The sequence below is a fragment of the Diadema setosum genome, chromosome 21, assembly GCF_964275005.1.
Source record: "Diadema setosum chromosome 21, eeDiaSeto1, whole genome shotgun sequence".
In the NCBI taxonomy this organism is placed as follows: Eukaryota; Metazoa; Echinodermata; class Echinoidea; order Diadematoida; family Diadematidae; genus Diadema; species Diadema setosum.
In genome coordinates, this window is record NC_092705.1 from 27091214 (window position 1) to 27235392 (window position 144179).

General features: G+C 39.2%; 2 protein-coding genes across 2 annotated transcripts; both read left to right on the top strand.

The window, feature by feature from the left end:
• The first annotated feature begins 2101 nt into the window (after positions 1-2101).
• Positions 2102-79843, top strand: LOC140244608 (dynein axonemal heavy chain 2-like). Its single transcript, XM_072324229.1, has 81 exons — positions 2102-2188; positions 3435-3654; positions 4222-4376; positions 4702-5050; positions 5647-5811; positions 6488-6726; positions 7285-7476; positions 8398-8535; positions 9693-9800; positions 10204-10409; positions 10871-11000; positions 11637-11819; positions 12687-12901; positions 13501-13647; positions 14919-15075; positions 15716-15955; positions 16462-16632; positions 17308-17436; positions 18348-18463; positions 19150-19245; positions 19817-20017; positions 20772-20928; positions 21421-21595; positions 22389-22552; positions 23260-23421; positions 23805-23928; positions 24581-24800; positions 25451-25631; positions 26330-26468; positions 27092-27252; positions 27853-28008; positions 28649-28774; positions 29320-29430; positions 30122-30414; positions 30990-31179; positions 31968-32148; positions 33313-33440; positions 34092-34244; positions 35170-35295; positions 35980-36198; positions 37291-37408; positions 38062-38198; positions 38835-38975; positions 40035-40193; positions 41082-41326; positions 42965-43221; positions 43830-43996; positions 45634-45738; positions 46540-46814; positions 47650-47780; positions 48332-48487; positions 49076-49243; positions 49856-50156; positions 50653-50785; positions 51900-52039; positions 52529-52739; positions 53530-53646; positions 54367-54508; positions 55142-55428; positions 56383-56547; positions 56984-57109; positions 57648-57796; positions 58494-58711; positions 59377-59659; positions 60358-60502; positions 61200-61399; positions 61674-61800; positions 62456-62541; positions 67106-67206; positions 67873-67987; positions 68562-68652; positions 69392-69517; positions 70287-70478; positions 71490-71681; positions 72610-72794; positions 73424-73646; positions 74405-74521; positions 75178-75327; positions 75883-76059; positions 76905-77130; positions 77917-79843. The coding sequence occupies exons 2-81, from the start codon at positions 3477-3479 to the stop codon at positions 78069-78071; spliced, it is 13620 nt and encodes a 4539-aa protein (XP_072180330.1). The 5' UTR covers positions 2102-2188; positions 3435-3476; the 3' UTR covers positions 78072-79843.
• Positions 79844-91403: 11560 nt separating this feature from the next.
• On the top strand, positions 91404-112856 carry LOC140244446 (uncharacterized). The gene is made up of 18 exons (XM_072324086.1): positions 91404-91818; positions 92375-92422; positions 93439-93650; positions 94412-94501; positions 95249-95402; positions 96620-96808; positions 97405-97701; positions 98208-98410; positions 99187-99343; positions 102911-103333; positions 104512-104559; positions 105555-105766; positions 107652-107741; positions 108465-108618; positions 109268-109456; positions 109882-110178; positions 110772-110974; positions 112707-112856. The coding sequence occupies exons 1-18, from the start codon at positions 91404-91406 to the stop codon at positions 112854-112856; spliced, it is 3531 nt and encodes a 1176-aa protein (XP_072180187.1).
• Positions 112857-144179: the final 31323 nt, after the last annotated feature.

Sequence of the window (144179 nt, forward strand, 5' to 3'; positions counted from 1 at the left end):
GAGAGAATTCAATTCAGTTCAGTTCAATTCAAGTAAAGTCAATTCAATTCATTTTTAATCGTCCAATAAAAACATCACAAGAAATTCAGTGCTGGATTTTTACATATAAATGACAAAACAACAAATACAATATGTACATAGAGAGAAGAAAACAACACGAAATAGTACATGATAAATAGATAAACAACCGAACACGTATGCAAAGTCAAACTGAAAAGAACAATCGTATGAAAACATGGCATGAAAACTGGCTCCATTGGCATGAAAAACTGTAGACAGAAAGATCCGTCTGTCTGGAGGAGTCTTTTATTTATCTACATTATTTATTTTATTTTATTCTTATTTATTTATTTATTTATTTATTTATTTTTGACGTTAACGCTATCCTGGGGATCCGTGGTAACCAGACGCAGTCTCCACGGAACGTTTCCCTGACGACCAGATGCAGACCAATCTTTCGGTCAAGAAAAACTCCAGACACCTTCCCTGTTACTGCGTTCCCAAACTCTACCCCCCCCCCCCCCCATGTCAGCCAGTGATGCGATAAACTGAAACAACTCAAATCAGCTTGCCCTAAAATACAACACAGCATCCAAATTAATCCATACAAAACAATATCAGTGATTATATCATTATATAAATTTCTTTCCAATCCCACCAATATTGCACATAATCACTTTACAAATTGTGAGATATAATGATAACGAATAATCATTGCAGTTGTGCGTCAGGAAAAAAAAATATGTATATATATATGTATATATATATATATATATATATACATTGTATATATTTATATATATTGTATATAAAGGGAGGATAAGCGGTAGAGAGGAAAAAAAACAAAGAGAAAGAAAAAATAAAGGAAAGGAAGCAGAGGTAAATAACATACCTACGTACAGTATATCAATCATCATTGCTATGACATCATAGATCCAAAAACTGTAAAATCCCAAGATGAGGTGATGATGATAATGACCAGTCAATGTCAATGACTAAAAAGACAAGATTATGATGGTAAAGCTGATAATGAAGGAGGCGATAATGTTGTCGTGCAGATGATAATGATGATGATGATGGAGTTCATTATGATGGTGGTGATGAAGGTGATGGTCATAATGATAATAATGGAGATAAAAACACAGGATTTTCAGAATTTTTTTTTCTGTTTTACAGTATCGCCCATCCCATCCCATCCCAACAACTTTCCAGTCCATGCAAAATAAATCACCACATATTTACACCCGAGACAGATGGTCCCGATGGACATCCAAGCCTGTGTTAACACGGGCATGCATGGTGATATAAAGTCAATCAAAAAAAAAAATCTGCCCAATTAGACTTGCAATTGGAATTACAAAGTCAAAGAATATGAATCACTGATCAAAGAAAACACAAAAGGCACTATGGAAAAACTTTGGTTAATGTTTGAAATACGTTCAAAAATTGTAAAATAAAATGACTAAATATTGTGGAAAATACGCATGGGACTAACTGCGTTGGCGATGTGTTGAGACAGTGAAAGAAAGAGGGCTTGATTAACGTAATTTCATATTGTCACCATTATCTGTATGACAAAGGACGATGAGGGGTCTTTCATTTTTCATAAATCCACTTTTTTGGACAATGTAACATTGAGATTATTTCAAAATTGCCGCCGAAAGGTAGTTCTCGATTTTTTACCCTAGTGAAAGCTGTACAGGAAGTGCGATTAATTAAATCGGCCGAAAGTGATCAGCGCCCCCACTCGTTGTCAGAGCGTACAGTGAGACAATATGGCAGCGCGCACGCTGTGTCCTTGAACGCGTACAGTAGGTGAGTACGTGGGGGTTGTGCACCATTCATTTAAACGTATCTGTAACTTTATTTGTAATTTTTAGGAAATAATTCTAAATTTCTTTTATATTTGTTATTTTGGAATTGTTATACTCTATTTTTAATTATGAATAGATAATATTTTATCTTTATTGAAATTTTTTATGCGTAAATTTAATCTTATTATTGAGAATCTGTAGATGTGTCCTGTATGTTGCCAATTTTTACCATAACTGTTGTCAGGGTGATTCCAAGCTGATGATTGCGTACCTCGTATTCGTATGTAATTTGATCAAGAAGCCCGACTATAGTACGCTTAGTAGATCTAACTTTCCGACAAAGTAAGCAAAATGTCCTGTCAAGAATAATTAAGGTAGGAAGACTGAAGTTTGGTCTTTAAACATCTGCTTTCTGTATTTACAAAACGTTATGGTATATATTTAAGTAAGAAAAAAAGAGACTAAAGTCTGACAAATTATCGCTGAGTTGAGGGGAATGAGGTCTGTCAAAACCGCTCCGCGGATGCGGACTGGCCAGTGCCAGTGCAGTGGCAGTCATAGCCCCGGAGACCCGCCGTTCTGCAACACTGTACGTTGTACGTTGGGGCTGCTGGTCGCAGTTATGGCAGTCAATGCAGCGCAACCTACTGAGATTAGATTACTGCAGTTGTTGAATTCCTGATGATGTAAAGCAGGATATATTATAAGTAATTGCGGGAAGTCTGTCATACATTCTATATGCCTTCTATATAGTTAATAGTAAGATAAAACACAGGAATATACGATTTGGTTTTCAATGTGGTCTTGGTTTTGGCATTGCCATAAAATGGCATTGTAAACTAACGTTAATCGTTAATAGATCTAACATAGACTTCTAGATTCTATTTGTAACGTTAGATCTATTGCGATTGTCAAAGTCTAAACACAGACGCCATGTAGGCCCCTACAATAGTATTGACTTGAGTTTTATTGCTAATTGCCAGGCATTATGGCGAAATTATGAGCGGCTTGCTTTAAGTTTAAGTAAATTCTAGATAAACTGTTAAAGTAACTGGAATCTAAGTAACATGTTAACTGTGTTTATAGGGTGGAAGAAAAATACCCAAACAAAATACCGGTAACAGAAGATTTAAATCACATGATCCCTGCTTCATGTCATGAAGCAGGGAATAATTTTCCAACTCCTATTTGATTAGCAATTTCTGCTGATGAACAATATTTCAAATGGTATCCTCTGTACACTTCTATGGAAGAAAACTGAGCGTACACAAAAGTTAGTTTGTGTAGCAGTGGTGTAAAAATACATAGCAAATTGCGATGCGATACCAGGATTTTGACAGGAAAATTATTCCCTGTGAAGACTTGAGCTGAGTCCCTATTGTAAACCACTTTTATTGTCGTATTCCAAAAATCAACATTGCCTACAAGTCTAGACCGTCTTCAATGAGAATCTACTGCAAAAGTAAAGAGTGCGAGTGCATGAGAACATGCTGTATCAATTACTCATCTTGACAGAGAAATCTGAGGCATGGACCTCTACCTACAATACAGTTGTATGGCATGTTTCATCATAAAGGAGGTGAATGAGATCTAACAGTTTTGTTTTTCCCTGTAATACAGAAATCCAAGACTGTTGGATAGACAAAAGGGCCAAAGATAAACATGTCAGAACCTGTGGAAGCCGCCACAAACGGCGAACCTCTCACAAATGGTGAGATTCCAGGCATAGAGGAGACACCGCACACACCATTGCAGAATGGACTGACAAATGGCCACAATGCAGAGTCGCCGCCTGCCGTCAAAGGGCCGGACGCAGAGGCCAGGAGTGCACTCACCTCAAGTGAGAATCTTAAACCTATGTAACATAGTCAATTAAAATTTTTGCTCAATAGTGACTTTTTAAAAACCTGATATGTTATTTACCTGTACACTTCTGTTTACAGACTGTTAAGTACTCATGCTGCTTCAGGCATTGAATACATTCTTGGTTATTGTTTTTCAACTTTGTTCAACAAAATCATTACAGTCAACATTTAAAAAGAAAAAAAAAAAAGGTAATTTTTTTTTTTTTGATAAGCCAGAAATTCAAAGAATTCTTATTTGCACATGTATGCATATTATATCAATAATTGGTAATTTCCTTCTGTGTTAACTGCAGAGACAGCAGCAGGACAGGATAATTTAATTTGATGAGTATTAACTGCTATTATTATTCTATAGGCAAAACAGTTCAAACATGGATCACAAAATAACTGTGTCCCTTCATTAAAGAAGATTACAAGATGCAAATCAAGCCACAAACATAGAAATTGTGATTACTAAAAGATGCGGTTGTTGAAAGCCACTCTAGTATGTAAGGGACCTTGACATTGAACTGAGTTTATTTGTTCGTTTGTCTTCTGAGCAGGAGCGGGACGAATGACAGGAACCCCGGCCACAGACTCACAGCAGACCAACGGGGAGCTCATCATGAATGGTGACATGCTGAATGGAGACCTGGGGCTGGAAAGTGGCTCACCTACGCAGGTCTTAGACGAGCCAACCCCCATACATATAGATTATGTAAGCCTCAATCGTTCTTGCTAAATGACTGACCATGGTGAATAAATGACTAGAAAATTGTCTCAGCATTACTATTAACTAAATCAACAATTTTACAGTGTAGGGGAGTTTGGTATGTTGTTTTCGTCTTTCTTTCAAAGGTGTTGTTAAGTGTATTAAATATATAGCATCATTGTTGACCTTACAGTTATGCTTTTCTCTTCTGTAATGAAGTCTGATCAAAGGTTGATTTCAACGTTTTGTCTGTTTTGCTATAGTGACATTTCATTTGTGTATATCGTTTGTTCTGGTTTCAATGTGTTTATTTGTATGTCCTCTTCAACAGGTTGAGTTTGTCAAGCAGAGAGTGGTACTCTCAACCTTGAAGCCTGAGCTGTGGACCGACGCCCACCTCTCCACCATAGAGGCCTTCTTTGACCCCTCCTCCCTGGAGCGGCTCCTCACTGTGTTCATCGACCCCCAGATGGGCCTGGTTGTCTGCAACACCATCCCCCCGCAGGCGGTGGAGGAGCTGTGTTACTTCATCCGCCGTCCGGGGGTGAGGGTGACCGCATCCAACGTGGAGAAGGTGGTGCAGTACGGAACCGTGCGCAGTGGCCACGTGGAGAGCCTCCTTCGCATCATGCACAGCATTTTTGCCCCGCTCTTCTTCGACAATACCACCTGGCCCGACAGTATCCTTTCACATTTTGTCCACTTATTACATCCAGAAGCTTGATGAGTCAAATCAACCATTAAATCTCATAGGAATTTGATGTATTCACAAATGAAAACATAGAACCATGGACCTGTAGTCTGTGTCAATTTACAATTATTTGCTACTTGAGAAAGGTGTATTTATTTCAAAGTATTTTCCTGTCAAATTCTTAATTTTGTATGGTTTAAAGAATCTGTCTACCATTTGTTTATATGATATACCTTTGTTTTGTACATTAAAATGTCAATGGTATAGTCATAGGGGGAAAAAAATTATATTAGCCTGGTGTTTGCACTTGATGAACACTGGTGTGATTGTCTAGGGCATTTGGTCGTCATTTCAGTTATGGGTTGTAGTATGATGGCAGTCAATAAGTAAGTGTTTAATACCTGAGCTTATATCTTCATTGAAAGCAACCAACATTTCTAGATCCGTGATTTATTCAAGAAATGAAAATGATGATGATAAATTATTGCTGGATATTCACAAAATGTACCAGATTCTTGAAGAACATCTCTTTGGATTCTATGAAGTTTGTTTCCTTAGCATCAACTTTTTCACCTTTCCAATCAGGCATCAAGAATGACTTCTCGGCCCAGCTGCACAGGTTTATGGCCAGCCTGACAGACACCCACTACAAGATCCAGGGACACACTGTCCTCTACATTCCCAACGAGGGCCTCAACATTCCTGCAGAAAAAGCTGCCAAGGACAAGGAGCTGGTCCAACGTCTTGAAAGTAGGTTTTGTCCAGAGAGTTTTTACTCTGCATGCTTATCAAATATTGCCTTTTAATGGCACACATTCTGTTGAAGACTATGCTTGCTATGTGCAAAGTTTTAAAAAGGATACATTATTTACTACAGATATAAAATGTGATTAATTCATCTTCCTCTACAAATGAAATTTGTGAGATCACAACTGCTGATATATAATTTTAACAAACATTGGGGGGGGGGGGGTGGGTGAGGAACCATGAGACACTAAAACCAGGCTATCCCTGGGGGGCGTTTCATCAACGAGTTCGTCGGAGGTTTTCACCGACGAATTTGCTATCAGCCAATCAGACGCAAGGATTTACACTGACAACTGTTAAAAGCTAATGAAATCCTTGGTCTGATTGGCTGATAGCAAATTCGTCGGTGAAAACTCCGACGAACTCGTTGATGAAACGCCCCCCTGGTTATCAGGGAAAGAAATGCTTGCAAATGGCTTACTTGCAGAAAATAAATGTCATCACCTCTAGAGGAAATTCAAAAATTATTACAAAACCTGAACATTTTCCATTCCTGAACTGGCAAATTTTGCTTTGTTTGAGAATAGAATTGTGCATTTTTTCAATTTCATATCATGAAAAACAGACCCCACTCTCTGTGACAAAAACCAAAAATGTTTCCCATTCTTTGTCTGCCCAGCTGCCATGGTTCACTGGACGAGACAGATCAAAGAGGTCCTGGCATCGCAGGATGCGATCGAGACCTCCGAGAATGCTGGGCCGCTGGAGGAGATCCAGTTCTGGCGCAGCAGGTGCCAGGATCTGTCGGGGATCAGCGAACAGCTGCAGAAGGACGGAGTTCTCCGGGTGCAGAGCATCCTGGAGCTCTCCAAATCCTCCTATGTCAAGCCTTTCAAGAAGCTGTCTAAACTCATTCAGGTATTTCTTTGCTTCATTTCTGACTGTTCCTGCTATTACTGTCATTCATGGCACTTCAAATGCTGTGGATCATCATCATCATCATTATTAAAGCAGCATTTTAGTTTGGTCCGCCTGCCAAGAATGTTCGCTGTTGTCAGCTTTTGCTTTAATACTGCGAATACATCGCTCACACACAGGGGCACGGTCGCACAACTAAAAACGAACAAACAAACATAAAACAAAACAAAAAAACAATAACAACAACAACAAAACCAGGTGATGAACATAATGTTGGAAGCAATTGATTCCATTCAGAGTAAGGGAGCTATTTATAATTGTTGGCTGAATTCATTCTTTCTTTCTTTGTTGGTTTGATGGTTGAAGACAAATATCATACTCGTCCACTTTCCCTTTTTCCACCATTGAAAGTATAAATATTGGATGAAAGGGCTATTCTTGACTGGATTGACTACGCTCATTCCTATAAATTTCATTTAAATAAAAAGAAAATTCCCTGGTGTTATGACTTGCATGAACTACTATTTCTGAATGCTCATCTTCCCATTTTCCCCGCAGGATGGGTCGGCCCAAGCACAGAGCAATCTCAAGTTCCTCTCCACACTTTCCGAGAAGTGTGAGGAGTTGAACAAGGCCAAGCCAGCGGACATCCCCGGGCTGCTCCCCGGCATCATCAACAGGATCAGGATGATCTGGGTCAACTCGGACCACTACAAGAGCAGGGAGAGACTGACCGGCCTGTTCAGAAAGGTCAGCAGGGGATCGATCCTTGCAAATGACCCCTTGTTATGAAATGTGACCTTTTAGTAACTATTTACATGTTAGAGAAAGTAATTCTGCAAAGGTATTTTTCTGGGACAATATGTAGATAGTCTCTCATCATAAAAATGTATTGCTTCTTGTGGTCTCATGCATGGAGATAGTGCTGGACATTGTAACAGCTTTTGCACATGTCTACACCCTAAGACAAATGAAGTTCACGAACATGATGACCAGGTGAATTCCTCCATCCTCAGAAATGTGGACTCATCTAGTTGTGAACCCCATAAATTGATGTCGATCATTCATAACATGAATAAAATATTATCATCTTTTTCAAGGCACATGATGATGTAGCCAGACAGTAAGCATTTTTACCAACGCTTTATACAAATGCAATATATTGTTCCCCCATTTGTGTTTTGCCTAAATAGTCCATTTGCAACACTAATGTCTTGAGAATAGCTGTTGTAAATTTCATTACTCAAGTTCATGCTTAATTGGGCTAAGACTGGTATCGGCTAAAACAGTCCCACTGTCTGACTTTGGAAGAAAGCAAATATTCTGTCAGCTGTTAGTGCATCAAGGTTGTATGCTCAATACCAAAGTACCTTGCAAGTACTTTTGGATTCACACTTTCATCTGTAACCAAATGCATTTTTGTGTTTTCATGAGGATTAATACCATTACCAAGCGTTTCAAAATCTGGGTATTTCTAGCATTATCACATTACATGTGAATGTTATGTTTGGCGTTTGATAACCAGATTATCTTAATGTCATCCTGTCCTCAAAGATCATGCAAAGAATTTTTTATTCACTTTATGAAGAGTGAAAGAAAATGTGTCAAATTTTATATTCTGTGTGCTATGTAATGTTTGTCTGTTTCATTCTTTGTTTTGCGAATGTACAGGTTAGCAATGAGATCATCAAGCGCTGCTGCAAGGACGTGAACCTGGACAAGTTGTTTGACGGTTACGTCAAGTCTTCTATGAGGAGTCTGCACAACTGCATCGAGTGTTGCCGCCAATGGAAGGAGCAATACTCTTGGGTATGTCCCTCACTCAGTTCAGAGTTGATAGTTTTATTTCTGCAATGTGAGCTGGTTTAGCTGTATTCATGTAGATATACAAAATGGTAAGATATTGGTACAGATGAAGACAGTGATGTTTTTGAAGTACTGCATATTTAGAGTGATATTGGACAAGTGAAATTGAGATTAAGTGTATCAGAGTTAATCATTAGATGTTGTTGTCGTTGGGGGACATATTGATCGATGGGTAGCACATTGAAGAACGAGCTTAGAGATTATGATTTGTGACATACGAAGACATCACCAAATGTGATCCTGCATCTCAAAACCTACAAAAAGTCGCCGACATGGATTTTTAGCAAAGGGCAGATTCTGAAAGAGCACACTCTAAGCTTTAAAATGGTGTATAGCTCAATTAATATGGACTCTCCTAACCTATCTGAATATTGGAAAGAAAACACACACTCAGAAAAAGTGTGAACTGAGAAAAGAGGCTCTGAAGCACAAGGTCTATTCAAGCGCTTAATCTTTACCAAACCGTGCTAGCTATGCAATGAATGGAACAAGAAACAGGATGTCAACCACCGTAGTAATTACAATGAAGAGATTATCAGATTAAGCTGAAATTGAGCATGCTCTATTAACACATTCTGTCCATGATTAATGCCAACTTTTAAAGCAGTGTTGTTCATGTAGTCTCCATTCCCCTTATTTACTACCCAGTAAACATCTGTGATTACAGGGAAACACAGTGGATGATAAAGATGACCATTACTAACTTCACTGTTTCTTCCTTTAATGCTACATCATTCGTTATTAAAGATGCTCGCACCTAATTGAGAGCAGCCCAGTGCATTTAATGTAAAATAATTGTATTTCACTTCAGAATACAGACACAAATATTTTGATTTTTTCTTCTGGAGTCTGCGAAAGAGACTAAATTGAGAGACTCACTTTGCGCACATGCAGTCATATCGCTTTTCTACTCACATGTATGAGGAAGTAACTTCCCTAACGTAGTTGAATTATCTGGGGGGTTTTTATCGCGTCTTTCGCAGTACAAACGGATCTGGAACCTAGCAGCACTGGAATTTAAATTTCCATGATGTTCCTGGATCGTACTGACACAAATATTTTGATTAATCTTCTGAGACACTGTTTCTTCCCCAATACAGATTCGCCAGATGCACCACAGGTTCTCCAGCGACGGCTGGGTGCTGGACCAGAGCAGCATCTTTGCACAGGTGGATGCCTTTGTCCAGAGGTGCAAGGACCTCCTTGAGGTGAGCTCTCATCCCCCCAACTCTATTACCTTTCAGACTATTATATCCCTGAAAAATGGATTCCTAGTCTAAGTGACAACTAGCATTAAAAAAAAAAAAAAAAAACAACCTGCAATTAATTGATGAAGATTGTAAATTTACTCACTTAATGATCCATCATTACCAAGGGGCTGGTTTTCGTGTTTTGTTTTGTTTTGGGGTTTTTTTTTGCCACAGTGCAAAAATTGAAACCAAGAGAAGTGCGTGATACCAGATGATGTGGCTCTTCAAGTGAAATAATGTATAGAGTGTTAATGGTACATGTTCTCTGTGTATGTTGATTTTCTATCAATATTATAAATACACTAATAGGGAATGTCAGAGTTATCAAACTTGCACATCGTTCTGTTTCTTCAACCAATAGGTCTGCGAGTGTCAGATCCACTTTGGCCGAATGGACGACGGCGACAAGACGCCGATGCCCACTTTTGCTGGTCAGCGGGGGCCGGAGGTGACCAGGGGCCTGCTGGAGATCGAGGCTGCCTTCGACAAGAACCTCCTGATCCTGAAGAACGTGAAGAAGACGATCCTGGACGTCAAAGCCACATCCTGGCACGACGACTACAACAAGTGAGCGAAAAAGATCAAATATGTCACTCTTGTTCAGTTACAGTTTGTTTCTCTTCACAAAAGACCACGATTAACTACCAATACTACAATTGTAGCATGTAATGTTAAAGTGCTGCATGATTTCCATTAGTACAAGAATCTTGATTGCATTAGCTGAGGACAGATTTATCATGCTAGATTGTGGCAGTGGTGGACTGCAAGAACACCATTATGAATTCTAAGACATATTGGTTCAACTACATGTTAGTCATTGATGATCACCAATTATGCTTAATTCAATTCATCTTGGGGGTGTGGATGAAATGAAAGTAAATTCATATTGGTTAAATAATTCATTAGGTCCACCTACAATACTCATTGTGCTTTTAAAAAAAACCCAAACATATTATGATAAATTAGGTAGTTTATTTTGCAGTTATTGATGTCTTGGACCTGTCGATTGACAAACTTAATTGTAACAGGTTTCGAGCAGGCATCAAGGACCTGGAGGTGATGATGCAGAATGTGATCACCACAGCCTTTGAGACGGTGAAGACAGTGGAGCAAGGGGTGGAGCTCCTGGATGCGTTCCAACATCTCTCCTCCAGGGAGGTAAGGATGAGTCTTCCTCCGTGTATCTATTGATACCTAGCGTAAAGGCTTTGCTGAAGACTGCACATTCAGAAAAGTACTCATAGATTTGTATGCTTGGGTAGGGCTTTTGTCTTCCATTTACACATCTACAAGAACACAAGATGTTATAGAGACATCCACTTGTCAAAATGTTGGTTTTTTCTTTTGAGTCGGTACCAGCTATTTTAAAACCAGAAATAACGTGCATAGAACTCTTGCCAATTTTGCGGGGAGCCAGAATTCGCGAAATGGTTTATCTGCACAGTGCATTATATGCCAGTGGTGTTTCACAAAAGTTCATGCCGCGAATAAGGCCATTGGCTCCAATTTGCGAAAGTTTCACGCAGCAGATATTTCTCATTTCTCAGTATTCAATATCTTCTGTCTGGTAGTATGATGGAAATATGATGTTTCTGTACTGTCTCATCTGGTGATTTCACCAAACCATAATTGAGCTTTAAGTTGGCTCTACTTATGAAGTATGATGTGTATTTATGATGTGTATTTGAAGTGACATTTTACCCCCCCCCCCACCACCATTTACTCTTGTTCTCTGGAGAATCATAAGGATTTGTGGAAGATGAATATCTGTTATGTGACTCTCTTTGATGACAGGCGATCCGAAGGACCATTGACAAGAAGACAGTGGAGATCTACCAACTGTTCAACGACGAGCTGAACGCAGTCAAGAAAGAGTTCACCCGCAAGGTGTCTGACCTGGGCTTCCTCAAGCCCCGCTACGCCGGCCAGGCCCACTGGGCCAGGTCCCTCAAGAGGAGGATAGACAGATCCATGGAGGTGAGAAGTTTACCCTGGTACTGTAAACATCAATATTTTCGTGTTATTAATTTTTTCGTGCTAAGCGACTCAACGTATTTGCTGATTCTTGAATTCGCGCTGCACAATTATTGTCAACCCATTCAAAACGTGCAGAGAAAATTGTAAAGATATTTCTGTGCGGTTAAGAATTTGTGCTAAGTAGAAGTAGCGTGAGGTATGTGAAAATTAATGTACCGCGAAAATTTCTGCATTTACAGTAAGCTATTACATCTTGTCGAATCAAATTTATAGCCCCCTGCAACTTGCAAAATCTTGATGTGTAGATAATTTTAATCCTATCAACATGTCAGAATGGAAGTTTGAGAAGGATGGAAGTTACATGTTTTCAAAGTAGGATAAACATTTTATTTGCTCCTCATGTTAGTCATTTACATACTAGTTACGTGCAATTGTAAATCAGTTTATACCATTGCTTGGATAACCCCAAAGCTTTTCCAAGCATAAACTAAGTTTAATCCCCCTCCAAAATCTTACACTGTATATAAAAATACTCTGTAAAATTGGAATTTTATGCAACGTGAATATCATGTGTTGCATGTAACAAAACAAGTTAGTGTGAAAATACAGGCTTGCAAAGTTTTTGCTTGTTATATGAAACACTATTTCATATTTTGAGTCTGCAGAATTAATAACATGCAAAAAAACGTCTTACTCAGCAGAGCACAAAAAATCTCTGCTTGTACAGTAGTTGAACCAGTGGTTTAAATGCCCAAACTATTCTATACCAAGTTTGAGTTTAGTGTACAATAGTTATTGGGCAAAGATGTCATGTATGTTTGCGTAGACATTATTGATATACATGTATTGTATCATCCACATCGCCAGGTGCTGAACAAAGCATACTTCCTACCCCACATTGGAAGTGGTGCCGAGACACGGACCCAGTACAACCAGCTCAGTACCGCCCTGGACGAGTTCATCCGCAAGACGTTCAATGAGTGGGCGGCGACCGTTGACAAGGACTCCATCAAATTGTTGGACAGTCCCCTCTTGTGTCGAAGCATGGAGAAGATGGCTATGCTGGACGTGAACTTTGACCGGTGAGCCAAGGCTGGGAAACATAGTATAGCTACATATCATATCTCTTTTCAATTTACAAGGGATAGGATTTCGTCACACAAGTGAATTTTATGAATGCCATCCCAACAACAAGTATATCAATGCAAATTTTGGTACAGTTACATGTAATGTGTTTCCATATATGCACACATGAAGTAACACAGATTAGTGGAACCCTTTTAGAGAAGTTTGACTGTGGCAGAATCTGTAATCAGCATATTGAAATGACTAGTTTTGTTTGAACAAGTCAGTGGACATGCATTTATTTTTGAAGAAGAGGTCCAAGATGGCTAATGCTGTTAATGTATTGTATTACTGGTGTATCAGGGACCGATGACACAGTAGGACCTACTCCCCACTTAACTTTGCAGAGTCCACAGGATCAACAGTAATCTAAGAAATCATAAAGTAATGACTGACCATATTTCATTCACACATAACACTGCTTATCTGGTATGATGTCTAATTTGATGCATGATCAGACAAACTCTTCTGTATTCCAATTGGATAAGAATTTGTTGTAACTTTCTACAAACTGCAGTATTGTAATGTCTATGATTACTCAAATGCTTCCCACCAGGAACCTGCTGAAGATGTTCAACGAGATCCAGTACTGGGAGAAGCTCATGTTTGAGATCCCTCACTACGTTACTGAGGTCTACCAGAAGAGGGAGGATCTCCGCAATCTGCGGGAGAACGTCCTGCTGGTGGTCAGGGACTACAACAGGTTGGTCAAAAGCTCTTTCCCTGCCAGGAACTTTGGACAGTGTGTACAACACTATGGGGGTTTTCTGTGCCAATCAGCACTTAAGGCAACCAAAGGGTTAAGGAGCATGCATGGATGATGGTGGTATTGACTTTCAGAGATTAAGCTTAATATATTAGTGTCTGCTGTCTGGATCCTTGTGAAGGAAACTTGCCAAATGTTTGATTCTTCCATCATGCAAAAGTTGTGCTTCTTCCATCATGCAAAAGTTGTGCTTCACGGTTAACTTTCCTAGCACCAACTCCCTTGCCTTCTTGTCTAACAGCCCATTACACTTGCAATTGATATTCTTTTGTTAGCAATGCAATATGAGTCAAATTGTTTCATAAAGCTGCAACCCACTCTTAAAGGGTGTGTACAGTTCTGGTCGAGGTGAGGATTTAGCTTTTAACGTTTTGCAAGATATTCAGAAACCACTCTATGAGATGTCAAAGAGCATGCAGTTCTAAGGGGGTATCAAAAGTTTATTCGATGAAAATCGGTTTTGAAATGGCTGAGATGTCCAAAAACAAGGTGAAACAAAGAGATCCTAATAAAGTTGTGGCATGTCGCCTTTTATTATTAGCACTTTTTTGATATCTCAGCCATTTGAAAACCAATTTTCATCAAATAAACATTGAATCCTTCTTAAAATTACATGCTCCTTCATATTTCATAAGAGGCTTTTCATTATCTCACTTAGGAATGTTCAAAACATGAATCCCCACCTCAACCAGTACTGTACAGTCCCTTTGATATATTAGTGTCTGCTGTCTGGATCCTTGTGAAGGAAACTTGCCAAATGTTTGGTTCTTCCATCATGCAAAAATTGTGCTTCTTCCATCATGCAAAAGTTGTGCTTCTTCCATCATGCAAAAGTTGTGCTTCATGGTTAACTTTCCTAGCACCAAGTCCCTTGCCTTCTTGTCTAACATCCCATTACACTTGCAATTGATATTCTTTTATTAGCAATGCAATATGAGTCAAATTGTTTCATAATGCTGCAACCCACTCTTAAGTCCTGCAGTATTTTATCAATTTATACAAAATAGAGAGGAGGAATTGTTTACATTTTTGTTGTGATACATTCATCCCAAAGTGTGTATGTTCTGAAGTTCAGCTATCCATACATCAAGGCATTCTGATTAGAGTGAATTGCAAGGTTAACCCTTAAAGGGTATATACATTTTAGTCTTATGTTTTCATCATTGACATGTACATTAACCTCCCCCTCTACCCACTCCCATTATCAGGATCATAGCTGCCTTATCCTTGGAGGAGAGAGGACTGTTTAAGGAGAGGATAAGACACCTGGATAAGAAGATCCACCCTGGTCTGACCAAACTCACCTGGGCCTCAAAGGGCATCTCAGACTTCTTCGTCAGCGAGTGCAGACTGCATGCTGGGAAGGTATGATGCGACTAAGAACAAAACTTAGCGATTACCTAGGTACCAAGATGGCAGTCATTGTAAGATGCTACACTATTGCAAATTGTTATTCATCAGATATTCTGCTATCGAAAATAAAAACTTTTGGTTTAAATTTGGTTTAGTGTGCTCATCTTAAAGTGCAGGAATTTGGCTCTTTTCAGACAACCAACTTTGAATGGTTGGTGCTTGTAACTGTAATGGTTGATGTGAGTAATTCTGTGTTGGGCTATGCATCAACAACTGGGGTTGTGAGAAGTGCTGCTTTTCAAACACAGATTTTTTAAAAAATTATTATTCTGAACTATAGTAAAGAATCAATCACACCTGAGATAAGTTACTACTTAATTGTGTTATAGCTCAATCTTGAATGAATCATTTTCTTGCTAGAGACATAATTCTAATTGAATAGTCAGAACTTTCTGTCTGCATATGCGATTGTATCTGTATGTCTGATATCTTATTCAGTGTTTAGTGGGATTGTTTTTTTGGGAGGGGGGGATTTAGAGGTCATGCAACCATGTAGAATATTTTTTTTTTTTGCTAATTCTTCATAATCTGTTTAATTTCTTTGTGATTTACACACAAACAAAATCCTCTCAACTCTTGAAACGATACGCAGGTGCAAGCCATCGTGGACGAATACAAGATCGCCAACCTCACCATCTCACGCAACTGCAAGCGCATCAGCGAGACGCTGCTGGTGAAGATCGACGGGAAGCGGATCTACGAAGACCTGGAGTTTGAAGAGGAGCAGCAGAGGCACCGGAGCAACGCCACCAAGCGGCTGCAGACCATTCATGAGGAGATCGTCTCCACCATGAAGCAGACCTACGAGGTCTTCAGGACAGACGGACAAGAGGTAGGCTCCCCTCTCTATCTGTGCCTGTCTGTCTGTCTGTCTCTGTTTCTGTCTCTCGAAGATATTTTCACCTGTTATAGAATGGCGCTAGCCAAAAGTAGTGCAAAATATGCAAAAATTAATGTACCACGAATATTTCCCCACTGGTTTACAGTATGTAGCAAAAAAAAAAAAAACGCTGCTGAAAAACTGCTTATCCAATAGTGGCGAGCCAGTGGAGTAAAATGGAGTCAAAAGGGGCCTGAGCTTTCGATCCTAGCAGAATCTTCGTCAGAGGCAAAATGACAAAACAGGCAGGGAAAGCAATTGCATGTTAAGGAAGACACAAGACAAGAACAGTCAGGGGAGGGCTGGTTACTGGTTAACAGTATGAGAATTATGGTGTTATGTTACCCTCTTTTCGGTAAACTGAGTACAGAGCATGCCAAGCAATTACATGCATCTCAACTGAAATGTGTGCAAACTTACATGTGTGTATATAACATTTGAAATTTGTGTATGTACAGGTGCAGGGTTACTGGCACCGCTACACTGAGAAGATGGACAGGATGGTGGAAGAGGCCTTCAGACTCAATGTGAAATGGTCCCTCCAAGAGCTCTCTAGGGCCATCAATGGGGACGGCAAGAGCTCCCCCAACCCTCTCTTCAGGGTGAAAGTGGTGCTGGACAAGACCAAGGTAGGCTTGGATGATGATGGATGCTATCATAGATACTGTAAATGGATCGATACAAAAATGCCTTGTGGTTGATGGATAGATGGATGGATGCATGGATGAACAGAGTGAAGATAGCTGGATAAAGTAAGAGGTTGATACAACTGGCAATTAAGATCAGACAGGACAGTATGATTTTTAGAAGCTGTTGTACAGTAATAAACAGCACAAAGGAAAGTGTATTCGCTATTTTTGATAGCATGTTGCCAACTTCCCCCACTGGTTAAGTGGTTTGGCTCTAACGACACACAACCTCTGTTCCTTACTACAGTTGTACATTAATTGCACTTCTTTTTTTCTTCTTTTTTGTTGGGGGGGGGGGAGGGTCATAACATATCGTGATGAGATCTTTAAGTTTGATACACTTCTCACACATCTTTCTGAAATTGCAGTATATCATGTCCCTGAAAGGTATTATTGTTTGATTTTTTTTTTTTTGTTGCTGTTGATTCCATGAGAGTGTAAACACAGTTGGGGTTTTACTTTGCTTACATGTTTCTAGAAAGCAACGTAGGAATGGATTATGATGATGGGGTACTTTATGTCGTAATTGACAGCTGTGTGTTCATAATTATGTAGTTTGTGATCTGAGATCCACAGTCAATTTTATGACTGGGCTTCACGTTTCATTCCCAACAGGTTGAGTTCTCACCAACGCTGAAGAACCTGGCCTTGATCGTCATGAACACGAGCAGCAAGCTGACCGCCGCTGTGTCCGTCATCCACAGACTACCGGACCTCCTTACCAGGAAGAGATCACAGAAAGAGGTGACCACTTATGACCGGCCAAGACCGTAGATCTGCCTGTAACCAGTGGCAATTTGACCATTGATATCTTTATTGGGGTAGATTAAAGGAGAAAAGTTCGACCAAGATCTAAGATAACAGTAATTGCCGTGTGGTGTTTTCCTGAATTGTGGAATGAATTATAAAGCTTAGAAATGAAATTGACAAGCAATTGATTTACAGGCGTCAGATATCTCTGTCCAAATGCCCTCTGCACTTTTCTCTTACTCTGATGGAAAGAATTTATATTCGGCAGAAAGAAGGATATGCACTTGCAGACGTCTTAACCATTCTGAATTTGGAGGATAAAATCTAAATTTTGACTATTCCCAGCTCTTGTTTCAACAGGAGTGTCCTAGTTTTCTTGATAATATTACTACCTTTTGTTAAGTCAGCACTTGGAACAAGATTAAAGTGAAAATTAAATGTGTATTTCTATTTAATTTATTGCACACAGTTTGAACAAACCATAAAGGCCCGAATTCACGAAGGTGGTACAAATTAAACCATGATTTAAACCATGGACAAAAACCATGGAGCGCCAAGTGTCGCATGGAATATTTCGTTACAAAATCAGTCATTTCGTCGATGAAATTATTATTTTGTAACGAAATGACAACATTTTGTATCTAAATGAACATTTCGTTCACGAAATGATAATTTCGTAAACGAAACCGTCATTTTTTTTCGACGAAATGACCAATTTTGTAACGAAATATTCCATGTGACACTTGGCGCTCCTTGGTTTTTGTCCATGGTTTAAACCATGGTTTCATTTGTACCACCTTCGTGAATTCGGGCCAAAGAGTGAAATACCTAGATATATTGCTGAGTATGATGCAGGGATGCTCATTGAATCTTACACTGCATCTCTCTCTCTCTCTGTTCCTCAGCCAATTTATGTTGTCATAGAGAAGGATGAGGAGACAAAGAAGATCCAGAAGAGCATCAATGGAGGAATGCAAGCCAACGCCCAACACCTCATGAACTACCTGAGCACATGGGATAGGTAAGTCCACTCTCAGCATTTTAGGATGGATCTGGTTCACTGTAGGGGGATTTTACCACAGATAAACATGTGGATTCATTGAGTGCAGCAATATCGGTAGAAGAGGTCAGTGAAGTTTGGGGTGGATTCTCCTATAAGCTAACAGGAATAGGATGCACACTTTAGCGCACAACTCATCTACATTCTTGAGACCTGGCAGTGCATTACAATGTAGAGCTTCAGCCTGCAGAATAATTCCTCTCAATTTTAAACTATCTCCATGTTTCCATGCATTTTTCTTATCTTTCCAGTCACACCACAAAGTGGATTATGAAATAATTCTTCAGTCATTAGCGAACCTCTTACTGGAGTGTTAAAGGGACAATGTGTATAATTGTGAGTCCAAAATTTGCTGAAAAATGTTGAATCTGTTTCATGTTGTGATAGCAATTGTAATATATGGTTCCATACATATGAAAAACTCAGATCATGACCAGGAATTATGGAAATACTAAACTTTTATCATTGGGCATATCGTTCCGAAATGGCACTTGTGCTCTCGCCATGATGACAACAGCTAATTGCCATAGGTGGCAGCATTCATTATTGCGGAATACTGCAGCGATGCAGCATTATTTGAGGTTGAACCAGCAATTTGATATATGACTGTCCCCTAATATCACCCATTGTTCCCATTCTGACAACAGCTACAGTGAGATCTGGGAGGTTAACAAGGATGCCTTCATCAGGAGGTACCAGAAGTGTGAGCCACCCGTCTCATCCTTCGATGCTGATATTGCCAGGTAAGAAAGAACATTGCCTACCCTGCAGAAGGGCCCGTTCATGAAGTTTAGACCCAAAATTGAAGTCTCTGTGACATAATTTGACAGAGGGTTTTTTTTTTTTTTGAGAGTTTTTTTTTTCATAATTATTATGATGAAATCATCATTTTTGTGTGTGTATGTGATTTTCAGACACACAGTCCTTACATCCTTCTGCCCAGCAGGTTATGAGAAAGGTATATCCTCAGATACATTGGATTTATTTCCTGTACAGCAATGTGTTGCTTGAAGTCAAAGCTGTAGATTAAGTAGTGATAACTGTAGATAAAACAACTCATCATTCCAAGCACCAGTTTAATTAGCAGTAAATTGTTGGAAGATATACCTGACCTACACTCTTAAAATGTATAGAGGGAAACTAACACACACAAACTAAAGAAAGGAAATTACTTTATAGTCCCTCAGCTCATATGTACGTAACAGTGTCTTTATCCTAAATGTAGAAAGTTTATTCCACCCATTGTCCTCCTGTTTGATAATGAGCTCTCTTTCTATTAATTGCTTCTCTTTCTTTTTAAATTCTGATGTGTAGATACACAGAGGTGGCCAACAATGTGCAGAAGGAGGAGACTGTGCTCAATATTCAGTTTGTCATGCTGGACTGCTCCCCACTCAAGTTTGCTCTACTCAGCCACTGCAACGAGTGGCAGAACAAGTTCACCACTCTCCTGGCCCAGATGGCCGGCCAGAAGCTGAGCGACCTCCACAAGTTCCTCAACGAGAACCAGGAGAAGTATGGATTAATGGATGGGTTTCCATGGTGGTGGTGATGGTGGTGGTGGTGGTGATTGATGATCGAAATTGACACTTATTGTAGTGCTCATGCCGATTGGTACTTGGCTATATTAGTAATCACAAGGATTTGGTAGTGCCTCAACAAAGAAATTGATTATGGTTATCAAGTAATAGTGACAATAAAGATTATAATGGGATTGGATTTGGTGATGATGATGTTGAAGCTGATTTGATTTAGTGATGATTATTACAGTGGCAACAGTGACATCAGTGCAGTCAGTAGAGTTGATGGTGATGATGATGATAATGCATCAGTAGTGGGCTTTGCCAGGGAAAAATTTGTATGAAGAAGGATGATAATTTGCTCAAAATATTTAGGTTGTTAGCCTCAAGAACACTCGGCTGATTTCTCATGGCTGCTGCCTCGTGACAACTGTCTCATAAGAAAAATCATTCCAGATGAAGAGGCGGCTGATAAAGAATACACCAGAAGAAATGGTTATGATGTTAAAAGTTGGAGTGTATCATTACCTGTTAAACTCATCAATGGAGTGTTTTAAATGAGGAATATTCTGTGTTTGAAGATGATTGATACTCTAAATGCTGATGTCCTCCAAATCCTCATCTATCCTTTCATCATTTTTTGATGCCAATCTGTAACTGAATGTTGTAAAGTGCTGTGAAACCAGTCATTGACTGTGTAAGGGCGCTATATAAATGATCTGATTGTATTGTATTGTATTGTATCCCAGACTGAGCAAGCCTCCGCAGACCCTGGATGAACTGGGAGACAGCCTTGAGCTGCTGGAGACCCTCCAGAAGGACCAGTCCAACATCGAGGCTCGCTTCCCGCCCCTCCACGACCAGTTCTCCATCCTGGAGAAGTACGATGTTCCAATTCCAGATGACGTAAGTAACTGGCTGCTCTTAGTTGTTTGAAATACAAAGGATGTGTTCTTTTTTGACGGTTTTAGTGTGTGTGGTTTGTGCATTTACAGTCCACGCTCAGTTTTCCGGTCATGTAAGGACCAGTTCTCATCCAGATGCATTTAGGTGTGATATGCTCAACGTGACACTTTTAAGCAAGTTGTGTTGGGAATATGCAGAAGGTAATGTTTATTTTACTATTCACTATGATGATTTACTTGATATTTGCATGTTTGATAATTAAAATAATGTTGAAATGAAGTATTAATGGAAATACACCCTCTCTTTGGTCTTTGTGCCTTCTAGCAACAGTATTTTACACTGAAAATGCAGAAATAATCGTGTGCCAGTCCATTCCCAGATAATGGAGAGATCTGAAAAAGTGATGACTGGACATTCGAGGTTAGATTGTATATTTGGTAGCAAACTAGGTACAGATTCACGTTTTCTCTCCTCGATATGATGCCACCTCAGGTGCGACAGACTCTGGATGAGCTGGGCAATGAGTGGGTTGCGTTCCAGCAGTGTCTGATCGACAGCGACGTCATGCTGAAGAAGCACAAGGAAAAGTTCAAGACGGGTCTGATCCACTCAGCGGAGGAGTTCAAGAAGACCACCCACGCCCTCCTGGAAGACTTCCAGACTAATGGTGAGTCCTGACTGTTGTCTTCACTCATAACTTCTTGCCTTCATGTCCTTCTTAATGATTGTGATGATGAAGAATAGATTGAATCAGGATTGCCAGCAGTACTGTTCGTGAGTGTCAAAATGTCAACAGAAACTTAAAATATCAAGAGGGCAGTGAATCAGTTTTATTCTGTCAGGTTTAGGATTCATCAGTCAAGATATCCACTAGCATGATTCTTTGATTTACTCTTTGGTGTCCAAGCACGCAGCTTAACTTGCCAAGCTTTTTCATGAGTAATCCATCCAAACTTCACCTATTTGTGAAGTCAGCAAGCCTTTTCAGGTGTAGCAATGTGCCTCAATCCAACAGGAAGGGCATAGTTACACACTAAGAATCAGAGGGATTAGGTAATCTTTATATGTATTGAGAATTGGTTTCCAGACATTTGTGCCAGTTGGCAAACAAAGCAGAGTAAGGGTTACTCCACACAGATGTCCTAATAGAAACTGTTAAAACTTTTCTTTTCCATTGGCTCATGGAGCATCACAATACTTTCCAGTTTTACAGTTATGTTTTACAGTAGTGGGTATGTGAACCTTACATCGTAGCTTTGTGGAAAGCTACTTCTAAATGCTGATAGACTAGCATGGCATGTTATGGAAAGGACATAGGTACATTCATATTATCCTGTTGAGGACGGGCTGATTTTGCAACAGCATGCATTTCTTATGGACACCTTCCCGGGTATGCTCGGGACTCGTCCTCAGTGGGTGAAAGAAGTTTACACAAACTTTATTCTCCTGACTTACCCCAGGCCCATTCAGCAGCCAGTTGAACTGTGATGACGCCCTGGCCTCCATTGCTGCCACACGGGAGAAGGTCACTGACCTCAAGAAGCAAGAGGCCACCATCCGACGTGGGCTGAACATCTTCAAGATTGACCAGCCGCCCTCCAAGGAGATCCAGCAGATTGACAAGGTAGGTTTTTAGTTATTGCCCTAGATGAATTCTTCGATCCCATTTTCATCGATTTTGATTTAACATAAAGAGCCAAGATTTCAGTGACAAAAATCAAAACTCTTGCATATAAGATGGTTAAATGATTACACATCAGTGGGAAATTGAATGTTAAAAGATGTTAAAAGAAATGTAAACAGATGCTAACTGTACCAGATAAAGCATGTTACAGGTAAGGTATCAAAAGTTCTGTTGCATACACAGCCATATCACAAGAGCATTTAAAGGATGTGTATATACTCTTCCTTCAATCAAAGTGTGTCTCAAAAATTGATAACGCCAAAGATATAACAGCTTAGTGTAGAGTGATTTTGACTTTGGCCAAAGGAGCAGGCAAGATGTATCACATAATATAAGCTGAAAGTGTTCACATTGCTCTCCTTACCAACAATTTGCCCAGAGGGAACACTGATTGATACAAACTATGATCATATAAATCTGACTCGTTCATAACACTTAATATCCTGTATGAGATGGGGTGACTTCAAGAGACATTGTTCAAATATGTGGATGATGGGCAAGTAGTGTACAGTGTGGATGATGTAGAAATGCTGGTTTTATGTGGGTGATGCAGAGGTATCATCCTATGTGGACATTGCAGAGATGTTGTGTGAGTTGTATGATGTAGAAATGTTGCTCACATAGATTTACTTCTCCATTCATTTTAGGACCTTGATCACATTGAGGCGGTGTGGCAGCTGACCAAAGAGTGGGAGGAGCTGTGGAACAGCTGGAAGGTGGGGAAGTTTGCATCCCTGGTTACCACGGAGATGGAGATGACTGCTGGCCAGCTCTTCAAGAAGCTGAACAAACTGAGCAGGGAGCTGAAGGTAAAATGCTGGGCTTACTTGTACCAATCATTCCTCATATATGCACACACAAATATTAAGATCACTTAATTTGCTGATGGGAATTCAAAATTTCTAAGAATTAAAAAAAACAAACAGATTTTAACGTTCGCCTAATTCTTCTGCCGGTTATTGAGGAGGAATCTCTCTCCTGCCATTCGATAGAGAGTGCACATGAATTATTGAATTGTACCACATGTATTGTAGAATGCAAATACAGAGAAATGAGGAAAGCTTGTTTACAGGATGTGTCAGACCAGTGTGTGTTTTAATGTCATCACATCAATTATTGCAATGTCACAGAATAACTGAGAGTTTTCTGTCATGAGTATTTCAATCCTCTTGTTCTTGTGGTCACCTCTCAGGATCGCAACTGGGAGATCGTGGAATTCTCCAAGAATCGTGTCGACCAGTTCCGCCGCACCATGCCGCTCGTCACCGATCTCCACAACCACGCAATGCGAGAGCGTCACTGGCAACAGCTGCAAGGTACGCAGATCAATTAGGATACGTGTTTGCATTTTAAACTCATAACCGGCAAGTTTGGCAGTGAGACACGTAAACTTTTATAGCACTTCCTGGCATCTGTTCTCACTGAATTTCCTGTAAATTCTCAATGTACAATGTACACGTGTACCTGTATGTTTCTGTAAGTTGGTATGGTTTAATTCATCAGATTTTAATCAGATATATAAGATTTTGTGTAATTGCCCTTGATTTGAATATTTTGATGTGTTCACTACATAAATTGCCAAGGTATTCTGCAATAAATCAGTTTATATTTTAGATCTGCTTCAGTGATTTACATGTGGGGGTAGGGGGCTACAACCTGTAAGGTACACTATACCTAAAAGCCTGCCACATCATAGACACTCACTTTTACTATGTGTCAATGGCTATGGCCCTATGTAGTATAGTTGATGTAATCAAAAATATCCACAGCATGTAACAACCAGGATCGAGTATGCTAGTTGTAGGACTTCTTTTTGGCTAATATTTTACATTTTTGTCATTAACCATGCTGAAATTGTGCTATAGCAGTGGTATTTCGCACATTTCTTATGCATTTGTGTACATTGTACAGCAGTAATAATCAGTTCTGCAAGTATATGAGAACTATGTTTTCACTTTAATTTCCCAGACGAACTCCAGAAGCCGTTTGACCACACCTCTGAGGATTTCACTCTGGAGCGCATCATCGAGCTGGGCTTTGATGCCCACGCCGAGAAGGTGGCTGAGATCTCTGGGGCAGCCAGCAAGGAGCTGGCCATTGAGCAGGCCCTTAGCAGCATCAAACAGGTCTGGGAGGACACTGTCCTAGACGTCAGCCCTTACAAGGACCGTGGTCACTTCAGACTCAAGTAAGAACCAATACTATACAGTGACATGACCAATATTGGTTTTTCTCTTCCAACAACAGTTGTCAAAAATGTGTATATTTAATTTGTTAAGTTCTATTCCTGAGTAGCTTAGTGACAATTGCAGCATTTGCCAAATTGGGCATTATTCTTCCTTTCCATTACATATTAGTGTGTAATTGTCAAGCAGATTTGAGTTGCTTCCCTCCACTAGGTCAATGTCTCCTGTGTATTTTCACCTGGTGCTATGATTGTTGTTACTGTACATCATTGCATTGGGTAATTTTGCAAGCAGTTTATTGTTTTTTTGTTTTTTGACTGTTGAAAATGAAGTGAGTCTGAAGTTGAAAGGAGGAGGCAATATTCGAACTAAACCTGTCAGCAAAAAGCACCAATGTACTGTAAATCCAGAAATGTGTGCATTCATTGTAATTTTGTGAATTTGGCAAGAGCCAAGATTTACGGGATAAAAATGCAGACAAAAGTGCTTGTCTACATTGTAATGTATTGGATGCTGGTGGAAATTTGCAAAAATCTAATGAGGCTAAAAAGGCTGTCGGCTCCAATTCATAAAAATTTAATGCCCCGTATATACAGATCCGTGTTTGACCTGTGACCTGATGAACCTAACTCTTCTTCCTTTTTTTTTCCAGGGCAACCGATGAGGTGTTCCAAGCCCTGGAGGACAACCAAGTGACACTGTCCACAATGAAGGCATCCCGCTTCGTCAAGGCCTTCGAGAAGGAAGTGGACTACTGGGAGAGGACGCTCTCCCACATCCTGGAGGTCATTGAGATGACGCTGACTGTCCAGCGCCAGTGGATGTACCTTGAGGTAAAGATACCATACTCACCTCTCACCACATCCATACTAGTCCCTCGATCATCCCACTCTGTACCAGCTCTCCCCCTCTCAGCACTTGTCGCTATAGTTTGTTTTCAATTCTATTGTTTAAAAGGTGATCAGTCCTTATCAGCATTCATGGTGTCCTCAAAGCTTTCATGCAATCTGCAGATGGCAATATGCCAAGCGTCAGAACACCTTGTGTCAGATAAAAACAAAAATAAGGTAGACTTCCTCCTCCATGACAGAGAGACACTTGGATGCTCCTCGATAATTCTATGTTACAGCTTCCCACCTCTCAGTAGAAGAATATTTTTTATTTTAGCCCTTGAAGGTAAGGGTATGACTACTGATATAGTGTTGTTATGTTTTCGATAGCAATGGAGTTGTGCAGTTGTTGTCTTATACTACAATGAGCATTTTTTCTGTCACAGGCCCCTTTGCCCTCCTTGGAGCTGGTTTTTTTTTTTTTGTATTTCTTTATTTTAGCCAAAGATAAATGGCATGTTGAGCTGATTTATGAATAAAAGCAGGCAAGGGCCACATCCTTGACAGTTTGATAAGCTTTATCTAACTTTCAGGAAGCATAGATATTTTGCAAGCAACATGTCTGCACATACATATTTGCAAATATCTTCTGTTGAAGTGCACCCAGTATGACAAACCCCATGATTTGTTTTGTCGCACAGAACATCTTCCTTGGCGAAGACATCCGCAAACAGCTCCCTCGTGAGTCAGCCGAGTTTGACAATGTCAATGCCAACTGGAAGATCATCATGGTCAGACTGCACAAGGACAACAACGCCCTCAGGGGCACGCATCATGAAGGTGTGTGAGCACTCTTATTTTCTTCTCTTGCTCTCAGTTCAACTCGTACAATGTTGAGACGCTTCACTGCAAATCTATGACAGCTGTGGGTGTGGTTTGTGAAAATGATGCATGTTGCATTTGATGTGTGGTTGATCAAAACAGAAATTCATAAGCCTCAAGGAGTGATCCTCTTGGGCTGATAAAAGAATTGCATTTATGTTGTCGATTGTTTTTTTAGAGGATCATTTGTTGGTTATGGGGGGGGTGGGCATTTGTACGGTTTTTGTTTGTATTTTTGTTAGTTTGTGATCCACCATTATTGTGTTGTAGAGCGGGGATTCCAAATTTACAATCCATCATTTGTGCATGCAAGATTCTTTGTTGCCAGGCGGAATTAATGTTTATCGCAACTGCTGAACAAATGTAAATAAGCACCTATTAATCAGTGTTTTAGTAGTAGCCATTTAAAAAAAAAAGATCATGGGCATACATACTTGCGTTGGATTCGAACCGATGATCTCCTGATCACCAGAAAAGTGTACACTGGACTATCAAACTTCCACTCGACAGCCAGTACTGGTTCTGGTCCTTAATTGTGTATAAATGAATGTCCTGAATTATTGCCCCTTCTTGTACTCTAGGTTTACTTGAGACCCTGAATGACATGAACAACAAGCTGGAAGAGATTCAGAAGTCCCTCGACATGTACCTTGAGACCAAGAGACAGATCTTCCCCAGATTCTACTTCCTCTCCAACGACGATCTCCTGGAGATCCTCGGACAGTCCAAGAACCCTGAGGCAGTGAGTGACACCATCAAATTTTGTGAATTTCTTCTCCTTCAGACAGTATATTTTTGTTTTCAATATCCTTCATAAATCTCCGCACTTATTTCCTCAAGATGACCACCTTCTAGCCATTCAAATTTTTGGCAATCAGAGGCCTGTTGCATGAAACTTTTAACCTGGGAAAACTCGTGTTATTTCTAACAGAGCTTTTTCCTGTGTAAATGTCAACGGCAAAAATCATGCTATCACAAGTTTTCACTTCTGACCAGAGTTTTTTCCTCATTTAAAAATTATGATGCAATAGACCCCAGGTCTGTAATCCTTAATTGTGTACATTGCATTATCTCCTTCTCCTGTCCATCTTTTATCTCTCCATTGTATCTTATGTTTCATCAAGCTGGCCAACAGCTCATAGCCTGAGCAGAAGAAAATTAAAATCTACATTATCTTTCTGTGACCCCTTAGAGCTGGACTATTTGTGTCGATTGTTTCACCCATCACTGTATGATTTCATCAGACACTAAAGGCAAATACTTTGGTGATGTAATGAATCATTCACCTTTTGTGAATCACTCTTTACTAATAAATGTTCTCTTTGCCCCCTCCCCCTTACAGGTTCAGCCTCACCTGAAGAAGTGCTTCGACAACATCAAGACCCTGCGCATGCACAAGATGGGAATCACCCAGAAGTTTGAGGCCCAGGGCATGAACTCTGCCGACGGGGAGTATGTGGAGTTTGGTCATCCCGTGCTGCTCGAGGGACCTGTAGAGGTAAAACTTTCTGTCTGGAAAATTGTGTGTATGTCTCTCATTTTTGCCTCTAGAAGGATGTTATCTTTTTCTCAATCTCTCATCCTGCATGTCTGCATAATGAGGTATTCAAAATATTTATCAACATTGCATTGAAATTTATATGTTATCAGTTAATGAAAGAGGTACTTGTTTGATGCAAAAACATGTTAAAGCAAATAAAACAACCTATAGTTCCCTCAAGACTTGACTATCTCTAGCAAAGTTATCTATGTGAATGTACTGTGAGAGTGTAAAATGAGCTCAACTTATTTTGTTCCCCCTTCAGAATGCCTTGACAAGCAAAATTACACTATTGTGTACACAAGTAATCTAGATCTAGTTACATCTATGTGTTTAATTGTTTTTTTGATTTATAATTGTTGATAGTGGCCCGATTTATTCTTCTGTTTAATAAGTATGAGTTAGTTTCCAGTCATTGTATCATTCATTGATCATATTTCCATTATCCCCTATCCATTTTGACACACTGCTGTAATCATATTGGGTTTGATTCTCAGTAGGATATGATATGATGTTTTTGACATATGTTCATTGATTTGGAGTCATTACTTCAATGGCTGTAAAACTGATCATTTATTTTTGATGTGCTGTTGTCCAGGCGTGGCTGTGTGACATCGAGAGGACCATGAGGTGGACGCTGAAGGACATCCTGAAGCAGTGCAAGATAGCCCTCAAGAAGAGTCTGAGCAAGAGGGACAAATGGGCCAAGGAGTGGCCGGGACAGGTGAGTGGACACTGAGACTCCAGCACAGTTTAACCAGACAAGGACAAGGTTTTATTTTCTTTCAGGTGTAGAGAGTATGCTGTGTTTCTAGCTCCAAATATTACATGGCTCTGATGTACGTATGAGACAGAAATAGGATGATATGGGCAAGTATAATGTGCAGACCTGGATGTAATTTTTCTTTGGAAGATTTTTTTTTTTTTTCAACGCAGTGTAAAATTAGAACTGTGAATAGTTTTATCCTTTGATTTCAGCTGCCTTAAAGATGCTACCAAGTTTTTTGTTTTCGTTTTTTTCTCAAAAGATAATAATTTTTCACGTGAGCTAGCATGCTGGAGAATCTCTGAAAGGTTACTCCTTTCCTCCTCTGTTCTTCCTTTTCTTTGTTTACTTCCTTCTTTCTTCTACTTTTTCTTCTTTTTTCGTCCCTCCTTCTACCCACACCTGCTACTGATCTGCCATCTCTTCTTATCAAGAGAGCACAAGAATGTTAATGTGGCTGCATTTAACCAGCTCTTGTCTGCCGTTCCTTGTCCACTCTTCAGATGCTGATAACGTCCAGTCAGATGCAGTGGACGGCTGACGTGACCAAGGCTTTGGCCACGACCAAGGAGAGGGGAGACAAGAAAGCCCTGAAGAGTCTCAAGAAGAAGCAGGTGTGTGACATGATGAGGATTGAGACAGGCACTGTATATGCTAAATATTTCACAAGGTTTTTGTTTTCATGAATTTCACAAGTTGAATGCTATTCGTGAATTTAAAAACATACGAATATATCAACTCGCGTCTAGACATGAATGTGATATGCACGAATACATTTCTGCTTTCATTACTACGCTCCATGATTGTTAATTTAACTACTCGCGAAATTGTTGGAAGTCCCAATTTGCGAAAAATTAGAGTCGCTGAATATATAGCATTAACACTACCATGCCCAACCTGAAATGACGCATGGCAATTTGCCAAGGAATACTTTGAATGATGAGTTTTATCAGTTTGTACTAGTATTCTGTGACCACCATTTGACTTACCTTTCGACGATCTGAAACTTTCATTGTTGCTTTACTGGTAGACTGTAAAAGGTGACCTGGCAGTGATATTTTATTGAGTTATATGAGAAAGGGATGAATGAGAAAGGGATAATTCAATATATGACACTAAAATTGCCTTATTTGAGGCATGTTTTTACATTAATTTGCATGTTTCAAAAAAGTGTGTAGCTGTGTGTCATCTGCTCTGTTTGCAATGCAGTCAGAATACCATAGAGAGAAATCTGCCTTTTCTGTGGTTGAAAAAGGTCACCCTGGTTTCATCACTAACTGATGCATAATCTTACATCACACGCAGGTTTCCATGCTGAACAAGTTCTCCGAGATGATCCGTGGCAGCATCCCCAAGATGCTGCGAGCTAAGGTGGTCGCCCTGGTGACCATCGAGGTCCACGCCCGCGACGTGATCGAGAAGCTGATCAAGGCGGGAGTCAACGACGTGACGGCCTTCGAGTGGCTGATGCAGCTGCGAGTCTACTGGGACAAGGAGATCGACGACTGCGTGGTGAGGCAGACCAACACCCAGTTCCAGTACGGCTACGAGTACCTCGGCAACTCAGGACGTCTTGTCATCACCCCACTCACTGACAGGTGAGGACCGCATCCGAACCCTTTTTGTTGTTGTCGTAGCTCTAACAGTCTAGCCCTTCCATAACTGGGCTTTTCCAGGTGAAAGTGTTACCATAGTGTTAAGGTGGGTTTTATTACACTTTTGAAGTTGAATGATGCAGTCATAGAGTTGGATCCTTAAATACTTGATGCAAAGTTCAGATGATTATGTTTGATGTCTCTGCCCTGCAGAGTTATGTACACATAAATCATCCAGAAAGTGCCAAGGTTGTCTCATGAATACCAATGTTGAATTCACCATACATGTATGCAAAAGAGCATGTGACACTTAACCTGTTGATGACAGGCTGATTTTGCTACAACTTGCATTTTCCATAGACACCTGCCTGAGTATGCTTGGGACTCGTCTTCAACAGGTTAAGATTATATCAACTAAAGGATCGTCAACATTGACATAGATCAGCTTGTCAATTGTTGTCAATCTTTAGCTGGACGTAATCTAAAGTGCCACTTAAAGTTGATTGGAGATGGGTTAGCACACAATGAGTATTAAAAGAGTAAGTATGTTGAGAAATGTATTTCACCCTCTCCACCAGGTGTTACATGACCCTGACCACTGCCCTCCACCTCCACCGAGGGGGCAGTCCCAAGGGACCGGCCGGAACAGGCAAGACTGAGACCACCAAGGATCTTGGCAAGGCCCTCGGGAACTACGTCATCGTGGTCAACTGCTCCGAGGGTCTGGACTACAAATCGATGGGCAGGATGTTCTCTGGGTTGGCTCAGGTATGGAGGGATGGAAAAAAGACAGAGGATTGTGTCATGTGCCAAAGTGATATGGAGTCCCGTGATGTTACTGTAAAATGAGGAATGTTCGCATGAATTTTAATCTAGAGAATTTCGTCAGCGCCAACATTCGCGAAATTAAATTGTACGCGAAAGTTCTTGCCTACACAGTGTGCATTGGATGCCAGTGGCAATTCGTGAAAATTTCATGCTGCGAGAAAGGCCGTCGGCTCCAATTCACGAAATTTTCATGCTGCGAATATTTCGTGTTTTACAGTATTTGCTGGTGTGAGTGGTCAATCCTATTCATATGATTTTCAGTGGTTTGCACTGATGGGAAGTTTCACTTGCACACTTCATGCATACCGAGCTGGATGGTAGGATTTGGTAGATACAAAATTTTAGATTCTGCTTAGCCTTGTGATGATGATACTTAGATAATTCATCTGGCAATAATTTTGGGCTTAAGAAAAATACAAACAAACCAAATTTCAGAGAAAGGGAAACATTTATGAAGTTTGTCAACAGTTTTTGGCAAAATATTTGACTTAGTAACTTCATAATGTCGGTGCACTGTTTAGACACCTGTCACAACGGAATAGTCTTATAAAGCTTTTAATTGGAAGACAACTTACTCTCTGGCACAATCAAATGATCATTGATGTCTTCTTGTGTCTGTGAGGGTGTTCAGGGACACTGTATATTCATACCCTCTCATTACACTGTTGGTGTATGATGGCCCATGATTTCAAAGAATGTCATGTTGGTGTGTTCGCATTCTCATCCAGACGGGAGCCTGGGGTTGCTTCGACGAGTTCAACCGCATCAACATCGAGGTGTTGTCCGTGGTGGCACAGCAGATCCTCTCCATCCTGTCGGCCTTGGCTGCCGGCTCCTCCCGCTTCGTCTTTGAGGGGCGAGAGATCAACCTCGTCTGGTCCTGTGGAATCTTCATCACCATGAATCCAGGTAATGACATGCACACAGCCAGAATCACTACTCTATCCTTCCCCCCCCCCCCTCCACCACTTATGTAATGTCCACTCATATATTCTTTCCAGAGTTGGTCTTAAAGGTAGGGGATCCCTTTTACAAACCTCCCAAAATGCAGCAAAACATTAAATATGAACCTCAGGGGACTTGTTTAGGCCACTGCTGAGAAATTTGGAAGTCAACAGTTATCTACAATTTGAATAATGCACAAAACTCAAGTACTCAGTAGTTCTGTGTGTCAGCCACACTTAAGCCTTTTTGTTGCAGTCTTCTGTATTTTTTATCTATAAACACAAATCTAAAAGTATAAGAGCTGATGTAATAACATATAGAGTGTGTGGCAAGAATGTATATAGAAATGTTTGTAAGTTTTGATGAACTTTCTTCACAAAATATACATGATGGACACACGTGCAGTGCATGGGTCTGCAAAGGTAGCCTAGTAATGTACTGGAATTTACGGTGAGCCCCGAAAAAAATTCAATTCAAAATCTAACGGTCAATAAAAATGTACTAAATGTTACCTTCCACTTTCAATACTTTATGGGAGTTTCTAAAATGATACTCTCTTCAACATACACTGTATTTATACAACTCTTCATTTGAGGCATGCAAATGGGATTCCCTACCTTTAAGAGCTTCATTTTCATGCCATAAAAAAGGTTGTCAGCTCCAATTCGCGAAAGTTTAATGCTGCTAAAATAGCATGTTTTGCAGTATTTCATTATCAAGTGAATGAAAGTTTTTGGCCCAAATTTAGTTTATATTTTAAGCCTGTAATATCAACAAAATAAATACAAATATAAACACACACACATACACACACACACACACACACGCACACACACACACACACACATGCACTCATACACGTATGCTTTTCAGAAATGAAGAATCATTGATCATAGAGGACAATCTCAAAATTGGTTCATTATTATTTCACCTTCAAGGCATTCAAGTATACCATGAGTTTTGGGGCAAAAGATTATTCATGTTGCCGTCCATCTCAGGGTGTGCTGATGGATTTATCCTGTGTGTCTGTTTCAAGTGTCTGTCCGTCTGTCTGTCTATCTGTCTGTCTGTCTGTCTCATCTGTTGCCTCATGTGGATACTTGATGTGATACATCTTCTCCCACACAGGATATGCTGGCCGTACTGAGCTCCCTGACAACCTGAAGTCCATGTTCAGACCGATCTCCATGGTGGTGCCCGACTCGGCGTACATCGCTGAAATCATCCTCTTTGGTGAAGGTTTCGGAAACACAAGGGTATGTTCTTACGTGGCTCGGCTGATTTCTAAGACACGATGGGTGCTGTGGTACATTTTATTCAGTGCAATATTTCATTACAACAGGTTTGGTATTCTTGAAATAAGGATGCATTCAAAACTTCAGGTACAACATGGATAATATCTTAATAGACTTAATATATTTGCCATTGTATTGGCCTTGGGTTTTTATTTTTTTCCAGGTGAAATGTTCTCTTATGTAGATAGGATTTGTGAGCAATTGAATCATGGTCATGATCTGAGACAGAGACAAGAAACTATCATATATCCAATAATAAAAGGCAACCAAAGAAAAAGCCATCATCATAGGAAATTTCTTGGTGTATGTGCATTGTTTGCACCTAAGAGCTTGTGCCCTGAAAGCCTTGTGATAGGATGCAGTCTTTGAATAATAAAGACATACTGTAAGAAATTTTCTGCCATTTATTTTGGGTGCATAAAGCTAGGTATGCTACGGGACTGATTCTAAATCATTTTATCGTATGTATTCTGCAAGAGTTGTGTGTAAGTGCGCCATTTCTCAACAGGCAGAGGGAAACATTGCAGTAGCTTTACATAAAAATGTTATATGTGATACAGTAATGGTAGTAGGATCTTACCTGAAGCCCATGGCCCCTCTCTTTGCCGTCAGGTTCTAGCCAAGAAGGTGCACACGCTCTACTCGCTAGCTGTCCAACAGCTGTCGAAGCAAGACCACTATGACTTCGGTCTGCGAGCCCTGACCTCTGTTCTCCGCTACGCTGGGAGGAAGAAGAGGGGATTTCCCAATGTGCCAGATGAAGAGGTCAGTGTTGTCATCTTAGGCATTGTGATGTCATCTTAAGAATTGTGATGTCATTCTGTTTGATGGTCAGGATCAATGTGGTGAACAAGAATACAAATTGACTCAATAAAAGATAAATGAAACTAATCTATAGAGTGAAATTTATAAAAGTTACCATTCCTCTTATGCCCTTTTGTTGATAGAGGGCTTACATTTACAGTGTACATGTAAGATTTCTGTAAGATCACCAGAGATTTCTGTGAGCATCAAGCCTAGAGGATGTTTTGTACTTTACTATACTATACTATATTATACTATACTATACTATACTATACTATACTATACTATACTATACTATACTATACTGTACTATACAATACTATATTATTTTTGTACTAGTAGGTACTAATCACATAGTCACATAGAACATTAGTAGTTGAAGTAAAAAAGAAAACATCAAAATAAGTGAGGAAAAAATTACTTTGGGCCTGTTGAATAAAATGTTTTACCTGAAAAAAACTCAGGCTGATTTTTGATAAAATTTTTCCTGCGTTAAGTCAGTGGCATTATCATATTAACCTGTGTTTTCAGTTTGTACCAGAGTTTTTCTCAGATTAAACGTTTTACACAACAGGCCCCTTATGTTTCTCCATAGATCAATCTTACTCTAAGTTTGTGATGAACAAGAATACACAATGAGATAAATGAAATCAATTTATCGAGTGAAAATTCATAAAAGTTAACATCCATTTTATGCCTAGTGACTTAATTTGCTGCTCGTGTATGTGTGACCCAGTTGTATTTTCCCAGTTGACATTTTCTTGTACTCGAGAGGACAGGAATGCACACACACCAACAAACATTTGGAATATTTCCCAAGAACAGCTCCCTTGAGAGCTAATTACCACTGAAACCTTCCCTTCATTCTTACCCCGCTATCATCCAGGTCTTGCTGCTGGCCATGAAGGACATGAACGTTCCCAAGATGACCACCACTGATCTGCCGCTCTTCAACGGCATCGTCTCCGATCTCTTCCCGGGCATCGACGCACCCGTCATCGACTATGGCAAGGTATGGCAAACCCTCTTTCAGTGGAAACGCTTTGTACTCTGTCAGGACTAGAGTTGCAAGAGGCATATCATGACTTAACTTTAGGATTTTCAACAACTATTTAGATAATTTGTTACAGATTGTCTTCAATTTATTCCAAACCGGCTGTCTAAAGGCCATCACATACTATACGGCTTTCAGGCACACGACTGATCGACTTTGGATCTGAAATAAACAAGCGTGTTTCTTCTGAAGCCATTGTGATTTATTTCAGATCCAGAGTCAGTCAGTTGTGCAACTGAAAGTCGTATAGTGTGCAGTGGCCTTAGGAATTTCTGTAAAACATGATATATTCGCAACATTACATGTATATATTCGCGGCATGAAATTTTTGCGAATTGGAGCCAATGGCCTTTTCCATGGCATGAATTTTTTCGCGAGTTGCCATTGACATTCAGTGCATATAGTGTAGACATGAACTTCCATGTGCATTTTAAATTTGCGAATCTTGGCTCGTCGTGAAATTCATGAAATTAAAATGCATGTGCATATTCCTCGTTTTACAGTGTGAGAATTTAACAAGTAAAAAAAAAAAATTTCCAGAGTTCAACAAGAATAAAGTGACATCACTGAAGTTGAACTTTTTTCCTATGTTTAAAAACAAATATTTCTGATAATTTTGTGTTTTCTTGTATGATGATATAGATGAAGGCGGTGATAGAGTCAGAGCTCCAGAAGGCCGGCTACCAGCCCATCCCCTCCACCATCCTCAAGGTCATTCAGCTCTACGAGACGAAGAACTCTCGCCACTCCGTCATGATCGTCGGCAAGACCAACAGCGGCAAGACGGTGTCGTGGCGCATCCTCCAGTCCACGCTGTCCAGGTTGAAGAAAGAAGGAGATGACAATTACAATCTCGTCAGGGTACGAATGTGAACGTGACTCTCTTACTTGCAGAGGAACATCATATATTACATTTCATTTATGACATAATTAATCTTATGTAAACAATGCAAATGTTGTATGGTCCTTCCAACCATTCAGAATTTCGAGGAAAGAATCTGAATTTTGACAATTCCCAGCTCTTGTTTCAAGTGGACTTTCCTATTTTTCTTGATCATTCTATTACACACTTCTAACTGCTCTTTCTTTCCTACTTTTGAGCCAAATCATCCCTATTTTTCAGTAAGAAGGGTTCGGAGCTTTGGATGTGTCACATACCACTGTATGCACTGTTCATTCAATGAATAAGGAATTGTTAGCCAGGTATACGTGCAAGTGGCAAATTTGCAATAGAGTCCTGAAGCAACCACGTCATTATCATTCATGTTTTAGCAGCAAATTTAGCAATTCCCCCTTCCTCCATGGAGATGGTATATATTGCATTTGTGATGGGATGGCAATTCTCTGGCTTCGTGAGGATTTTTGTTAATAATCGGTCAATGAACATCTGCAAAAAAGTGAAATCACTGCAGAATATGTGTCACATGCAGTGTGATGTATATTAAAAAGATTTAGTGTGTAACACATGTGTATTACAAGTATGCTGTGTTTTCCATGATACTATCAGGTTTTGAGATGGCAGACAATTCCGCGAGTATCCGCAGATATTGTACCACAACTGCATGCTGAAAATAACAATGTTTTCTCATTTAACAGCAAATCTGAAAAGTTCTAGTTCCTAGTTCAACAAATGTCTTCTTTTTTTCTTTTGACCCATTGAGGACGAGTCCTGAGTATACTCGGGCAAGTGTCTATGGGAAATGCATGTTGTAGCAAAATCAGCCCGTCCTCAATGGGCTAATCTTGTATGATAATCATCGACCCATTTTTAGCTCAGGCTTTTCATTGAATCTTGACCATTCAGTAAAGGAAGTACGGCTGTGTGCATGTATCATCTCACTGGACACTATGAATGGAAAGTGATCTTTCAAGTAGCAAAGTAAAACTAACATGACAGTTTGTGTATGACTGAAGCTTTAACTTTTTTTGGTTGATGCTATCTGACCCATTCAGGAGTTCCCCATCAACCCCAAAGCTCTGTCCCTTGGTGAGCTCTATGGTGAATTTGACCTCAACACCAATGAGTGGACGGATGGTGTTCTCTCAAGCGTCATGCGTCAGACTTGTGCAGGTTTGTTTGTGTGTGGTTGTTAAACTGTTGGTTTGTTTTGTGCCATTCTACTATCTTGTGTTCAGTCTAGGACAAAAACATAACATGTAAAGTTTTGGAGATGCAACATGAAATAGAAATGCAAGCAATTGTTCTTGTTGTTGTTGTTGTTTTTTCACTTTACAATCTCCAAAGAAAGCTTTGTACCATCATACACTCCTAGTTAGGAAGTTAGATTTTTGATGAGCATTTTTGTCTCTTCATTCTCCCCCAACCATTGGGAAATGTAGAACACTCTGCATTATCAGATGTGTGCTGTTATATTTCAAAGTCCTTTTGCAAAATTATGATTTTTAACTAAAATGCTGCTAACTTATTCCCCCTTTGACTTGTCCTTTCCCCCAGAAAAGATTACTCGTTGCATTTGAATGATGAAATGATATTGATGAAAATTTATAAATGAACTTCAAGTCTGTGTTGTGTGCATTTTCTTTTTATGTCATTATCAAATGATATTTGTTTCTCAGTTTAGGAGCAGAATTTTGAAGAGAGGGCCAACTAAATGACAAAGTTGTAGCTTGGCACTCTATATAAGTGTAAACTAGCACAAGTAGTAAAATGAAGATGCACTTTGAGAGATGTCATCTTGTCTAGCTGTCTTCCCTTCCTTCCAGATGAGAAGCCCGATGAGAAGTGGTTGCTGTTTGATGCACCCGTTGACACTCTGTGGATTGAGAGTATGAACTCTGTCATGGACGACAACAAGGTTTTGACTCTCATCAATGGTGAACGTATCGCCATGCCCGACCAGGTACATTTCCTCTCTTCTCCTGTATTACAGTTCAGTTGATATCTACAATATCAATATCAATTTTTCTCACCATGACAATTTGATAGTTTCATATTTATGTCATTGAAAGTTACTATTTCATAGATAAAGATTAAACAATATGTAAAACAACCCATGTACAGTATGGAACATTTCCTTTTATGTAGGAGTATGAACAATGTAAGAAGAAGAGCCTATATGAGCCTTTCCTATTTTGATTTAAACCATTTTGCATTTCTCATGCTCTATAAATCTCCTTTCTAGACCCAGGCCCACAATATTTTGTAGACTGGCATATTATTCTCATCTCGCCATTTATAATACCTTTAAGAATTATATGGCTTATTTGATATACTTAGGGACAATTAGTTTGTTTACAAAATTGTACTGAGCAAAATTAGTTCACAGTATGAACCTATTTAAAAAAAAAAAAAAAAAAATCTTCTTCCTCGCTAACGAATACACTTTTGAAAGTACATGAGCACTGATGAGGGGAAACTGTTAATCATGAATGTCTTAATCTGTCAAGCATTTATTCATGTGATTATTAAGGCCAGTTACGAGCTCTCTTGTCATGGATATGGGCTTAACTACAGCGTTTTATTTCCTATCACCAAGGTGACACTATTGTTTGAAGTGGAGGATCTGGCCGTTGCTTCCCCCGCCACTGTCAGTCGTTGTGGGATGGTTTACACCGACTACGCCGATCTTGGATGGCAGCCCTATGTTACATCTTGGCTTGCCAAGATCAAGGACAAGGTAGATAACTGTTGTGTAGATGTACCTGTCTCTTTGCGTATACTTTCTTGCCTTTTCTGCTTATCTTTTTATATTCATTAATTTCTTGATCCGTTGATAAATTTGTGTGTGTGTTCACCTTGAAGGAGTCAGTCCTTGACTAGGTTGTTGAAAATTTGATCATTTACAACCAAATGTTGTGATCTTTTTTTACATATGTGTATAAATTCTTGCTCAAAGACATGGTGAAAATGTCAAAGAAATTTTTGACAAGTTTATGAAGGTCAGGTAAAATTTCATACTCTCATATCCGTACTTTGCAGTATTATAATACAAAATATTAAGAATTTCCACTACTTCAGCTAAGCAGCCTGATATTAGTAGTATATGCAAACTTAAGAGAGGTGGTACCTCATGATTAGATGAAAAGTAAATACAAGTATGTGACTATATTAACTTAATCTGACAACATCATGGCATCATACTATCATACTCATCGTACTATGTGCCTGTGGATTTGACACATTACTTGTTTTGTTTGATGGTTTGGTAGTGTAATTCGTACTGTGTTGTAGGGTGCGTTCGAGCACTCGCTCCTACAGTGTATGAAACCGTACCGAACCTGCGCCAGAGGAGTGCTCGAACACTCCTTAAGTGTACCATACTAAACTGAACCGAGCCAAAAGTAGGCCACTTCCAGATGTGCTCCAAAAGGGTACCAAAAGCGTACCAAAAGTTTGCAGGTGAAGAATGCACAAAAAATGCGCATACATCATAATGCAAAGAGTTCACTCTCTTTGTTTGGGACATCTGAAAGTAGTTTAAGTGCACCAGGTGGATGACCCTCTTGCTACAAAATGCGTGACCCTCTCTAAAAATAACTCATGAGATACACTTTTTCAAAAGAGCGCTGGGACCCTCCAAATCTGGCACAGTTCAGTATGGTTTGCTTTGGTTCGTGTAAGAGCACTCAAACGCACCCTTTGTTATGCCATAACAAATTTCCTTTGAGATAAAATACTGGTTTATATGCTTGAATTGTTTTGCTCTCTTTCTCTCTCCACATTCCTCCTGCTCCAGCAACAACAAGACATCATACAGCACCTGTTTGACAAATACCTGGTCAAGATCCAGGACTTCAAGAAGCAGAACTGCAGGGAGCTGGTGCCGATCTCCGAGCTCAACGGCGTCGTATCCTTCTGCAACCTGTACTCTGCCATGGCCACTGAACAGAATGGGGTGAGTCAAAGCGCGCAGCGACAAGAACATCGGATTACTGTGCCCCATTGCTTGTGGCGGGAAAATTTTATGAGTGCAAGTAGATTAAAATACAACCTTGTTCGTAAAGTTTGAAGATGTGAAGTCATGTAATTTGTTCATGGGGTAGTGTATCCCCACCAATTGAGGCAATCTCTCATCATGCAGGTGCTTTGAGATTGGTATGTAGATGTGATGGAAGTAGTTCTTTATGTGTTTGATGTTCAATAGATGATTGTTAGTTCAAATTTTTAGCACTATGCTGGTTTACGGGAAAAGTTTCAAACACTGCCTATGGTGACATGCAAACAATAAATCCTCAAAAATTGTAGAGAAATCAGACGCATAATAATGTGATCATAAGCACATTAGCTTACTATCCAAATGTTTCTCTGTATCTTTACAATTTCATGGAAATTTTACCAGATGCTTTTAAATGCTTGTATCAAAAGTAAGAATCAAAAAAAGAAATGAATACAACTTGACAGTCCCACATTAATGTGCAGCGAAAAGGACAGAGGCAGTTGGCAATGACTGATCTCTACAGCTTTTCACATCTCTGCTATGATTTCCAGGTCACAAGATTGAATGATTGAATGAATGAATCAATCAATCAATCAATCAATCAATCAATCAATCAATCAATCAATCAATCAATCAATCAATCAATCAATCAATCAATCAATCAATCAATCAATCAATCAATCAATCAATCAATCAATCAATCAATCAATCAATCAATCAATCAATCAATCAATCAATCAATCAATCAATCAATCAATCAATCAATCAATCAATATGAATGAAAGAAAGAAAGAAAAATAACTTTGGATGAACTGAGCATTAACTTTTCTGCTCTCTGCATTTCAGGTGAACCCACACGACAAGGAGAACTATGAGCGCATGATCGAGCTCTGGTTCCTCTTCTGCCTCATCTGGTCCGTCGGCTGCGCCGTCGACGAGGACGGCCGCAAGAAGCTCGACAACTACATCCGCGAGATCGAGGGCACGTTCCCCAACAAGGACACCGTCTACGAGTACTACGTGGACCCCAAGGGAAAGAGCTGGTCTCATTGGGAGGACAAGCTGCGGAGTGGCTGGCGGTACCCCAACAAGTAGGTGGCTTAATTGCATGGAGGTAGCATAGCCCACCTCTATTAATTGTAGCAGTGTGGTGGTTCAAAGAAGTTGGGGCTTGACTGGTACTAGGGTGATCCCGAGTTTGACCCCAGACCTCAGTTCTTGTTTCTCTCCAGCTATGACCACAATTATTTAAATCTCGTCCACATGAGCAGACAGATAAACTGTCTGGCTAGTTTATGCCGCGGGGTTTTGAGAGATAGTACGACTGAAGGATGTAAAAGTGTGAATGTTACTTATGACATCAGTTCCTCTAGAAAGCATATATACGTCTTTGATAAAACAAAATTTTTTCAGCTCATAAGATTTATTTATACATTCTATGATGGGAATTAGGTGTGGTATTTCCTTTTGATACTGAATACAATTCCCTTGATTAGAATATATGTGATGTCTACATTAAAGATAATAAAAAGTTTTGGTACCTCAAAAATTTCCTTGTCTTAGTTTGTGTTTCAGGTTAAAGTACCTTTCATATAACTAACACTGTGAGACTTACTCGCCCCAAAGTGCTCTCATGTCTTAGTAATCATGCAATTAACTGCGACCAGCAGCCCCATACGCATAGCGACCAGCAGTCCCATACGCATAGCGTGCATTCAGGATCATGACAGATTTAGTATCGCGGGATAAATGTTAACTTAAAATTCCAAAAATTCTTCAATTTGAAGACTTACCAATTAAGGTGAAGTATTGAAAACAGGCTTCGGGCAACGTTTGGTTCTGCCTATAGTCCCTTTCTGTTCGAATTGATGACTGAATGTGACTCGGCCGAGAGGACCTTGGGAGAGCTACGTACACCATGTACACTGAATACTACAGCCAGTGCATGCGAACACATCACATGCGCACAAATTTCAAATCCCATATCAACGGATAAGATGTTTGTGTGCGCATGCGCTGGCCGTAGTAGTCAGTGTATGCATCGGTCCATGGTGTATGTAGCTCTCCCAAGGTCCTCTCGACCGAGTCACATTCAGTCATCAATTCGAAAAGAAAGGGACTATTGGCAGAACCAAACGTTGTTCGAAGCCTGTTTTCAATACTTCAACTTAATTGGTATGTCTTCAAATCGAAGAAATTTTGGGATTTTAAATTGACATTTACCCGCTATGCATATGGGGCTGCTGGTCGCAGTTAGCTATGCGTACAATGGGCTGCACGCTGCTGGTCGCAGTCAGTGGTTTCGTACAATATTTATCGACGCTGTTCGGCGATGGCTCTGGTACGAAACCATTATTGCATGATTACTAAGACATGAGAGCACTTTGGGGCGAGTAATTCTCACAGACAACGTACTTTAACATGAAACACAAACCAAGACAAGGAAATTCAGGGAAACTTTTGAGGTACCAAAACTTTTTATTATCTTTAACAACATCAAACCCTTAAAAACTTATATAAAAATGACTATAAGCTCTGTCCTGTGCCCTTGTACCTTCAAACAGGTGATCATCCAAATGGATGTAGTCAGAAAAAGTCACCAAAGTTTAGTTTAAGATAGGTTATGAAAAAAAAAAAATCCCTTTCGTATGCATCTGTAATAAGTCTACCAATGGATGGCATCAACAAAAATTCTCATATTGTGATCTTTGCTTTTGATATTTCCCCAGTGCACCCTTCTACAAGATCATGGTGCCAACAGTGGACACGGTACGGTACAACTTCATTGTCCAGAGCCTGATCCAGACTGAGAAGCCCGTCCTCCTCGTGGGACCCGTTGGCACGGGGAAGACCTCGGTCGCCCAGAGCGTCTGCTCCAAGCTTGACCCCCAGACCTACAGCGTGCTGACCATCAACATGTCTGCCCAGACCACGTCCAACAACGTCCAGGACATCATCGAGAGCAGGGTGGAGAAGAGGACGAAAGGTTTGTGCCCCAGTGATTTAGGAGATTACTTGAGGTCAGAAATATAGAGAAGTAGAGAGTAGAGATGATACTTATGTTAGCTTCATGTAACGATACTGACATCGATAATGATGATGATGGTAATGATGGCGATTTGGGAGGTTATGCTGGGCATTGAAAATAGAGGAATAGAAGTGATCCTTATGTTTGGTATTGTGTAACAATGCCAACATCAATGATGATGACGGTGATGATGATTTGTGACGATTATGATTCATGATGATGATGATGATGGTAACAGATGTGATGACAATGTCGGCAATGGAGATGATAATGATGACAATTTCATTCATGATGACAACAGTGATTAGGTTGATGACGTTAGTTATGATGGTTCATTTCATCAACAGAAAAAGGTCCTGCCTCATGCGTCTTTCTGCCATGTACCAATTATATCATTGGTTTCTCATTGTGATTCATTCCAACCTTCAGAAAGAGAATATACAAGTCTATCTTCTCTAGTATCCGTAGTCACATCACCTTGACGTTGATCATGATAGATTACCGTTGTGATTTCCTTTCTCCCCCAAAGTTCACTGATGGTCTTCTCCCTCTCTCATCAATGCTAGGCGTCTACGTCCCAATTGGTGGAAAGAAACTGGTCACCTTCTTGGACGATTTCAACATGCCAGCCAAGGACACGTTTGGTTCCCAGCCCCCTCTGGAGCTCATGAAGCTGTGGGTTGACTACGGCTTTTGGTACGACCGACTCAAGCAGACCACCAAGTACATCAAGGTACAGAATTCAAAGCTGGTTATAATGTATTGCTTATAAGTATCAATGTATCTTAGGTAATATGACCGTGAGAAACCATTATGTATTTATACGGATTCATAGGTAATATGGGAAATCATTGTGCATTTGTATAGATGCAGGGTGCGTTTATCAACTCTTTTTCTCGGCAGAAACAGGTTTTCCAAACGGCTTTCAGGGAATTTTTACGAGATGATAAATGCAAAGCTGTTTTGAAAGCCTTTTCGGAAAGCCTTTTCGAAAGCCACAAATTTGTGCTTTCCGAAACAGGTTTCCTAAAGAGGTTTCCAGAAACCTGTTTCTAGAAGCCTTTTGAAGCGAGATAAACGCAAAGCTGTTTTGAAACGGCTTTGTACTGCCGTTACGAACCATGCACACCTTATATGACCTCTTCTCCTCGGGTCGAATTGCGCAATGCAGCTGTGCAGTGACAGGCCAGTTATTGTGTTCGCGAAGAGTTGATAAACGCAACTATATTGGAAGCCGCTTCGAAAGGGCTTTGGAAAGGGCTTTGGAAACGGCTTTTGAAAGCCGTTTAAACAGGGGAAAGATGATAAACGCAGCCGCAGAGATACAATGAAATGTGATGATGAGAATCCACTGTGCATATGTATGAATATGTATAAGTGATGTGATAATGCAAAACCCATTGTGCATAATTGTGTACTGGGTGTTGAGGAAATGTGATAACGTAGAGATCATTGTGCAGTTATACAGTTGCAAATGTAATATGATTATGAGATACCATCGTGCATTTGAGTCGATGCATATTAGAGTAATCTGATGATGACAACCTGTTATGCAGCTTCTTAGGAATATACGGTAGGTACAGTTCGACCTCAATTATCCGGCCTCCTTTTATCCGGAAATCACTATTATCTGGACGCGTTCACGCAGTGAAGGACTCTTTTTTTCATCCAAAAATTGAGAAAAAATAGTGACTTTAACATCTTTTCATGGGTCTATTTCACTAATTTCATAAGATGTACGTGATAGGTTTGTCAATGCATGTTGTATCTAATGAGGTAAAACATGTATGATTTTCACATAAAGATATACTTTATTTTTGTGAAGAAGGGACTACAATTTTGCACAGGCTAGCATAGATTACACTACCGTTGCGGGGTATGCTACCTGCCTAGCTGTCAGTGCACTGGGACGTCAGCTTGGACGGTAGTTATATACATTAACATTGTGTCTCCCATATCTGGCCAATTCGCTTATCCGGATGAGCACCAGTCCCGACATGGCCGGATAATCGAGGTCGAACTGTAATGTGATGTTGAGAAACCATTGTGCATTTGTATAAATGCATGTCCATTTATTATTATGAAGCCATGTTTACAGATGCAAAGGTAATGTGATATTAGAAACTATTGTGCATTATTGTATAGGTGCATAGGCAAAGTGATGAGAAACCATGTTATCTTTGTGTATATGCAATGGAAATGTGATGGTGACAAACCATTGTGCATTAATGTGGGTGTATGGCTGTAAGATGTATGGTGTGTACAGGAAGATGGAACGCATGGTCAATGATACGGTAAATAAAATGTATTATCTCTCAATATCATCATCCATTTATCAGTCTACCTATGTGTTATTTTCTCTTTCTCCAGGGCATGCAGCTGCTTGCATCCATGGGTCCTCCTGGTGGAGGGCGTATGGTGATTTCCAAACGGCTCCAGAGTCGCTTCAACCTCATCAACATGACCTTCCCTAGTGTGAGTAGACAAGTCTTCTTTCAAACAAAGAAGTGTTTTAAAGGGATTGTGTAGTTTTGGTTGAAATGGGGATTGAGGTTTTAACTTTTTACAAGATAATCAGATATCACCTATATGAAATATAAAAAAAAAAATACAATTCCATGAGGAATTAGAACTATTTGATGAAAATCGGTTTTGAATTGGCTGAAATATCAAAAAACAAAGCAGTCCTAATAAAAGATGGGTCCCACCTTTTATTAGGACCGTTTTGTTTTACTTGTTTTACTTATTTGTTTTTTGATATCTCAGCCATTGATTTTCATCAAATAAACTTTTAATTCCTCATGGAATTGTATGCCTTTTAATATTTCATAGAAGTGGTTTATGATTTTTTTGCAAAGAGTTAAAACTTCAATCCCCATTTCAACCAAAACTATTATATTCCTTTAATGCTGTACATTTGGTACCTCTTTGCATTATTCAAATCTGGCTGGCATTTCATGAAGTATTTTGTCCGACAACTCTGTCAGAAAAATTTGCTCTCAGCCAATCAGATGCAAGGATTTCTGTAGCGTATAACAGTTTGTCAGATGAAATATCTGACAAAAGGCTTCATGAAATGCCTCCCCCCCCCCCCCCCAGCCTCAATGCGACTATTGGCAAAAGTTAGATGTACTCTTCCCACTGATAATAAAGCTGCAAGACTAGCTTTATCACCATCATTATTAAAATAGCCTTCCCACCCAGGACTCCCAAATCAAGCGCATCTTCAGCACCATGATGAACCATTATCATTATTAAAATTCCCTTCCCACTCAGGACTCCCAAATCAAGCGCATCTTCGGCACCATGATCAACCAGAAGCTGCAGGACTTTGAGGAGGACGTGAAGCCCATCGGCGACGTGGTCACCCAGGCAACGCTGGAGGTGTACCAGGGTGTGGTCCAGAAGTTCCTGCCTACCCCGGCCAAGATCCACTACCTCTTCAACCTGCGGGACATCTCCAAGGTCTTCCAGGGCATGCTGAGGGCCCACAAGGACTTCCATGACACCAAAGCAAGCATCACCAGGCTCTGGATCCACGAGTGCTTCAGGTTAGACCTTCCTATTAACCCATTGAGGACGGGCTGATTTTGCTACAATGTGCATTTCCCATAGACATCTGCTCGAGTATACTCGGGACTGGTGTTCAAAGGGTTAATCGCTGCTGCTTGTGTTTGCTAGCAATGCAGTCCCATTCTGGAAGACAAACTGCACTATTCAGGGACCCAAATATAGGCCTATTCCACATACCACACATTTTTTGCCATCAAATATTGAATTGCTTTGTTGTAAGGGTAAAGTTATTGAAAGTTGTTTTCTCTATTTTGCATATTTTTGGTTGGTTGTGGTGGGTTAACATTTCATTGCAACAGTTATTTTGCATTAAGCCAAGGACCTATTTGTAAAGTAATGGTGATTTCTTGATATGAAATTCTTCTTTTTAATGAATTTTGAGTAGGACTTGATAAATTTTGATAGGCATGTAATCACTTTACAGTTTCGCTTGCATGGTGTGATGTGCAGCATAGTTTTATGCAAAGGAAGTGTGTAAACACACATTATGTGTATATCATACATCTTGTATCAAAGTTGTTATTGAAATTTATTCATTAGATTATTATTAACAGTAGATATACATTGTTAAAAGTGCTATTAATAGTGTGTCAGTAATATGTTCAAATATTTTGATCAAGTCAAATTTCACAGGTAAGTGACCCCATCCATGCTAACTCTCCCAACCCCCTTTGAACAGATTGGAAACGATAAAACTATAATTTACTGGAAGAATTTAACCATGCATTGCATTGTAGCCACTGTGACCCATTCAAAACTAAGAATTTGACTCCCATCCACTAATATCATCCTCTTTCATGATAATCTCTGCAGGGTTTACTCTGACCGTCTGGTGAATGATCAGGATGTCGAAGGATTCACTAACATCATCAGCGAGAAGCTCGGCAACCTCTTTGACCAAACCTTCCACAACATCTGTCCCAACAAGCAGCCTCCTATCTTTGGTGAGACCAGTGAGATGAAATGAAAAATCACTTGATGGCGGGCAAAATTAATAATATGGATACAGATATCATAAGTCCGCACCAACTTACCATTAAGCGGATGCCAAGATAAACTGCTGTCATTCAGGACATTGCATCTTTCTCCTTTACAGACACTCGTCGTTCCAAGCTAACGTGTTCCATATTTTTGCACATGGTTTTTCAGAGTGAACATTATGTAAATGCCCTTTTCACCAAGAGATTGATTTACAGCATTCTTGAAATTTCACCCATCTTTAGTGACAGCATGCCAGAATTTATTTCTTTGAATGTGAAGTGTCATATTTGATAAAGAATGACTAGTCATGAGACAAAATCTGTATCATCTGAAGCAACATTGAAAGTTTTTCTTAACAAAATTCTTTTTCAAAGGCTGTTTGTATCCACAAACAATAGCCTTTCAGTGTTTTTTTTTTTTTTTTTTTTTTTTTTTTTGTAGGGGGGATACATGTATAAATGTTAGGTGAAGGGGCTGCCAGTATTTGATATCACGTGACCCTTGTAACCATCAGGTGACTACATGTCCCAGAGTGAGATTCCCATCTATGAGGACCTCCAGGAGTTCACTCCCCTCAAGAAGTTCATGGAGGATGCCTTGGAGGATTACAACACGACACCTGGAGTCATCTCCATGGACCTGGTCCTCTTCAGGGATGCCATCGAACACAGTGAGTCTGACGCAGAAATAGCTCTTAGACCCTGGATAGGCATTACCTCTGCTGTAGTTGCAGAATGCTTCAACACATTTCAGGGATGTCAGTTTTTAGACAAAAAGCCTGAATTAATTCCCTGGTAGTATCAAAGTTCAGGCCCTTTTATGCAAAAGAAAAAAAGGTCCATTTTCTGACATAACAATGCTTTGTTGGATTGTATTCTACCAGCAAGTTAAAGGCAACTTTGATACTCTGGAAGTCACCTTAATTGATGACAAGTTTCTGGCAAGTTTTAATATATCTCAATTGTTTACCTGGATAAGAGAAAAACACCTTTTTTACCTACATTTGTAGTATGTTTTGCAACACTAACCGTTAAGTTTGATTTTCACTTTTTTTTTTACACAGTTGTTAGAAAGAACTTCTTTTTTACAAACTGCACATAAAGATTTGATGTTTGCATTGATAACAAAGATGCCCAATAATCATTTATGATTATTAGTGACTATGAACAGTTTTGACTGTATAATTTTCAAAATTATGCAAGTATGAAAGACTTGTGGACGTTGTTTGAATGCATGGTGTGTGCTCTTTCTTTCCTAGTTTCCCGAATCATTCGAGTCATAAGACAGCCCAGAGGGAACATGCTATTGGTCGGTATCGGTGGGAGTGGTCGCCAGTCTCTTACCCGATTGGCCGCGTCGATCTGTGAATACACCACCTTCCAGATCGAGGTCACCAGACACTACCGCATTACGGAATTCAGAGACGGTAAGCTGCCCTTTGAAGCTCTTAAAGATTTGAAATCACAAATCTTCCACTCCCCCCGCTAATGAAATGTAATGTAATATTCTAATCAGATTTGCTAAGGGCTGATTTTGATGACAAAGTTTCAAACAGATTTGCTGCTGGATAATGCAGTATTATGCTACTTTTCACTTGGTTTTACTTTTCCTCTACTGACGGGAACAAGAAGAAACAAAAGTTATCACTCCAGGGCCCTGCTGCATGAAATGATAAAATCAAACATAAGTCAGAAAATCAATCATAAGTCAGGTATCAGCCAATCAGAATTGAATATTCGTAGACTTATGTTTGATTTCTGACATATGTTTAATATCAACATGAAATGATACAATCAAACATAAGTCATAAAATCAATCATAAGTCAGGTATCACCCAATCAGAATTGAATATTCGTAGACTTATGTTTGATTTCTGACATATGTTTAATATCAACTTCTATGCAACAGGGCCAAGACATTTTCTTTTCAAGATTTTCCAAGTGTGTATTATTATGCAGACAATATAGATACAAAGTACTACTTTCCTATTATCTAATGTTCATATCTAAACTATAATGTCTCTGTCATTTACTTCCAGACTTGAAGCGGCTCTACAAGACGGCCGGTGTGGAGAACAAGCCCACCATCTTCCTCTTCAACGACACCCAGGTCATCGACGAGTCCTTCCTGGAGGATATCAACAACATCCTGTCCAGCGGAGAGGTGCCCAACCTCTACAAGTCGGACGAATTCGAGGAGGTGCGCACCGAGCTGGCCGAGCCCGCCAAGAAGGACGGCATCCAGGACACGCCCGAGAACATGTTCTCCTACTTCATTGATCGGGTGCGGGCCAACCTCCACGTGGTGCTCTGCATGAGCCCCGTTGGTGACCCATTCAGGTAGGAGGCAAGGGAAGAAGGGGCATCATACATGTAGACCTGGCTTCTTGGCTGTCTCTTGTCTGTTGACCTTCTTTATCGTACCCTAATTTTTTATTTATTTGGCGTAGAGTTTGGAACCCATTATGGCACATATAATGGAAAAAGAAAATATGAAACTGCAAGGGCTACTTAATTGAGATGGATGATTTCCTGTGTTGTTGTTGAATATATGTAGACAAAATTCAGTAGCTACACCTTCCATTCCTCTTGCATTATACTGCCATCTTTGTATTGCATAGTTTGTTAGTTTTAGCACAAAGCAGTCAACGCTCCTCCAAATGTAAACGTAGGTGAGCCCTCATACTGCATATCTGTAGATTGTGACAGAAAATATCGACATTAAATAGGAGTTTGGATGATTAGGCTTTTGTATTTCAAATATTAGATGTATCCTGAGAATGAATTTGTAAGTACCCTTTGATAACAATGATGCTGTGCTCTAATTTTTCTCCAGGAACCGCATCCGTATGTACCCAGCCTTTGTGAACTGTACCACCATTGACTGGTTCAGTGAGTGGCCCAAGGAAGCCCTTACTGAGGTGGCAGAGAAGTACCTTGAGTCCATCAATGTAGGCGAGAATGAGGAGGTAAGGCGCCATACTTCAATTGTCAATCTCTTCTTTGTATTGATGTCATTCTTCTTGTGGCACATTGTACCTGGTTGATATCATTTGCTGACTATTGCTAGTCACCTGGGGCGAACCATGAGGGGTCAGCTTCAATCACCCCATTTCTGGTTTGGGTAAATGTTGGACTGGATTAGCATCCTGCTCTCTTTGTGATAAATGAATGAACTGGATCTTTGAAGTGCATGAGTTGCGATTCCCTGACACACTGGACTTCCACTTAATGTCCTATCCGGGGGACAGAGTGTTTTGCCTCTTACCTGAAGGTACAGTATGATTACACACAACATTGCTAAGCTAGGCTCAATAGGAATCAAACCCTTGTCAGTTGATTGCAAGGCAGACGTGCTACAAACTGATCCACATCGCTACATTAACATCCGACAGTTAGTATGATTTGATTTAAGCAGCTAGCTAGTAGTTTTCAATATGACATGAGGTCATCCACAGTCCACTCTGTCATTGAGTGCTAAGTTTTACGTCATGCATTCAATTTTCTTCTTCTGCAAAATTGGCCGTTGGAACGTCATGGGTCAAAGAAGTCTTCTGCTCTTCCACATTGAATAATCAGAGTACTTAGAGAATTCAGTTGATTGGTGCAATTGGCAATGGTAACTGAGTTTAGGATAAAATTACTGTGTATCAAGGGATTTTTTGGTTCATCCTGATGATGGTGCTCATTTGTCTGTGGAAAGAAATGTTGAATCAAGATGGTTGGTGCTCAGTGTGGTACAAACTGTAAAGGACTTCTGTGAATAACGAGTTGGAAATGGGTGTTCTGCCTGTAAATGGTAACATCTGTGGTCCCACCATAACAGACAGACAACAGGTATAGCTCAGGTTGAAATCATTGATGGTACAGTTGATGCAACTTTCCTGACTACCAGTCAGTCAGTCAGTTGCTTTAATAGAAGCAACTGACTGACTGGTACTACAAACCATGTCGAGCTGCACATGGTTGGTTATGATACTTGCAAACTCAAACCTGTAGGACTGCTGTTTGCTTCAAGGATGCTGCTGTCATATGGATATTCCACATCATATTATTTTTGTCCTTTTTTTTTTCTGTTCGCAGCTGAAGCCAAACATTGCCCAGATCTTCTGCACCATGCACCAATCCGTGGTCCAGAGCTCCAAACAGATGCTCTTTGAGCTGAAACGCCACAACTATGTCACTCCTACAAACTACCTGGAGCTTGTTACAGGATATAAGACGTAAGACCAACTTTGAGCTATCCAAAAGTTCTTGACAAGTCACAGTGTGAAGAGAAAATGGTGTCATTAGTTAATCAAATTTCTTAATTTCATATTGCATTTTTTTTTAAATTAAGTATGAAAGCATTTCTATTGCAGCAGAGCCCTTCAAATGTGAATCATATGAATCAACTTCATATAGACAGACGTAAACTTTAAATCTCAGATGTGATTTCTCTATTAAAGGTGATACAATTATAGTGCAAAAAGGATAATAATGGAGGACACAATATGTATAGGATAATTTCTAATAAAATGATCAGAAACGAATAATTTCATTGCTCGAGCATAATGTTACAGAAGAATTGTTGTTACCATGCACTGGTTATTAGACCTCATAAAAGTCTGTTTTATTTCAAAGTACACTGTAGTGGATCTGAAACCTGTAATACACAAGAGATAAAATGACAACCTACTGAACCGTTTCCCAATTTCTCCGAACCTCTCTAGACTGCTGTACGAGAAGCGCAAGGAGCTCGGTGACGCGGCCAACAAGCTGAAGAACGGCCTGTCCAAGATCGATGACACCAGAGCCAAGGTGGAGGTCATGTCCGTAGAGCTGGAGGAGGCTAAGGTCAAGGTGGCCCAGTTTCAGAAGCAGTGTGAGGAATACCTAGTGGTCATCGTCCAGCAGAAGAGGGAAGCCGATGAGCAGCAAAAGGTCAGTTACCTTCTGGCCCTTCCGTCTCTTCAAAGTTCTATTTCCGAGCATTGTCAGTTTAGTTGGAGAAGTGGGAGAATACTAAGAAAATACTTCGGTGTGGATGTTGATACATATCGATATTGGTACAGTGCACTCCCGTTATAACAAACACGGTTATAATGAAATTCCGGTCACAACGAAGCAAAAATTCAGGCCGCAATATTATCCACTCTGTATTTTATTGTTCATTTGTTCGGTTATAACGAAATTTCGATATAACAAAAGAAAACTGTGGGTCCTGAGGACTTCGTAATAACGGGAGTCCAATGTATATATATATTGACATATTGAATTTTTCTTGTTACCTCTTGCATGTGAGTGTGTGTCTGCACGCATATTCATGCTAGGTTTGTTACTTGACTCACTAGACATTATCTCTCTGTATGTTGGATTGGAGCAAAGGAGAATGTCAATACAAAGTTACAATGTTTTTGCAACTTGCCGCATGAAACATTTAACATGTGGGCACACACAGTCATGTTAGCAACAGTCTGGCACTAAAATTTCTTGATGCTCACATAACTCACTATAACACATAGCAGTCTATTTATTACCGGTAGTTTCTAACCCAGAATGACTGTAGCTTTTGATATTGATGTTCTTTCTGCTACTTTTTCTGCATATGTGATGGCAGAGAAGTGCATACAATTAAAATCTTGTCACTGGAGTGTGCCATGTTTGCATGAGTGTCTTGGGTGTAGAAGTTGATATGCAACATTCTGTTTTGTTCTGTATTTCCTGCCTGCAGTCTGTGCAAGCCCGCAGTGAGAAAATTGGTGAGGAGGAGGTGAGATGTAAACAGATGGCCGACGCTGCCCAGCAGGACTTGGCCGAAGCTCTGCCCGCCCTCGCGGAAGCCGTCAAGGTCAGTCAGTGGGGATGGTCATTTGTGGGTTATTAAGGTGCCTTATTCCTTTCGTGAGGCCTCCTTGGTCAATTTACCCTAACCTTTAATTCTATAAGCTGGTATCATATACAGCTGTATTTGTGAAATTGTGTAACAGAAAACTGATCTAAGTGACACCTCCTGTGATAGACAAAGCATGTACTCCCCTCTTTCAGTGTTACTACTTCTCAAACAAACAGGTAATTCCATTTCATAACAACTACAGGCCTGATTGACAAATCACCATTCATCGACGTGGATAAGTGCCCATCATTTAGCATTTTGGGAGTAGCTGTGATAAAAACTCATGGGCATTTATACTCGGATTGGACTCAGGTTATATATGCCCCTGATTTTTTATCATGGCTACTTCTGAAACACTGAATAATCAGTGCTTATTCAAATCAGTGAAGAGTAATTAGTCAATCAGTTGCAACAAAAACAACTCAGTGCAAAAATTCCTGAATTTGAACTGCAGGTCTATGTTCTTTTATGCCCTAAACCCTTCTTTAATAATCCTTTTTTTCACAATCTGTCAAGATGAAGAAATCTTGTTGAGGACGAGTCCCAAGTATACTCGGGCAAGCTTCTATGGGAAATGCATGTTGTACATGTAGCAAAATCAAACCGTCCTCAATGGGTTAAAATCATGATCCGCAAAATAAATGCAATTTTTTTCTTTCCTACTTTTGTCCACAGGCACTTGAGGCCCTGAACAAGAAGGACATTGGAGAGATCAAGTCTTACGGCCGTCCTCCTGTCCTGGTGGAGAAGTGTATGGAAGCTGTCATGATTCTCAAGGGCAATGAACCCACGTGGGCCGAGGCAAAGAGGCAGCTCGGTAAGGCTTTTTATCATTCCCATGGGTTAGTGTAAACTTTCTGAGACTGTAACCCCATTTACGTGATATCTGACAAACTTGATTCGGTCGGGTGTGGACACTTAAGATGGTACACCCCACCAGTCTCATCTTCACTTTGTGTGGATCCTTTCCCATAAGCTGGGCAATGCTGTGATGCAGTATCATGTTATTAAAGGATTATTGCATCTAGACAGCAGGTCTAGTCCTTACAAAGATTTATTTACTATTAGCATATATTGTCTTTATATCAATCTAATCATAGAGGCAGGCAGCCATCTTTTTCTCCATCTTTTATCTTACTGTGAAGATGTCAGAATAGGAGACTGTTATATTGACCTTTGCCTTTCTACAGTTTTCTCTTAACCCGTTGAGGACGAGTCCCGAATATACTCGGCCAAGTGTCTATGGGAAATGCGTGCTGCAGCAAAATCAGTCCATCCTCAATGGGTTAATTAAAATGAAATTTGTGCCAAGGAGTAGATATTGACTAGCAGTATACCACTAAGACTCTGTTAAAGTTTTTCTTTACTCATTACAAACACTTTGAGTAAATGCTGGATTTTGTCTTATAAACTAAAAATTTGTCTCCCATTTATTCGTTTTCACTCATAGGTAACCAAAACTTCATCAAGGATCTTGTCGAGTTTGACAAGGACAACATGTCGGACAGGGTGCTGAAGCGCATCGGCCAGTACTGCAGCCAGCCCGACTTCCAGCCGGACATCATCGGCCGCGTCTCGCTGGCCGCCAAGTCGCTGTGCATGTGGGTGAGGGCCATGGAGGTGTACGGCCGCATCTACCGCGTGGTAGAGCCCAAGAAGCAGAGGCTGCACAACGCCCAGGCCACCCTGGCAGAGAAGCAGGCCATCCTAGCCGAGGCCAAGGCCAAACTCAAAGAGGTATGTTTTCCACCGTACCAGTCTTGTTATCCCGTTGAGGACGAGTCCCAGAGTATACTCGGGCAGGTGTCTGTGGGAAAAGTGTGTTGTAGCAAAATCAAGCCGTCCTCAACGGATTAATCAGCGTTTGAACTTGACCATCTCTCTCATTTGGGGATGAAAAAAAAAGTATAAATCTAAGAAGAGGAGAGATGTTCTTGAGATTTCATTCTGGTAACAGAAACTACCAATAAATTGTATGATTTGTTATCTTGTAAGAGCAATTGAGTAATGAGGAAAATTAAAAACTCATTGGTGAAGGATAGCACAGAGTTTCCAAATAGTGAAAACAGTTAAACGAAGCATTTTTTTAAAGTAGTTCTGAATCAGACGAAAATCACAAGCCTATAGTCTTTGCTTTTCTGTCCTGAAGCTTTGCTTTGTATGATTGCCTTACATGAGCTATTGTGTTCATATAACTGTAACATCAGCTGACTCTACAAGGGACACTTCAAGGTAATTGGGCCAGTGGGTTTGATGTGTCAGGTACAGTTGATTGTTGCTCCACCAATAACAGGAAATAGATTGCATATTAAACAATTGTCATATATGGCTGCATCGTCGGTTAACCTTACACCAAGTCCTCCATTAGATTATAACTCAGGCTAGGGTTGCTGCGAACCCATTTGCTAGTAGTCAGACCAGTTGGTTTGATTTAGAAGTGGTTGACTCTCCTCTTCCTTCTCCTCTTCCTCTTCCTCCTCCTCTTCCTCCTCCTCTTCCTTCTCTTCTTCCTTCTCTTCCTCTTCCTCCTCCTTCTCCTCCTCCTCCTCCTCCTCCTTTTCCTCCTCCCCTCCCCCTCCTCCTCCTCCTTCTCCTCCTCCTCCTCCTCATCTTCCTCTTCCTTCTCCTCCTCCTCTCCCCCTCCTCCTCCTCCTCTTTCTCTTCTGAATTCGCCTCCAACTCCAACGACAGGTAACAGATCGGATGGAGAACCTGAAGAAGCAGTACGACGAGAAGCTGGCTGAGAAGGAGGAGCTGAGGATCAAGGCAGAGCAGATGGAGATCAAGCTTGACCGTGCCGGCAAACTGGTGTCCGGTCTGGCCGGAGAGAGGGACAGATGGGAGCTGAATGTCCAGGTAGAGTTCAGTAGCTTGACCTCATGGGAATCATATTTTATATATTCGGGGAAATTTCAATGCATACAAAATATATTATAGTAAAGGCATTTCAAAGTTTTTCACCTAGTAAGATATAAAATTGTGGCACCTTATTGATGATTTTTATTACAATTGATATAAAGCTTCAAGTCCCATTCATTCATAACCATGTAGGTGCATTTTTGCATCCACCGTCTCCAGCAAGTTATAATGTAGCAGTAGTAGTGACATTTGATACGCAGTACGAGAAGGATGCAGTACTATGGTTACTTCTTGAGAGGATATTGAACCACTGTGTTTACCCGCTACATTTTGTGCATAGGTATGTCATGCTATTGCCTTTATCCCTCTCTTCGTCTGTCTAATTATCATCACCATGACTGTTAACGTTATCTTTCCATCCTGTACCCTAAAGGATCTGGAGGAGAACATGGTATACCTGGTAGGAGACTGTCTGGTGGCTGCTGCCTTCATGTCCTACATGGGACCTTTCCTCTCCAATTACAGGGACCACCTGGTCAAGGAGGTGTGGCTGAAAGAGGTAAGATAGACAGCCATGATCAAGCTTGCAAATTGCATTTACAATTTGCAATTTTATTATTTTGACTCTTTGTTTCATCATATAATTGTTCTAAGTATAGTAAGAGCGGCATATCGTCGCTGGGGTAGCAAGACTTTGTATCTACAAAATGTCAAATATTCAGCAGAGCAAACAGACATTGCAGCCAAGCACCGTATCAAATGGAAGAGCCTTTGGCATGCCGTGGTGGCTTCATTTTTGGAGTAAGACAGCTAGGATTTGGACAGGATATCACTGAATTGATTATCTGACCATTGATCCAACACAGTAATTATCAGCAAAATTTCAGACACGAGGACTTGTCGCCCCAACGACGATATGTAAAGAGAGAGAGAGATATTGATAAAAATATATGATGTATTATATTCACTGTTATAGATTGTGTTGTCATGTCCATCTGGAAAAATGTATGGGAATTATAAGTGCATGTACAGAGATGGTTCACACATATATGCTGTAAATGTGAAAATATACCACATTTTCCCCAAATGTTCCAAAGGTCAGCAAGCTGGGTGTTCCATGCAGCCCAGACTTCTCCTTCTCCACCTTCCTGTCCAAACCCACAGTGGTCAGGGACTGGAACATGCAGGGTCTTCCCTCCGACGCCTTCTCCACAGAGAATGGGGTCATCGTAACCAGGGGCAACAGGTAAGCTCCTCATCAAAGAAGATGGCAATTACATTCTTCACTTTTAAGCTGTCCTAATCATCTTCCAGCCATCACAAAAATGAATAAATAAGACTTGTGACTTTGAATGGAGGTCCTGAATTTACTCTGCTCATGTCATCGGGCAGATTTTTTTTTACCCCTGATGTCCCTGTTGACTGAAGTGTAAAAATCAGTATTTTGCTGGGGTAATTGATGGCAGGGCCCTCTGGAAGAATAGTGTTAACACTGAGGAGACTACCTTGAGTAAATAAGACCATATTATGATGTCATTATACCATTACCATCTTCATGCAAAAGTGGTAGGTTATGAGGTACAAGAGAAGACTCCAATTCACAAGGTCCACATACCACATTTATAGACATCCACAAATTTCCTCAATCATGAGGTGATAGAGATGACCTTTTAACTGCCCCTTCCCATCTAGGTACTTGAAATGACAGCAGCACTCTCAACTGATGATGTATATTAATAATGTATGATCTCTTTACCTTAAACTGAAGGTACTGCAGAACCGCTCCCCCCCCCCCCTCCTTGACCTCTACTCATGATACACTAAAGCTTACCCCATGACTGCTACTCGTATACTGCACTAGAGCTGACCCCATGACCCTATTCTCAAGGCACTCGAAACAACCCCAAGACAGCTAATCCCTTTTCCTCTCCCCACAACTACAGGTGGCCACTGATGGTGGACCCGCAGTGTCAGGCCATCAAGTGGATCAGGAACATGGAGGGCAAGCGGGGCCTGAAGATCATCGACCTCCAGCAGTCGGACTACCTGCGCACCCTAGAGAACGCCATCCAGTACGGCTTCCCCGTCCTCCTCCAGAACGTGCAGGAGGAGCTTGACCCCTCACTGGCCCCCATCCTCAACAAGTCCATCATTAAGCAAGGTGAGGCAGGGTTCTTTAATTCCCCCAACACCCAATATGAGCTGCAAAAATAAATGAAAGATGGTGATGGGTGATGACATCAATTCACCCTCTCAGCAATAACATTTGTTAGTTGAATTGATTGAAACTTGATGGCAGTCGTGAAAGTGATGATGGCGTCAACAACCAAGTCGGTGACAATCAAGGGGATGACATCCATAGTGACATTTACCACAATAACAGCATTGCTGGTTTTCCTGGTAATATCAAAGTAGCAAGAATGATGATGAAGATGATGATGCAGATGGTGACGATGGTGACGATGATGATGATGATGATGGTGATGATGATGATGATGATGATGATGAAAGTACAAATGATGATGATTCAGTTGTGATTATTGCTGATTCTATTATTTAACAATTCAGTTGTCAGTCAAGGAAGATGCACATTTAGTTAATTTCACAAAGCTGATTCAGTTTGGTGATGATAGTAATGATGCAGATGATAGTGAAGAAAAGAAATGTATTGCTTGTTGTGTACTCAACACTAGCTCTGTAAATGTGTAACAACAAAATGGTTGTAAACGTCATGACAATGTCCTAGTCAGTGTACTAAGAATGCATCAGCAATGTCGTGGGGTCAGTGAAATTTCTTCAAACGTTTCCATGTCATGTGACTTGCAGGAGGGAGACTCATGATCCGTCTGGGCGACAAGGAGCTCGACTACAACCCGGACTTCAAGTTCTACATCACCACCAAGCTGAGCAACCCGCACTACACGCCCGAGATCTCCACCAAGACCAGCATCGTCAACTTCGCCGTCAAGGAGCAGGGTCTGGAGGCCCAGCTGCTGGGTATCGTGGTCCGCAAGGAGCGGCCGGAGCTGGAGGAGCAGAAGGACAACCTGGTGATGAACATCGCCGCCGGCAAGAAGAAGCTGGTGGAACTGGAGGACGAGATCTTGAGGTGAGGTGAGATATAGTAATATTGCATGCCATGTTGTTGCATATGATTCTGCATGTATCAATTAACACAAACATACAGGGATGTAAACTTGCATTCATGCAGTATACTGTTTGTGTCGGCAAGCAAAGTATGTAGTAGAATGTAAACAAATTTGAATACAACTACTGTGAAACTAGTGGAACTGGAGGATGAGATCTTGAGATGAGACGATATACTGTTGGGTTCAGATGTTGCCTGCCGTGTTGTTTCATATATGACTCTGCATGTATTCATCAACACAAACATATGGTTTATCTGACAGGATATAAATTTGGATATGACTAATATGTATTATGAGTTTGGTTGTATTTTTCTTTGTTCTTTGTAACTTTTACCAGTGTGAATGCTGCCTATACTGTAAATAAACATTTGCTAATGTTGCATACAAAAGTTGAGAAGCCTTCATGCATTTTATTTTTGAGCTTAATTTGCTCCAACACTCGTCTTAGAGCTCTTTCTTTGCGATTGCTAAATTTTGCGTCTTTCAAGTCAGTTAGCATCAATAGTGGTTTTAACATCAGAATACTTGTGAATGCCTGATAACGCTGGTTCAAATGTGTACATTGCAGTACATTGTATTTTTCAAACGAGTGATATTTAGTAATTTCACTTCATAAGTTTCCTTTTCTGGATGATTCTATCCCCTTCCGTCGATAAAGATTGCTGAACGATGCCCAGGGCTCCCTCTTGGACGATGAGCAGCTGGTGAACACCCTACAGTCATCCAAGAAGACTTCTGAGGAAGTCGGAGAGCAGCTCCAGGTCTCAGAGCAGACTGAGGCGAAGATTGATGCTGCCCGTGAGGTGAGTAGGGAGAGGTGGTGTTGGTCTAGTGGTTTGGACTGTGTGACTGGTAGTTGGCATGTCCAGGGTTCAAGCCCCGGCTATGGTCAGAGAGCAGCTCCAGGCCGCATCAATCTTAGACGCGGCCTGTGAGATAAGTATAGACAGGGGTTGTGTTGGCCGAGTGGCTTGGACTACATTGCTGGCAATCACAATCAGGATGTCCAGGGTCTAAGGACTGGCCATGGTGTATCACTGTCCCTTACTGAGTGGGCCACTACAGTAGTATCTTCAAAGGGAGATGGTACCTTTTAGGATGTGAACAAATGATACCACATTTACGTTGCCATCAGGTGAGAAGTAAGAAGTATGCATGAATAATGAAGTAGGATAAGAGAAAAGAACAGGGCATAGAATACAGGAAATCAGGGGAGAGGACTCAAAGAAGTCAAGAAAAGAAGTCACAGCTCTATAGGCACAGCCATGCATGATGTGGCATGTGTGTGTTGATTGACCGAGGAAGACGGTACAGGGGAAGAGAAAATGAGTTGTTTCGTGACATAGTTGATAAAGATATGAATTTAATTGAGGACAAAAGGATGATTAAAACTTTTAATTTGACTCCACATATGGAAAGTGTTATATTCCTTTAATTTGAGCACAACATGGATTTTGTATAATCCCAAATGTGGCATTTCTATTTCCTTTTGCATTTTAGGGCTACCGTCCTTGTGCCCAGAGGGCCTCCATTCTCTTCTTCGTTCTCAACGACATGGGCCGCATTGACCCCATGTATCAGTTTTCGCTGGACGCTTACATTGACCTCTTCAACGTGTCCATTGATAAGAGCCAGAGGAGTCCTCAGCTGGACCAGCGAATCATCAACCTCAACGAGTACCACACGTATGCCGTGTACAGGTGGGTTCTGCCCTCCCCTCCCCTCCCCTTCCACTCTCCCCTCCCCTTCCCTTCCACTCACCCCTCCCCTTTCCACTCACCCCTCCCCTTCCCCTTACTCCTCCCCTTCCCCTTGCCCCTCCCCTCACCCCTCCCCGTCTCCTCACCCGTCCCCCTTCCCCTAACTCCTCCCCTTCCTCTCACCCCTCCCCTCACCCCTCCCCATTTCCACACCACAGTAATATCAATCTTTACTGTATTTCTTGTTTGTTTGGTTGTTTTTCTGTCATGCCAGGTTCACCTGCCGAGGTTTGTTTGAGAAGCACAAGCTTCTCTTCTCCTTCCAGATGTGCGCCAAGATCCTGGAGGCCGCGGGCAAACTCAACATGGACGAGTACAACTTCTTCCTGAGGGGAGGTGTGGTAAGTGTCCTGCCTAGCAACCCTTCATGGCAACCATCTGCATCTAGGTGGAGGTGATGCCATTAATGGTTCCCAGTGGCTAACAGATGGCAGAGGGATCTTTGCAAAATAATTTCTGTAGTTCTTGGATGTTCAGTACGGGAGCAAACCCCACCCCCCCCCCCCCAAAAAAAAAAAAACACAAACAAACAAACAAACAAACAGACAGACAAACAAGCTTCTTGATCTGTGGGCAGTGTGAATGCTAGCAACTGAAGCTTTGCAAAGTTTGTCATATGACCAGTCCTCTACCTGTTTGCGGAAGGTGCCTCCGAAATGCACGGTCATTGTAATGCACAAGTCTGCATTGTTACGTCACAATCATTATTATAGCTGTCAGACTGCATACTCTTTCTTTCAGACAGGCACTAGTGAACCAAACTTTGAGAACTTCAAGATTGAGAAGTTTGGCTGCTAGTGAGGATGGACAGCCGGTAATTGCGAAGACCTTACGATCTTAAACTTCACGATCTTAAACTTCACGATCTTTTGCCAGTGTGACCTTGGCTGATGTGTGTCTAGCAATGCCAGGGTAGTAATGCTGGCATGTCCCTCACTGAGGAGACTGTTATCCTTTGCTGAGATTTGTTCTATCATTTCATTTTATCTGTTACAGGTTCTTGACAGAGAGGAGCAGATGGACAATCCATGTTCCCAGTGGCTGGCAGACGCATCATGGGATAACATCACTGAACTTGACAAGTGAGTCTATACCCTACATTAATCTGACACTTTTACTCCAATAACAATTTGTGTAGAATTGTTTTCAACAATGACCACCAAAAAACAAAACAGAGGCAAACATATATCTTTACACAAAATTCAAATTCAGTGCTGTTGAAAAGCATTTGTCCAATTTGGTTTTACCGAATTCATTGAACTGAACTTTACTGGACTCATCAATCATAGTTGATTAATACCTTGAGAATAATTGACAAGCTGACTAGTACAAACATTCTGTAGAGTGTTGTTCGTAGTGATGGTCAACAGCTTGTGTTTAAAATCAGTTTTGTTGGAGAAGTGATTCTCATGTCATTATTTTTACTTTTCATTTAATCATGGTTCACTAATGCTCACAGAATCATTCATGAATCAAAATCATTCATGCTAAAGAGCAAAGGGGTATTTAATCCACAATCAGTTTATATACTAATACAGCAGCTTATTGTATACTTGTCTTGTGACATATATGTTGCACAAATATATATATTCATTTTGATTATATATAGCCTGTAAATCATGTCAAACCTAGTTTATTCCCATCTTTATTGCACAAAGCATGCCATTCTAATGATCATTTAATAAGTTTCATTTTCATTTCAAGTCAGTAGATATGTCAATATCCAAAACAAAAGAGCTCAAAAACGTGGAAGAAATATGAATACCAAATATATGAGAAAAGGCTTCTTAGTTTCTTATCTGCAATATGAATGACTAGGCACTTGTGTATTTGAGTTTACAAAAGCAGAATTTCTTAATTCCAATATGTACTTTACATACCTATTAGTGTGGAATATTTTTTGGTGCATTTTGTCTTAAATTGATTGATATCGATTTTGTACTGAGATATTTCAAAGTGGTATATATTTTATGTGTTTGTACAAATATTCAATTTATGTGCATTGATGCATTTCTTTTATATTGGCAATCACTTTAATTTGTTTAAGCAAGTGAAAACATTGTTTCTTTTTTATGTCTGCTTGGCATAACATTTATTTATGCATGGAAACATTTTACATGATATGGCAATGACATAATATTTCTTGCTACTCAACTACCATGTCTATCTGGCCACCAGGAGGTAAACAGTCACGAGAAATAGAGACAAATCGAAGTGAATCCATTCATTCCACCCTCACGATCATCGGCTTGCAGTTTACCATGATCATATACACATTTATTTATATATGGGCAATGGCACTGTTCATGATGTTTGTGGGACAGCAGTATTCATGACTGAACAATGTCATCGGATACATGGGTGGACAGGGGGAACATTTTCATGGCTAGTTTTGTTCAAAATTTTCTTTGCGTCTGAATTTTGCACATCGCACATCAAAAACTCTGGTTGATAATTTCTGTATTTCACCATATTTTGCTTCAGGTAATAGTCTCTCATTAGCTTGAAAAGGCAGCACAGAGGAATTATTTGATATGTATTAAATTCAATTTAATCCAATGATTCTTCAGGCCTTTATGTTTTCACATGCATTAAACCGTCGAAAATTTTTCTTCTAATTTGATGCTACTGTCCAGCTCATAAGAGCTGATTTCAGTTCATGGCCCCTGAAGACAATAAGAAAGTGGAGGGCTGCAATGTATTCATCCTAGAGTAAAATCAAATATAGCAGTGTTTACCGATAAGAGGAAAGCTGTGGTCAGAAATGTTCCCCCTTTGGTATCCATGTGTGACATTGTTTTCACATTTATGCCAAAGTGATTAAACCTGTATCCCCACCACCTTACTGTGTGGTTGCCATGGCTACCGTTTCCATTTGGCATGTCGTCCACCTGCGTGGGGATGCAGGGCATTAATCACTGTGGTGAACCCACCTCCTCCCTTTCCCATTTTCCTGGATCCTGGATACTGTATCATCATAAACTAATGTCCATCAATCCTTCCATCTTTCCATCTCTCCATCCATTCATCCATTCATTCATCTCACTTCCCATTGTATGTATATTTTTTGCTCCATCCATCATTTCATTCACCCACCACACAGTAAGTAAGTATTCTTGGGACTGAAGGCTCTGTGGTAAGACTGGTCACTGTCACAAGTTCTTGATGGCAGGCCATGTTGTGATATTCCCTTTTGAAGCCTTTTTGTTTCACACAAACTAGTTCTCCTGATACACTCACCCGTGTCTGTGCTGTAGATATTTTCCCCCTTCCCGTACGGGTCACAGGTCAACCAGTAGTTTGCACATTTGTTGTGATCTTCCTTGGATTTATGTAAAGATGTTTCTAATACAGGGGGACATTGTTATAACGTGAAACTAAAATCCGTCATGACAATTACCGTGTTATATCTGGTTTCTCACTGTATTAGGGTAATGAAAACAAAGAAATATAAAGAGCTTGGATCAGCAGAATCAGTTTGTTGTAAGAGGGTTTTGTTATATCCAACCTCTCTATAATGAGGTTCCATTGTTGTACATGTATTGACAAATAAATATGCTCATATCAAAAATTCAATAAAGTTTGAATCAACTGCATCATTTGAAGAATAGGGGAACTTGAAAACTAACATGCTCTGTGCAAAGAGCAAATTTGTGTCAAGGTCCATGACTTTGGATCCCACAGTCACAAAATGACAAAGACGTGAAGTGTTGTAAAATCCCCCACATTATTTTCAACTATGGAATAGAAATGTGGACATTTTTTTTTTTTTTTTTGGGGGGGGGGGTGGGAGAAGAGGATGTCACACAGCAAAAGAGTGTTCCATGTGACATTATGAACTTGTGTAGACTGTATGGGTGAAATGTAATGTCATATACATGTAGGTTACAACCACAGGGGTCCATGATACAGGTGTAGGTCAGTCACATGGGCACTGTGATCATATTGGTCTCATCAGCAGTGGTTTCATACAAAGAAGAACTTAAGTTTTGCTTTGTGCAGTAACAAAATTGATGCATTGGATTTTAAGACAGGTTACAAGTACTGGTAATGGATGAGATTTTTGTCGATACATTTGCCAATCCATCCAACCATGACAAAGAAACGGATGCGTGATAATTATCTGTTGTGATAAGACTGCCAATAGCGATCACTTATACATAATATATTGCTATCACGGTGTAACAAGTCATTTCAAGTCAAGAGCAAAATTGCAACAATACCATATCTGTCAGTTCTAGGCATCTGTAGAATATAGCAAAGAGTGTGGTATGGTGATGATGCACTAACTAAGTGTAATTCACATCAGATTTTTGTTCTTATTTTAGGGGGGTCGTTTCATCACATTTGTTCCCCAATTCAGATGGTTGATGTGTATGCACTATATTGTTGTTTTAAACTCACTGCACCATAATATTGTGTTTGTATTGTTGTTTGACTGAGTTGAGACATTGGTTTAATCCATGATAGCTTGCATTAAATGACAGAAAAGACTGTATTACTGGTGAAAGCAAATTGTGAAATTAAATTTCACAAGTAGTTCCGAAAGGAGCAATAAGTTTAGAAAGCAGACAAAGTTGGATATAAGTTTTATGTAGTCTAGATCAAAGTTTACTTCCATTGGGATGTAAAAAATTAGCTCTTGAGCAAAATTACTGCACTTTCCTGGAGTTATATCATTTTTTGAAATTAATGAAATTAATATTTTTGTTTGCAGTCAAATTTATTATTTCCTATATGTCTTTGTTTGGAGATTTTGCATTATGCCACAGACATAGACACTGGTAGACAAATCTCTCATTACTATGCACACATAATGTACTCAATCATTTTAAATCATCATCACTTAGAAATTGGAGTCATTGTTTAATTGATGAGTTACCTGTTGTGAAAAACAAAACAAAACAAAACAAATCAGGAGAGATAAGAATGCATGTACATGTATGTAAGATGTGTACAGAAAGGAAGGATGGGGGCCAAGTTGTTATTACAATTTGTATAGATCAAGACTTGTGAAAATATTCACTGATATATTTCTACATTTGTTTTGACCAGTGTAGTACATGTAGTACTTGTAAGATATGAAAATGTTGAGACATATTGTGACCTTAGAATCCCAGTAGCTAGCTGAGCACATTCCCCTCTTCCACTCTGTGGATTGCACCTGTATGATAGGACCACATTAACTGCATTTTCACTATTATTGCAATGCATGCTGTTGATGAAACTTCAGAAAATGGAAATATACTTTCATGCACTTCAAGAATGTAATGATGATTTGATCAATATTTGATAGGAAAAAGTATTGTTCATTGATGGAGTTATTGACAGTGATTTAAAGCAGTGTCACAGTGCTGTAAGAGTGACATTCCCAACATTGAAATTTGAATGGCATTAATAGATTTTGTCCCATGTCCAGTCAGTGCTGTCACAAATAGCTGGCAAGAGCCTCACATAGAGAGCAAGATCAGAAGAAATAAGTTTTTGATATAATGACATTACCAGAAGCCACGTCAAATCACAACGATACTGCACTACACTGACATGATTTGCTCATTTTATGCAGTCATATCAATAATACTAATATTGTTTTTGCCATATGTGAGACCAGAGTTCATGTTTTTCTTCTTGTCCGTTCCATCGCAGGCTTGCCAACTTCCACGGCGTCGTCCAGTCGTTTGAGCAGTACCCCAGAGACTGGCACGTCTGGTACACCAGCTCAGAGCCAGAGGTTGCTCCCCTTCCAGGTGTGTACCGAATCTATCCCAGGGATACTAATCAATTCATTTGTTTGATTATCCCTGCCAGTATGATTTTTTTTCTAAATCACATACATTTTTTGTGTGTATCTGTGTATGTTTATATCATTCATTTACTTGACATCTAAATTTTCTATACCCCTAAAGATATGAAGTATAGATGGCACTATGTTGTCTCCAATCCTTTTCGTCACGACTATTTTTCCTCTTACCAGAACATTCATCAGAATTTTGACTTCTTTCAGTGACTTTTGGTATCTTTCTGTCATCTCAAGAGAAATGTAATTCATTTCTCACCTGTAAATTGTAAATTTCAAATTAGTTGTTTATTTCACTGACGTTTGAATTTGTTTGCATGTGAAGGAATATTTCTTCTGCGCTAAAAGAAGTCTCCTTTTAATGACTCACAACGTAATGTCAATATTTTCTTGTGGAGCTTGGAAATCGATGTAAGATTTTCACATGGGTGGATTCATGTGTGTTTCTGTGACATTAATCTTAATTTAGGTGGCTTAAATAAGGACTTACAAACCAATCTAAAAGAAATTAATCTTGCATAATCAATATAGCATCTCTTGTAGTGTTGAAGTCAGGAGGGGTTACCATAGAAACAGCTACAATTCATTTGCATCCTTCTTTCTGTACATCCCCCAGGTGAGTGGGACAATGCTTGCAATGAGCTTCAGCGGATGCTCATCGTTCGTTCCCTGAGACCAGACCGGGTCTCCTTCTGCTCCACCTCCTTCATCGTCAACAACCTCGGCTCCAAGTAAGATGGCAGAACCTTGATAATCATGATTGTGTCTGTCAGTTTTGTCTTCAAAAATATTACCAGATGGATTAATGTGTGTGTCTGTTTGTGTTGTTGATAATGTGTAGGAACAAGCAAACCCTGGTAGGCCCTACTCACTGACAGCCCTTTTTTTCAAAGCTATGAAATCTTGAATTTGTTCTCTTTTTTTTTAGTAGGAGTACAGAGCAGCATAGTTCAGGCAATGAAAACCATTATTATTTGGGGGAGTGATTCCATCCATTCTCATTTTTTTTTTTTTTTTTTTGACAGGCTGAAGCTAAAACTTTTACAGACAGATACATTAATTTGTAGCTACAATTGTATGTTTTATGTTGGCCTTTTTTTTTCTTGTATATCCAAGCTGAACATTATGTATTATCATATTTGGTATACTTGATGTATTTTCCATTGAGAAATACAAAAATATAATTGAGATTGAATAATTATACACTGAAAGAAAAAAATGCTGTCAACAGTGTCCCTGCATGTTGTCCCCATGGAATGACTACAATCCTGTGACTCACTGACTTCCCATGATCCTATTTGACAGGTTTGTTGAACCCCCTGTGTTGGACATGAAGGCCGTACTGGATGACTCCAACACCAGAACACCTCTCATCTTTGTATTGTCTCCTGGAGTGGTAAGAAATCCTAATCTCTTCTCCTCCAGCCTCCATGCTTTCTTACGTGCAATGATTGATACGAAATGTCAGATACATGGCTGTATGCCGTACTTATGGTATATATGTACAGTTTGTATATTGTAGGTGTACATTATATTTCCCATCTTTCATTTGACACATGTTAAAGTTGTGAGAAGTACTGGTACCATGAATAATCTTGGTTTTTCTGTAGCTGTTCAAATTTTATTGATTGTTACTCATTTTCCAGTTTGACTCAGAATTCTGAAGACTTTAATTCCACTAAGCTGACCAAACATTAACTTCTCCCAAAGATTAGTCACCTGACATCACTTAAATATAAAATCTGTGCCTGTATCTGCCATTTTGACATTTTAGACAAGTCATGTAATGTCAAAGTTACAGCCGTGAATTTATTGTTTTCACTTGCCTTCACTTTTATATTTTAAGGGGAAGGAAGGGGTATTAAGAGAAATGTTTCAATTCTTGGGGTTTCTTTGTGTAGATTACCCAAATGAAATTTTTAATCATTAGTTTTTATCATAAAACGAAAATTTCTGCTTTTCTGCATAACCTCACTATCTCACTCAACAATATGTTACAAATGTGACAGTTATTGTCAAATGTCTATCAGTCTTTGATGACAGACAAAGAAAAGGGTATTGTGTATTGTATGTTAACCCACAAACGACAAGTTCCGGTGATATCTCGTTTGGGTGTGTCTTGCGTGTACACACAGGACCCCACCAGCATGCTGCTGCAGCTGGCTGAGCAGAGCGACATGAGCCAGAGGTTCCACGCCCTCTCCCTGGGTCAGGGCCAGGCACCCATCGCCACCAGGATGATCAAGGAGGGAGTCAGAGAGGTGAGTGTGCCTGTGTCTGTGTTTGTTGCCTAGCAATGATACCGGTATCGGATCGCATCCCTCGTGCAGAGTGCATCCCGTGTGCTACCAAGGGGCATGTCTTGTTTTCAACTGGTGGCTGTGAATACTGCTATAAGCTGTGTAAAATTATGAGGAATATTGTTTTTCCCTGTATTCATATTTAGATCTATTCTTTATCAAGTATGTGATTCTGTACATCTCATCAGGATTCTGAAGTCATGGTAGCTCTTTTTGTGCTCTTATTAAGGTCACACCCACCATAGATAGGATACCTTTTTCAAACTTGCTCTCTCATTATTCTCCACTCAACATCTTTAAAAAAAAAAAAAAAAAAAAAAGGCTTGACGCCTGGAATTATTTGTTAACCCGTTGAAGACGGACTGATTTTGTATACTCAGGACTCGTCCTCAATGGGTTAAGTTACTCGTCAGTACTTCAGTCTTGAATATCTTTCTGTATTATTACTGTCATCCACAATGACTTGTCAGGGATGAAGATGCAGTCTTGTATTGACTGGTATGTTTGCCATGAGACTCTGCTATTATTAGGTGTTTAACAGTGAGATTGATTTAAAGGGATAGCTTAGTTGTCCAAATAAATGTGACGCTCTGAACATTTACTTTCTATTGAAATTTTGTGAAAGTTCATACTGCCTGATCAATACACAGAGTACTTACCTTGTATGACTCTCCATCTCCTACTCTATCCTGTCATCTTCACCTCCTCCACTTTCTTTGTACCCCCTCAGGGTAACTGGGTGTTCCTTGCCAACTGCCACCTGTCCCTGAGCTGGATGCCCCAGCTGGACAAGCTGGTGGAGCAGCTGCAGATCGAGGAGCCCCACCCAGACTTCCGCCTGTGGCTCAGCAGCAGCCCCAACCCAGAGTTCCCCATCTCCATCCTCCAGGCTGGCATCAAGATGACCACGGAGCCCCCCAAGGTACGTTGCCTAGCTACACCGTGTGATGGAGGCGAACTCCTCCCAGGCTTATTTTGGGGACTGGTATGACACGAAGTTGATATATAATTGTGATATGAAATGATTTAGATTCATAAAAATCATTTGATTTGATTTTGATTTTGATTTTATTCAACATAGTAAACAGCCTGCTACAAGCTTTGAAGCTGCTTTTCAGCAAAGCAGTGCATGTGAATTTACAAAACTGAACGAAAAACAAAGAATAACAGGTATAATAATAATAATGATAATAATAAAAACTTTTAAAATGCAACAGAAATGACAATCAAAATGATTTGGATTGACGTAGAGTACCTTTTGATAACAAAAATCAAATTGTGACAGAAAAAAAAAAAGTAATATCAGTAATTAGAACAAAATGTAATGCAATGACTTGTTACACATGAGTGGCAAGAGAAGAGAAGAGGAAAGGTAACCAGTAGCAGTCGAAGGTCACAACAAAGTCAAAGGTCACAGACGGGTCAACAAACTTTTAGAGTCCAATGTTAAGTTTTTACGGCGCGTTTTGGTTATGGCTCAAAACTTTTGAACCATATGTCTGTTTGTGACCAAACTTATAATATGGTAGATGTCCCTTTGGGAATTGAAGGTCATCACAAGGTCAAAGGTCACAGACAGGAGTAAACAAACTTTTAGGGCCCAGTGTTAAATTCTTACGCCGCATCTCAATTATGGCTCATAACTTTTGATCTCTGTGTCCGTTTGTGACCAAACTTCAGTTTTTATGGCGCATTTCAATTATTGCTCATAACTTTTGATCCATACGTCTGTTTGTGACCAAACTTGGCTGGTAAATGTCCCTTGGGGAGTTGAAGGTCACCACAAGGTTAAAGGTCATAGGCGGGGTCAATGAACTTCCGGGAGTTAGAAAAACATTAATTTCTTCTACGCGAATGGGCGAGACACATTTTGGCACTTACCTTGTTGATTAAACTTCGCTTTTTTTTTTTTCTTTTGCTCCACTGCCTGCAGGGAATGAAGGCAAACCTGAAGCGTCTGTACCACCTGGTCACGGAGCAGCAGTTCAGCCGCTGCCACAAACAGGACAAGTACAAGAAGCTTCTCTTCGCCCTCTGCTTCTTCCACTCTGTCCTCCTGGAGAGAAAGAAGTTCCGCATGCTGGGATGGAACATCATGTACGGCTTCAACGACTCCGATTTTGAGGTGATTATTGTATCTCTTTCTTCAGTCCTCAGTGCAGTACAGACCTAGTGGACTGTGATAAAAAAATTGTGCTTCTATATCAGGCATTCTCTTGCCATTAGTGATTCTGGATTGTTAGTTGAATTGAAATCATATTGAGGGTTGAAACCATGGTGTCAAAATAAATCACCTGTAAGGGTATAATTGAAGGGTTTGTTTGCAAAAACCGATAAGTCCATTTTTGAAGATTTTGAAGTACGATATCTGTCATAAAGTACAAAATAATACCTTTTAAATGATATATTGGTCACTACATATTAAGGTATATTTTTGAAGTTATGGTCAAAAGAAGCAAACATTTTCTTATTATTCTCTTTATTTTTCTTGACCTTTAATCGCAAATATCTCCATTTGGCAAATGTGGACTTATCGGTTTTTGCAAACAAACTCTTCAATTGTTTGCAGGAAGTACAAAAACGTATAGTTCTGATTTTTCATGTTTCCCCAAGTTAGTGATAGGGGTTTCCCATGTACACAAATTAGCTTTGTAACCCCCTAGCAAACTCAATATTTTTGCATGTGTGGACACAAAAAACCCACAAATTATCATGATCAACAGCATGATGCTAAACCCAAGAAACCTTGCTCTTATTTCTGAATTGTGCGCTAATTTGCCCTGCAGTGACGGTGTCAAGGGTCAAGTACGTTTGAACGGTTGCAGAAAAAAACTCAAAGTTCGTAGTTCTCTCGCTAACTTGCTGTTTTGTACGTGTGAATGCGGCTAGTATCCCATAAAAGCCAACAAACAGGTTAGAAGACACTCAAGAAGCAAGGAGTAAACACACATAGTATGATGAGGTATTTTGCAGACATGTTGCGAAGGCTGTTTTTCAGCTAGCGCCTCAATCACACCGACTTTAAAATATGACAATGTGCTTGCCTTGTACAGGTTTCTGAGAATCTCCTGAGCATCTACCTTGACGAGTATGACGAGACACCGTGGGACGCCCTCAAGTATCTCATCGCCGGGGTCAACTACGGAGGTCACGTGACTGACGACTGGGATCGGCGACTCCTGATGACGTACATCAACGAGTACTTCAGTGAGAGTGCACTGACAGTGTCTTTCTTCAAGTAAGTTTGACAGCGTCTTTCTTCAAGTAATTTCAACACTTTTTTTTGTATTGGTTCCTCCAAGAAATGATGCAGATGCTTTTAAAGATTTCATTTAAAGCCACCAAAGGACCATGTACAAATTGTATGTCCTCCCAGCTGATATCTTATATATGGCTTGACAAAAATGGAGTATTTTGATCAGTAAAGTATATTACATATTGTTACATATATTTGTTTTTCTAGAAGACACAAAAATCTCGGTCAAAGCAGTGTCAAGAACTTCTCACATATCGAATCACCCAAGACATGGCAAGCTGACATTTCAATGCAAGATTCTACATACACCAGACATTTCACAAGGTTATCATTTTTGCAAATTTCATGAGTTGGGTGCTTTTCGCAAGGTCAACAACACATGAAAATATCAACTCTGATCCCGACATGCATGAGACGTGCAAGCAGACATTTGCTGTTAATTAGTTGTACTCGACGTTCGTGAATTCAACTACTTGTGAATTTGTCGGGGATTCCTGATTCATGAAAGATGAGACTCGCTAAATATATGGCGCATACAGTAATCCATAGAGTAGATAATTTCATGACCTCTGACCCTGTGTCCCCAACCCCCACCCCCACCCCCCTTCCAGACTGTCCAGTCTCCAGACCTACTACATCCCGAAGGACGGCCCTCTCCAGACCTATAAAGAGTACATCAGCATGTTACCGGGCGTCGACCACCCAGAGGCCTTTGGCCAGCACCCCAATGCAGACATTGCCAGTCAGATCACAGAGACCAGGACGTTGTTTGACACCCTACTGTCCCTACAGCCTCAGGTCTCTGTCAAGCAGGGGGAGAGCAAGGAGTCAAAGGTAACACTTCCTCTTTCTTTCTTTTCTTCTTTTTTTTTTGCAGAAAAAAAAAAAGTTGCTGAAAACCAAGTATCCATTAGTAATGAGCCAGTAAAGTAAGTTTTATTTAAGGGGCCTAAAGCTCTTGATACTAGCATAATCTTTGAAAGGGGCAAAATGACAGACATAAAAGGTCTTTGTAAAGTTTAAGGCAGTCTCATGCACGCAAAAGCGTCTGGTTTTAGAGTATATGATAAAAACATTGGAGCATGACAGAGACTCCAACCCCAATCACCTTCTGATCGGGAGATTCTCCCGCCTGAAACCCCTAGCAAACGGGAGACTTCAATTTGATGTGCGCGAAGTTCCTTGCTCTAGGCTTCTAGATGCTCTCTCGTGCTATCTAAGGCTTATTTTTTCAACATACAATGATATTAAGTAAGAAATCATTTCAAGCGGGAAACACAGAGCCAGGGCGGGAGAACGGGAGATTTTGCAAAAAAGGGATTTCGGCGGGAGATCTCCCATTGAAAACGGGATGGTTGAAGTCTCTGGCATGACAAACTGACTGTTGAGAGATTTTAGCAGAATATTCTTGAGAGCATAAAGAGTAAACTAAATGCAGCAATGCTGCATTGCCATGACATGGGTCAAGCTTTTAAATCCTTCTGTAGAAGACAAAATGTGTCAATCACCGCAAAGGCACGGAAAGAACTCTTTGTGGGCTGCTGATGTATTGAAACTATCGTCTGTGTATACATATTTTTGTGCAATTCCAGGTGTTGAAGTTGGCAGCGGATGTGTTGGAGAAAATACCAGCGGACATTGACTACGATGGCACAGCCAAGATACTCAAGGATGACCCCTCACCCCTTAATGTGGTGTTGCTACAAGAGGTAGGTTCAAAGGTTATGGCTGAAGGGTCCTGCATGACACAAGTTATTGGGTAGGGCTGGCCAATGCTCTTCTCTTAATTGCTGAAACATTCTCACTTTTGCATGACAGGTTTTCATTTGTTTTGCTCTAGAGGTTTATGGTATTATGTTTGCAGTTTTTACTAGAAAAGAAAAGAAAGAAAGTAACAGAAACAGTAATGATATAAGTTATGCTGAATGCTGATTCTCAGAAGAGAGCATGTAGCATTCTCATTCATGTAAACAGGGAAGATTTCAGAAGATAAGAGATAAAATGTATACACTTAACCTGATTTGCTAAATGAACCTGATTTGCTCACACATGCATTTTAAATAGATGCCTGTCCGAACTTACTTAGGACTAATCCTCAATGTAATCTTCAATGCCATTCTAATTTCATCTCCAGGTGACTACATTGGCACCCTTAATCAGGGCTTCTAGAATGAGGCTATTATCTGTAATATATGTCGAGAAAAGTGACAATAGAATAGAAGACAAAGATAAGCTTTCTGTTTATAAGACAAAGACAAACCGAGAATCTTCATGACTTCAAGCACCTCTAATCACATGTGAACCCTACCAGATATCTGGAACTGCAGTGCCAATTGTCTGTCCCTTATTCCCACACCACCAACAGATCCAGCGATACAACAACCTACTGAGGGCCATCCGGTCATCTCTCGTGGATCTGGACAAGGGCATCAAGGGTCTGGTGGTGATGTCCAGCGACCTTGAGGAGATCTTCAACTGCATCTATGACGCCAGGGTGCCTCCCGTCTGGGAGAAGGTGAGTGCAGTTGATGCATGCAGCATCCACAGTGGTTGATATTATGATGGTGATGATGATGATGATGATGATGTACATGGAAGTTAATGCATGTCAGTGAGTATTTAAGAGGATGTTGATGTAGTATGATGATAACAGGATTAATTATGTATGGGGATGTTGATTACATAATCATCAAGTTCATTTTTGTTTGTTTGATTTTATTTGAGATGTTGTAGCATGATGAATATATGTTGAAAAAGAAAAAAATATGATTATCCCACATATATTTGGAATAAAGCTCTGGGTCATGTAGACAATGATATATTGCTCTCAGAAGGGTGATTGTGCAGATGCTTTATCACAAGTCACATCAATGTAGGTGTGCATTGACTTTTCTTTTAGGAAGTTATAAACCATGGAGTGAAACTTGTTCTAGCATATGATTCATTGCTTTACGACTTTGAGACACAGACCATCTCAAGGTGCAGTTACAGATAAAAGTATTCTTATGCAAAACTAGCTTTCGCATGAGACTGATAGTGTGAACTTTACCTTTGCTGGTTTTCCCTTCAGGCTTACCCGTCCAACAAGCAGCTGGGATCTTGGACCCGTGACCTCCTGATGAGGGTGGACCAATTTGAGAAGTGGGCCAGCACGGCCCACCCTCCGGTCATCTTCTGGATGTCTGCATTTACCTTCCCGACTGGCTTCTTGACGGCCGTCCTTCAGACTTCAGCCAGGCAGAATAATGTAAGTGTGGTTGAGCAATTGACACGTTATACATCCATAGCATTATTCCAATTACACTCTGTTCTGACATGATTTTGAACAAAATTGCTATTATAACAATGTGTTAACATCATAATGTTGATTTTCTGTTCTATTTAATAACTGCAGTTTTCAAACAGTTCAAACTAATACACACTCATACATGTGGACACATAACATTAAGGAAAAATAACAAAGTGTAATCCTGCATCATTACATAAAACAATACAAATCATTACATTTCAGAACACCTGTTCCGTGTTAATGAGTAATTTACAAAAAGAAAAGTCACAAGGAGCGATTTTAAAAAGTGCAGGAGACACATTCTAAGTGATTTCTTATCTTGGTAGCAGTCTGGAGTCATGAAGAGGTTAGCTTGTAAACAACAGAAATAAGTTAACATTATATCTTTGCATAAGCATGATGTTATATTGTTACATATTGTTGCTGGGGCAACAAGACCTCATATCTACAAATTGTCAAATGTTCAGAGAGCAAAAAAAAAAATTAATTAATTAATTAATTAAAAAAGATAAAAACATGGCAGCCAAAGCACTATATCAAATGGGATAGCCTTTCCTTTGACATGACATGGTGGCTTCATTTTGGGGGCAAGACGGCTAGGATCTGTACAGGACAGCATTGAACTGATTATCTGACCATTCATCCAAAACAGTAATTTTCACCGAAATTTGAGGTACAAGGTCTTGTCACCCCAGCGACAATATGCATAATGTTGTATTGTATATTTTTCTAACTGTATGCCTGTATATTTCTCACATCTCTCCTGTCTACTGCTTCCCATCATCCCATCTCTGCGCATACAGATCTCCGTTGACTCCCTGTCGTGGGAGTTTGTGGTGTCCACGGTGGACGACAACAACATTGTGGATCCGCCCAAGGACGGGGTGTGGATCAAGGGGCTCTTCCTGGAGGGGGCGGGCTGGGACAAGAAGAATGCCTGTCTGGTGGAAGCCAACCCGATGCAGCTGGTCTGCCCCATCCCTACCATCCACTTCAAGCCTGTGGAGAACAAGAAGAAGAGTGGCAAAGGTGGGTCCAGTGATGTCTTGTGTCAAGCGAAAAACAATCAAACAAACAAACAAGCATCTAATATCTAATAAACACAAAAACATCTCAGTTAATCACTTTGTCAGGTTATAGCATTAGAATGAGAGCTCAGTTCTATACATTAAATATCGTGAATGTTTGTCAAGTCAGTGTTCTGTAAGGTTCATTCGTTCGTTCGTTCATATTTATTTTGCTTCTCAAATCAAATCAAGTCAAGTCAGTGTTTTCTCATGTTTATTCCTATCGTTCACATTTGTTTCGCTTCTCATATCAAATCAAATCAAAATGAATTACATGGGTGTGACTATTTAAACAATGTCACATATCATCCTCAGATCTAACATCCTCTCCAAGTCGTTTGGGAGCTAGGAGCAGAGAAGTTTGATTGAGATTGGATGATTGAAGAGGAAATTTTAGAAAACACTCCTGAAGTAGCCTCAGATCATTAGATGTATGATTTATGAATAGGTTGCAAGTTTGTCTTCAGAGATACCTTCCAAACATTTCAAATCTTTGGAAAACAAGAATAGCAGCAAAGGTGAATTTAGAGATGGTTGACTATGCACTTACATAAAGTTAGGCCCTGGAAAAAAAGAGACAAAGATATAAATAGAGCAAACCTAGAACAGGCTTTACTCAATGCTTATATTTTAGGTGCTGGTTGAAGTGCCCATGATTGTATACAGCTGTTGTGCAAAGAAGGCTTTATGATGTTAGTAAAATTATTCACAGTTACATGTAAAATTTTCTTTCTTTCTTACCAATCAGGAAACTATTCTTGCCCCTGCTACTACTACCCCAACCGAAGCGGCTCGACGGGCCGTGCATCGTATGTCGTAGCCGTTGACCTCAAGACCGGCGCCTTCCCGACCGACCACTGGACTAAGAGGGGCACGGCTCTCCTCATGAGTTTGGACTACTAGGCCGTGCTTGGCACATCCGGATGATGTGGCAGGCAAGCCTTGTAAAACATGCTGTCAATAAGTTTATTATATCTGGGACATGTTTGTTCATGTTTCTTTTCTGATCAGTACAGATGTTCATAATGACAAAGGAGCAAGCTGTACTAAATGTAGGATGAGATGATACAGCTTTGTCGTTCTCTTAATAGTCCTTACAGATGTCAGTGGAAACCAGTGGCATTACTTCATGTAATATTCCAACTTTCTATCTGCAAGTTTGAGATTCCTTCATTTCTGAAGTGGAGAGTTGCATTCCTCATCATCCTGATTATTACATTCCTGTTTAGGTGCTATGCAGTGCAGTGCTGTTGCAGAGGACAAAACTGAGGGAAATAGAAAGAAATATATATATTTACAAATATATATAGTCAAATTAATGTTAAGTAACATCATTCTGCTCATATCACCAGCAACTAATGTCATATTCAATACCATTGCAGAAATGCAAGAAAGGCAGGCCAGATCAAAAAGGATAACTTCCATACGCTGTGAAAACTCGAACTGGACCACTGGAGCTGATGTGTTCATTAGATTTAAAGGCCTTCTTACAACAAAGTGGTAAACGTTTGAGGACATGTGTGATGTTCTTTGCTGTTGCTCTACAGTTTTCATGTAAGAAAAATTCTTACAAGTGTCTTGCAATGATGGTTTTGGGGGGTTTTTTTCACATGTACTTTTGTATCAGCGTGCTTCATGATGCACAGTGCCTGACATTCCTGTTTCCTAGGGCCTTGTATTCACCGTCCTACAGTGACTTAAGCGTACAAAAATGAATTCCGTCCTACTTTTGAAGTGTATCGCAACAGTGTCTTGTTTATGTTATATGCAGATGAATGAAACAGCTGTCAGTAAAATTGTGAAATGTATTTAAGAGTTTGATGTAATGTATATTTACAGTTACAAAAGCATATTTCTGTATATATGTAATTCAAAGAGGTAATAATGCTTTGTACACGTACGAATGGGAATGGAAGTGACAATATGAACGTAAGATTGAATATTAAAATACAAAAAGTGACATTTCAGAAATACTTAGCAAGACTCTCATATGACGTATTCACTTTCACAGTTTTAATGTGTAAATACAAAGTTTGTGAAAACTCTTCCAGACTCTAAAAGAATTGAACCCAATGTTCTCTCTCCATTGCGTGTCTACTACTGGAGGTCATCATGTATCTCCTCATGGTTGATTCATGTGTATTTTGTGCAGTCTTTCATTCCAATTCTATGCAGTTGTAATCAGTCAGAAAAAAAAAGACAGATCGTACTCACTATAGTGCTGGTTTATGTAACAAATTTACCATCACCAATAAAAGACTTTGACTTTCACTGTTTTATGCTACATGCATACACACCATTTTTCTGAAAAGCTAGTGTCTCAAGGGAAATATCCTTTGTAAAAGCCAAATGTAGTCTGTCCATTTTTCAATTAATTTCATTCCATGTATTCAAAGTGAAGAGAAATTGTATTCTATTAAATGTAATTACATGTATATTAGTTGCAGTAATGTACTTTATGACTTTCCCTGGCTTTTTTTTTTTTTATTTTATGTTTGCATTCCAAATGTGAGATTTGAAGTCATGTGGGGACACCAGGGATACTGGTATTTCTGTTGGAAAAAAAAAAGAAGTTTGCAATGTATGATGTATATACAATGTATCTTCAGATTGTTTATATAATATAAATTCATGCAAGATTTCATGCCTTGTCAGAGAGTTCCAATAAAATCACCTTGACATTAAAATGGTCAGTTTGTTGGTCAAGTTTGTATTCACCTATGAAGACTTTAGTGGTAAATCGGACCGCCAGTAATCATGAGGAAAGGTTCACGTACCTACATCTATGCCACCATGATTCTCACTGAACTTTATTTCAGATGAGAGAGAGCCCATTGCAGATTGCCATGGAGTACACACTTGTAATAGAATAGGGGCAAGAGAGGGGCTCCGATAGGATGATAGTGGCCTTGGACATTTCCTACAGACACCTGGGAACTTAACTTCTACAGTATGTTTTCCTGCCGCATAAGCATCATTGTTCAAAAAGAAAGTTGTTTGTTTGTGTGTGTGTGTGTTTCCTCGCAGATTTCAGAAGTATTTAAAGGGCTATGCCCATGTTCAGTTCTTTATTTGGAAAATCAGAGAATTTTGTTTTGAGAGTTTGTTCATCATGAGCACCTCACGGAAGAATTGGGGAGTGGCCATTCAGACTTCTTTGATGTTGAATTTTCAGAAACGTGGATAATGTCTTCTTTGATGTTCAAGGGCAATCTGTGGATACAAATATGTATGTACTGCTCTGCTCCACAATATTTGTGAATGTGAGTGTGTATAATTATGCTTGTCTGGGTTGAAAAGAAGTAGCTCTACAAATTCAGCTAATAATTAACTTTTTTTTCACACACATGGCACACTTCCCACAAACATTACACAACTCGGTCCCAGAGGCTCTATTCTCTTCAAAAGTAAATAACACTGTACCTGGGCAATGTAAACAGAGTTGACATTGTCTAAATCTAGTCCAAACCAGGCTCGACAGTTTCCTAAACAAAACATGACCACATGCATGAATAATGTACATGAACACCTGTACATTCATTAAAATGCCACGCATGAAGATTCTAAATTTTGGTGAGCTTTAAAACAAATATGGATTAACAATTTTTTTGTCCAATGACTAATGAGACAAGGATGGGTTTCAGACTGCAAACATTTCTTGTTTGTAATCGCGTTTCTTGAAAAAAAAAAGGAGCAAATCATGTGCAGTTACAACACTCACATGGCTCTCCCAGTCAGCTATGAGCAACTGATTTTCTACACGACAGCTGTATTATCTCACACTGGCCAATCAATCACACATGTAACTCTTGATAGACATGCTCACACACGGACACATATGAGTGCCCCATGGCAAAAGTTCACACAACATCGAGCAAAGCTTGAATTCTTATACATGTATCACGTTCTAAAGATGGATTTGTGTGGACTGCAGATATACATGTACCTCTGGACTACAAATGGCAATTATGTTTTTGAGAATACTTTTTCACAATGATTTTAGTTTGCTTTCAAACAAATTTCATTTGCATCTTACAATCTCTCACGCTCAAACTCTCACATCACTGCAAACGAGTGAGCATTCAGTTTACTCTGCAGCCAACAAACATTCTGATTCACTACATTCTCAGCTTACCAAATGCAAGCATCAAAAGAAAATAAAACTAAACTTACAACAACAACAAATCAAAGATCCCACATCAAGTGGTCATGTATGTGTACTGTGAAGTTCCTCGATGAATGTGTTATTTGGGATAAGAGGGACGACCCTCCCTCCACATGATCTATTTTCACTGGTTCTTTTCAATATTAACTAACACTTGAAAAAGACATTTTTACTCCTGAAATGTACTGGTTGGGTTATGTGTATTGAAATGCTTTAAAGCGCTATGACATCGTCAATAATTATTGACAAGATCATTTACAAGCAGTCTGATCATTCATTTAGGACAACCTAATGAAAAAAACAAACAAATAAAACAAAGCAACAAAGCACTACATTCGTCTTTAGCATTTTCCAGTCCAAAACAACCTTTTGTTTTAATACACAAAATGTACACAAACATGGGTAATTTACAGACATATCACTGTAAGCATTCACACTAGTTTTTTTTTTAGTTTTTTTTTCATTTTGTTTTATAATTCACTCCCTGATGTATGCAAAAGTGGATCTGGAAACAAGAAACTACTGATGTGTTTATAGACATAAATCATGGTACACTTGGGGAGGGGGTTGGGTGGAGAAGCTAGTACAATGTAACATGTACCAGAATGTTGTTTCCTGAATATAGCTGATCTAGTTCAAGTACAATGTAATACTGGTAGTCATTACAACATAGAAATGTAACACTTTCTGCAATATTTAAGTTATCTTTATAATCTTATGTTGCCTCCTAAGCCATATAAAACAAATTCAAACGTTCATGTGGGGATTTGGGATATTGCCCTCTGAAAGCTATGGTGAGGCTGACATTTACCACGACTGTTAATCTGACTCAAACTGGCTATAACTGAACTGAATGTGCACACGAATTATGTCAAACTGTATTTGTACAATGATCCTTTCATGTTCTTGCACATATAGTCCACGAAATGCAAGCATCGTAGAACCACTTTGAGTGTTCAATAACCATGACTCTGTACTGTGTTCATTCCTTGGGTGCCAAGAAGCTGACATGCTATGTGATGGTTTCAAACAGAAAAGCTGCCATAGCATACAATCCATCCTCTGCTGCAACGACTCAATTCCAACCATAGCATTCTCCATATTCCGCAGCAGTTTCTTTCTCTTCAGCAGTTTCTTTCATTCCATGGCCATCTGCAACAGTTAATAAAAGAGAGAATGATACACATTTTTCCATAAAAAGTGCCATATCTTCCTAAACTACTGCAACACATGCAGAGGAAAGGCTACATACACAAAAAGGGTAACATGGCATAAAGTGAATGACTGTCTCAAATATAATTTCAACATGAGATTCTAAAAAAAAAAAAAAAAAAAACCCATGGCAAAAGATCTTAAATGATTTTCAAAGACACTAATCCTCTTACAGAAAACATACAATTATCATAAAAAGACCACTACGTCACATCATATCTTATCACGAATGCATAGAATCATTGAATCAAATGTCTAGATATCTGGGAAATTTCTAGCTACAGGCTGAAGATTCTTACAAAGCATTGCCAAAAAACAAACAACAATTTTTGCTACTGTAAATAAAATAATACTTTGTCATAAAATATTTTGTTTTTTACTCTTTTGTAACAAACGTATGAGCATGCACGTTTACCCAAGACAGCGTGAGCCAGGCAATTCCTTTTCAGTCATTATGTGGGTTGTGGGGCCATCACCTCTACGCTGGAAAATTCCCTGGCAATCCAGACACCGACTCCAAAAATGGCTAGGTTACGCACAAACTCCCTGCAACATTACATATAAGATAAAGAGGAAAGAGGTATAGAGGGTGTGACAAATTCACAGAATAAAATCAATGTTCTCATTTAATGACATATACAATTGTACAGTGAACTCTCATTATAACGATCACGGTTATAACAAAATTCTGTTTACAATGTACAACGAAATAAAAATTCAGGCCGCAACATTATCCTCCCTGTTTTTTATCGTTTCTGAGTTCGGTTATAATTAAATTTCGCTATAATGAAAGAAAACTGCCAGTCCAGAGTTCTTCGTTATCATGGGAGTCCACCATATGTGTCATACCAAGGGAACGCCCTCAAGGTCCGTGGAATACGAAAATCAATTCAAGAATTTCGTTCATGGTTGGCAGTCACAGATTAAAGTCTCCAGTAACTCATCCGAGGCAACCATATTTTATGCAAATCAGATTTGATTTACACTTGGCTTAATAGACTTTGGCTAGCCACTATCTTAATTTGAATTTGAATTGAATTGAATTTGTTTCATTTCCATTTTACATTGCACTGTTGTTTACACATTGACACATAATATTACAGTAATACAAATATCAGCATGAACTGACAGAATATAGGGTACTTATACAAACCGAAATGGGGTGACCCAACTAAAAGCATAGCTTGTAAAATTTGTAGGTCACCATGATGAGTAATATTCATATAAATTATGTACAGAGTAATTGAGAATATAACATATATACAGACTCCTGAAACATATTTACATAACTTGTACATATTTACATCTTAAAGGTAGTAAACATGAATGAGAAAGAGAGGGAGAGAAGGAGAGAACGAGAGAAATAGAGGAAATAAAGTGAGAGCCGAAGGGGGGGGGGGGGGGGGGAGAGGGGGAAGAAAAAGAAAGAAAGCAAGAAAGAGAAAAACTAAATAGTGGAATTAAAATGAATAGGAATTCCACATGAATAATACACAATTAAAGTTGATAGAAGATTACAATTGTACCTTATAGGGTAAAAGTGTCCAGATATCTGGTATAGAATTATAAAGGCTAGTTACATCGTAACATGTTTACTCAGAAGACTTAGTTTTAATTTGTATTGAATGTTTTGAGGCTTATGGTTTGCTGAAGAGAATAGGCTAAAGAATTCCAATATTTTGGTCCAGCAAAAGCAAGTGTATTGTGTTTAAAGTTGGTTCTAATGGATGGCAGGTGGTAAGAAGAAGACTGCCAAGTATAGTAATTGAATTGATTGATTGTAGTAAAATTTGCATTGATTTGCTGACAATGTTATTGAATATTCTGAATGTAATACTCTGTAATCACGCCAGAACTCACGGTTAGAACGGTACTCAATTTCCATCCTATACATGTATTCAAATTATGTAGTTTACAATACATTTTGTATCTATCCAACCAGGCCCGTAAGGCCCCTCAATGAGTAACACAGCCCAGTCACTGTACGTAGCTTCTTCTTCTTCTTCTTCTTTGCTTGAATTCCTCCAGTCAAGAGAACTACTAAAGTTGCAGAGTTGTCTAAAATGTGAGGTCTATGAATGAATAGTCACAAGGTCACAGGATAACAGGATAACAACAGGATAACAATAATAGTACTACACAGCTGTACGTTTGGTATATATGTCGAAAAGAAAGCTCAGAGATAGGTTATGAAACAGAGGGGGGTTTTTCCAGTCAGAGAGGGATATAGTGGAGTTGCTGCAAGATCCAAGAAGAGTGAGTCTGGTAAAGCATTCGGGTGGTGTTGCAGTTTTGGTGAGGTGTGTTTTCCATTGCTTTGGCCACTTGGTGAGGAAGCTTGGTGAGGAAGCGGTGAGGAAGCTTGGTGAGGAAGCAGTTCGCACAGCGTATAGTAAGGGTACTAGGTCTCGCGCAGGGACCTAATGATCGCGCATAGCGTAACTGCGTATAGCAAGCAATGTTACGCGTAGGACTAAGCGCAAAATTTGCCGATACGCCCATGGAATAAACATACCTGACAACCGCTAAACATGAGAAGGAAGCAGGTAAGAAATTTTGATTTCAAACAAATTTTTCACTAAATTTCCAATTTTTTGGAAGAAATTTTTCACTAAATTTCCAATTATTTACCTTATAATTTACCTACCTTAGCTTAAAATCTTTTTTAAGGATGTTGTAGCCAAGACGTGTCGCCTCGCTTGTCTCGTTCGTATGATCGTAGCCTATATAGAATTCGTAATTTGTTTGATCGATCGTTTATAATATTCTACGAAAGCCGAAGCACGTTACAGCCGCAGAGAGGGGCAGACACTTTCACGCATGAAACTACATAGGGCAGCTGCGCGACCTTTACATACCCCGAGAAATTGAAAGCATAAAATTAAGTCCGCCATACAAACGGCGACAGCGCACTACTCCGTCATCGTATCATCAGGAGATTCTGGGAGGTGATTTTTCTGCATTTTCGTGATATTTATTGAGAAATTCAGGTACGATTGTGGAATAATTTTTATCATAAGAGCGTCACAAATTTTCGTGCGCGATATCTTGACCCCTCAACCATACTAACAGCGTCTGATCAGGCTACTCAATAATGAGTAACTCATTTTAATAAAATCTAGACTCTAGAATAAATTACTCGTCCAGCCAGCACATTGTAACTCATTGACATTGTTGCAAATAGAGTTATCTAGCTCTAAAAGAAGGCTTGAATAGCGAATCTAAATAACATTCGCACCAGCAAGGAGAACGTAAACTACAATGGGTAAAACTGACTTTTGCGTAGGCCTTTACACTTTAGCCCGACCTTTTTGCTCAGAAGTGCGAATTTAGTACACACACAGAAATGAGCGTGTCGGACTAGGCAGATCTCTACATGTTGAATCAACGTGGTTGTGTTAATGACATTTCACATATTAATTACACAACATGACGCAAGTTTTACCATAAATCACATGCAATCCTCTTTTAATCAACCTAAGCTCACCTCGTAAACTGATCCTTATAAAGCGCCTTGGCGATGCTCAGAGCATTCGACAGTTTCGAATCTGCCATTTTCGTCCACGTTCTCTCGGCGAGGCACGAGTTATTATGCAATAGACTAGCACCGATCCTGACTACCCAGACTCCGGATGGCGGAGAGAGTTAGGATCATGAACTTTTGATCGAGTGGAATTCAATCAAACTCTGGGGACAGTGCAATGTGTAAGTTGCGGAACGTGCAAGTGCTGAGAACGTGGACCATCATGTACATTCCACATGAATGATACACCAGCAAATTGTATAAAGAGCTACAGGAAAAAAAAAAAAAAAAAAAAAAAAAAAAAAAAAAAAAACACATGGGCTTTGCCCTAGCTCATGCAATGCATTCCCGTACACATATTAAACGCAATTATGTAGTCCATCCAATCCCAAAATTATCCAACATAATATTTCAAATTGGAGGCCTGCCTTCACTCAATTTGATATAAAAGAAGAAAAAAGCAAGAGATAATTAAGCAACAATAACAAAAACCAAGAATAAAAACAAAAACTAAAATATTATCAAATTCAATTGACACTTTGAATTATCGAAACATTACAGTCTGTATCATAATTGAAATTACCCCCCCCCCTCAAAAAAAGAGGATTTACTTTTCCACCAAATGCATAGATCCTATAAAAAAAAAAAACTCCCACTATTAAGAGAAGCATATAAATTCGTCTGAATGTAAAATGTGTATACTACCTCTCTAATACTCACCGCCAACACACACATGAAAATAATATGTTGAACTGTTTTCCAATGAAAACAAGATATGATATATGTGTGCGCGTACAAGAGACCTCTGGGGTCTCGTGCTCATCCAGATACTGCAAATAATATTTTTATACTATGTAAACCCGTACAAATTATATACAAAAACCTAACCTCTTAACAATCTTCATTAAACAAGTTAAAATGGTTTTCGATATAGGATATGGATTTGACGAGGAATGCAAAGAGATGATATAAGTTATCCTATCCATTAAAGGGGCATTCCGGACGATTTTCATAATTTCACAGCATGTAGTACATAAATCAACAGCTCCATGTATAGATCCGTGGAATTTATTGTGGTCCTTGAGCAGAGAAACCAATAAATCGAAAATCTGAAACAAATTACACTGAACAGTGATGATGACACCAGAGCCTCATATATTTCAGAAATGTAGCAGTGTAATTCCATTACAATACCGCTTGCTCAACAAGTTCACCTGTGAAAAATCCATGCATACCTTCTTCTTTTGTTCTGCTTCCTTGAGCCCCAACTCATGCATTCTTATGGTGAGGCTGTCATGTCATCATCCTTGTTCATTGCAATTCATTATAAATTTTGAAAACATTCTCATTACTTATCCCCATCACTATGAATTCTGAAACTCTGTACTCAGTTTGACTAATTTACAGTTGTTCAAATGTAAAAGTCTGAAAATCATCCGGATGTCCCCTTTAATGGGTTGTTTAATCAAACATAATTGATTTAGGCCTACTCCATGCTTCGGGGCTGCGTCTGGGGTGGATGCGAGTTTAAAGGAAGTGGTCCTTTAAAGTTCAGTTATTGCATTTTCCCGTGTTCCAATAATAATAGGGAGCTTTAGATTTTAGACGCGCGGACGTTCAAAGGGAAAAAAACATGGTCTGAGCGTGCGCAGTAGCGCACGTCAAGTTACTGCGCACGCTCAGACCATGTTTTTTCCCCTTTGAACGTCCGCGCGTCTAAAATCTAAAGCTCCCTAATATGTGTATTTATGACGCGATACAGATAATAATACCCATGAATGGCATAAAGATGACACGATTAATCCTACCTTCCGTGGTTTTCCACAAGAAGAAAAAATGACATTTGAAACAGAGAGAGATATATAGAGAAAGAGATCTGCTAGAGAGAGAGAAAAGTTTGCAAATCCAACGTTTGGAAAGCTAGATGATGAGGTTGTACGAGTTTTCGACTTAGCAGTTTTCACGTCGAAATCTAGTCCAGACATCTGCGTATGAGCGTGAATTGTTGAATTTAATGAACGCATGAATGTAAATTCTTCGGATAAGTTGTACCAGGCACGCGAAACTTCTTCAGATGTGGAGTGAAGGAAGAAGGAGATTGGTTGAAAGGATGTCTCTCTCCCGTTGCTATGGTGACCGTAGTCTGCGGAGGAGTGACAGATTGTGAAATTACGTTGTTCGCGAAGAATTTTTGAGACAGTGTGCGCAACCCAGTGGACCAGAGTGACGGCAAACTCGTCATTGCTGGACAGTAATGGAGATGGTCAGCGTCTCAAAACAAGCTGGTGAAAACGGACGAAAACAATTCTTTGTAATTGACCAGTGAGAAAATGAAAGGGTGAATCATATAGTGCTGAGCACTACAACGGTTATCATACTATGAATAATTGATGAGCCACGGATTGTGGAAGTTCTGCAGCAATTTGCAATCATTACACACACACACACACACACACACACACACACACACACACACACACTCACTCACATACTAGTACACAAATTCTTTGGTTTAAAGATCTTCGGAGTGATGGAGGAACACACATATTTTATTTTTTACACCAAAATAAGATAGAATTTCGTCATCCCAAGATTGTCATTGAAAATGCTTTAGGATATAGTAAAAAACTGTTTGCAGTTTTTACTTGTTCCGCTGTTTTGTTTAGCTTCGTTTAGTCGCGTTGTTTTCAGCATAATGCATATTTACATATCTACTTTTTTTTCTACTTCGTTATGATAATTTGTGATTTTAGACCGGAGCTCCCGCGGGATAAGCTGTGAAATTGACCCTTCTTCAATAGCAAAGATAGATCAGAATTCCTTGATGTGATCATCGTAATTGGATTAATTAAGCTGTTGTAGATGAAAGGATAGACTTGCGCTGTGTCGGGGTTAAATGGCTCAAAGGAAAAACACGTTTCATAACAATATACAAAGTTGATTACGTGTCATTTTCATGAGAAGCATTATTTTCTTTTAATCTAAAAGGTTAAAGGGATGGTACAGTATTGGTGGAGATGAGAATTGGGCTTTTAACTTTTTGCGAGATATCAAGAAAACACTTATGATATAGTACAGAGCATACCATTTTAAGAAGAAGTCAAAGTTTATTTTATGAAATTCGGGTTTGGAATGACTGACACAAAGCGATCGTAATAAAGTGTGGGTCCCACACTTTATTAGAATCACTCTTTTTTTTTTGGATGTGTCAGCCATTTCAAAACCAATTTTCATCAAATAAATGTTGAATTCCTCATTGAATTACATGCTCTTTCATAATTATTTCCTAAGAGGTTTCTCATTATCTCACCAAAAAATGTCAGAAACCTGAAATTAGTTCTCAACCAAAACTATACGATTCCTTTAAACGATTCCAGGCCAAAGATTTTACCGCGATCAGAATTATGATCTCTGTAACCGAACAAAAAAAAAGCATTTCAATTCAATTCTATCGTTTCCTTATGTCCACTTTTCATTAACTTTTCAAAGCATTATTGATTGTTCGTATAGTGTTTCATTGGTACTTGTTTGAATCATGAGTGAATTCAATATTTTCATAATTTAGACTGGACACTGTCTTGTATGTATAGCAAGCACAGTTTTTGACATTCAGTCAAACGACAGAATATACTTCACCATAGTTGAATGCATATTTTTCTTTTCTTTTTTTTTTCTTCTTCTCCTTCTTCTTCTTCTTCTTCTTCTTCTCTTTTTGGACCAAAAAATAATTTCTGAGCATTATGCAGAAAACGAATAATCCGTCATAATGAAATGATAAGTGGAATTCTACCTATGTAACAAGTTTGCCTTTGGATCGTTAATGCAACGTTATAAACGTTGCATTAATTTCTCTTAATTATAATTGATTGAATTACGTACAGTCAAATTAACAGCGTTGATTTGATTTCATCTCTTTCCATGTGCCCCATATTCTTTGATAGAGGTGAATTATAAGCGGGTCACAGCCGGGATTCTACTTACTTCAATCTCCTCCACACATTTTCATTATTATGACCACCACGTGATAACATTATCACGTTGTCACTTTTGTAATCTATTATGTCATAGGCAAAGTAGCCAAATAAAACGAATTCAGATCGATGCTGTCAGACCAATGATGGGACACTATGACGAAATGACAGGTGACATGAATCACGTGATAAGCCCATGATAGAAATCAATTATATCACCTTAAATGCCTTTTGGTAATCCCTATTCCAACTTAATCCTTGGCGTAAACATATTCAGCGCCAAAACATGTTAGCCAAACAGTGACAGAGTATAAAAGAGGCGGCGTTATTGGTCATCGACGTTCATGAGACAATTTTTGTTCTTCATGTGCGGAACGCTTCTGAGATGTAAGTGTTTGATTGTTTAGCATTTGTTTTCTTTTATAACTAATTTAAATTTTTAACATGTAGAGAACAAAGCAATACGAATAGAGCGCTGTGAAAAGTTTAAAGTAAAAAAAAAATGGCTGCATTATCTTCATAATTTGAAAGCATTATAGATTGTGTACTTATCATTATTATCATTATCATTATTATTATTGTTGTTGTTGTTATTATTATTATTATTATTATTATTATTATTATTATTATTATTATCAACATCATCATCATCATCATTGTTATCATAATCATTATTATTGTTGTTGTTGTTGTTGTTACTGTGATCGCGACGATGGACTCCTCGAGTGAATGACATTAAGTGACACATTCGATTTGTGTGTGCAAGACTGGTGACTGTGGTTTCAGCTGAAGTAATACATGTACCGATAATCATACTTATGAATGTTTGTTTATTATAACAAGCAAAAAGAGAAATTGGAACCCTTGATAAACTAGAAGACGATAATGTACTGTACGAGCTGAAATTTTCGCGTACAGATATTTTCGCAAATTGCTACTTGGAGGACATTTTCGCTTGTTGTTAATTTCGCAGTTGCGACGGTCTAACTGAATTGCGCGTTGTTATTGACGCGTGTTGTTATTTTCGCGTTTCAAAGAAGATTCGCGAAATTCGCGAAAATAAAACCACCGCGAAAATTTCAGCTCGTACAGTAACCTGTTTGCTCCAATGACGATTCAACAATACGCGTATATCAGATTATACCGAATCGCGGCAGGCCCTGAATTATTGCTTCCGAAATATCTTAAAACATGTTTACAAAAGTGTGCCATTGAGGGTCAGCTGTTATGGCTGGAAGTTGGTTGCCATGACAATGTCTGGAAAAGGGGACAAAACAAAAACAACAATAACAAAATAGCAAACAGCAGCATTCACCAATTGTAAGATCCGTTGTTCCTTTTTACCAAACAGAAGCGATAGCCAAATGGCGGGTTTTCGACGCCTGATCTTCCTCATCATTGCGACATTAACTCTCGTAGTCGCGTATCCTTCCGACGTCGAGCTCATCGAGAACAAGGATGAGGTGATCGTCGACATCGATCCCCTTCCGACCCCAGTGGGCATCAGCAACTTCGTTGGAGTCGGCTACAACATCATCGACGGCAATCCCGAGGGTGGGGATATCTACCTCGGCGGGGTCGACCCCGGTCTCTTGGTCACTCGTCCGATCCTGAAACTGACCTACGACGACAACCAGCTGACCCACGATCGCAGCTACGTCGTGCCCGATCAGGTCGCCTACTCGCCGAGGACGAGCTGCGCCAACAGCAAAACCATCCAGACGTTTTACGGCCTGGAGACATACACCGATAAAATCTCGGTTGACGTTGAACAATCAGGTTCGTGATGCAGTGTATTTCAATTTCAATATCAGTTTCAATTGATTTTCATTCTCCTTTCACAGAACATGAGATAAGAAAATTACAAAATGTTCAGGAGTAGTTTACTACACATTGATTGACTGCGAACGAATTGAAGGCATGTATACTTTCAAATAAAACTTGCTATTAAAAAAAAAAAAACCTTTACACAAAATGAGGGGGCGACTACAAAGTAGTGTTTCTATATCGTGGACACACCTCATATACAATCGACGAAAAAAAAAAACGACTTGGTTTATAATTGAAATATAAAAGCATACGTGTATATGAAAGGGTATAGTAATACAAGTCGGGTACACGTCTTGTGTTGACGTTAAACTTAGTCGAATTTACCGCGTTTCTTTTGAAAAAAAAAAAAAACCCTCCGGGGTTTTATATTGCGATGTAGGTAAGTGCATTCAGGAATTTGTGATATTATTATTAATCAGGAATTTTGTGTGTGATGAGTAAACAATTCTTTTGTTTTTGTAATATTCTCTTGTCCTGTCTTTGTCTGTGTACCTTTGTCGAACAGCTCGCATCAAGGGAGTTTTTACGAAATATAAGTTCTCAAGCAGCTCACGTAAGTTACAAATTCAGTTGAAATGATGTTGCCCCATCTCATCTCAAAGATTTGGTTTCTTTCTGCTTCTCCACTTCAACCCGATTCTCTCCGTTCTTCATCCACTCTACAATTATCACGTGGTCCCCGCACTTGTACCCGTTATGGTGATAGGGTTTTTCTGTCATTTCTCCACCTCCTTGGAATAAACTCCCTCTCTATATTCGAAATGCTGGAAGTGAAGATAAGTTTAAATCACTGCTTAAAACTTACCTATTTACTCAAGACTATTTTGTTATTGTAATACATGTATAGGTAGGCCCTATATGTACATTATTGGTAACTATGTGTGCTGTATTTTATTATAGCTTAATATTTTTTTTTCCATATTTACAATGCGCTTAGAAACGTCTGTATCAAGTGCTATATAAGTGTTATCATTGTTATTATTGTTGACATTATCATTATTATTATTATAAGTAGTAGTAGTAGTAGTAGTAGTAGCAGTAGTAGTAGTATAGAGGAGGAGGAGGAGTGGTAGAAGTAGGAGTAGAAGTAGAAGTAATAGTAATGAGAGCAGCAGCAGCAGTTAGCAGTATAGTGAAATCACAGTATAGGTCATGTAGTATAGTGATAGTGTTGGTGAGCATGTTACTACTGTTAGTAGCGACAGTATAGTAACAGAAGTAGAAGAGTGATAGTACTAATCACGATGTGACACGCGTAGTTTATACGAAGTACCACAAGTTATAGTTGTAGACGCATAGATCGCAACAGTAGGAGAGGTAGAAACGCCGAGATCGTGATATCACTCCTGCTTATTCACTTAAAGTTACATAAAGCAGGAATTTCAATAGTGATGATTTTCTTGATGAGACTGTAGATGCACGACAGAAACTTTTATGATTATTATAATGATAACAAAATTTATACTTATAATAATGATAGTCATCATTATTATAGTCACAATAAGAGTAAAAATGATACAGTACTCATGATAAACTTACTGTATTTATATGTTCCTAATATCGATGCAGGGTACGATGAGGTGAAACGCGGAGTCGAAAAGAACCGCTACGTGTTCTTCCAAGACCGATCCGTGTGCAACCTCGGCCAAGCTCGATATCGCAACGAGCTCGCCCTGTACGAGAAATACCCGCTCGACATCGGTTTCGCCCTGGCGGCCTGCCGACTGCCAATCGCTTACGACGAAACGGCCTACATGCAATTTCTCGATGACTGGGGAACGGTATGTTGTATACAGTTTTTGACAAAACCGTGTTTGTAATCTCTTTCTTGTGTGTTTGCAAATTAGTTTATATGTTTATTTTCTTTTCGTCTGTTATGTATGTATCAGCACGATGAATATTTTCTTCTTCTTTTCTCCTTTCAGTGTCGACCCCTCTTAAACCAGCCTTTGGCTGACGATGGTTTTAAAACCAGCAAGTGGAAATAAAAATTGAACTGAATAGAATTGAATGCAGACAATTGAAAGCGATATTATAGGCATGTAGGCTATTTAGGCACATCCAAACACCTACACATTCATTATGCACACACGTGACCAAAAGCTACACGAACTGTAATGTCGGCTTTATTTCACTGATACTATTATTTGTAGAATTGATTAGCCAACAATGCAATTTCCAAACCTATACTGGCAGCAGATGTGAGGCATGGAACCATCTCCTTTCTTCTACCGACACGGTTTAGCCCCCATATAACTGTTGAGATTCAGAAAACTTATTGGCGAGGTTCTTATATTATTGTAAAATAATGATAATTACTGAAGTAATTTTCGTTACGTCATCTGCACACTTCTGCTTAGGTATAAAGTATAGCTGTGAGATTTCGTTTAGCCGCCTTAGTTAATGATAGCTATATGGTGGGATGAGGCAGGTGTGGCACTATCAAAACCTAAGACTGAAACCAGGAATGACGTTGTTGGTTCAGCGTCTCATCATGGTCTTCTCATCATCTCGCTATTCTCCAATGTCTTGCCTAACATAGCACGTTGTCCTCCAAGTTGACCTGGGAACCAAGACGACAGAGCGTTACGTGGAAGTCAGGGAAGACTTTGTGCACTACGCCCGAACAGAGGTACCGAACTCTTTACTGCAGTTGCCTAGTACACAAACACAAACACATACAGACATTACATGAATATATCTATTATCATGTACCACTAGTACAATGTACGCGTACTAACCAATGTTTGTCACATCAATTATCGATGACATCAACCATACTTCATTTTTGGATGTTGGCAGGAAATAGCACAATGTTTCAGTAAATCGATACGGGGTTTTACTTGTTCGACATTATTATCTGAAGATCAGAACTGATCAATAAATTATCTTGCTGATGTTGCTGTTGTTGGGATAATCATCATTATCATACCCATTACCTAAAAGTGAACATAATTTTTTCTTAGGTTATATACAAGAGAAGCGCAACCACTGCAATATCATAACTATTACTATTATTAACATCATCATTATTAATGAAATCACTATCATTATCATCATTATTTTCTTTTACCAGTAGGCCTATTAGTAGCATTATATTATTACAATGTGTATTAATAATTATCATCATTTTCATATTATTGTCATCATCACCATCTCAACATCACTTCAGTTCAGTTCAGTTCAGTTTAATTTTCCCCCATCAAACAAGAAGTGAAACAAAATAAAGTATGATATAAAGTATGATAGAACAATCACAGTAATTAGTTAATCTTAATCAACATCATACCGATATCATTAACATCTTAATTATATCTTAATTGAACTTAATTATAGTTTTCTTTTGACTGCATAAAATTACCGTTATTTGCGTCTTCAGGTTGATTCCAGTGTCTCGTTTAGAACCAAGGTGTTCACGGGCTACCGTGGTGCCGCCGTCGTGGACACCGACACTCTGGAGGCCGGGCTCACGGGCGGAAAAAAGTTCGGCTCGCAGTTTTCAAACTTCACCAGCGGCGGGTTGGATCTACCGGGTAGGCGTGTGGAAAGTGCTGTCGAAATTACATATCTCGATTTTCCTCGTGCTCTCGACATTTTCAGTTCATCAAAATGTTGATGTTTTGCATGATGATACGAACGAGTTTTTTTTTTTTTAACCTCTGTTGTTGGAAGAGGATGTGTTTATCGAACGGTAACATATGTTGAAACGATGCTCAGCAGAGGTTTATGCTTTAGGATTAGGGTTAGAGTTTACTCAGTTTATATAGGATTAGGGTTATAGGGTTATAGGGTAAGGGTTAGACTTTATAGGGTAACGTTGATCTCAGCGTCCTAGGGTAATAAGCTGAGTAAACTCTAACCCTAATCCTAAAGCATATTCATATCCTCGGTTGAGCATCGTTCCAACATGTACTTCATCGAACTTGGAACTCTCTCTGGGTTTCTTTCTATGGTCGTCGCATAAGTCAGTTCAATTGGAGTGAATATTAACATTTAAATTTCAGCTGAGTGATGCAAAGACGCCATGCCTGCTTAATCGTTATCAGATCACATTGGTTGCCATTAGGAGTACAGTTGTACAGAAAGCCCACTTCCCCTGATGCCTCCATCCAAAACAACAACCACTATAACCACAACAACAACAACAACCACAATAACCACAACAACAACTTTACAAATGGAGTTTTTATGGTGAAAATGAGGAAAGCAATGGGGTCTTTGGTTTGTTTGGTTTGTTGTTGTGTGTTCTTTTTGTCAGGAAGCATTTTCTCTGTAGCTCCTGTGAAAGAAAGAGGAAAGCAGATGGATTCTCACGTTATACATAATTATACATGGCAAGGGTTGCGACATTAACGCTTCTTCAGTGCCCCCTCCCCCCCCCCCTCCCAGGATGCCCTCAACCTCAGGGCTAAAAACTGTGAAGAGTATTTGAAGAGCTTGCTTCCAAAAGGCGCTATATCCATTGAAAAAAATGATGGCTTTAGCACCTTTTGGAAGCAAGCTCTTCATTTGATGGGTGTTGTGTTTTGACCCAAGGAGAAAAGAAGCCGAAGAAGAAGAAGATGATGATGATGATCGGATCGAAGAAGAAGAAGAAGAAGAAGAAGAAGAAGAAGAAGGGAAGAATGGGAAAAAGAAGACGAATGGAAGAGAAAGAACAGAAGAAATCGCCGGAAAATGAGGCGAATAAGACGCGTTTCTTAGATATGATACTACATTCTCATGCGCATTCAATCTGTTGTGGTTTTAGAACCGATCGCTGTTTCTCTGATCGGAATGCACGAGGTCTTCGACAGAGACTACTGGCAGCAGTACCAGGACCTGATCTCGAGCCGGGTCTGCACGATGGACTGGATGAGGGCCCGAGACACCGTTCAGAGCAACGTGGAACTCGCTCTCAACAACTACGCCGCCTGGAGGGGAGTCGAGCAAGCCGTCGGTAGGTTAGGCTTTTTTCGATTCGTTTACGTTCAGTCCTGGCGTTCAGTTTAGTTCAGTGTATACTAGTAAATAAGTACATTCCATCAGCTCAGTTCATTAAACAGTCTATTCAGTCTTGTTTCCGATCAGTTCACTTTTAGTTCGGGGCGGTTCACTGAATTCACTGTCCCGTCTGTTTATCAGTTAGATTGCCATATCATAATTTTCATCTAGCAACAGAAACACTATTGTTTATGTTTTTTACTGTTGTGTTATGTCCCTCTACGTGCCTCTACACGTACTCTCCTTGCACTTTTTTTTTGTGTGTGTGATAAGCACAACATCGACTAGCTACGAGAGCCTTTACCACTTCTACAATCCTACTTAAATCCACACCATCACTCTCCGACTAGATATACAACCTCTTCAATTCCATTTCTTTTGGGACAAACGCCATCACTTTGCGTGTCGTAATATGTTGTCTCATAGGCCTATCCGACCGCTCTTAGTCAAAAGCCTGATACTTAACTTATTATTTTTGTCATTATTCTGTGGAATAATGACAAATTTGCATCTATACGTCACTTTTATGATATACCCGATCCTGTCTCAAAGATCCCGTGATTGCCATTCCTGTCACGTGGCCGAAGGGAACTTACACTCTTCCGAAACCTCTGTACGGCTGTCCCAACACTCACATCGGCTGGGCCGAAGGCTGGCGCTTCCATGATACGGAGGACACTGCCGCAGACAACAGGTGGAGCGACCCGCTGCACCTCCAAGGGAGCCGGGCGGCGAGCAGCATGGACCATTGGTTCTGCTCCAAGACCGTGGAGGAGGAAGATATCTTTAACTGGCCGTTCCAGGACGGTCTTTACTGCGTGGCCAAGAAGGGCTCCTTCTGCCCACTCGGTAAATCAAACATTTCTTGGTGTTGATACATTATTTTAAACATGATGGTCACTTTAAACTTAAGTTAATGCAGAGAGGTGGGTTCACCCCATCTCCCTGCTAAACATCATTGCTCCTTGGACAAGGAAGTTCTTAATAGCCCATTGACCACCCCTGGCTCAATCAATACTTTAGCCAGCGATAAGGATCACATCTTTTCACAGGGCTTGGCTGACTGAGGTTTCCATTATTTCAAGCAAGCTGCTTGTCTCACGTACGCTCTCCCTTCCGCACGTTTTGAAAGGACATTGTGTGATGCTTTTATTCATCTGTTTCATAGTTGAAAAGGGTATCTAGTTGTCTTTACAGTTGATTTCTTCTAAACGCATTAATAGTGTACGGAGGAAAGGACAATTAACTTGCTTTTGAATATATGACACATTTAAATGACACCATTCAAGTTCTACAAAATGTCATACAGTCGAGTCTTGCCTTAAGTTTATAATAATCTGTATTTCCACGTGCAGGAATGAACGAAGGATCGGTTTACTGGGATGACGAGGACACTTCCAACGGCAACAAGCACGACGGGGAGCTCCCCAGCGGTGAGTACACCACCAACACCCGCATAGACTACTGCTGCATGGACGATGGCTTCGCAACCAACCCGATCTTCCTACCTCCCGATGAACCGTTCTACCTCCAAAAGAGGAACCATCAGTGCCAAGAGGTAAAGCTCTGACAAACACTTTACAGTGGAATCCCGTTATAACAAAGTCCTCGGGACCGGCGCAGTTTTCTTTCGATATAGTGGACTCCCGCTATTACGAAGTCCTCGGGACTGACAGTTTTCTTTCGTTATATTGAAATTTCGTTGTAGCCGAAAAAAATAAGCAATAAAAAAACACACACACACACAGAAGTGATAATGTTGCAGCCTGAATTTTTACGTCGTTGTAACCGGAATTTTGTTTTAACCGTGTCTGTGATAACGGGAGCGCACTGTACACGCACGCACCCACACACGCACACAATAAAACCACAACTATACCCTCTGAAGGAGTGGATGCACGTCACGAGCTCGACACCCACTAGTCATATAGCCCACGAGTCACACAGTCCACGAGTCATAAAGCCCACGAGTTAAACATCCTATTACGAGTCATACAGACGAATAAGGCCCTTGAGCTCAACACTAGGCAAACTAGGCCCATTGTCTTGGATCTTTTTTGCCCAGTGTCGAACTTGTGGGCTTTATTTACCTAGTGTCGAGCTCTTGGGCCTTATTTTCCTAGTGTGGAGCTGATGGGTCTTTCTCGCTTAGTGTCGAGCTCGTGGATTGTATGACTCGTGGGTTTTGAGCCCGTGGAATGACCCCGAAGAAGTGGCCCTCGTAAGATACGCCCGATACGTTTCGTAAAGTGATGAATCTATCAACAAAACGCAGGAATCGCAAGCAAACATGTTCACTGACCACTCAATCTACCTGGCCTTATTCTCCGACAGGTTCACGGCATGACGTATACCGAGGAATGGTTCCGTTGGGACACCAACGACCAGGCGAACGGCGACTGGGTATGGGGCTCGTACCCCTACCAGGGACGTACGGACAACATCGTCTTCGAGTACTGCTACTACGAGCCCGCCGAAATTGACGGTGAGAGTTGGACTATTGCTGCCATCGAGTACCACTAATGTGCCTCAACGCACCGAGATCCTCTCTATGACACTACGGATCAGGGACAAATTTCTTCAAAAAGTTGATATGATAGCCACTCTTGCTGAAATAGCAATTGTCATGATAACAATAAGAATTCAGCTTCCCGATTGGCTGTTGCTATTGGAAATTACCATTCTAGCAGGGGTTGCTATCTTGACATCTTTTATTAAATGGGGGCCCTTGTGTAATACTTTTCCGGCGTTTGACAAGTTTTACACTTTACCCCACGGTTGCAACTTCATTATCACATGGGTACTACCAGGGAGGTGGAACCCATCACCCCAGTGCTACAGTGTCGATATATCTTTTCAGGTGATCAGGCTCGATCAAAACACATGCCATTTTTGAATTTTCGATGCTTCTAATAATTAGTCATATTGAGAACATTGGCACAAGTAGGACCCTATTAGGGAAACAGAACAGCATTTGCACGCATTCCAAGAATGTACATTACTCTATGGTAAACGATATTCGCATGTCTCTAGCTTGCTACCAAATGTGAATTCAACGATGAAGATATGATTTAGATGGAACCTGATGTGCTTTGGCCATCACAAAAATTGTTAAATGGATCGGTCCTTCTCAGGACCTGATAGTTCTCAAAGAATGACTCAAAGTGGTGGATGGCTTTCATAATGCCTTTAAATTCAATGACGCTTCTAGCCGAATTGTCGAGGAATATGAGTCGTTCATCTTTACTTTGGTAATTATCAATACAGTGTATTAAATTTCCATGGATGTTATTTGACTTTAAAGGGGATGGCTAGTAACTGATTATTTGCTCCGTCACTGTACAGGCATGCTAACCTGGAAACATTAAACTGCACATTACTTGAATATGAGACCGTTCTGAAGCAAATAATTTTCACACAACAATAGATATATAATGTACTCTTAATGAATCCCACAAGGATAGGAACAATCATCCTCCAGCATTCCCACTGATTCCCACTGATCAGTTACTAGCCATCTCCTTTAAGGAAAATATGAGAGAACACCGTGATAAAGTAAACCAGAACCCTGTCGTATCAGATGAAAACAAATTACTTTGAATAAAATATGAAAATCACAAAGCTGATAATGGAGATGATATTATTATTCAAAACATAAGTGATGATGATTGTTACCATGACGCCGGGGAAGAGGGAACTAATGTAGGCCTACGTCACGACAGTTACGACGACGCTGATGATGATGATAACAGCCAGAGCAAAGAGAGGAGCGATCTTGGTGGCAATGATGATAAAAGCGAATAACGGGCATGATTGTAATGATGATGGTGGTAGTAGTGATGGTGATGATGATGATGATGACGAGGAGGAGGAGAATGGTGATGCGGATGATGGTGATGATGATGATGATGATGAATCGATTTCGAAGATGTTGTGCAGGGTAAAACAATGATACAGATAGAGGGTATTACAATACTAGTGACTTGGGGTGATATTGTCGCAGATGATGATCATGATGAAAGGGACAACGGCATCGGCGATGAATGGTGATCAGTGACTATTGTGACACATACGAATGTGTGCAATCATTTCTTTATTATTTAAAGTGTTGCATTATGACGTACCAACTTTGTCAGTGGTGATTGTGCTGCGTGTAAGTTATTTGTGTGTATATATACAAAATAAAAGGAGAACTTGGTCATAATTATCTGGTTTTTCTCAACCACACACCACCAATGCAATAAGGATTTTGTTCACATTATGATAATGCTGATACTACGAGCAGAGTAAGCTCATTTTTCAGGCAGACTGTTCTTCATCAATGCTCCAGCTAGCATAATGTGACAGCAAATGAGAAACCGAGAGGGAAAAATGAGGTCGTGAGAAGAAGAAAGAATAGAGTGAGATTGTTCCAAATCGTGTTGAAGGTTTGGTAAACGCAATTGAAGGGTCTGAAAGATGAACCGGTCACGACAGAAAGATTTTGTTATTCAGTTTTCTATTCAGTTTTCAATTCAAATGTCAATTAATTTTAAGACAATTTTAGTTCACGGAAAAGTTATACTAGTTTTGACTTGAAGTTGATATTACACGAAAGTCGCAGTAAAAACATAATTCATGAGAAGCGGTTCCCTTGCAACCTAATATTTACTTCGTGATGAACAAGTTATATGTTCAAAACTAAACAGCAGTATTTGGCGAAGTTTTCTGAAGAAAAAAAAAAATCTCATTGCTGAGGCCATCAACAGGCGATATCTGTAAGCACACTAACAAACTTAAGAGAATTCTTTAAATGATTTTCGTTCTCCCTGCTGGATGAAGATGTAAAATGAGGTGAAATTTGACGCACAACGACATTGAATCGAAATGAGAGATACTACCATTAAGCGTGGAGGACATCATATCTCGATACATTGGGACAGATGTTACGCGACTAGTTCATTGCTCATGTGAGCAAATTTGAGATTCCAGATGTTTATCTGTAAGGTCTGTGTGTATGATAAGCAGTAACAATGGTATTATTTCCGTGGAGAGAAATGTTCAGACATCACAACCCAGGATATCGCCCTGGAGCGGAGGTTGTCTGACAAGGGGTTTTCTGAACATTTGAGGAACGAAAGGTATCACAACCCTGACAACTTTGCACGTCAATTTTCATATGCCTTAAGGTAAGATAGGTACAGCGGGTTACAGTTTGTTCTTCCAAAGGTTTGTTATTCAAAAGGTTCGGTAATCAAAATTGATATAAGGTTCGTTATTCCGAATTTTCGTTGGTAAGCTCCTTTCTTTCATTTTCGGATCAACGAACCTAATCTTATTTTAGGACTATCAAAGCTTGGAAGTAACGAACCCAATTTCATTTTCGAATTAATTCACATCTTATAGTAAAAGAAATCTGAGTTTTACGGAACGATGAAATAACGGAATAATGAGCCTTAGGAATAACAAACCTCATTTCATTTTCGGAATGACGAACCATTGGAATAACGAATGGCATTTCATTATTGGACTAACGAACCTTCACAACAACGGACCTTTTGCAATAATTAACATGATTTCGTACTGCCATTTCATGAAAACGATTAATTCTTTCAGTCCAGGCGGCATTACATTTTCGTACAACATTGATAAAATTCTATGCTGGCGGTCCTTAGATGGCTAAACTCTACCACAGTCAGGCTTGGAATTGTGTTTGATTTCTCCTTGCACAGACCAATCATCATCTACGATTTATGTAGTATGTACTCTTACACACCAAATGCTCTTTCCTATTTGTTAATTTATTTCTGTTGTCTATAGTCAGAATTGGTTGGTTTAATCTTATGATAGTGTTTGATAACCTGTTGAATGTTTGGGTTGTTTGCCTGTATGTTAGTATGGCTTTTGGGGCTTGTTTGTTTGTGTTTCTGTTGTTGTTGTTGTTGTTGTTGTTTTTGCAATGTATAGGCCCACAACTCTCAAGGAATCAACTTTGATGATTATTAAGGCACACGAAGATAACTCTATAAGTACAGTAGCTCAATCTGATCCATTCACTCCGGTCAGGCAGCGTAATAAGCCACAATGCTTGTCTGTCGCTGGTCATGCGCACTTGTCCTCTTCGGGGTAATGACCGCATCCATCGTGGTCGCACTCCCATACACCGAGATCAGTGACGATATCGAACCCCAGGCCGTCGGCGATCCAAATCCCACGCCCGTCGGTATCAGCAACTTCGTCGGCATCGGCTACAACATCATCGACGGAAACCCTGAAGGCGGCGACATCTACCTCGGCGGTGTCGATCCGGGACTCCTCGTTACTCGACCAGTGCTCAAATTGACATACGACGACGGGACGCTGACTGCCGATCGCGAGTATGTCGTACCCGACCAGGTCGTCTTCACGCCGCGATCGAGCTGCGCCTCGGTGACCACCCAGCAAACCTTTTACGGGATGGAGTCATACATCGAAAAGATTTCGGTCGACGTCGAACAATCAAGTGAGTACATAGGAACAAAATGATGTTCCCCTAGATTAAAAAAACATTGGTGCTAGTTTCATTCCGGAAATGAAACTAGGTTTGTTATTTCTAACGTTTGTTCTTCCGTTATTCCGTAACACCCAAATTTCCTACCTAGATGTGAATTAATTCGAAAATGAAATTTGGTTCGTTACTTCCAAGGTTTGATAGTCCTAAAATAGAATAAGATTCGTTAATCCGAAAATGAAAGAAAGGAGCTTACAAACGAACCTTCGGAACTACAAACCTTATTTCGTTTTCATGTGCGTTCCGCTTTCCAATAAAAATGACCAAAGTAAGGTTTCATTTTTTTCTGCTTGGTAATGATGTATTCAAGTATGATTCCACAGATTTAAGTTGTAATCAGAAAGATTTCATATGCAAGCTTTCAACATATATATATATATATATATATATATATATATACATATATATATGTGTGCGTGTGTGTGTGTGTGTTCAAATTATATTTGCACATTCATACGAATGGGAGATTTACGAAGTGACAACGTCATGTCATTCGTATATTCAATGAAAACACATGAAATTTGATATTCTATATTTTTATTTCATGTCCAATTTTGATGGAACTTCATTTGTTTGTTTGTCTGATTGTACAATATTCATTCCATTCAATGAAATTCCGCCAGTTTTTTTCCAATATCAAACCTTAGACGGAATTATTAAACAATGTTTAGTAAAAAAAAAAAAAAAGTAGTTGTTCCTCTTTACTTTACAAGAGATAATGTTACCGCGGTTTTGCTTTTTGTTTTTGTTTTTGCTTTGTTTTTGAGATCATGACTTGGAGTCTGCTTAATCATGATAATAGCTCTAGTAGTATGACAATTCATTACAGACAGCTCCCACGTAATGGCATTTTTTTATTCCTTTCACTTGCTTAGCATTTCATAATTGATACATTTTGTAATACTTGTACTTATAAGATTTACAAGAAGAACACTGGCGGTAAATTTACTGATTTTAAACAATCAGTTGTCGAAGATATCAACTTGATTTACAATATTGACTGGTATATCGATATAAATTGATTTCGTCGACGACGGTTTTTGTTACATTTCTTAATTCGTCCAAGTTATTGTTGCAAAGATTCTTGTCTTACACAATTAGTGTAAATAAAACTTATTTCCTGTATTTAGGTCGCGTTACCTACATATTTGGGAAAGCGAAGTTTACAGGGAGCTCTCGTAAGTATTACATAATCTCATACAGTATGAATTTCTACAAACTGTTCGTTTGATTATTCTAGATCTATTTTAGATCTATAGAATTCGTCAAATGCTATCATCCCACACTATTTCTGTCCATAAACATATTTGTAATTGCTCAAACAATCCGCAAGTTCAGACAAGGTTTTCTCTTCCCCACAAAGTTTTAGCAGATGACGATTGCAGATGGAGGTACAAATCGCAAAGTAGTTACGAGTACTGGCAATCAGTGACGTCATAATGATTTCATTCTGCATGACACGTGAGGAATTCTAAGACTATAATGAAATGACAGTAATCGAGATGGTTAATGAATTATAAAGCCTTGTTATATTAGCCGAAGGCCTTTAATATGTTCTTTATCAGATTAAACGATTTTTTTTTTTTAGATTGTCCATTTTGCCGACTTTTTGAGCAAAAATTTCGGTGTATGTAGAATTATGAATTCTAAGACTTAGCCAAAAGACCATGAGAAAATGGAAAAACACAAAACGTGAAAAGTACCCTCTGTAGGTAAATCGTGTGAAAAAAAAAATAGTATTAACGCCTGTGTATATGAAGAGCTTGCTTCCAAGAGGCGCTAAATCCATCAGTTTTCAATGAATTTAGCGCCTTTTGCTTGCAAGCTTTTCATATATATTTCGTGTGTTTTGCCCCTGTCTTAATATTGTTTTTTTTTTTTGTGCTTGTGTAAAAACTTGTCATCCCTGAAATTTGATGATGAAACTTTGGTAAGAAAACATTATTTTCTAAATATTTGTTTATGTTTTCCCTCAGGAATTTCAAAATGATAATTAGTTCCTTGTGAACTATGAGGAACAGGCAGGATTTTATTTTAGTGATTTCAATTAATCAAGTTAACACTTGCATATCATAGAGGCGAGAAAAAAGTAGTAGCCACCATTATGATCGCTTTATTGGAAACTTTACTTTCTTTCAATGTCGTAAATGACTTCATACACCTATGTGCGAAGGTTACGATGAGGTCAACGCAGAGGTTAATAACCAGCGCAGCGTCTACTACGAAGACCGGACCGTGTGTAACCGTGGACAGGCACGCTATCGCGACGAACTGGCCATCCACAAGCAATATCCACTCGACGACGGCTTCGTCGCTGATGTCTGTCGCCTGCCAGCGTCGTACGATGAAGACGTGTACATGAATTTCCTGGATGACTGGGGAACGGTAATGCGTGTGTAAACTGTGCACTTATTTAATGTATTTTCGTATTTTGTCACAAAAGCGTTGCGGTGATAATGTATGTTGTAAAAGTATCTCTGGAGAAGAAATGAGCACGTTCGTTTTGTGGAGAACTAGATTCCAAAGACGAAAAGAAAATGCATAATTATTGACATATTGTACTAAACGCTTACCTTATCATAATCTTGGAACTTACATCCTACAAGCTTTACTTATTAGTAGGTTCCTCATATTACACATCATGTCCTTATACATTATTTGTGTAATTTTATCTCATATTGACTGTTGTGTTAAATGTGTGTTTTGTTTTTTTAATCAAATGGAACATGAAATGTGTACGAGATGTGGAATAGGGAACAAGAATTAAAAAAAAAAACATGAAAAGAAATATATAACATAACGCGTAGCAGTCAGTAAGCACGCGTTTCTATACTACACTACACTTCACTGCGAATGAATGATGTCTGTGGCATTCTTTTTTTAATATACCAATCCTAGTAATACTAGTACATCGTAGTCTGTGTGAGTCGTGTTGGGATGATTTCGTCTCCTTGCGTAAGACAAATGTATTCGCTATAGGGAGCACCGTGTGGGTAAACCGTGATATCGGGCTAATTACTAATCCATTGTATTGTGGTATAACTGTTTTTCACGCGAGGGGGGCACCTCGAAGTCAATGAACTACATTTTTAAGTGGCGAAATCTTGCGAGGAGCATGGGAAAATCAGAACGTGTTTCATACGAAACAAGTAAATACAGTTTTAACTTTATTTTACGCCTTTCAGGTGGTGATAAGATATCCTCAGTCATTAAGAATTTTCCCCCCAAACGCGATGGAGATTAAAGAGCTATTACTGAGATAACGTCGAGGAATAATTGCAGGTTATGAAAAGGTTAATCATTTGGCTAATTAGTAGGCAAACAAAGCATGACAGTACGGGGTATTGGCGGAGTCTATTCAAGTAAGACAACATTCTTCATTAAAAACATCAATGAAATGAAATTGAATTGAATTAGATTGGATTGTTGCAAGTTATGAAAGGATATAGTCATTAAATTTTGGGCAGGCCTAATTAGGCCTACCGAATAATAGGCAAATAAAACGTGGCAGTACTGGACATTTGTGGGACCTATTTTACGTGAGACAACATTCTTACAAAATTTCCCTTTACGTGATGTGTTTAATCTTTTTCTTCTTTTTTTTAATGAAAAATATGAAATACATTGAATTGAATTGTTGCAGATAATGAAAAGATTAATCACTTGGCTAATCAGTAGGTAAATAAAGTATGGTATGTCTAACATACGGGGGCGTGAGAGGGATCTCTTCACATGAGACAATTTCCTTACAGAACATTCCCCTTGTATAATATGCATCATTTGTTTTATAAAATTTGATAATGAATTGAATTTTATTTGAATTGGAATTGGATTGTCGCAAGTTACGAAAAGTTATGTCATTTGGCTAATTAGTAGGCAAATCAAGTATGGCAGTACGGTCCATTGGTGGGATATATTCACGTGAGACTATAGGTTCTTTCAATCGCGCATTTGTATGATGTGCCTCATTTGTTTTGTATGAAAATGATAAAATAATATAAGATATATAAAATGATGTAGCTTCTCGTCATTTTGATAATATTGTTACGTTATTTGATGTACCAAGTCGAGTGGTATCGAGATGTTGCGAATTTACAAAGTTCTTCTCTTTCTCCATTGAGTCTCAGTCCAACCTGTCACAAATTTTATTTTTTGAGGTGTATTGGGTCAGGACTTGACTCTCTCTCTCTCTCTCTCAAAAAAAAAAAAAAGGGTTTGAATGGGAGTCATATTCGTAATTGATTTGGTGAATGATATCCTTTTTCTGCAGCATGTGGTGACGCAAGTGGACCTGGGCTTCAAGACGACTGATCGCTATCAGGAAACGAGAGAAAACTTTGTCCATTATGCTGAATCCAATGTAAGTGACCTCTCGCCCCCCCCCCCCCTCCCCTAATTGCAACTCTCTGGCTCCCCTCCCCCCCCCCCACTTCTCTCTCTCTTCTTCTTCTTCTTCTTCTTCTTCTTCTTCTTCGTCTTCTTTTTGTTCGGTTACAGTTCGTTATTCCGAAGGTCCTTTAATCCAAAAATGAAATAAGGTTCGTTAATCCGAAGGTTTGTTAACCCCAAAGTTTAAAAAGGTTCGTTATGCCGAAGGTTCGTTAATGCCTTAGTGCGCGCATTTTATTTTCGTTTATGGATTAACGAACCTTCGGAATAACAAGCTTTACCCATTTTGTTTTGGTATCTAAAAAATATGCTATCTATCCACCTCCATCTTCTATCTTTGTCTTTCACAAAATAATCGTTAACTTTACCATCACCTGATGTACGTGTCAACACACACGCATGCCACACACAGTGTCACGTGTGTGTACGTGTATAAGCTTATAGAATTGCCAAAATATTTCACACTATATGTAAACATAAATCTGTTTCCTATGCAAGGAATGTTTACGCGATTAATCAATACTTTAAAAAACTACTCAACCGGTTTTTATATCTCACATCTTCCTATAATTAAAAAAAAAAAGGAATTAAAGGATAAATTTTGAACCGTCTCCATGATGCAATCTGCAGATATATTTTTGTCATGTCTTGCACAGTGCATTATAAACTGCATGTCGTCTCATTTCCATCGAAGGTCGACGAGAGTGTGAACTTCAAGAACAACCTCATTCCCGGTTACAGAGGCGCTATCGAGGTCGACGTCGAGGTCTTTGAAAGGGGGTTGACAGCGGGAATGAAGTTTGGGAGTCAAACGAGCACCTTCGCCACAGGCGGGGAAGATCTACCGGGTAATTAATAGTTGTTGGATTAAATCCACCTGCACCCCTCCCCCAAGCCACCACCTCAAAAAGACATAAGGGAATAGATAGATAACTGATAAAGGAAGAATGAACAAAAAGTGTATGTGAATGAAAATTTTAAGTGGGACCTACGCTCGACAAGCTTGCTTCTAAGTAGGTTCCATCATATTTCGTTAGCATTCATTCTCAGATTCCAACTTTCATAGATCGACCACTATGTTCTATATGTTTGCAATACTCTATCATGCCTCCTAGTTGGATATCATGTATAATTTCATTTTGTAATATTATGTCTCCTAGCTGAATATCATGTATTATCTAATTTTGTTATATTTGATGGGTTTTTTTTTCGTCGAGAAATATGGAAATAAACTGAAATTGAAATTGAAATCAAAAATAAAAAAGAGTACGTTACCAATGTGAGGTATTTGTACAGCAGTAGTTCCGCGCAAACCATTGAGTTCAGAACATTAAAATGAATAAAATTATACATTCCATATTTTGGAAAGGCCTTTTATCATTGGTATATGATTGATAATGCACTTTAAATCTGACAGCCCAGTCGACGGGGCAAACTCGTATAAAGGGCGATATAATAAACTAGGTAAATTGAGATTCCCCCGTGTCCCGCTCTTAGAACCGATTGCGGTGTTCCTGATTGGCATGCATGAGGTCTTCGAGGAAGACTACTGGATGCTGTTTGATGATTACGTCAAGAGAGGTCTGTGCTCCTCCTCCTGGTTCCAGGACCTCGATACGTACCAATCCAATGTGGAGGCGGCGCTCAATGGTTACGCGGAGTGGAAGAACGCCAACGCTGAACCAGGTAATCAATCAGCCATCCAGAAATGTTTCTGTTCAACTAAAGAAAATGATATTGACCGGAGTTATCGCATAATATAGTTGTATCATCCTTTTTGCCAGTCGAAGATGTGTCAAAATATTCTGAATACCACTGACCAACAAGTGAAACAATATTTCGACTTCTCCTGAGGCTTTTCTGAAGAAAAGCCTCTCATATCATGAGGATCGTCAAAATAACGCCATGAATAAGATATGTTTCAATCCTCTATTTCTCATTCAGCGCGTCCATTCAGCATATACAATTTTCTATTACGACTGTTGTGAGATTATCATAGAACAGGTCATTTAATACGATATTTTGGTCATCTACATAGACATGAAAAAATAAGCAGTTACCGGATAAGCCACAAATGTGTTGATCAACCCAAATGCATTTTATCACAACAGATCCCCTGGTGGCTATACCTATCGCCTGGCCCCGTGGAACCTACACCCTACCAAAGCCAGTGGCTGGATGCCCAAACTCGCACTTCTCTTGGAACGAGGGATGGCGTTACCATGACACCGAGGACTCCTTTCCGGACAACCACTGGAGCAACCCATTGCATCTGGAGGGGCCGTACGCCAACAAGAACATGTATCAGAAGTTCTGCTCCAAGACTGTGCAGGAGGCGGACATCTATGGCTGGCCGTTCCAGGAAGGACAGTACTGTGTTGCTAAGAAAGGTGCATCCTGTCCGGCAGGTAAGACTGTCAGATCTGATCAGTCTGTCCATTTCAAGGCATTTCTTATCGGTATTATTGTCAAAGCACTTTTTCTTCATGACCATCATCATCATCATCACCACACTAATTCTAGACTGTTATGACTATACTGATGTTTTAAGTAGTTGTTATATTCGCATATCTATCATCGTCATTGTATCATAGCCGAAGTAGTAGGTCCTAATAGCAGCAGCAGTAGTAGTTGCTGTTGTTGTTGTATCATTATGACATGATGATATGAACTGATAATACACCCTTGTACATGTGATAGTGGTAGTACATGTATATCGATAATATCAAGCGTTTGAACCGTGCATCAGGGGCAGCCAGTTCAGCGATAGCGGTTTATTTTTTTATTTTTTTCGTATTGTGTATGTATTCTTTTTTTTTTTACGATTTCAAATTGATTCATAGGCAAGAGAAAGATACTTTTGACTTGTTGCCACAAGTATCTATGTACGTGTGTGATGGGGACGTTGCAATTCCCCATTCATCCATGTGCTTCCTTTAATCGGATGCCTAATATGTGGATAATGCTCCTGTCTAAATCTAATCACACGACAACATCTCAGGTCTTTCTGAGGGGTTCGTGTACTGGGACGACGAGGATACAGCCAACAAGAACGACCTGGGCGGGGACGTGCCGGAGGGCATCTACGACTCCAACACCCGCATTTACTACTGCTGCAGGGACGACGGGTTTGCGTCCAATCCCATCTACCTCCCGACTGACCAACCGTTTTTCCTCTACAAGCGAAATCACCAGTGCCAGGAGGTAAGCCTATAACTGATGCTGCAATATTACTTTTAAGGGATGGTACAGTCTTGGTGGAGATGAGAATTTGGCTTTTAACTTTTTGCGAGATTAAAAAAAAAAAAAACTTATGAAATTATACAGAGCATACCATTTTAGGAGGAATTCAAAGTTTATTTGATGGAAATCGGGTTTGGAATGACTGGACATCCAAAAACAAAGTAAAACAAAGCGACCGTAAGAAAGGTGGGTCCCACACTTTATCAGAATCGCTCTGTTTTGGATATCTCAGCCATTTCAAAACCAATTTTCATCAAATAAACGTTGAATTCCTCATGGAATTACATGCTCTTTCATATTTCATAAGAGGTTTCTCATTATCTCATCAAAAAAATGTTAGAAACCTGAAATTAGGTATCAACCAAAACTATACGATCCCTTTAACCCTTTCTCTGCCAATGAGTCAATGTTTTCAAATTTCGCGCGCATGCCTTTGGGCAAGAAATGAATGTGGCACATTATAGGGTAAGGAATCAATTTTACGTCTGTTAAAGTTTAATCTGAAAAACGAAGATAGAAATCTAATTAGCACTAAACGGTTTAGAACAGTCAATATGAATATGCAAATGAGTTAATGATGTCATCCCCTCTTATTTGCTATATTGTTTGTACGAAAAATCTTGAAATTACACATTTTTCGAAAGCTAAATACTCAAGTCTGAAACCAGATGTATCTAATTGATTATTGTTTTGAATTCATTCAAACAGGACTTACAATATGTGTTACACTTTTGTCGCATAAAAATGAGATTTTTGGCTGTCTTTTTTCACATACACAATTAATGAAAAATTATGAGGTTACGACATCATTAGCATGTTTATATCAACTGCTGGTGCACTCCTTTCACACTTAGCAAATTTCGTAGTATGAGAGGTCTCGTGGGTGAAATCCCGGTTAAAATGTCGGCCAACCTTACAGGAAACATCCCTGGTAAATCTCCCGAGTGTCTTACGTCCCCGGGAACTCCCGTGTGACATTGTTGTTTACTAGGTAGTGAAAGATTCTACGAAATATCTTGTGGCCGTATAGTTTAGTTAGAAAGTTTGTTTGGTTTTTTCCGCGGGTGTTCCATTTTGATTCCCCGCTGAATCTCCCGGGTGATCCCCGAGTGACTTCAGCGTTAAAGGGGTATGAGGGTAGTGCAATAAGGTTAAATACAAGTAGGCAATGAGTAGCTAACCTCTTTAGGGTATCTAAGTGCAAGGATGGCGTTGGCACAATCTGTACCCAAAGCCTCTTGATTTCGCCACACATCTTTGTGGCACATAATGATTACGTAATATCAACCCTAATTGCGGCTATTACAATCCTCTGAAGTCTGTTCCTCTGAAATACCACTGTCATCATTGTGCAGAAATGTTTATAATCAAATCAAATCGATTCGATTCAATTCATTTCAATCACCCAATAAGCGTGTTACAGGAAATTAATTGCGGGATTCTTACATACGTTGATAATACGAAATAGTAAATCATAAAATGAAATTATAAATACCTGTAAAAACATACAACATCAAATTGGAAGAAACAATCGTATAAGAACGTGACATAAAACCGATTCAACTCAATCCAGGACAGACTACAGCAAAGTCAACCAGAAACAATGACACAAAACTGCGTAAATGATGACAATAACTGCATCAATGATTATGGCTGATGAAAGAATCATTAAACACCTCTCGATATCCAACAGGTTCACGGAATGAGAGTGACGGAGGAGTACTTCCGGTGGGACACGAACGACACCTTCAACGACGACGATGATGGTGGGTCTCATCCTTACCAGGGTCATAGCGATAATATCATCCTCGAGTACTGCTACTACGAGCCCCTCGACGCCTGAAATCTGCCCCGAATCGTAGAAGATGATGTCCGGCTCGTAGCGTCTTTTCAAACAATTTCTGTGGTCCCAAATATAATGAATACATTACGAGATACACGTAAATGCAAGCGTTCTTTTGACAATCATTTCATAACCCTTTGGAGATGATGATATCATTAGAAATGACTCGGCATATTGTTTGATTGCATGTAGATATTATTCTAAGTGATGCTATAGGTCATGTAAAATGATCATGAATCATTATTATCAATCTTACACCGTAATTTGTTTCAACATGCTGTTTGAGACTGAAATACAATGCATTATTTTTTCGCACTTTCTTCAATTTCTGTAGGGATATACACTGTGATGGCCGACTTATCCTCAGAGAATTTACCCCATCGAGCTAGTGGTAAATACGTGTAACCCTATGCCATTTATAGATAAGGAGCAATTATGTCTTCCGCTGAACTTACGACATTAACTGTATCTACGATATATTGTGTAGGTAACATTCAGGTGACCTTTACCTCTTTGGGATAATTCCTCTTTGAGGATTATCCCTCAGGTCCATCCTTTGGTAATGTCATGTTAAGAAATATGAACATAATCGTGTATAAGACGATTTTCCTGAATATAACATTCCTTTTTCAACTTTCATACAGTCATTAAAAAAACTATGCATTGCAACGCGCGATAGTGGGTAAGTAACATATTACTCACATCATGGAGATACTGTATAGCTACACACTCACATGCACTGGATGATACACTCTCGTTTGTACGCTGGTGTCGTTTTCTCTTCCTGTTTTTCATTGGTTGTCCGTAAACTTGTGTTAAGTCCCTCATCATTCTGTCTTCTTTCCTCTATTTAGATCCGGCAATAGCTCAAACTGAAAGTTTCCTGCATTGTTTCTCCCATTGTTTGCAACTATTTTACTCCCCCACTGCCTTTTTTTTTTCTTGGCTCCCTCAAAATCTTCAAAATGTATTGATTGCATTATCATGTAGGATCGTACTTTGCAACATTCCTCTTCCATTACGTGTATATCAAAATGTAATAATATCAAAATATATCAAAATGTAATACTGTGTGTTCATGTTTGTGTGAAATAAAATGCAGAAATCATATCAACTCAAATAATGAAACTGTCACTTCTCTTTATAGAAGCACAGTGTTTGATTTGGTTGGTTTTATTTCCCGTCATAAAAAAAGACATATAAAAGAAATGACTTTACAAATATACAAAGTTTACAGAAATACAATGTTTTACAAACATTTGCAAATAAGAGAGAATTAATATCATTGAAAAGTAAAAGTATGAGTTTACAGACAGAGAACATAAACAATAATAACAAAGACAGGGTAATAGATGAGATAGAGTAAAAACGGCTGGAAAACCCATATTCAGCGACACTATTACAGAGTCACAGATTTTTAGATGATTCTTCCCGCTCTATTTTGAAGTTTCTGCATTTGGTCAAGAAGTTGCCCGCGTGATGATTGAAACATAATGTCTGCATAATCTATAGATGAGGTAAAATAACCGTTCGATATATGAAATTTAGATGTTTTCTACGGATAAATTGTAAACGACGAAGAAATGAAATCATGCGACCAACCTTTTGACACAATGATCAACATGAACATCCCATTTGAGTTCGGCATCAATATAAAGGCCCAAATATTGTACACTCTGTACTTGATTTATCACAGTCATGACCTTTAATGCTAAGATCCAATTTTTTATACCTTTTAATCATATGCCGGTTCCCAATTAACATACTTACAGTTTGATCATAATTAATTTTCCATTGAAGGACGGATTTTAAGCAATTCAATTCAATCCAATTCAATTACGGTTTTAGTTCCATCCAACAGAAAGGTAATGCAATACAAAGTATACATTAATAAATCATATATTAACAGTTTGTGAGCAATGCAGATCATGAAGTTTTATGCAATATATACTATATATATATATATATATATATATATATACTATGAACGAATTAATAAACAACGCATACTTTGCAATGGTAACAAGAAGTAAATAGGGCCTAAAAAATCGAAAAAGAGTGATCAATACTGAAAGGCGGAACTTGTAAAGCGTAAATCAAGATAAACAAAATGCCAAAGTCATGTTAAATATCAAACCTTATGGCCCGAATTCACGAAGGTGGTACAAACGAAACCATGGTCTAAACCATGGACAAAAACCATGGAGCGCCAAGTGTCAAACGGAATATTTCGTTACGAAATTGGTCATTTCGTCGACAAAATGACTGTTTCGTTAACGAAATGTTAACTAAATGTTCATTTAGTTACAAAATGTTGTCATTTCTTTACAAAATAATCATTTCATCGACGAAATGACTGATTTCGTAGCGAAATATCCCATGCGACACTTGGCATTCCATGGTTTTTTTCCATGGTTTAAACAATGGTTTCATTTGTACCACCTTCGTGAATTCGGGCCTATATGTTTGTTTTATGTTATAATGTTTGTTTTATGTTTGTTTTATGTTATAAGTGCTTGTTTATGTTTGTTTTATGTTATAAGTTTTATGTTATAAGTGCTGTCTGGGGCAAATTATTTGTATAGGGCCCCATTTCTCTCTCTCTCTCTTCTTTCGATCTTTTAAATAACAACAACAACTATATGTTTACAGTAAAACTATTTTACGACAAATGTACATGTTGCAGGTATAGTTTAAAAATATACTCTACATACACTTGATTTGATGTTATTTCATGCAAAGAGAAGATATAAACTTAAAATGGAATAAATATTGCGTCACTGACATTGTTCATTGAGATGGTCATTCATAGTATTCAATTCAATTCAATTCAATTCAGATACATCCATTCCAGTCATATCAAACATAAAGTACAGGGGTACACGATGGCTATACAGTACTCTGATGAGGTGTGTATGTCCCGAGAAGTTACACACAGGTAACTTGTATTGGGATGCCCTGATATAAACCACAGGAGAATATGAAATCGAAAGCAAAATCGAAAAAGATGTCAAGTAAAAAAAAAAAAAGTTCAGATTCTTTGTACAGGTTTACAGAATAAGGGGAAATCGTTGTTTTATGGCATCTTCCTTTTCCTTCTTATTTCGCCGAACAAAGCAGAAAGTACCATCATGAAAAATGTGATGCCAGATGCCACCTGCGTATGTACGGTATATACTTAGATATTGTGCAATAAGGAAGTATTATCAAATGAAAAGTGAACTCTATACTCTTCTCTGGATAGATAATATCTTACAAAATAAACAGATATGACTGACGGAAGATGACTGTGTTCTATTACATGTATCAAAACGTAGGATGTCATCTCTATAGACGTCTTGTCTGTTTTATCCGAACACAAAGTCATGATTCATTACCGGTGACGGTATTGCAAGGTTTGTCTTTCACACTAATGGGACCTGTGCAGAGAACAGGATCACATAATCATCAAAGTGATATCACATTTCAAAAGCTTGAGATTATCTTGCGAAATTTTTAAGTAAAGTCTCAATCCGAAGCGATCAGAAGTCCTCATTTACCTACTTTACCAAAGGAAAAAGCGCCCAACTGGATTCTAGTATCGCCATGGAACAGTCACTTGTCAGTCATCTGCGAATCGCGTCTCGGTGGAGTGTCGGTGCTGCGGCACTGGCACTGTTGTGCTGTATCGATAGGTTGTGTGGTGGCAATGAAGTCCTAGTTGCCAAAGTCCTCAACGCAGGTGGCAACCTGTCTCTGGAATGTCCAGTCGAAGAAGAAGCAACTTATGTTTATAAATACCGATCCATCCAGAGGAATGCTTCAACCTCTTGGCAAAATGTAGCATATTTTGGTCTTGGCTTTCCGGCATACCCAAATGGACATATCACACCTGACTTTAGCAATTATACGCGACTTTCCTTGAGACTGATGAATGCAGCCCAACCCACTTATAACCTAAAAATCGTGCACGCTCTATCTAATGACTCTGGTAACTACAAACGTGAGACTTCTAAGATGACCACAATTAATTTCCTCGTTCGAATCTTGACCTGCAGCTGCTCTTTGAACCTGAGTAGCGAGGGGCAGCACACGGGTTATGGTGAAGTATTTTGTGATATTGTCGGTTTAAGCGAGGACGAACACGATGCAGCAGTCATCACTATCAAACATCAACATAACCAACTCAAAGCCGGGAAATTCAATTTTACCACTCAGCTGGGAAAACTTGAAGAGGAAATCGATGTTACGATAACTCTCAACCCATCGGTGGAGCCGGCTACGATTCGGTGCGACGTCGATGGAGACGATATAATCGGTGACAACGATGTCAGAGGTCACAGAGTTGTCATCATCGTCGCTGTCATCGGCATACTAGGCTCACTCTCGCTGATCGCAATCACCATCGGTATCGCGTATCGCAGGAGGAAGAGGGTAGGCTTACAGAAAAGCAGCAACAGTTTATCGTGTGCAACATCCAGTGATATTCGGAAAAAAACATGCGAACCTGATCATCTCGTAGATGATTACATGATCGTTAACACACTTTACGGGAACAGTGAACCTCGCTCTCCACATGATCTACCCTACGAAAGCATCAACGAACCCGACTTGGCGCAGTACGCGGTCTTGGAATATGAGTCAGTGAAAATGTAGGTGTTAATCTCCAGGAAACCCCCATCAGGAGGAAGACTACATCTTAGTGACAGAACCACTGGGTCGCGTTTGCAAACCGTCTCTAGAACGCAATTCCCGAACTCAAGCTATTCAGTAAACATGCACAATTTTCATATACGAAATTCCCAGGTATTAATTGACTTTGACGCAACTTGTTTCGTTTGGGATTCAGCCCGATTCATTTGATGTGGCCATGTTGGTAATTAGGGAGTTTGGATCTACACAGAGGATTTGCGTCTCGTTGTGATCGTTTCTGAAATAACGTTAATCCTTACACATAGATTTACCATGCATAAATGCATTTGGAATAAACATCTGATCCCATTATACTCACGTTTATTTACTTTAAGTCTGATGAATTAATCAAATTAATTTCATCTCGTGAGAAATGTGTGTGTGTTTTTATAACGGAGTAAAGCGTCTCTTCATATATCACCCTTTTTCGTAGTGCTCTTTGGATTCCATGTCTGGGAGTCAAATGATTTAATAATTGAATGGTTGTGTTTTCTTCAGCAACTTCATCGCACAATACTTTACTGATACGCCTACATTCAATGATTTCAGCCATTGAACAGTCTCAATGAAAGTCGAATCGATTGACGTTTTTGTAAGCAATGGAGCACTACGACATAAAAAAAAAAAACTCTCTACCAACAGAATATCTTCAGATTTTTAACCATGTTAGCTACTTTATGTTGTATACCGGTGTTCTGCTTTCGTTCGTGCAATGATGGGATTCGAGCATATTTTGGCGCCCTTTTCTATACCGGTTTATACATCAGTGCACAAAGTGTGGAAGAGTTCATTCATACTAACTTGCCGTGTTAAATTTACTTACTAGTACATTTTTCTACACTTAGCAGCATTATGAACACACACGCACGTTATATATATATATATATATATATATATATATAAGCGATTTACAAAAAATGAGCAAAATTTAGTTGCAAATGAAGAATGTATATAAACTGATTGTGGCGCACTATCATGGAATTTTCGTTAATACAAAAAGTTCTTACTTGCAAAGTGCATGCTATTATAGTTGTATTTCATAGTAATATTTCATGTTCGTTCAAATTGATCGTCATAACGTCAGATTGAAAATGTAAGTTTTATCCAAATCTGACTCGAAATAGGCATGTCGTCAGAAAATAATGATGTCGGTCGAGACCACACGTCATAATTACCATGCAAGAGAAGATTTTAATTTCAACAATCTGTGCCTTGATATGTACATATTGGCAGACAATTTGCAATTCCAATTCCCCTTTTAAGTCAGACTTGCTTATAATTATCACAGGTCCGTGATTATTTGATGCAAAGATACAACTTAATGATTATTACTGATTTTATATAACTTAAGGAATTTGTGAAGATCTGTGTAGAGGTCACAGATAGACGTGTGAGGTAATGACATCACTACCACGTCCACTCTAATTTGTGTGTTTGATGATTCTTAAGATAGCACTGTTTTTAGTTAGTAAAAGCGTATAAAATCATTAAATGATTTGAGTAAATTTAACAATTTCATGATTTATTGTAATATCGATCCATAAAGCATCACTGAAAATGCAATTCATCTTGTAAAATATGCGCTCCTTTATATACATAATGAAGCGTCTCTTCATAATCGTCCTCTTATGACCATACTAAGTTATAGGAAAGAGTTATATAAGTTATATTAATATGATTTAAAGCAGTATGTAATCAATGTAAATACCGTAAAATATGAGGTAGACTGCAATCACGCATTGTTATGGAAGTTCATTTATATGGATGTCAAAATATACTTGCTTATCTATTGGTCGTAATAATTCATCAAAGGAGAAAAATATGATTCAAGTTTTTTGTGGTTTTTTTAATACAAAATCTGAAGAAAAATAGGAAAATCTGATAGCTTAAAGGTTAAACATGTCACAGGATAAGAGAAGATGCCATTACCGAACGGCATTCTCATTGGTGTTTGGAAAGCAAAAGTTATATTTTTGGGGGCCAAGGTTATATTGCAACCAGAACTCCTTCGTTATAGTCGTCATTTTCTTTATAAAGTTATCACGCGACTATATGAATAAATAGTGTAGACCTACTTAACTGAAGTAAAGATTAGACAAAATGATATTACTGACTCGTGCCACATGAGGGAAATTTTAAAGATTTAAGAACAGATCAACGATAAACGTGTGAGGTGATGACATCACCAACTCCTCCACTCTCATTTACATTGTGTGTGTGTGTGTGTGTGTGTGTGTGTGTGTGTTTAGTATCAAGTAGTGAAAACGAGTATGGAATCATTAATTTCAACAATTTTCACATAAATACTTCTGGTCTGATTCTGATCATCATGGCGTATCGGTGAAAGTGCAAGAAAATGCATTTAAGGGCAGCGGTTAATACCACAACAGCTTCTGTCTTATTAAAAAAAGGGTCTTATAATAAGAAACATCCCAACTCAGTCTTGGTAACTTGACACCTTCTGATTCTTACACCACAGCATTGACAGGCACACACACACACACACACACACACACACACACATTTTGCGCACGACACGCTAAAATCCCGGCCGCGTCGTGCTTGCGAAAACTCCCTACTGTTGCGCTGTATAGGTAGCTGGTGTGGCGGCAATGAAGTCCAAGTTGCCATAGCCCTCAACGCATGCAGGTGACAACCTGTCTCTGGAATGTCCAGTCGAAGAAAGAGCAACTTATGTTTATAAATACCGATCCCTCCTGAGTAATGCTATAACTCCATGGCGAAATGTAGCAGTTTTTAGTCCCAGCTATACGGCATACCCAGATGGGTACATTACGGATGACTTTAGCGAAGATGCGCGACTTTCCGTGAGATTGAACAACTTTACTTCTTATGCCCTGAAAATCGAGCATGCTCTTTTCAATTATTCTGGCAACTACACATGTGGAAAATATGGCGAGGAGACAACGACAATAACGTATACTTTTCTGGTAAGAATCTTGAGCTGCAACTGCTCTTGGACTCTGGATAGGGGGCACATTACAGGGGTTATGCTGAAGTATTTTGTGATATTGTCGGTTTTAGCAAGGAAGAACGCGATGCAGCATTCATCATTATTAAACACCAACAAATCAACTTACAGCTGGGAAATTCAATTTCACCTCTAAACTACTAGCAGAAGAGGAAGAAAAATTCGCTGTGACGATAGAACTCAATCCATCGGCGGATCTGGCAACAATTCGATGCGACCTACCTTCCGCATCCTCGTGGGGCGACGTCGATGGAGACGATATCATCGGCGACAATGACGTCACTGGTGCCAACGAAGACGACATAATCGGCCATGATAATGTGGGTGGTCACAGAGTAGTCATCATCATCACTGTCATCGGAATAGGCTTACTCGTACTGATCACAGTCACCATCGTCTGTTTCGCGCATCGCAGGAGGAAGATCACACAAGAGAGCAGCGACATCTTCTCGCCTGAGACATCCAACGATACTCGGTGACAGACAAGCGACCCCGACCATGTTTAGGTGATGATGAAAATATTAATGGTCGTTGCTAACGCAAATTACGAGAATGTCGAACTGCGATATCTACATAATGTACCCAGTGAAAGCCGCAAAGAGTCCACCTGCCCACCGTACTTCGTCTTGGAGCAATAATAAGTCGTTGAAAATGGAAGGCCTTAAAGGGATGGTACAGTATTGGTAGAGATGAGAATTGGGCTTTTAAGTTTTTGCAAGATACAAAGAAGACACTTATGAAATAGTACAGAGCATATCAATTTAAGAGGAATTCAAAGTTTATTTGATGAAAATCGGGTTTGGAATGATGACTGAAACATCCAAAAACAAAGTAAAACAAAGCGATCGTAATAAAGTGTGGGTCCCACACTTTATTAGAATCGCTCTGTTTTGGATATCTCAGCCATTTCAAAACCAATTTTCATCAAATAAACGTTGAATTCCTCATGGAATTACATGCTCTTTCATATTTCATAAGAGGTTTCTCATTATCTCACCAAAAAATGTTAGAAACCTGAAATTAGGTCTCAACCAAAACTATACGATCCCTTAATCTCACGTGAAATCCCGGACCGAACCACTCTGGGCTGCGTTTGCTATATAGGGCCGTCTCGAAAGCTCAATGCCCGAACTCTCAAACGCTCGTACGTAATCCCGTGGTATACAACTGACTTCGAATCAAATGGTTTTATGTGTTTTTTTTTTTACCCTGTTCCATTAATTGATATTGAAATTTGGTTATTTTATTCCGTTTTATTTGAACAGGGAAGCCCCTCCAATTAAAGAACTGACTAACGAAAGGGGTCCGTATAAGAACACCACAATATGCATAAAGTTACATAATTATTATACAAACTTGACATCAAAATTAAGATTATGATTTTAAAAAATAGATCAAAGTCGAAACGGAGTTCTTAGTAGGGCTCAGAAATCACCTTCTAACACTGGAAACCATGCTTGTAATCAATACATCTACAATGTCTACAGACATGTCAGACGACATATTTATCGCTTTATTGTGATCGTTTCTGAAATTAAATTATTGACACTGATTAACTATGAAAACTAGTAGTCATTTTCAGAATACGACGCACTTTTTCCATTACACATAATAATATATTTATTCTATGTTGACAATTTGATTAAAAAAAAGTTTTATCTCGTGAGAGATACTTTTCTGTTGTGACCCCTCTCTTACTCATCCTCTTTTATAGCATGGTTATGATTCCATGATTGTGTGGGACTTAAACAATTAATAAAATAATGATTACATGTTTTCTCTTCTAGCCGCTTAATTGCACAAAAATCCAATGATTCGCAAACTTTCATTTTAATATACCCAATGGACAGATAGATAAATGGATAGAAATACAGAGATAGCTTATAGAGATACAGAGCCTACAAAAGATCTAATGGACAGTTGTGATGAAAATCGAATCGACTGTTCGTTTTTTTTTTTTTCTTGATGTAGATTGGTTTAAATGAATAAAAAATAAAAATACTAATTCAATTTTGATAGTAATTATTAAGTTGTACTTTTGTATCAAATAAACATTGTCATTATGATGACCTACCAACGATACGATGACCTAAAAGGCGAGTTGCAGTTGCAAAATAAGTCGACTAAAACACAATGTATGTATATATATATATATATATATATATATATATATATATATATTTCAGGAACCAATCAAAGTGCTGTTTGGTGATGACATCATCACCTCTTGCATAGTAATTATGACGTATGGTCTCAACCGATATTGTCCTGTGACAACATGTGCAACTTTTGAAATATCCAATTTTCCCTATTTCTCGTCCGATTTTTTTTTTTTTTGGTGAAATTTGTACCATCTTTCTGTCTTTTATCCGATGTTTTGACAATGAATTTGAACATGATGGAATTAAGATAGCACATTAAATAAGTATGTTTTGCATTCACATAAACTGCAATTACAGCCTTTGCTCTTTCTTTACAACCTACATTCATTGCAAACTGCTTCCAATTTGCATAACATCTGTGTGTATCATTAATGCAAGTAAGAATGTGGGAAAATAATTCGGATGGGTCAATTTATAAATTTTTCCTTCCACACTTTAGTGCCCGAATCTAAATATTTAGATTTATTAATATCATACATGTCGATGCTTATACAGTCCAACCTATCTTAGTGACCACCTGTCTATATTATGCCGTATACTACCACTAAAAACAATTTCCTCCGAGAGAAAAAAACAAAACAAAACATGTTATAGCAACTGTTTATAGGGACCACCTGTCTATAACGGCCACTTTTTTCGTCTCCGTTTGATGTGCGCTATAATAGACAGGTTTGACAGTATATAACATCAGTGGACATTTCATACATGGAAAATCTGTCATAATAGAAGGCGATTGTGATGACGTGTTCACATATGTCATCTTAATCATCTCATCTCAGCTGTAGCCCTTCTGCGTTATTCATTGCATCACTGTTCTGATGGACATTTATGTATACGCAATGAAGAAATGTATTGCTGTATATTCTACAGACAGGTAATGAAAAAACTCATTTTGTTAGCAACTAATGTTCATGTATATCCATTTATATGTATGGTACCATTAATGTATATGATATATGTTTATGTATCTGCATGAGCAATGATATAATGCAGGAACCAATAAAATCAAAATCAAATCAAAATAAAATCAAATATATAATTATGTGCAATGGGCATGGCGTGAATGATGATATGCATTTATGAGCTAAACCTCAAAAGCGCGGGCACTTTCACATCAACGGTTACTAGTAATTGTTTTTATTCCACCCAGGGATTCATTAACGGGCAAAGGAATTGCAAGTCTTGTTAAATGGGAACAGTGCAGAGGACATGGTGTCATAGTCATCACATTTATCACTTACGAAAAGTTTGAGTCCATCTTGCTTAAACTTTAAGCGAAGAAGTCTTCTGTAAAGGAAAAACGTGCCCGAATTCTAGTAAAAAAAAAAATCATGGAGCAGTCACATGGCAGTCATCTGCGAATCGCGTCTCGGTGGGGTGTTGGCGTTACGGCACTGGTACTGTGGGGCTGTATCGATAGCTTGTGTGGCGGCAATGAAGTCCAAGTTGCCAAAGTCCTCAACGCAGGTGGCAACCTGTCTCTGGAATGCCCAGTCGAAGAAGGAGCAACTTATGTTTATAAATACCGATCCCTCCAGAGTGATACCACAACCCCTTGGCGAGATATAGCAGTTTATAGTCCGGGGCATACAGCATACCCAGATGGACATAAACAACCTGACTTTAGCAAAAATACGCGACTTTCCTTGAGACTGATGAATGCAACCCAACCCACTTATGATCTAAAGATCGTGCACACTCTATTCAATGACTCCGGTAGAGTTCCAAGATGACAACAATAAATTTCCTCGTTCGAATCTTGACCTGCAGCTGCTCTTGGAATCTGAGTAGCGAGGACCAGTACAACGGTTATGTTGAAGTATTTTGTGATATTGTCGGTTTAAGCGAGGACGAAAGCGATGCAGCATTCATCACTATCAAACATCAACAAATCCAACTTACAGCTCGGAAATTCAATTTCACCTCTAAACTACTGGCAGAACTGGAAGAAAAATTGGTTGTGACGATAGAACTCAGCCCATCGGTGGATCCGGCAACGATTCGATGCGACCTACCTCCCGCATTCTCGTGGGACGACATCGATGGAGACGATGTTATCGGCGACAATGACGTCACTGGTGCCAACGAAGACGACATTATCGGTCATGATAATGTGGGTGATCACAGGGTTGTCATCATCGTCACTGTCATCGGAATAGCGTTAATCGTACTGATCGCAATCACCATCGGCTGTTTCGTGCATCGCAGGAGGAAGACCACACAGGAGAGCAGCGACACCTTCTCGTCTGCGACATCCAGTGATAATCGGCGACATCCGAGTGACCCCGATCATGTCGTATTATAGCTGATGATGGAATGGTCGTTGCTAACACAAATTACGAGAATGTCGAACTGCGATATCTACATAATGTACCCAGTGAAAGCAGCAAAGAGTCCAACTGCCCATCATACTTCGTCTTGGACCAATGATAAGTCGTTGATGTAATAGGCGTTAATCTCACGTGAAGCCCTGGAGTTACACACCAGTCGCACTGTAAACGGGGTCTGAGAAAAGGTCGGGCTCGGCCGCGGCTCGGCCGCGGCCGAGACCATCTCCAGAGCGTGGCCAAATGCGCGGCCAATTTTGGCCCCGCATTTGGACTTTTGCGCGTTTACACCAAAGAGGTTCTATATTGTAATAGAGTAAGCGCTCACCATTCAGTGCGTACAAATGAAAACGGGGCCACTTGAACAGTGGCGCGCGCGCACGAAAGAGGTCGACTACCAGAAGCCCGAACCCGGAAGTGCCTATAGTAATACACGTAAAGTACAGCTTCGAAGATGGGGTTGGGTTGGAAAAATCATTCTAATTTTAAGGAAAATCAATATTTGTCCATATGCCTCCGGATTTTATAAGTGAGATACATTCTCAACACAGTATACGTGTTTTGATGAAAAAAGGACTTGCTCTAATGTGAAAAATATGTGCCTTAACATGAAGCCAAAATTGCCAAACAGGCATTCATACATTCATACAACATAAAGACTGCAGAAAGGTACAGTGTGTACTCTTTGGTATGGGAGTACTGATTTCACATAATATACGTCACTTAGAAACATCAGACACACATACAACACACACTCCCACACGCATACAGCACACACTCCCACACACACACACACCCACAACAAACACACACACACTCACAACAAAATCACACATACGCACACACACGCACACACCAAACCATATTTTTTTTTCAAATTCCAACACACATACACACACACACACACACATAACACACAGTGTGTGCATTGCGATTCGGTATTTTGAAACGGGACACTATTCATAGAGATGGTCATTCATAGTATTCAATTCGATTTAATTCAATTCAATTCAATTCAATTCAATTCAATTCAATTCAATTCAATTCATATACATTTATTCCAGTCAGATCAATCATAAAACAAAGGGGTACATTACATGAAACGTGATAGCTATACAGTACTCTATGATAAGGAGGACATGTCCCGAGAAGTTACACACATCAATGTAACTTGTATTGGGATGCCCTGATATAAACCACAGGAGGATATGAAATCGAAAGCAAAATCGAAAGAGATGCAAAGTAAAAAAAATAATAATAATAATAATAAAAATCTGTAAGTGCAGATTCCTTGAATAGTGATGAATTTTATGACACAGTAAGGCATTCTGAATCTGACCATCCAAATATTACTTCCAGTTCGTATGAAGATTATATATATCCAATAAATACAATACCTCAGCACAAGAAATAGAATATAATTTCGACTCAAATGATCCAGTTCAGAGTCCATCATGACAATTGTGTTTATTTGACTGAAAATCAATATAAGAATCGTATTATGAATACAGTCAATGAAACATTTTTGTTAACTCACTTTAACATACGCAGTATCAACAGAAACTTTGACAAGTTGCGTTTACTCCTAGAAAACCCAGATCAAAAATCTTGCTCCATCATAGGGCTAACAGAAACATGGTTGAACTCCTATATCAGTCATTTGTTTTCTTTACCCGGATTCGAATTTGTATTTAGAAATAGAAACAACAAAGTCGGTGGTGGAGTTGGTTTGTACATCTCGAAAAAAAAATTAAATATGAGGAGATCAGTGTTATGAACGATAAACTCGAATCCCTTTTTATTGAATTGATAAATCCACATGGAAAAAACATTGTGGTTGGCGTAATTTACAGACCCCCTCGGTCGAATTTGAATGATTTTCTGACATATATGCAGGATTTAGTACAAAATCCCATTATACTCAACAAAGATACATTTTTAATGGGCGATTTTAATATTGATCTCATGAAATGTAATTCCCAAAACAACCCACAAGAATTTATAGAAACATTAATGTCTGCTTCGTTTTTACCATTAATCTCCAAGCCTACCCGAGTCGCCAGTCAATCGGCTACCCTCATAGACAACATTTTTTGTAATGTTCTTCCACTTCCTGAGTCTGGTCTCGTCCTCTCAGGCATCACTGACCATTATCCTATATTTGCTCAGGTTCCAATTAAACTGACTAAACAAAATAACTATTACAAGCGACGTAAGATTACTGCAGATAAGCTTACAAGTCTCCAAAACAGCCTCAAAGAAATCGACTGGTCCTTTGTATACAACACCACCGATGTCAACTTGTCTTATGACTACTTCATATCTACTATCACCTCCGAAATCGATAACCATATTCCGCAGCGTAACATAAAAGATAGATATAAGCAAATTCCAAGACTCCCGTGGATAACCCAGTCCATATTACGATCTATAAATAGAAAAAATAATTTATTTTATAAATACTGATGCAATCCTACTGAAAAAAAAAATAAGAAAAAATATGTTTCATACAAAAACACGCTCACTACATTATTACGTACGCGGAAGAAAATTTTTACGTAAATCAGATAAGTAAATATAAAAATGATATTAAAAACACATGGAAAATATTTAAAAATGCTATAAATGCACCTAACAATTCATCTAATATTGCTGAAGTTCGATGGGGCGATGCCTCCAGCAACACTCCCGCTGGCATGGCTGAAATTTTTAATGACTTCTTCTCTTCAATTGGACAAAATCTTTCTCAAAATATTCCTCTTTCTAGTAAAACTTTTAGTGATTTTTTAGATACACCTAACTCCAAAACTATATTTTTTGACCCTACATATAAAGAAGAAATAGCAAGGATTGTTGCCAATTTGAAAGAAGGAAAAAGTCCTGGCCACGACGGAATTGATAACCACCTGATAAAAAAACATAATTCCCCAAATAGTGGATCCCTTAGTACATATTATCAATTCATCGCTTACAACTGGCCATGTGCCAAATAGCATGAAAATTGCGAAAGTAATTCCTATTTTCAAGAAAGGGGAGAAGGATGATGTCAACAATTATAGACCTATATCTTTATTATCTTCTATCTCCAAGATTCTTGAAAAATAGTTTACATCCGGACAGTACGTTTTCTTAAAACCTGCGACATATTTTCAAATTTTCAATTTGGATTCAGGGAAAACCACAGCACAACACACGCATTAATCGCCCTCATCGACAAAGTCACTCACGCACTTGACACATTTTCACACACGATAGGTATCTTCTTGGACTTCTCCAAGGCCTTTGACACGATTAACCATGGAATACTTCTCGCCAAATTATCCCATTATGGCATACGTGGAAAGGCCTTGGAGTAGTTCACGACTTACCTATCAAATAGATCCCAATTTGTGCATGTCAACGGCTTTGACTCTCAAAATAAAACGATAACATGTGGTGTCCCACAAGGGAGCTTACTAGGCCCGTTGTTATTCATTATCTATATCAATGATTTTCATAGATCCTCGGAGAAACTATCATTCATATTATTCGCGGATGACTTTAACCTTTTCTTTTCCCATCCTGACCCAAATATCTTAGCAAGAACAGTAAACGAAGAACTCAAAAAGGTCATACAATGGATATACGCAAATAAATTGTCACTTAACATTCAAAAAACGAAATTTATGCTTTTTAGTAACTCCTTAGATAGCCTTCCGGGAGATATATCATTTGATACTACTCCCCTAGAAAAAGTTTCTACTTTTAAATTTCTTGGTGTTTGCGTTGATAACAAGCTTTCATGGAGGAATCATATTGGTAGCATATGTAAAATTATTTCACGAAACATTGGCGTAATGAACAGGTTAAAATATCATCTTCCTTCATATGCATTATTAACTCTTTACTCTAGTTTGATACTACCTTATCTAAACTACGGGATTCTTGCTTGGGGTAATACATATCAGATATTACTTGATAAACTTTTTTTATTGCAAAAGAAAGCGCTCAGAACTGTTTTAACCTAAATACACGAGAACATACAGATCCTCTGTTTTTTGACCATAAAATACTAAAGTAAAAGATTTGCATGTGTTTCAACTTGGCCAGTTCATGTTTAATTATAATAGCAACTTTTTACCCAAAATATTTCACGACTCTTTTCATCGAAACAGTCATATAACTATCCTACGCGACGATCCGACGAATTCCATCTTCCATTAATGAGAACCGCACATGCCCAAAATACATTTCTGTATACCGGACCCAGACTTTGGAATAATCTAGAAAATAGCTTAAAAGATTCACCCTCATTCCTCACATTTAAATACAAATTCAGAAAACATTTATTATCTACTTATAATTCTAGATAATCTTAATTAATTATTTTAATTTCTGCTTGAGGTTTCACCTGTCCTGATGTCGCAGCACTTGGCGTGTTCTGTATGCAGACCTCTCTTCTCTCTTTTTTTCTTCTTTCCTCTTCCTTTCCTGTCTTTTGTTCCTCGTAGACTTGTATTGTCACCGTCTTCTCTCTTCTCGGTACTGTCTCGCGTCATATTATGTGTGTGGGTAACTGAATGTATGTACGAGTGTGTTGTCCTTCTCATATTTTCCCGGTACACCAGTTCAATGAACACCGTCTGGGCGTTAGCATTGATACTCTATTCTCATTTCCTATTATTGTCAAAGCCAGCGTATCTCAAAATAGCTATATTTTTACAAACGACTTAAGTAATCTACATTCAATTATCTAGCGATCCACGTCCTACAAGCTTAGCTTTTTAGTGGATCGCTATTTTCCAAAAAAAAAAAAAAAATTGAAGTTATTTTCTGAAAGCTCGCGAAGTATACATGTATACACATCGTTCCTTCTGATTATTGTACATATGTTGATGTATGTAATTTATTTCGTATATTACATGAACCTTTTGTAAAAGTTTAGACAATATCATTTCATGATATGTATACTTTGTATTACGTTTTGATTTTCGTTGATTGGAAATAAACTATGATTGATTGATTGAACAGATTCTTTGGATAAATTTACAGAACAACGGGAAATCGCTGGTTTTACGGTATCTTCCTTAAAGCAGGAAGTATCATCGTGAAAAAGGTGGTGTAGGATGCCACCTACGTGTGTACATATTAGGATATTTTGCAATAAGGAAGTATCATCAAATGAAAAGTGATTTCGATACTCTTCTCTTGATAGATAATATTTCAAAAGATAAACAGCCGTGACATGACCGAAGATCACTGTGTTCTATATACGCATAAGAACGTGGAATTTCATCTCTATAGACGTCTTGCCTGTTTTATCCGAACACAAAGTCATCACATCTGAAAAGTTTGAGCTGATCTTGCGAAATTTGTAAGTAAAGTCTCAATCCGAAGCGATCAGAAGTCCTCATTTACCTATTTTACCAAAGGAAAGAGCGCCCAACTGGATTCTAGTATCGCCATGGAACAGTCACTTGTCAGTCATCTGCGAATCGCGTCTCGGTGGAGTGTCGGCGTTACGGCACTGATACTGTTGTGCTGTATCGATAGGTTGAGTGGCGGCAATGAAGTCCTAGTTGCCAAAGTCCTCAACGCAGGTGGCAACCTGTCTCTGGAATGTCCAGTCGAAGAAGGAGCAACTTATGTTTATAGATACCGATCCCTCAAGAGGAATGCTAAATGGCGAGATGTAGCATTTTATGGTCTCGGTTTTCCGGCATACCCAGATGGACATATCAAACCTGACTTTAGCAAAAATACGCGACTTTCCTTGAGACTGATGAATGCAACCCAACCCACTTATGACCTAAAAATCGTGCAAGCTCGATTCAGTGACTCTGGTAACTACACATGTGGGAGTTCTGACAATCGGGAGATAACCACAATTAATTTCCTCGTTCGAATCTTGACCTGCAGCTGCTCTTGGAATCTGAGTAGCGAGGAGCAGTACAAGGGTTATGGTGAAGCATTTTGTGATATTGTCGGTTTAAGCAAGGACGAACACGATGCAGCAGTCATCGCTATCAAACATCAACAAAACCAACTCAAAGCCGGGAAATTCCATTTTACCACTCAGCTGGGAAAACTTGAAGAGGATATCGATGTTACGATAACTCTCAACCCATCGGTGGAGCCGGCTACGATTCGGTGCGACGTCGATGGAGACGATATAATCGGTGACAACGATGTCAGAGGTCACAGAGTTGCCATCATCGTCGCTGTCATCGGCATACTAGGCTCACTCTCGCTGATCGCAATCATCATCGGTATCGCGTATCGCAGGAGGAAGAGGGTAGGCTTACAGAAGAGCAGCAACAGTTTATCGTGTGCAACATCCAGTGATATTCGGAAAAAAACATGCGAACCTGATCATCTCGTAGATGATTACATGATCGTTAACACACTTTACGGGAACAGTGAACCTCGCTCTCCACATGTTCTACCCTACGAAAGCATCAACGAACCCGACTTGGCGCAGTACGCGGTCTTGGAATATGAGTCAGTGAAAATGTAGGCGTTAGTCTCCAGAAACCCCCATCAGGAGGAAGACTACATCTTAGTGACAGAACCACTGGGTCGCGTTTGCAAACCGTCTCTAGAACGCGATCCCCGAACTCAAGCTATTCAGTAAACATGCACAATTTTCATATACGAAATTCCCAGGTATATTATTGACTTTGACGCAACTTGTTTCTTTTGGGAGTCAACCCGATTCATTTGATGTGGCCATGTTGGTAATTAGGGAGTTTGAATCTTCACAGAGGATTTGCGTCTCGTTGTGATCGTTTCTGAAATGACGTTAATCCTTAGACATAGATTTACCATGCATAAATGCATTTGGAATACAAACATCTGATCCCATTATACTCACGTTTATTAACTTTAAGTCTGATGAATTAATCAAATTAATTTCATCTCGTGAGAAATGTGTGTGTGTTTTTATAACGGAGTAAAGCGTCTCTTCATATATCATCCTTTTTCGTAGTGCTCTTTGAATTCCATGTCTGGGAGTCAAATGATTTAATAATTGAATGGTTGTGTTTTCTTCAGCAACTTCATCGCACAATACTTTAATGATACGCCTACATTCAATGATTTCAGCCATTGAACAGTCTCAATGAAAGTCGAATCGATTGACGTTTTTGTAAGCAATAGAGCATTACGACATAAAAAAAAAACACTCTACCAACTGAATATCTTCAGATTTTTAGCCATGTTAGCTACTTTATGTTGTATACCGGTGTTCTGTTTTCGTTCGTACAATGATGGGAGTCGAGTATATTTTGGCGCCCTTTTCTATACCGGTTTATACATCAGTGCACAAAGTATGGAAGAGTTCATTCATAGTTTATTTAGCCGTGTTAAATTTACTTATATTTTTCTACACTTAGCAGCATTATGAACACACACACACTCACACGTGTATATATATATATGTATATATATATATATATATATATATATATATATATACATATATACATCAATAGAAGCAATTTACAAAAATGAGCAAAATTTAGTTGCAAATGAAGATTGTAAACTGATTGTGGCGCACTATCATGGAATTTTCGTTAATACAAAAAGTTCTTACTTTCAAAGTGCATGCTAGTTGTATTTCAAAATAATATTTCATGTTCGTTCAAATTGATCGTCATAACGTCAGATTGAAAATGTAAGTTTTATCCAAATCTGACTTGTGTGTTTGATGATTCTTAAGATAGCACTGTTTTAGTTAGTAAAAGCGTATAAGATCATTAAATGATTTGATTAAATTTAACAACTATCGTATTTCATATCTTATTGTAACATCCATAACGCATCACTGAAAAAAATTTCATCTTGTAAAATAATATGCTTTCCTCTACAGAATGAAGCGTCTCTTCATAATCGTCCTCTTTCTTATGACCATACTTGGGAAAGATTTATATAAGTTATATTAATATGATTTAAAGCAGTATGTAATCAATGTAAATACCGCATAATATGAAGTAGACTACAATCACGTATTGCAATGGAAGTTTATATGAATGCCATATAGTTTCGGTTGAGACCTAATTTCAAGTTTCTAACATTTTTTGATGAGATAATGAGAAACCTCTTATGAAATATGAAAGAGCCTGTAATTCTATGAGGAATTCAACGTTTATTTGATGAAAATTGGTTTTGAAATGGCTGAGATATCCAAAAAAGAGCGATTCTAATAAAGTGTGGGACCCACACTTTATTACGATCACTTTCTTTTACTTTGTTTTTGGCTGTTTCAGTCATTCCAAACCCGATTTTCATCAAATAAACTTTGAATTCCTCTTAAAATGGTATGTTCTGTACGATATCATAAGTGTTTTCTTGGTATCTCGCAAAGAGTTAAAAGTCCAATTCTCATCTCCGCCAATACTGTACCATCCCTTTAATGAGTTTTTCCATACGTTTAAATTATTGATCGTAATGATTTATCCACAAAGAACAAAACCAATACTAGTTTGTTTTATTAACACAATTTGAAGAGAAATAGGAAACTCTGGTATCTTAAAGGTTGAACATGTCACAGGATAATGATATTGGTCTAGACAACATGCTATAATACTATATACAAGAGAAGATGATGTAATTACCTAACGGCACTTTCATTGGTGCTTGAAAAGGAAAAGTTATATTCTTTGGCCAATCATATCGCAACTACAACTCCTCCGTCATACTCCAGTAGTCGTCATTTTCTATATAATTATGAAGTTATAACACTTGTATATGAATCTGCAGTGTAGACCTACTTATTTGAAGCAAAGATGATATACAACATAATAGTATTGATTTCATGTCAGATGAAGGAAATTGTAGAGATTTAAGAACAGATCAACCATAAACGTGTGAGGTGATGACATCACCAGCTCCTCCATTCTAACTTGCATCTTTTGTGGTTGTTTTTTGATATCATTTAGTGAAAACTGGTATGAAATCATTAATTTCAAAAACTTTCACGTGAATACTTCAGGGGGTGTTTCATCAACGTTCAGCAAAATCCTTGGTTTTGATTGGATGAGATGCTCTAGTCACTGACTGTTACTATGGTGATTGTCAGCGATGACAACTTTTTGCGCTGACAAACGTTGATGAAACACCCCCCTGGTCCGATTCTGATCACGTATCAGTGAAAGTGCAAGAAAATGCATTAAAGGCAGCGGTTAATACCACAACAGCTTCTGTCTTATTCAAAAAAGGGTCTTATAATAAGACACATCCCAACTCAGTCTTGGTAACTTGACACCGTCTGATTCTTACACCACAGCATTGACAGGCACACACACACACACACACACACACACACACACAAGCACACACACACACGCACAAGCAAGTTCACCCACATACTTTCATACACAAAATCACACCCATACCATGTGCACACACAGACGCACAAAAACACTAGGACGGGTACATACCAACATGCATGCACCGCAGTACAGTAGTTCTCTTGTGTCGCTACAATAATTTATCTACATTCTCCTTTCTCCTCCGCTGTCTGTATTTATGTTTAGACGTCTATATCACTTATATTTAAGTGGTTTATGTTAAGATCAAGCAACAGCTAACAGCAACTATAAATGTAATGCATATTACTAATAGGCCTACATACATACAAAAACTACAACTAACAAAAGATACTGGAAGTTGTTTCTTGTGTGTGTGTGTGTGTGTGTATTTAGTTGTTTTTTTTTTGTTTTTTTTTTTACATATTCAAATCATCAGAATAAAAAAAATGCAGAAACATATGACACATGAAGATTTTCTTATGGCCACAATCCTATTCAAATGTGATGATCAGGGTATAATGAATAAATGCAAGTCAAAATGCATTTGCATTAAAGAGTCCCTTTAAAAGGGCATTTTACCGGTTTTTTATTTTTTTATATGTTGTTCTTTTAATTCTAAAAGACCCAGCGGTGCAAACAGAATCAAAATTTCAGAACGATTAAGTCCGTAATTTAATGTTAAAAATGGAACTTTTCAGGTGAGAATTATGCTAATGAGCTGACGAGCCCGGATGTTATGATGTCACAGGTGCTCTCACTATTACTGATTACAAGCGCTCGCATACGCGTGCGTTAATTCGTATCGAGTAGCAGACGACGCTTAGGCCTAATTTAGCTAGCAGGCGGCGCTTGTGTACTGTTCTATCCATGTGGTACAGATATCTCAAATTTCACTAAACCAAATCGCACCAAAATTACAGGATATACTTCATAGCATATTTCAAAGTATTCTCCTATATTTGAACGAAATCAGTAATCGAAAAGTATCAATATTGACGTCGACTTTCAAGTCGTCACTCAAAAAAAAAAAAACTCACTCTTCGCGAGAGATCTTGGCGAACGCAAGATGCAAAATCTAGAACTGAAGTTAGCCGACTAGTACTGTGCGAACGGGGAATTTACGCGAGAACTAAACTCAAAAGTGTAATGATTTTTGCGACTTGTGTGATATAGGAACTACATTTTTCATTCAACTTACCACAAATAATTTGTAAATTTATTTATTGCCCCAGATTACTTGAAAGATTTGTCTCATGATATTAAATGGCTAACTTCAGTCTGTGCGTGCGCAGCAGGTAGGTAGGGCCTGGCCGCAATCACTCGTGTAATAGTCGTAGAGAAGATTATTTTTAGCGACGCCGACAGGAAAGTCGACATCTACACTTACGCTTCCCGACATGTGATTTGTTTCCAATTAACGTGAGCTGTTGGATATGAATCATAAAGTATTTCCTGTGAGTTTGGTGCCATTTGGCAAGGTGAATTTTGCTACATGGATACGGAAGTACGCTAGCACTATACCTACACCAGCGCTGGGATCGCGAAGCGGCGACACTGTGTAACGTGTTAGAATCTACGTGGTCAGGCCACTCTTCCGAGATATGGGTCCTAGTAGGCCTACTGAAACAAACTGTTAGATCTAACATTAGTCCCTGGTGTAAATAACACCACTATGAGATTTATCTCGACTACAAAACATCGGAAATCCATAAAGCAGATACCTTACCTGAAAAATCCAGCACAGGAACAACAGTGCCTGCAGGACAAGGGTCCAGATCTAGATCTGGAGTCTGGACTTTCGTCTGGACTTTCTTCAAGTTCTGGCAGCAGGGCCAGGGGTATGTACATAACGTTACGCTGTGCCTTTATTAGCGCTGTGCACATAAGGCCTACAGCTGCAATGTCGACGGTGAGTGAGCAAGTGTAGGGCCTACTCATCAAAACTTGGACTGCCACGTAGAACCTACTCCTTGACTGCTCAGTAGTCTTGGTCCTAGTTCTAGCATTTCAGAGTCTATGTGTACTGGGTACCGTTTTCATCTTACTAAGCGTAAATCGTGCGTGCCGTTGAAGAGAGTCTATCTACATTTGGATTTAGATTCACTCAGCCCTCATCTACGTTAGATAGTTTGAACTGGCGAACCATCGCTCGCATGATCATCAATGCGTAACGTTACTTACACACAGTCTTCTATGGGCAGCACGTTCGGATAACGATGCCAATTTCATTTTGCATATCTGGAATTTCCCCACAAGTTTTATCTAAATAAAAAGCTGTTAAAGAGATTGCTTTTAAAGATTAATAGATATTGTTTAACATGTTTATTATAACTCCATATTGCAATTATACTAAATAACAGCTTTTGCAGTACCAGGTACTTCGTGTGAGATTTCATCAGTAAATTGGCATTATTTAGTTCGTCTTGCTAATGTCGGAGTTGTTCACCAAGAGCACCTGTGACGTAGGCCAAATTGTGTGGATCGTTCTATGGCTTGCTCGTTTTCATTTTTTTTTTTCAAAAAATCATTACAGGCTTATCCTGGGTTTTACAATCCTCTCTTTCCAGTAGTAGGCATCAAAAAATGTAGATTAGAATTATCAGACAATTAGAAAATGTCAGTACGGTTTTCTTTTAAGATTATTGTGTCTTGCACTTCCTCTCCTGTGGGGAAATCGCCGACTAAACTTATCTATCTTCATTATAATTACTGATTTTCTTTCTTTTTTTAAAGCAGGAAGTGCAAACTTGTATCATCAAGTCAAAAGTGCTGGAAGATATCACTTTCATGTGAACAATTAAGGTCACAAATTGTGCAGTAAGGAAGCATTGACCATGTTAATCGGAAGCGAACCAAATACTCTTCTCTGAATAGCCATGGCGTCAATGATGATAATGATGCGTATGCTAAACCTCAAAAGTGCGCGCACGTTCACATCCATACTTATAAACGGCTAATTGTTTTTATCCCACCTTAATGATTCATTAACGAACAAAGGAATTGCAAGTCTTGTTTAATGGGAACAGTGCAGAGGACATGGTGTCATAGTCATCACATTTATCACGTACGAAAAGTTTGAGTCCATCTTGCTTAAACTTTAAGCGAAGAAGTCTTCTGTAAAGGAGAAACGTGCACGAACTCTAATAAGATCATGGAGCAGTCACCTGCCAGTCATCTTCGAATCGCGTCTCGGTGGGGTGTCGGCGTTAGGGCTCTGGTACTCTCGTTCTGTATTGGCAGGTTGTGTGACGGCAGCGAAGTCCTAGTCACCAAAGTCCTCAACGCAAGTGGCAACCTGTCTCTGGAATGTCCAATCGAAGAAGGAGCAACTTATGTCTATAAATACCGATCCCTCCAGAGTAATGCTACAACTCCATGGCGAAATCTAGCAGTTTATAGTCCCGGTTATACGGCATACCCAGATGGATACATTACGGATGACTTTAGCGAAGATGTGCGACTTTCCGTGAGATTGAACAACTTTACTTCTTATGACCTGAAAATCGTGCGTGCTCTTTTCAATTATTCTGGCAACTACACATGTGGAAAATATGGCGAGGAGACAACTACAATAACGTATACTTTTCTGGTTCGAATCTTGAGCTGCAACTGCTCTGGGACTCTGGATAGGGAGGCACATAATAGGGGTTCTACTGAAGTATTTTGCGATATTGCCGGTTTAAGCGAGGAAGAACACGATGCATCATTCGTCATTATTAAACATCGACAAATCCAACTTACGGCTGGAAGATTCAATTTTACCACTCAACTATTGGCAGAACAGGAAGAAAAAATCGCTGTGACGATAAAACTCAATCCATCGGTGGATCCGGCAACGATTCGATGCGACTTATCTCTCGCATTCTCGTGGGACGACGTCGATGGAGACGTTATTATCGGCTACAATAACAGCACTGGTGCTAACGAGGACGATATTATGTTTCATGATAATGTGGGTGATCACAGTGTTGTCATCGTTACTGTCATCGGAATAAGCTTACTCATGCTGATCACAGTCACCATCGTCTGTTTCGTGCATCGCAGGAGGACGATCACACAAGAGAGCAGCGACACCTTCTCGCCTGAGACATCGAACGATACTCGGCGACAACCGAGTGACCCCGATCATGTCGTAGCTGATGATGGAATGATCGTTGCTAACGCAAATTACGAGAATGTCGAACTGCAATATCTACATAATGTACCCAGTGAAAGTAGCAAAGAGTCCACCTGCCCACCGTACTTCGTCTTGGAGCAATAATAAGTCGTTGAAAATGCAGTAGGCGTTAAAGGGATAGTACAGTATTGGTGGAGATGAGAATTGGGCTTTTAAGTTTTTGCAAGATACCAAGAAGACACTTATGAAATAGTACAGAGCATATAATTTTAAGAGGAATTCAAAGTTTATTTGATGAAAATCGGGTTTGGAATGACTGACACATCCAAAAACAAAGTAAAACAAAGCGATCGTAATAACGTGTGGGTCCCACGCTTTATTAGAATCGCTCTGTTTTGGATATCTCAGCCATTTCAAAACCAATTTTCATCAAATAAATGTTGAATTCCTCATGGAATTACATGCTCTTTCATATTTCATAAGAGGTTTCTCATTATCTCACCAAAAAATGTTAGAAACCTGAAATTAGGTCTCAACCAAAACTATACGATCCCTTAATCTCACGTGAAATCCTGGCCCGAACCACTCTGGGCTGCGTTTGGTTATAGGGCCGTCTCGAAAGCTCAGTGCCCGAACTCTCAAACGCTCGTGCGTAATCCCGTGGTATACAACTGACTTGGAATCAAATGGTTTCATGTGTTTGTTTTTTACCCTGTTCCATTACTTGATATTAAAATATTGGTTATTTACTATCATTCCGTTTTATTTGCACAGGGTAGACCCTCAAGTTAAAGAACTGACTAACAAAGGGGCCCTTCGTTAGCCCGGACCGAACCACTCTTGGCTGCGTCTTAGGGCCGTCTCGAAAGCTTAATGTCCGAACTCTCAAACGCTCGTACGTAATCCCGTGGTATACAACTGACTTCGAATCAAATGGTTTTATGTATTTTTTACCCTGTTCCGTCGATTGATATTGAAATTTGGTTATTTGTAATCATATTCCGTTTTATTTACACAGGGAAGCCCCTCCAATTAAAGGACTGACTAACGAAAGGGGTCCGTATAAGAACACCACAATATGCATAAAGTTACATATCATTATTATACAAACTTGACATCAAAATTAAGATTATGATTTTAAAAAACAGATTAAAGTCGAAACGGAGTTCTTAGTAGGGCTCAGAAATCACCTTCTAACACTGGAAACCATGCTTGTAATCAATACATCTACAATGTCTACAGACATGTCAGACGACATATTTATCGCTTTATTGTGATCGTTTCTGAAATTAAATTAGTGACACTGATTAACTATGAAAACTAGTAGTCATTTTGAGAATACGACGCACTTTTTAAATTACACATAATAATATGTTTATTTATTCTATGTTGACAATTTGATTAAAAAAAGTTTTATCTCGTGAGAGATACTTTTCTGTTGTGACCCCTCTCTTACTCATCCTCTTTTATAGCATGGTTATGATTCCATGATTGTATAGGACTTAAACAATTAATAAAATAATGATTATGTTTTCTCTTCTAGCCGCTTAATTGCACAAAAATCCAATGATTCGCAAGCTTTCATAAATATACCCAATGGACAGATAGATAAATGGATAGAAATACAGAGATAGCTTATAGAGATACAGAGCCTAAAAAAGATCTTGTGTGATGAAAATCGAATCAACTGTTCGGTTTTTTTTTTCTTGATGAAGATTGGTTTAAATGAATAAAAAAATGAAAATACCAATTCAATTTTGATAGTAATTATTAAGTTGTACTTTTGTATCAAATAAACGTCATTATGATGACCTACCAACGATACGATGACTTAAAAGGCGAGTTGCAGTTGCAAAATAAGTCGACTAAAACACAATATATACATATATATATATATATATATATATATATATATATACAGATATGTTTATTTATTTATTTATTTATTTATTTCAGGAACCAATCAAAGTGCTGTTTGGTGATGACATCATCACCTCTTGTATAGTAATTATGACGTATGGTCTCAACCGATATTGTCCTGTGACAACATGTGCAACTTTTGAAATATCCAAATTTCCCTATTTCTCGTCCGATTTTTTTTTTTTTTTTTTTTGGTGAAATTTGTACCATCTTTCTGTCTTTTATCCGATGTTTTGACAATGAATTTGAACATGATGGAATTAAGATAGCACATTAAATAAGTATATTTTGCATTCACATAGACTGCAATTACAGCCTTTCCTCTTTCTTTACAACCTACATTCATTGCAAACTGCTTCCAATTTGCATAACATCTGTGTGTATCATTAATGCAAGTAAGTATGTGGGAAAATAATTCGGATGGGTCAATTTATAAATTCCTTCCCTAATCTAAATATTTAGATTTATTGATATCATACATGTCGATGCTTATACAGTCAAACCTATCTTAGTGACCACCTGTCTATATATGCCGTATACTACCACTAAAAACAATTTCCTCCGAGAGAGAGAAAAAAAAAACCCTATGTTATAGCAACTGTCTATAGGGACCACCTGTCTATAACGGCCACTTTTTTTCGTCTCCCTTTGATGGTCGCTATAATAGACAGGTTTGACGGTATATAACATCAGCGGACATTTCAAACATGGAAAATCTGTCATAATAGAAGGCGATTCTGATGACGTGTTCACACATGTCATTTTATATTTAGCAGGCAAAATGTCACACTGTGCAGCGGCTGCAATTTCTTTCGTTCTAAAGCGATCGCCGATTGGACCACTGAACCTTCTTCTTTTTGGCGCCCCCAAGGAGTGGCACCCGGGGCACGTGCCCCTCTTGCCCCTCCACCCCCCCCCCCCCCAAAAAAAAAAAAGATACGCCACTGCTTTACAAGGGTTATTCTGAAGTATTTTGTGATATTGTCGGTTTAAGTGAGGAAGAACTTGACACCTTAGAACTGATTCTTACACCACAGGTATTGACAGACAGACAGACAGACAGACAGACACACACACACACACACACAAAAGCAAGTCTCCCCACATACATTTGTACACAAAATCACACCCAGATCATGTGCACACACATACACACAAAAACACTAGGACGGACACGTGCATACCAATATGCATACACTGCATTACATTCGCTCTCTTGTGTCGCTATAACATTTATCTGCATTCCTGTTTTTTCCTCCGCTGTCTGTATCGTGTCTATACGTCTATATAACTTATGTTCAAGTGATTTCTGTTAAGATCAAGCAACAGCTGGCAGCAACTATATGCAATGCATATTACTAATAGGCCTACATACATAATTAAAAATATAATGGAAGTTCTTTGTGTGTGCGTGTGTGTGTTTAGTTGGGTTTTTTTTTTTAGCATATCTACGTCATAAGAAGAAAAAAAAATACAGAAACAAATAATGACACATAAAGATTTTCTTTTGGCCACAATCCTATTCAAAAGTGATGATTAGGGTATAACGAATCAATGCATTTAAAATGAATAGTCCCTTTAACATTGTGTCTGCCATTTCGTCTCTTGTGGGAAATCGCCGATTAAATTTATCATATCGTCATTATACGTACTGAGTTTTCTTCTTCTTTTTTTTTAACAGAGCAGGAAGTATAGTATCATCAAATCAAAAGTGGTGCGATGCCACTTTCATATATTGGGTCACAAATTGTGTTGTGAGGAAGTATCATCTACGAATATATAATTCTGTGCAATAGGCATGGCGTGAATGATGATATGCATTCATGAGCTAAACCTCAAAAGCGCGGGCACTTTCACATCAACGGTTAATTATTGTTTTTATTCCACCAAGGGATTCATTAACGGGTAAAGGAATTGCAAGTCTTGTTAAATGGGAACAGTGCAGAGGACATGGTGTCATAGTCATCACATTTATCACTTACGAAAAGTTTGAGTCCATCTTGCTTAAACTTAAAGCGAAGAAGTCTTTTGTAAAGGAAAAACGTGCCCGAATTCTAGTAAAAAAAAAAAAAAAAAATCATGGAGCAGTCACATGGCAGTCATCTGCGAATCGCGTCTCGGTGGGGTGTTGGCGTTACGGCACTGGTACTGTGGGGCTGTATCGATAGCTTGTGTGGCGGCAATGAAGTCCAAGTTGCCAAAGTCCTCAACGCAGGTGGCAACCTGTCTCTGGAATGCCCAGTCGAAGAAGGAGCTACTTATGTTTATAAATACCGATCCCTCCAGAGTGATACCACAACCCCTTGGCGAGATGTAGCATATTATAGTCCGGGGCATACAGCATACCCAGATGGACATATTCAACCTGACTTTAGCAAACATACGCGACTTTCCTTGAGACTGATAAATGCAACCCAACCCACTTATGATCTAAAGATCGTGCACACTCTATTCAATGACTCTGGTAACTACCTATGTGGGAGTTCCATGATGACAACAATAAATTTCCTCGTTCGAATCTTGACCTGCAGCTGCTCTTGGAATCTGAGTAGCGAGGAACAGTACAACGATTATGGTGAAGTATTTTGTGATATTGTCGGTTTAAGCGAGGACGAAAGCGATGCAGCATTCATCACTATCAAACATCAACAAATCCAGCTTAGAGCTCGGAAATTCAATTTCACCTCTAAACTACTGGCAGAACTGGAAGAAAAATTGGTTGTGACGATAGAACTCAACCCATCGGTGGATCCGGCAACGATTCGATGCGACCTACCTCCCGCATTCTCGTGGGACGACATCGATGGAGACGATGTTATCGGCGACAATGACGTCACTGGTGCCAACGAAGACGACATTATCGGTCATGATAATGTGGGTGATCACAGGGTTGTCATCATCGTCACTGTCATCGGAATAGCGTTAATCGTACTGATCGCAATCACCATCGGCTGTTTCGTGCATCGCAGGAGGAAGACCATACAGGAGAGCAGCGACACCTTCTCGTCTGCGACATCCAGTGATAATCGGCGACAACCGAGTGACCCCGATCATGTCGTAGCTGATGATGGAATGGTCGTTGCTAACACAAATTACGAGAATGTCGAACTGCGATATCTACATAATGTACCCGGCGAAAGCAGCAAAGAGTCCAACTGCCCATCCTACTTCGTCTTGGAGCAATAAGTCGTTGATGTAATAGGCGTTAATCTCACGTGAAGCCCTGGAGTTACAGGTATCAGAGACCGAACCATTCTGGGCTGCGTTTGCTCACCGTCTCGAAAGTGCGATGTCCGAACTCTCAAACGCTCGTACGATATCCCGTGGATATAACTGACTTTGACTCAGATTATTTTCATGTGTTTTTTTTTTTTTACTTTTTCCATTACTTGATATTGAAATATTGGTTATTTACTATCATTCCGTTTTATTTGCACAGGGTAGCCCCTCCCGTTAGAGAACTAACTAACAAAGGGGACATTTATAAGAGCACCATAAAAAGTTACATATTATTATACAAAAAAATACAGTAAAATGAGACCATATTATTATACAAACTGGACATCAAAATTAAGATCATGATTAAAAAGATAGATCGAAGTCGAAACGTAGTTCTTAGTAGGGCTCAGAAATCACCTTCCAACACTGGAAACCATGATTGTAATTAATACATCTACAATGTGTACAGACGACATATCGCTTTCCTGTGACACTGATTAACTATGAAAACTAATAGTCATTTTCAGAATACGACGCACTGTTTCCATTGCACATAATATGTTTATTTAACTCAAGTTGACGATTTGATTAAAAAAAAATCTTTTATCTTGTGAGAGATACTTTA

Coding starts and splice junctions, on each gene's coding strand:
- LOC140244608 (XM_072324229.1), top strand. CDS start 3,477: ATGTCAGAACCTGTGGAAGCCGCCACAAACGGCGAACCTCTCACAAAT. Junction 15,956..16,461: donor TCAGGACAGACGGACAAGAG/GTAGGCTCCCCT, acceptor GTGTATGTACAG/GTGCAGGGTTACTGGCACCG. Junction 21,596..22,388: donor GGAAGACTTCCAGACTAATG/GTGAGTCCTGAC, acceptor GACTTACCCCAG/GCCCATTCAGCAGCCAGTTG.
- LOC140244446 (XM_072324086.1), top strand. CDS start 91,404: ATGGCGGGTTTTCGACGCCTGATCTTCCTCATCATTGCGACATTAACT. Junction 91,819..92,374: donor GGTTGACGTTGAACAATCAG/GTTCGTGATGCA, acceptor TTTGTCGAACAG/CTCGCATCAAGGGAGTTTTT. Junction 97,702..98,207: donor GGGCTCCTTCTGCCCACTCG/GTAAATCAAACA, acceptor TTCCACGTGCAG/GAATGAACGAAGGATCGGTT.